Consider the following 132597-nt stretch of genomic DNA (forward strand, 5'->3'; position numbering starts at 1 on the left):
CCTGTTAGTACTGCTAGTCTCCTCATGGTAGTGCTGCTAGTCACCTCCTGTTAGTACTGCTTGTCCCCTCCTGTTAGTACTGCTTGTTCCCTCTTGTTAGTACTGCTAGTCACCTCCTGTTAGTACTGATAGGCCCCTCCTGTTAGTACTGCTTGTCCCCTCCTGTTAGTACTGCTTGTTCCCTCCTGTTAGTACTGCTAGTCACCTCCTGTTAGTACTGCTAGTCCCCTCCTGTTAGTACTGCTAGTCTCCTCCTGTTAGTACTGCTAGTCCCCTCCTGTTAGTACTGCTAGTCCTCTCCTGATAGTACTGCTAGTTCCCTCCTGTTAGTACTGCTAGTCCCCTCCTGTTAGTACTGCTAGTCACCTCCTGTTAATACTGCTAGTTCCCTTCTGTTTGTACTGCAGCTTCCTACTGTTAGTACTGCTAGTCATCTCCTGTTAGTACTGCTAGTCCCCTCATGTTAGTACTGCTAGTTCCCTCTTGTTAGTACTGCTAATCACCTCCTGTCAGTACTGCTAGTCACCTCCTGTTAGTACTGCTAGTTTCCTCTTGTTAGTACTGCTAGTCACCTCCTATTAGTACTGCTAGTCTCCTCCTGTTAGTACTGCTTGTCTCCTCCTGTTAGTACTGCTAGTCACCTCCTATTAGTACTGCTAGTCTCCTCCTGTTAGTACTGCTTGTCTCCTCCTGTTAGTACTGCTAGTCACCTCCTGTTAGTACTGCTAGTCCCCTCATGTTAGTACTGCTAGTCACCTCCTGTCAGTACTAATAGTCACCTCCTGTCAGTACTGGTAGTTCACGCCTGTTAGTACTGCTAGTCACCTCCTGTTAGTACTGCTAGTCCCCTCCTGTTAGCACTGCTAGTTCCCTCCTGTTAGTACTGCTAGTCACCTCCTGTCAGTACTGCTAGTCACCTCCTGTTAGTACTGTTAGTCTCCTTCTGTTAGTACGTCTTGTCCCCTCCTGTTAGTACTGCTAGTCACCTCCTGTTAGTTCTGCTAGTTCCCTCCTGTTAGTACTGCTAGTCACCTCCTGTTAGTACTGCTAGTCTCCTCCTGTTAGTACTTCTAGTCCCCTCCTGTTAGTACTGCTACTTCCCTCCTGTTAGTACTGCTACTTCCCTCCTATTAGTACTTCTAGTTCCCTGCTATTAGTACTGCTAGTTACCTCCTGTTACTACTGCTAGTCACCTCCTGTTAGTACTGCTAGTTCTCTCCTGTTAGTACTGCCTGTTCTCTCCTGTTAGTACTGCTAGTCACCTCCTGTTAGTACTGCTAGTCACCTCCTGTTAGTACTGCTAGTCACCTCCTGTTAGCACTGCTAGTTCCCTCCTGTTAGTACTGCTAGGTCCCTCCTATTAGTACTGCTAGTCACCTCCTGTTAGTTGCCTCCTGTTAGTACTGCTAGTCACCTCCTGTTAGTACTGCTAGTCACCTCCTGTTAGTACTGCTAGTCTCCTCCTGTTAGTACTTCTAGTTCCCTCCTGTTAGTACTGCTAGTCACCTCCTGTTAGTACTGCTAGTCTCCTCCTGTTAGTACTTCTAGTCCCCTCCTGTTAGTACTGCTTCTTCCCTCCTGTTAGTACTGCTAGTTCTCTCCTGTTAGTACTGCTAGTTCTCTCCTGTTAGTACTGCTAGTCACCTCCTGTTAGTACTGTTAGTCGCCTCTTCTCAGTACTGCTAGTCACCTCCTGTTAGTACTACTAGTTCCCTCCTGTTAGTACTGCCAGTCACCTCCTGCTAGCACTGCTAGTCACCTCCTGTTAGTACTGCTAGTCTCCTCCTGTTAGTACTTGTAGTCCCCTCCTGTTAGTACTGCTTCTTCCCTCCTGTTAGTACTGCTAGTTCTCTCCTGTTAGTACTGCTAGTCACCTCCTGTTAGTACTGCTAGTCACCTCCTCTCAGTACTGCTAGTCACTTCCTGTAGTACTGCTAGTTCCCTCCTGTTAGTACTGCTAGTCACCTCCTGTTAGTACTGCTAGTCCCCTCCTGTTAGTACTGCTAGTCACCTCCTGTTAGCACTGCTAGTTCCCTTCTGTTAGTACTGCTAGTTTCCACCTATTAGTACTGCTAGTCACCTCCTGTTAGTACTGCTAGTCACCTCCTATTTGTACTGATAGTCACCTCCTGTTAGTACTGCTAGTCTCCTCCTGTTAGTACTTGTAGTCCCCTCCTGTTAGTACTGCTTCTTCCCTCCTGTTAGTACTGCTAGTTCTCTCCTGTTAGTACTGCTAGTCACCTCCTGTTAGTACTGCTAGTCACCTCCTCTCAGTACTGCTAGTCACTTCCTGTAGTACTGCTAGTTCCCTCCTGTTAGTACTGCTAGTCACCTCCTGTTAGTACTGCTAGTCCCCTCCTGTTAGTACTGCTAGTCACCTCCTGTTAGCACTGCTAGTTCCCTTCTGTTAGTACTGCTAGTTTCCGCCTATTAGTACTGCTAGTCACCTCCTGTTAGTACTGCTAGTCACCTCCTATTTGTACTGATAGTCACCTCCTGTTAGTACTGCTAGTCACCTCCTGTTAGTACTTCTAGTCTCCTCCTGTTAGTACTTCCTGTTAGTTCCTGCCAGCAGTTAGTTCCCTCCTGTTAGTACTGCTACTTCCCTCCTGTTAGTACTGCTAGTTCCCTCCTATTAGTATTGCTAGTCACCTCCTGTTAGTACTGCTAGTCACGTCCTGTTAGTACTGCTAGTCACCTCCTATTAGCACTGCTGGTTCCCTCCTGTTAGGACTGCTAGTTCCCTTCTATTAGTACTGCTAGTCATCTCCTGTTAATACTGCTAGTCACCTCCTATTAGTACTGCTAGTCACCTCCTGTTTGTCACCTCTTGTTAGTGCTGCTAGTCACCTCCTGTTAGTACTTCTAGTCCCCTTCTGTTACTACTGCTAGTTCCCTCCTGTTACTACTGCTAGTCCCCTTCTATTAGTACTGCTAGTCACCTCCTGTTAGTACTGCTAGTTCTCTCCTGTTAGTACTGCTAGTCACCTCCTGTTAGTACTACTAGTTACCTCCTATTAGCACTGCTAGTCACCTCCTGTTAGTACTGCTAGTCACCTCCTGTTAGTACTGCTAGTTCTCTCCTGTTAGTACTGCTAGTTCTCTCCTGTTAGTACTGCAAGTTCTCTCCTGTTAGTACTGCTAGTCACCTCCTGTTAGTACTGCTAGTCACCTCCTGTTAGTACTGCTAGTTCCCTCCTGTTAGTACTGCTAGTTACCTCCTATTAGTACTGCTAGTCACCTCCTGTTAGTACTGCTAGTCACCTCCTGTTAGTACTGCTAGTCACCTCCTGTTAGTACTGCTAGTCACCTCCTGTTAGTACTGCTAGTTACCTCCTATTAGTACTGCTAGTCACCTCCTGTTAGTACTGCTAGTCACCCCCTGTAAGTACTGCTTTTATTCTGACAATTCAACATCTGCTTAATTCTCTTTTATTGTAAAGTGTAACGCATTACATCGCCTGTGAATTGTGCTCAACTCCCTTTCTCCCTCACTGTAGAATGACAATCCACTGTTCCTTTGTTGACCTCTACTAGGCTACAGCTAAAACCTCTGCTTACAATGACAGCATGATAAAATCCAGCAGCAGCAGAAGCGTAATAAGTTACCCAGGAGTTTATATAGAAAATACCCCAAATGCCAACGTATCCATTAAAATAATAAAGGTTAATTTGTAACCATTTAAGAAAGTTCCTATGAATTAAGTGAATTAACATGTACAATGAATACATATATGGAAAATATCTTAACGTAAAGGGTAGCTCCCACCATCCTATATTTTTTTTTCTGTCCCTGCCTACTGCCCATCTATCCCTAACCCCCTCCCTGCTTTACATTTTTTTTTTTTACTATATTAAAAATAACTTTTTGTCTGCCTGGTAGTGTGCTCACTACCAGGCAGACTTCCCCAGCAGGCACCACGTCACTGATGCCTGCTGGGGGGGACTTTCGCCCTTAGTTAATCTACACAGGGTGCCTCCAGCTGTTTCACCACTACAACTCCCAGCTTGCCCTAATATCTATTGGCTGTCAGGGCATGCTGGGAGTTGTAGTAGTGAAACAGCTGGAGGCACCCTGTGTAGATGAACTATAAGTTAGTGCCATGCAGCGCTACCCCGTTCCCTCCGTCACACCGCTAGCCCCCCCCCCGCACCCTGTTCCCTCCATCATACCGCTAATCCCCCACCCTGTTCAGAAACCCGGATCCCCGCTCTCCTTACTGATACTGCAGAGTCCGGCAGCGGGCGTGCAGGGGCAGCGACGACATGTGCGGGAGGAGTGGCCTCCCAGCCAGTGGCCGGGGAGCCAATGCCCTCGCTCCCGCCTGTCTGATTGACAGGCCGGGAGCGAGCGCAGTGTAAATGAATTAGGACCGATGGCCCGGCCGCAACCGGTCCGATTTCAGGCGTGACGTCACGCCGTGCTGCAGCCGGCCACTAGGAGGGAGACCCCTAGTGGCTGGATTTCCAACGTAAAAATCACCCTGATAAAGAAAAAATAAATAATGAAAATATATTACAGATATGTTGCAGTACATAAGTACTACAACATATCAAAAAAATAAAGTTGGTGACAGTGCCCATATAACCAAATATGAAATCCCTATATTTTGGAAATTTGGAGGGCATAGAAACAAAATAAAGTCAGTGTTTGATCAGGGCACCAAAGGCTACAAAATGATTTAGCTCCATCCCCTTTCCCCAAAATACATTTACTATTATTGAGACATTTTGATCTAAATTGTTTCTGGATGTAAAAAATACTCTTATTGCTACTGAAATGCAATAGCTCTTAGAGAACTTGCTATTGAAACGAAATATTCTCTTGGAGCACTAGGAAAACAAAAAAGGATTATGGGCAGAGAACTAATGCCCCCTCAATGCAAGTCTATGGGACGTCACAAGCCTCCAGAGCTGCATCGTTAGTCATCTAGCACGGAGCGAAGTTCGCTCCGTGCACCAGATGACTGGGGTGCTGCAACAGAGATTGCGGGGGTCCTAGCATGGGGACCCCCGTGATCAGACATCTTACCCCTACCCTTTGGATAGGGGATAAGATGTCCAGGGGAGGAGTACCCCTTTAAGGACTGGGGCAAAGTATCAGGTTGAGTCAACATTATTGTTTTCCAATGGTAAGAACGCTTAAATGCTAAGGTCATTATTTTTTTTTTTTTGCTTTGGACTTATGATTCAAAAATCATTTTCCCCATAGCTCTCCATTAAAAATATGCATACTTTTGCTTGTACATGCCTTACGATGTGCTGTATGAGCTTTACTTATTATCTACTTATGAACTCTATATACTTGTACACAGCCTATGATTTTCTCTAACAGAGAATCTTTTATCATCTCTCCCCACTCTTTACAGCTTTTCTCCATGGTTCATTACCTCCTATTTACTATACAAACTGATCTGTAACTCCCCCTGTCCCCATCTTTATGTGATTAACAGCTCAATGGATGTATATTTCTAATGAAAACTACTTTGTTTTATTTTGCATTTAGGAAACAAACAAAAATGCAAAGATGTCCATGGTTTTTAACACTTTTTGTAAGCCTTCTGCAGAAAGTTAAATGGGCGCTCTCATTAAAACTAATTTTTGCTATTGCACTCCTTATGGTAAATAAAAATATTTCTCATTTACTTTGGTTAAAAAAAATTAAGTTTTCTGTTTTATTTGTGCTTAAAAAAGCTCAAGAGCACATTTCCACCCCACCTTATACACAGACTTTGGACCGAAGTCTAAACACAGGAAGTGCAGCTTCATTTTTTTTTAACCAAAGTATATTATAAATATTTTTTATTTACCATAAGGAGTGCAATAGCAATTAGTTTTAATGAGAGTACCCCTTTAAGAGCTGATATTCTGGCCATTCTTGCTGGCTTCTGCACAGAGCTTAGTCTGGTGATCTAGACGTCCCTAAAAAAAACTTATTCTGTTATCTTCATTGAAATGGTGGAGTTGTAAGATATAACTGTGGGACAAATGTTCATTCATTCATCCATCTATTACTTGTGTGGTCAGCTTTAAAAGCCTCTTTAGAAAAACTAGGCAAAGCATTATTTTATCTTCCTCCAGAGCCCTAGAGGCCCTGGAATCTGAGAGTAATGGTGGTGTATTCCTTACATTGCTTGTATTACCATTCTTTTCGGCTGGAGGACATGGCAGGATCAAGGTTATCCCCAGTGATTTTTATTGTCTGGAGAACAAACTTGTAAAAGCCACATTGTTACGGCGAGCACTCCAGCCGGTCACACTGGCGGTGAGTGCTCTCTTCCTCTGTCCTTTGGCGGGTCGCCCGCATGCGAATCTCCGGCCATCACTCACCTCCTCCTTCTTTTGTTTCCTCCGTGTTCTCACACTGCCGGCGTGTGCCTCCCCGCCTCCTAGGGCGCAAGCGCGCCAGAGTTCTGAGATTTAAAGGGCCAGAGCACCCTTAATAAGTTTTCACACCTGTCCTTCTCTACAAGTATGTGCACCTCCCTCTACCTCTTTCTGGATCTTTGTGTGCCCAGTGCCCCAGTGAAAGTGTTAATTGTGTCTTGCCTTACTGTTTTCCTGACCTACCTGCTCCGTGACCTGACCTTGCTCCTGTGCTGCCTGCCTACTAACCTCTTGCTACTTCCCTGTTCTCGCTATCGTGCTTCCAGCCCTGACCTTCTGCTATCCTGACTACTAGTTGCCATATTCCTCCTGTACCACATTTTCTCCTTAGCAGCCTGTGTGGATGAGTCATGTCAGGGGTAGCGACCTGGGTGCCGCCTGCCGCAGCAAGTCCATCCCGCGAGCGGGCTCTGGTGAAAACCAGCGGCACCTTAGACTCCGCTCCCTGACATGGCCCAAGCCATCGTTCACACAGGCTCAGCGGATCTACTATCTCCTTGCCGCTAACACCCATCATGCAGCCAGATTCATTAAGGTACCTATACACTGGCTCTCCCTATGACAAATTAAATGGTTATGTATGATGGTAGTTTAAATAAGAATAGGAGATAAGTGCCCCTCCCCACCTTCCAGAGTGACAGCCAGCTCTGCCAATCAACGTTCGTAGCAATATCCCGCCTCAAATGGTGAATGATGGACTAGGCAATCCCTTCTGAGACCAATTCGTCCTGGAAGATGAGGGCCGGAGTGCTCCAATGTAAGATACAGGCCCGATTCTGGAGATCACAGGGTGGGGGGACTGGGGGGTACCAGCAGCTGGAACCCTCGTGTTCAGACACTTATCCCCTATCCTGTGCCATCAGAGCCCTTCTCGCTATACACATAAAGTATATGGCCACCTTTACTGCCTTGAATCTTCATTAGAATGATAGACATGACGGCTAAAGGTTGTAGTTAAAGGGATTGTTTAGTCACAGACTGCTGCTTTCACCAACAAGAAAAGTAACATTTACTTGGAATACAAATACATATCCATATTATGGAATCATAATTATAATTTTTTTTTATTAGAACCAGTGTATTTGTTGTGGTTCTAGACACAGAGTTTGGTTGAGGTTTAATCTTACTATGTTCCCTGTACAATGTCCATGTGTCTTATTAATTGAGATATTCTCATTTGCATCACATAGAAAAGAGAACAATGTTGTTTATCTGATTTTGCTAAATGATTTACCGGATGATTGATTATATTCCAACTTTCTAATCTTAGGTAATGATGGTGTAATGGATGTGTGTATATTTATATATAATTTATTTATGTATGTGTATACATAAAATTGCCATTTTAGGACGGGGCCTCCATTCTCCTCATGCTTCTCTGCTCCTTGCTCACCCCCTCCCATAGAGTAGAGGTCCTGGACAAAGACTTCACAGCCCGCCAAACACTTCAGGAAAAGCATACCTTATATGGTATGCCACAGCTATACTTATCCCCCTTGTGAGGGTGGGAACTTATGCTAAATACAGAGGTTATATAACCAAGTTGACAGCCTAATAAAGCAATAAGTATTTTACCATTGACCATGTGTGTTTCTGAGTGATTTACTTAAAGGGGTATTCCAGGCAAAACCTTTTTTATATATATATATATCATCTGGCTCCGGAAAGTTAAACAGATTTGTAAATTACTTCTATTAAAAAATCTTAATCCTTCCACTAGTTATTAGCTTCTGAAGTTTTCTGTCTATCTGCTCAATGATGCTGTCACGTCCCGGGAGCTGTGCATGATGGGAGAATATCCCCATAGGAACTGCACAGCTCCCGGGACGTGAGTCATCAGAGAGCAGTTAGACAGAAAACAACAACTCAACTTCAGAAGCTAATAACTATTGGAAGGATTAAGATTTTTTAATAGAAGTAATTTACAAATCTGTTTAACTTTCTGGAGCCAGTTGATATATAAAAAAAAAGTTTTGGCCTGGAATACCCCTTTAAGGTGCATGCACTTGATCTGATCAAAGAACACAAATGGATTCGGATGGGAGCAGGATATTTACTAGGCTATCTGATAAAATCCATATCAGTGGATCATTCAATTTAAATTAGTTTTCAAATTGAAATATTCAAACTTGTTGTCCGATGATCTGTAAATTATAAAAGAGGTATTCTTATTTCCTAATTTAGGTTTCCTGTACCCCTCTGGCCTGTTTGTGGCCACTGGAGGTGGTCAGGAAGCCGAAAGCAGCCAAAAGGTTGAAGTTACAGAATTTATGTGTTTAATGGGAGTTGTGCAAACATGGTAGCTATGCTATTTACTTTAACTCCCGGACCTTTGAACAGGAGTCATTTCATTTTTTGTTTTCAAAACGTTTAAGTGATGAAGTGTGATCCTACTTATAGATATTTAATCCTGCAAATTATTTTAACCATATATTTGACACCACAAAAGCTAAGAATGTTTTATAAATCCATTTACATGTTTCTAGGTTACAGGTATTTTGGAAGGATTTCATATTTGTACTAACTACTTATCAACCTTTAGTAACAACTGCTTACACTATGAAGTTACTTTTGCAATACATTTTAATAAGGTATGCAATTATTTGAATGTTATGTCATGTTTATAGTGTCTTAGGAACTATATTAGGCTGTTCTTTTAGTCTGTGAAAGTCAATTATAGTTCATTTACATGGTTTTCGTGGTTTTACAGTTCCTCCAAATGGCCTTTTGAAATTCTTCCTGCTGAAAGTAAGAAAAGTGCTGTTTAGCTACAGTGACAAGATTCTTTACAGGAAGTAAGGTCTGGAACATAGCGGACAAAAAGGGGGGGGGGGGGATTTACTAAGACTGGCGTTTTGGACACTAGTCTTTGGTAAAATACCAAACTGGTATATGATTCTCCAGATTTAGAGGGGTTATCCAGGAAAAAACTTTTTTTTTATATATATCAACTGGCTCCAGAAAGTTAAACAGATTTGTTAATTACTTCTATTAAAAAATCTTTATCCTCTCAGTACTTATTGTTACGCCGAGCGCTCCGGGTCCCCGCTCCTCCCCGGAGCGCTCGCTTCACTCCCTCCGCTGCAGCGCCCCGGTCACGTCCTCTGACCCGGGGCGCTGCGATCCCGCTGCCAGCCGGGATGCGATTCGCGATGCGGGTAGCGCCCGCTCGCGATGCGCACCCCGGCTCCCCTACCTGACTCGCTCCCCGTCTGTTCTGTCCCGGCGCGCGCGGCCCCGCTCCCTAGGGCGCGCGCGCGCCGGGTCTCTGCGATTTAAAGGGCCACTGCGCCGCTGATTGGCGCAGTGGTTCCAATTAGGGTTTTCACCTGTGCACTTCCCTATATTACCTCACTTCCCTTGCACTCCCTTGCCGGATCTTGTTGCCTTAGTGCCAGTGAAAGCGTTCCTTGTGTGTTCCTTGCCTGTGTTTCCAGACCTTCTGCCGTTGCCCCTGACTACGATCCTTGCTGCCTGCCCCGACCTTCTGCTACGTCCGACCTTGCTTCTGCCTACTCCCTTGTACCGCGCCTATCTTCAGCAGCCAGAGAGGTGAGCCGTTGCTAGTGGATACGACCTGGTCACTACCGCCGCAGCAAGACCATCCCGCTTTGCGGCGGGCTCTGGTGAAAACCAGTAGTGGCTTAGAACCGGTCCACTAGCACGGTCCACGCCAATCCCTCTCTGGCACAGAGGGTCCACTACCTGCCAGCCGGCATCGTGACAGTAGATCCGGCCATGGATCCCGCTGAAGTTCCTCTGCCAGTTGTCGCTGACCTCACCACGGTGGTCGCCCAGCAGTCACAACAGATAGCGCAACAAGGCCAACAGCTGTCTCAACTGACCGTTATGCTACAACAGTTGCTACCACAGCTTCAGCAGTCATCTCCTCCGCCAGCTCCTGCACCTCCTCCGCAGCGAGTGGCCGCTCCTGGGATACGCTTATCCTTGCCGGATAAATTTGATGGGAACTCTAAGTTTTGCCGTGGCTTTCTTTCCCAATGTTCCCTGCATCTGGAGATGATGTCGGACCTGTTTCCCACTGAAAGGTCTAAGGTGGCTTTCGTAGTCAGTCTTCTGTCCGGAAAAGCCCTGTCATGGGCCACACCGCTCTGGGACCGCAATGACCCCGTCACTGCCTCTGTACACTCCTTCTTCTCGGAAATCCGAAGTGTCTTTGAGGAACCTGCCCGAGCCTCTTCTGCTGAGACTGCCCTGTTGAACCTGGTCCAGGGTAATTCTTCCGTTGGCGAGTATGCCGTACAATTCCGTACACTTGCTTCAGAATTGTCCTGGAATAATGAGGCCCTCTGCGCGACCTTCAAAAAAGGCCTATCCAGCAACATTAAAGATGTTCTGGCCGCACGAGAAATTCCTGCTAATCTACATGAACTTATTCACCTAGCCACTCGCATTGACGTGCGTTTTTCTGAAAGGCGTCAGGAACTCCGCCAGGATATGGACTCTGTTCGCACGAGGCGTTTCGTCTCCTCGGCTCCTCTCTCCTCTGGTCCCCTGCAATCTGTTCCTGTGCCTCCCGCCGTGGAGGCTATGCAGGTCGACCGGTCTCGCCTGACACCTCAAGAGAGGACACGACGCCGTATGGAGAACCTCTGCCTGTACTGTGCTAGTACCGAACACTTCCTGAGGGATTGTCCTATCCGTCCTCCCCGCCTGGAAAGACGTACGCTGACTCCGCACAAAGGTGAGACAGTCCTTGATGTCTACTCTGCTTCTCCACGTCTTACTGTGCCTGTGCGGATGTCTGCCTCTGCCTTCTCCTTCTCTACAGTGGCCTTCTTGGACTCTGGATCTGCAGGAAATTTTATTTTGGCCTCTCTCGTCAACAAGTTCAACATCCCGGTGACCAGTCTCGCCAGACCCCTCTACATCAATTGTGTAAATAATGAAAGATTGGACTGTACCATACGTTTCCGCACGGAACCCCTTCTTATGAGCATCGGATCTCATCATGAGAGGATTGAACTTTTGGTCCTCCCTAATTGCACCTCGGAGATTCTCCTTGGACTTCCCTGGCTTCAACTTCATTCCCCAACCCTGGATTGGTCCACTGGGGAGATCAAGAGTTGGGGGTCCTCTTGTTCCAAGAACTGTCTAAAACCGGTTCCCAGTAACCCTTGCCGTAACTCTGTGGTTCCTCCAGTAACCGGTCTCCCTAAGGCCTATATGGACTTCGCGGATGTTTTCTGCAAAAAACAAGCTGAGACTCTACCTCCTCACAGGCCTTATGATTGCCCTATCGACCTCCTCCCGGGTACTACTCCACCCCGGGGCAGAATTTATCCTCTCTCTGCCCCAGAGACTCTTGCCATGTCCGAATACGTCCAGGAGAATCTAAAAAAGGGCTTTATCCGTAAATCCTCCTCTCCTGCCGGAGCCGGATTTTTCTTTGTGTCCAAAAAAGATGGCTCCCTACGTCCTTGCATTGACTACCGCGGTCTTAATAAAATCACGGTTAAGAACCGCTACCCCTTACCCCTCATCTCTGAACTCTTTGATCGCCTCCAAGGTGCCCACATCTTCACTAAATTGGACTTAAGAGGCGCCTATAACCTCATCCGCATCAGAGAGGGGGACGAGTGGAAAACGGCATTTAACACCAGAGATGGACACTTTGAGTATCTGGTCATGCCCTTTGGACTGTGCAATGCCCCTGCCGTCTTCCAAGACTTTGTCAATGAAATTTTTCGTGATCTGTTATACTCCTGTGTTGTTGTATATCTGGACGATATCCTAATTTTTTCTGCCAATCTAGAAGAACACCGCCAGCATGTCCGTATGGTTCTTCAGAGACTTCGTGACAACCAACTCTATGCCAAAATTGAGAAATGTCTGTTTGAATGCCAATCTCTTCCTTTTCTAGGATATTTGGTCTCTGGCCAGGGACTACAGATGGATCCAGACAAACTCTCTGCCGTCTTAGATTGGCCACGCCCCTCCGGACTCCGTGCTATCCAACGCTTTTTGGGGTTCGCCAATTATTACAGGCAATTTATTCCACATTTTTCTACCATTGTGGCTCCTATCGTGGCTTTAACCAAAAAAAATGCTGATCCCAAGTCCTGGCCTCCTCAAGCAGAAGACTCCTTTAAACGACTCAAGTCTGCCTTTTCTTCGGCTCCCGTGCTCTCCAGACCTGACCCTTCCAAACCCTTCCTATTGGAGGTTGATGCCTCCTCAGTGGGAGCTGGAGCTGTTCTTCTACAAAAAAATTCTTCCGGGCATGCTGTCACTTGTGGTTTTTTCTCTAGGACCTTCTCTCCAGCGGAGAGGAACTACTCCATCGGGGATCGAGAGCTTCTAGCCATTAAATTAGCACTTGAGGAATGGAGGCATCTGCTGGAGGGATCAAGATTTCCTGTTATTATCTACACCGACCACAAGAACCTCTCCTACCTCCAGTCTGCCCAACGGCTGAATCCTCGCCAGGCCCGGTGGTCTCTGTTCTTTGCCCGATTTAATTTTGAGATTCACTTTCGTCCTGCCGATAAGAACATTAGGGCCGATGCTCTCTCTCGTTCCTCGGATGCCTCAGAAGTTGATCTGCCTCCGCAACACATCATTCCACCTGACTGCCTGATCTCCACTTCTCCTGCCTCCATCAGGCAGACTCCTCCAGGAAAGACCTTTGTTTCTCCACGCCAACGCCTCGGAATCCTCAAATGGGGTCACTCCTCCCATCTTGCAGGTCATGCGGGCATCAAGAAATCTGTGCAACTCATCTCCCGCTTCTATTGGTGGCCGACTCTGGAGACGGATGTTGGGGACTTTGTGCGAGCCTGCACTATCTGTGCCCGGGATAAGACTCCTCGCCAGAAGCCCGCTGGTTTTCTTCATCCTCTGCCTGTCCCCGAACAGCCTTGGTCTCTGATTGGTATGGATTTTATTACTGATTTACCCCCTTCCCGTGGCAACACCGTTATTTGGGTGGTCGTTGATCGATTCTCCAAAATGGCACATTTCATCCCTCTTCCTGGTCTTCCTTCTGCGCCTCAGTTGGCTAAACAATTTTTTGTACACATTTTTCGTCTTCACGGGTTGCCTACGCAGATTGTCTCGGATAGAGGGGTCCAATTCGTGTCTAAATTCTGGAGGGCTCTCTGTAAACAACTCAAGATTAAATTAAATTTTTCCTCTGCATATCATCCCCAGTCCAATGGACAAGTAGAAAGAATTAACCAGATCCTGGGTGATTATTTGCGACATTTTGTTTCCTCCCGCCAAGATGACTGGGCAGATCTCCTTCCATGGGCCGAATTCTCGTATAACTTCAGGGTCTCTGAATCTTCCTCCAAATCCCCATTTTTTGTGGTGTACGGCCGTCACCCTCTTCCCCCCCTCCCTACCCCCTTGCCCTCTGGTCTGCCCGCTGTGGATGAAATTTCTCGTGACCTTTCCATTATATGGAGAGAGACCCAAAATTCTCTCTTACAGGCTTCTTCACGCATGAAGAGGTTCGCGGATAAGAAAAGAAGAGCTCTCCCCGTTTTTTCCCCTGGAGACAAGGTATGGCTCTCCGCTAAATATGTCCGCTTCCGTGTCCCTAGCTACAAGTTGGGACCACGCTATCTTGGTCCTTTCAAAATTTTGTGTCAAATTAATCCTGTCTCTTATAAACTTCTTCTTCCTCCTTCTCTTCGTATCCCTAATGCCTTTCACGTCTCTCTTCTCAAACCACTCATCCTCAACCGTTTTTCTCCCAAATCTGTTCCTCCCACTCCTGTTTCCGGCTCCTCGGACGTCTTCTCGGTCAAAGAAATTTTGGCTGCCAAAAAGGTCAGAGGGAAAAATTTTTTTTTAGTAGACTGGGAGGGTTGTGGTCCTGAAGAGAGATCCTGGGAACCTGAGGACAACATCCTTGACAAAAGTCTGCTCCTCAGGTTCTCAGGCTCCAAGAAGAGGGGGAGACCCAAGGGGGGGGGTACTGTTACGCCGAGCGCTCCGGGTCCCCGCTCCTCCCCGGAGCGCTCGCTTCACTCCCTCCGCTGCAGCGCCCCGGTCACGTCCTCTGACCCGGGGCGCTGCGATCCCGCTGCCAGCCGGGATGCGATTCGCGATGCGGGTAGCGCCCGCTCGCGATGCGCACCCCGGCTCCCCTACCTGACTCGCTCCCCGTCTGTTCTGTCCCGGCGCGCGCGGCCCCGCTCCCTAGGGCGCGCGCGCGCCGGGTCTCTGCGATTTAAAGGGCCACTGCGCCGCTGATTGGCGCAGTGGTTCCAATTAGGGTTTTCACCTGTGCACTTCCCTATATTACCTCACTTCCCTTGCACTCCCTTGCCGGATCTTGTTGCCTTAGTGCCAGTGAAAGCGTTCCTTGTGTGTTCCTTGCCTGTGTTTCCAGACCTTCTGCCGTTGCCCCTGACTACGATCCTTGCTGCCTGCCCCGACCTTCTGCTACGTCCGACCTTGCTTCTGCCTACTCCCTTGTACCGCGCCTATCTTCAGCAGCCAGAGAGGTGAGCCGTTGCTAGTGGATACGACCTGGTCACTACCGCCGCAGCAAGACCATCCCGCTTTGCGGCGGGCTCTGGTGAAAACCAGTAGTGGCTTAGAACCGGTCCACTAGCACGGTCCACGCCAATCCCTCTCTGGCACAGAGGGTCCACTACCTGCCAGCCGGCATCGTGACACTTATGAGCTTCTGAAGTTGAGTTGTTCTTTTCTAAGTGCTCTCTGATGACACGTGTCTGGGGAACCGCCCAGTCTAGAAGAAAATCCCCATAGCAAACCTCTTCTAAACTGGGCAGTTCCCGAGACACTTGTCATCAGAGAGCACTTAGAAAGAAAAGAACAACTCTACAAGTACTGAAAGGATTAAGATTTTTTAATAGAAGTAATTTACAAATCTGTTTAACCCCTTAAGGACGCAGCGCTTTTTCACCTTAAGGACTGAGCCCTTTTTCGCAATTCTGACCTCCGTCACTTTACGCATTAATAACTCTAAAATGCTTTTACCGAATATTCTGATTCTGAGATTCTTTTTTCGTGACATGTTCTACTTTATTTTTGTGGTAAATTTTCGTCGTTACTTGCATCCTTTTTTGGTGAAAAATCCCAAAATTTCATGAAAATTTTGAAAATGTTGCATTTTTCTAACTTTTAAGCTCTCTGCTTGTAAGGAAAATGGATATTCCAAATAAATTTTATTTTTATTCACAAATACAATATGTCCACTTTATGTTGGCATCATAAAATGCTTAAAATTAGAGGGCTTCAAAGTAGAGCAGCAATTTTCAAAAATTTCATGAAAATTGCAAAATCTGAAGGGACAGATGTTACAGAACTACAACTCCCAGCATGCCTGGGCAGTCTAGGAATGCTGAAAGTTGTAGTTTGACAACATCTGGAGGGCTACCGTTTGGGCACCACTGTAACAGTGGTCTCCAAACTCTGACCCTTTAGATGTTGCAAAACTACAACTCCCAGAATGCCCAGACAGCAGGGAGTTGCAGTTTGGCACCCACTAGGAAGGGCACCAGTAAATATCACTTACTGCCCCCTTCCTTTAACCCCCCCACCGTCGTTTCCCTACCTGCGCCGTGATCTCCGCTGATGTTCCTGATGATCGCCAGGCCCCATCGCATCGCAGGTAAAGGCCTCCATCTTCTCCCCCCGTTCTGCCCAACATCCGGGGGTGGGCAGAATGGGGGGATGCGATGGCAACCCACTTTCCTGCACTGCCATTGGTCAGAATTCAGTTCTGACTAATGGCAGGGGATAGGAGGAGATCGCAGCACTGCAACCTTGCTCCTATCCCTCAAGATGATCGGGGCTGTCACTGACCGCTCCGATCATTCCAATTTTCCGGGTGATCGGGTCACCAGAGACCCGATCAGCCCAGAATAGCAGAAAATAGCATGTCTGAATTGACATGTGATTTTCTCCGATTGCCGACATGGGGGGGGCATCCCGGTCCGATCCCCAACCGGCTAGTGGCGGGGACCGGAATTCCCATGGGCGCATGCTTACACCCTACGTCCTTAAGGACTCGGGATGCAGGGCGTATGCATACACCCCACGTCCTGAAGAGGTTAAATTTCTGGAGCCAGTTGATGTATAAAAAAAAGTTTTTCCCTGGATAACCCCTTTAATGAAATGCGCAGGTCTCTTAATAAATCTGGCATATCAGTGGATTTCCCACTTAAATGAATGCCAGTTCATAAGCTGTAGTAAATCCTGCAAGTGTGGGAGGTGATCCCCCACCCATTTTCACCTCAAGCCCCACTCATTTTGTAAAAGATGGCACAGGAAGCATAAAAAAACACAACATTTGTAACGCCTGAAATCAGGTGTAAATATTTTATAAATTCTGTATTTTACAGTTGGAATAGTTTGTTTTAAAGGGGTATTCCAGGAAAAAATATATTTTCTATATCAACTGGTTCCAGAAAGTTAAACAGATCTGTAAATGACTTCTATTAAAAAATCTTAATCCTTCCAATCATTATCAGCTGCTGAAGTTGGTGTTCTTTTTTGTCTGGCAACAGTGCTCTCTGCTGACATCTCTGCTTGTCTCGGGAACTATGTAAACAGAAAAGACTGGAGTCACTTATAAATTTTATAAGAAAATATACACAATTTTATTGATAATCACATTACATAAAAAAATAGGAAAATATCTACCCAGGAGGGGACAAGAATAAAACAAGGGTGTCACTCAGGTATCCATTAGAAAGTGCCTAGTGCATAATATACTAGAGGACCTCTAGTATGTGATGTGTAGTATGTGATGTGTAATGTGATTATCAATAAAATTGTGTATATTTTCTTATGAAATTTATAAGTGACTCCAGTCTTTTCTGTTTACATATTATATTTGGGAGGTCACTAAGCACTTTACTAATAGGGGTATACTACAATACCTTAAGTATTTTATTTACTTACTAGGCAATCATTTTTTTCATCCTCTGTCTTTCTGAAAATCAAGCATTGTCTCGGGAACTGCACAGAGTAGAAGAGGTTTGCTATGGGGATTTGCTTCTACTCTGGACAGTTCCCGAGACAGGTGTCATCAGAGAGCACTTAGACAGAAAAGAACAACTCAACTTCAGCAGCTCAAAAGTACTAAAAAGATTAAGATTTTTTTTATAGAAGTAATTTACAAATCTGTTTAACTTTCTGGAGCCAGTTGAGATATATATATATATATATATATATATATATATATATATATATAAAAGTTTTTTCCTGGATAACCCCTTTAAGTGTATTTTTACATGTTAACAAGCAGCCACAGAGTATAGGCTAACATACTGGTAGACCGAAGCGCCATTTCACTAGGGTATGGGTGAATGCAGATTTGGCCTCTACCAGTAAAGGAAACCAAGTGAGCCTTCCCAATACAATTTTGTCCCCATAATGACGAAGTCAATTTGGGCTTTGCTCAAACATTTTCTCTAATTTATCATTGTTGTGTTTTAAGAGACATAACTTTTTATTTGTCCATTGATATAGCCAGGGCTCAAGTCCTGCACGAAGGTGTGGGAACTGAGTTCCTGCACTTTTCCCACATCAGGAACACAGTTCCCATTAGCAGGAGGCTGCTTGAGTGGAAATCTTGGGTAAGTTCCTGCACTTTTTTACCAGGACTTGACCCCTGGATATAGCCATATAAGGGGTTTATTTTTACATTTTTACTTCATATTGGCACCGTTAGAGGATTCATATAACTTATTGGTTCATTTTTGGGGAGGGGAAATAAAAAAAATTCAATTTTGTCCATAACCCCTAACCACTCAACTGTTCTCTTGATAGAGTTGTTTGAGGGACTGCTTTTGTCAGGAAAAACTTTGTTTGTATTGCTATCATTTTAGGGGACATATGACTTTTTGGTTGCTTTTTTTTCTTCCATTTTTGGGAGATAGATTATCAGAATAGGGCAATTCTGGCAATTCCTTTTTTTTCTTTTTCTTACAGATTTCACCACTTAGAATAAATAATGATTTCATTTCATAGCCTGGGTTGGTACAGGCGTGGTAATATCAAATAAGTGTATTTTTCTGTTTTATATAAGAATTTATTTTTTATATATTTTTTTATTTTGGGAGGGTGGGATGAGTTTTTTTTTATTTTTTTTATTTTATTCATTACATTTTTTGTATTCTTACTAGTCCCATAAGGGGACTATCACAGACGATCTTGTGATAGCTCATATAATACACTTCACTACAGTAGGTGTTCTTTCTTCATCATACCCAATTCCCCTTAGTGACTCACAAGTTTCATGAGATATATCATGGCTGCAGGGGCGGACACAGACAGCAGAGGGCCCCTGTGCAAAGAATGTGCCTGGGCCACCCCTCATATGTCAATTGTTCATGAACCCCCCTTCATATATCACTTACTCAGGTGTACCCCCATATGTCACTTGTTCAGGAGGGCCCCCATCCATATCAATTGCTCAGGAGGACCCCTTCCCCTTAATATCAGTTGTTAATTATTTATTAAGGCCATATGCTGCAGCTCATTCAGGCCCCCGATATTCATGCTCTGAGACAGTGACAGAGAGTCCCTCAAGACCTCAGATCAGACTAAAAATAAATAAATAAAACTTACCTCTTCTGCTCCGCTGCTCTCCATGTCCGCCGGGGTGTCCCGAAGTGAGTGCCTTCCCTAATGGTCTCCAACAGCCCACGCTGCACAGTCACGTGACCTGACTGCATACAGCATCAGGTCATAGTCCGCGCTGTACACAGTCAGTCTGCAGGAGACCAGAGAGGAGGCGGAGGCCGGAGGGGTAAGTAGCGCTTCTCTCCACCGCCTCTCTTGCATATTAGTGAAGAAAAAAAACCTATGCCATAAAACTGCGTTGCAACTCACATTAATCTGCAGCATTAGGTAGGCAGCAGTTCCCTGACATTAGGTAGCATAGTTTCCCCACATTAGGTATCATAGTTTCCCCACATTATGTAGCATCGTTTCACCACATTAGGTAGCATAGTTTCCCCACATTAGGTAGCATAGATTCCCCACATTAGGTAGCAGTTTCCCCACATTAGGTAGCATAGTTTCCCCACATTAGGTAGCATAGATTCCCCGCATTAGGTAGCATAGATTCCCCACATTAGGTAGCATAGATTCCCCACATTAGGTAGCATAGATTCCCCACATTAGGTAGCATAGTTTCCCCACATTAGGTAGCATAGTTTCCTCACATTAGGTAGAATAGTTTCCCCACATTAGGTAGCACAGATTCTCCACATTAGGTAGCAGTTTCCCCACATCAGGTAGCATAGCCCTCCCCCCATCACACAGACAGACAGACAATGCAGTATATGATCACCAGCTGCACTTATACAAAAAGGCAAAGCACTTTGTAGTCTATTCAGATTGTTTATTGCATCATTTCATGGACCACTTATGTTATTATGCATTTGTGCTGCATATGTGACTATTTGTTTGCATTTGTAATAGTGTCCTTTCCTAGAGTTGCGCTAGTTGCGCTCTCGTTAGGCAATCACAATAGTGTATGGCAGTCAAAAAATAATTGCATTTTTTTTTCTTTTAAAACATGATTCAAAATTCCTCCTTAAAGGGGTTATCCAGGAAAAAAACTTTTTTTTATAGATCAACTGGCTCCAGAAAGTTAAACAGATTTGTAAATTACTTCTATTAAAAAATCTTAATCCTTTCAGCACTTATGAGCTTCTGAAGTTAAGGTTGTTCTTTTCTGTCTAAGTAATCTCTGATGACACCTGTCTCGGGAACCGCCCAGTTTAGAAGCAAATCTAAATAGCAAACCTATTCTAAACTGGGCGGTTCCCGTGACAGGTGTCATCAGAGATCACTTAGACAGAAAAGAACAACCTTAACTTCAGAAGCTCATAAGTACTGAAAGGATTAAGATTTTTTAATTGAAGTAATTTACAAATCTGTTTAATTTTCTAGAGCCAGTTGATCTATAAAAAAAAAAAGTATTTTCCTGGATAACCCCTTTAAGAAATGCATACTTTGGGCCCACAACACTTACAAGGGGAATATCTAAGGCTAGGTTCAGACTACGGAATTTCCGCCTGCAATTCCGCTTTGAAATTGCAGGTGGAAATTCCGCTTGCTAAAATGCATAGTGTAGTGAATGGGTTTCCATTCACAAATTCACACTTCGGAATTTGTGAACGGAAAATCCGCTTGGAAATTTCCGCCTGAAGAATGGGGTTGCTCTTTCTTCAGGCGGAAATACTCGCGGAACACATTGCAATCTATTGGAGACTGAAGTGTCCGCGCGGTCCTAGCGCCGCACTCGGAATCTCCGGGCGGAAATTTTCTGCCCAGAGATTCCGTAGTCTGAACCTAGCCTAAGATTTACCAAGCTTTATTATGTGAAGTTGTGCAGCTGACCTTCTGCCTTAGGTGGGAGGCAGATCTGGGACGCACCTTTTTAAACTCACAGTGGAGCCATGTGTTCTTAGTGAGTTCGAAAGTCTCAAGATGTGCAGCTCACCTTGAAACGGATAGGAAATTACTATATATATATATATATATATATATATATATATATATGTATATATGGCATCTCACCCAATGTAGAATAGCCAGAATGTATCCTGGGAGGTCAGATAGATGCTGGAGCTGTGGTTTGCAAGATGGAACACTGCTGCATATGTGGTGGGAGTGCAGGTATATTCAGGGTTTGTGGACTTTGGTTTTTCATACATTATGTAAAATCATAGGATATACAATCCCTTGGGGCCCAGAAATAGCTTTGCTAAACCTTGGTTTGGAAGATTTAACATCACCAGACGTGACAGTAATGGTTCATTTTTTGAGAGTTACAAGGAATAAAATAGCGACAAACTGGAAAAGTGCAGACATTCCGGCCCTTAAGACTATAATTAGTTCAGTACATGCTAATTGTTATATGGAGCGGTCTATAGCATTCGCAACAGAAAGACTTTAATAGAATATGGTGTAAATTGCTGGAGTTCAGTCCATCAAATAAGCCCTAAAATACGTAGTTTTTTTGTTTTCGAGACATGAAGGGAAACTCAGCTGCTTTTGCATTTTTTATCTGTGCAATTGGATATACCACTGTGTTATAATGTTATGTTACGTATATTGGAAACTATTAATAAAGAATAAAAAAAATTTTTTTTAAACGATATTGAGTCACAGGTATTCATCGTTCGTCGACCGAACCAGGTTGCCCCCTGTTCTCGTTCTGCCAGACTTGCCTGTAACAGCCATGCTCCTGCATCGTGAATAAAGCATATCTCTGGGTGGTGAGTGCCATCTCTCATGTCTTCTCTGTTATTGGACATCCTACAATACTAGTTTGGAGGAATGCAAAAACAGCCTCCTTAGTGGCAAGTAATTGTTCTCTTTTTGGGGGAACCAAATTCCTTTCTAATCCTAATGTCCATCAGAATACATACCTGAATTAATACAGATAGACACACTCAATATGCTGTGACAGAGTGTTCATAGTGTCGGTCTATACCGATTGTTAAACAACATCTAGATGTAATGACTTTTTGTTTAATTAATAGCACAAATACGGTTTAAAATTGTAAAACCCCCTTCCTGGTTCAGTCATTTCCATGTAGGGGATGTATAACAGGGACAGGTCCAGCAGCTCTTTTTAAAGTAGTTATCCAACATAAGGTGATTTTAGTACGTACCTATCAGACAGTAGTAAACATGCTTAGGAAGGATCTGCGCTTGTCCTGGGACTAAATGGCTTTGTTGTGAAACTAACATAATGCTGTGGCTATCTTTTTGTGAACTGGCTATTTCTTGTTGGAGTTCATTCCCTCAAACTACAAATCCCATAGTTCCTTGTTTGTAAGTGTGAGGTCACTTTTCTACCTCTCACACATCAGCCACCCTACCCATTGAATCACATATGTGATCCCGTCAAAGCAATAGACCAGTGTTTTTGACCAGGGTGCCTCCAGCTGTTGCAAAACTACAATTCTTGCAGAATGATCTATCTCCCACCCAACGGTTGCTCCACCCAGTGAAGCAAAGACAGGCATTTGATCACCTGACTAGTGATGTAATGTCTCGTATCGCACTGCAACCTAGGAAACCCTAAGACGACACTCATTATGCGTGCTGTTAAAAATAAACCTTGGGGCAAAAATCACAGAATTGCCAGACTACCATGAAACACAGGAACACAGGTACAGACAATATACCATATTTATCGGCGTATAACACGCACTTTTTAGGCTAAAATTTTTAGCCTAAAGTCTATGTGCGTGTTATACACCGATACACCCCCAGGAAAGGCAGGGGGAGAGAGGCTGTCGCTGCCCGCTTCTCTCCCCCTGCCTTTCCTGGGGTCTAGAGCCCTGCTGCCGCCCCTTCTCTCCCCCTGGCTATCGGCGCCACTGCCCGTTCTGTCCCCCTGACTATCGGTGTCGGCGCCCCATTGCCGGCGCCGATAGCCAGGGGGAGAGAAGCTGCGCCGACAGCCAGGGGGAGAGAAGGGGCAGCGACACCCATTGCCGGCGCCGCTGCCCCGTTGCCTCCCCCCATCCCCGGTGGCATAATTACCTGTTGCCGGGGTCGGGTCCGCGCTGCTGCAGGCTTCCGGCGTGCGTCCCCTGCGTCGTTGCTATGCGCTGCACCCCGATGCCTTTCCTGGGGGTGTATCGGGGTATACACGTGCACACACGCACCCTCATTTTACCATGGATATTTACCCCTGCCCCTTCTCTCCCCCTGGCTCTTGGCGGAGGCAATGGGGCAGCGACACTGATAGACAGGGGGAGAGAAGGAGCAGCGGCGCCGATATCCAGGGGGAGAGAAGGGGCAGCGGCGCCGATAGCCAGGGGGAGAGAAGCGGCGGCAGCAGGGCTCTAGGCCCCAGGAAAGGCAAGGGGAGAGAGGCGGGCAGCGACGGGGCTTCCTAGGGGCTTCTGCAGGGTAAGAAACAGTGTATAGGGGTATACTAAAAACTTTTTTTACCCAAATATCCTTGGTAAAATGAGGGTGCGTGTTATAGGCCGGTGCGTGGTATACCCCGATAAATACGGTATTTGAACTACATTAACTTTACAGCCCCTGTAGCATAGTCAAATAAAATAAAATCCCGGAATACCCCTTTAAGAACATTTACTTATTTTGTATTATTTATGTAGTTATATATTATATTACTCTTTTTATTATTTATTCTATTTATCATTTTTTTACTTTTCATTGTGTTATATATATTTATATTGTGCTGTTATTACTGATTTCCAACGTAACTGGGGCTGACAGTTCCCAAATTAGCCCCAGTTACATGAGAAATACAGCCCCCTGACAACTCTTAAATGAAGAAGCAGAAAATATTTGGCACTCACCGTACTGTTACTTGTTTGTTTTTTATTTCAGATCATATGCGGGTATATAAACAAGTAGGGAAGATGGTGATGGATCCATCTTCTCCCCTGCCTGTTTGTATACCCACATATGATCTGAATTAAAGAAGAAACAAGTACCAGTACGGTGAGTGGCACATATTTTCTGCTTCTTCGTTTAAGAGTTATCAGTATTCTTAGAGCAACGTGGCTGTTTACCTTACATTGGACTAGTGTTGAGCTGAGAGAAGAGAAAAGATAGATTAAAGGGGTACTCCGGTGGAAAACATCAACTGGTGCCAGAAAGTTATTAACAGATTTGTAAATGACTTAATTTACAAATCTGTTTAACTCTCTTGCACCAGTTCATTTGAAAAAAATAAAAATAAATAGTTTTCCAGTGGAGTACACCTTTAAGTGCAGCACTATTCTGTGTGTGATTGATATGCTTGGACAGTCCCTTGATACTCACTTTGGATGGCCTCCTAAGACCAAGCAGCTCCTGTAACAACCCAACAGCCAGTGATCACATGATCACCAGGATAGAAAACAGGAAGCCTTCTGCAAAGCTGGGTATATAGCGTTCATTATTAACCCCTTAAGGACTCATCCCATTTTCACCTCAAAGGGGTACTCCCATGAAAACCTTTTTTTTTTTTTTTTAATCAACGGGTGCCAGAAAGTTAAACAGATTTGTAAATGATTTCTATTAAAAAATCTTAATCTTTCCAGTACTTTTTAGGTCAGTGGTTCTTAACCTTGTTGGAGGTACTGAACCCCACCAGTTTCATATGCGCATTCACCGAACCCTTCTTAATTGGAAAAATAAAATATGATAGGGGTAGCTAGGTAGGGATAGGGTTAAAAAAGATTATAGGCACAGATAAAAAAAATATTGAATACAGGCAGTGGTGATTCAGTGTAAGGATAGGGTTAACTATAAACTAGACACAGTTAGCCAGGCATTAAGTGAAGGCAGTGGTGGTTCAGTGTGTCTACCTGTTCCTGCGGCGTCCGTGCGTCCAGGCTGTCCGCTTGTCGGAGGGACAAGGCTGTCCGCTTGTCTGGCTGAGCCTGTTTAAGACGCTGCGGGACCTGAAGTGCGTCACGGGAGGCCGCACCGGAAGTGGTGCGTGCCAGCGTGGGACGCATGCAGGCGATCGAATAGTAGCGGAGCCACAAAGGATAGGAGGCTTCCTTTACAGCAGGGTAAAACAGTACTCTGAGATCTGTTAGGTGTGACATGATCACCTGCAGCCAATGATGGACAAACGGGGCGTGTCATCGCGAATTATATGAGTCTGGTGTGTGTCTTGACCTCCGCCGAACCGGCGAGACTGACTCTCTGGACAGTTCTTAAAATGCACAGAGATGTCAGCAGAGAGCACTGTGGTCATGATGTTAGCAGAGAGCACTGTGTTCCAAAAAGAAAACCATTTCCTCTGTAGTATTCAGCAGCTAATAAGTACTGGAAAGAAAACATTTTTAATAGAAGTAATTTACAAATCTGTCTAACTTTCTGGCACCAGTTGATTTAAAAAAAAAAAGTTTTCCAAGGGAGTACCCCTTTAAGGACGCAGCAAATTTTAGTTGTTGCATTTTCATTTTTTCCTCCTTCCCTTCTAAAAATTATAACGCTTTCAATTTTGCACCTACAGACCCATATAAGGGCCTGCGTTTTATAGGTTGGGCCTGCATTCAGGGGCCCAGACTAAAACTAAGATTAGAAGAGCTGCAGCATGTCCGGTGGCTGTCCGGACATGCTGGGAGTTGTAGTTTTGCAACATCTGGAGGTCCGTAGGTTGAAGACCACTGCACTAGAGTATTCCTTTAATGCATCCAGGCCCCTTGTTTTTTTTTTTTTGTTGTTTTTTTTGTTTTTCACATTTCAGGATTTTATTTGCCTTTGCAACAGTTGTTTGGCACTGGTTGCTAAAGTTTATTTTGACATTTATCAACTCTCCAGTGTCCCTTTTGGCCAGTGGTAATCATTATCCGCATTATTCCAATATAACCAATGTCTCCTTACATAAAGTAATAGAAGCATTACTTGACCTAATAGAGCAAAGACTATTGAATGTCTTAGAATCTCATAACGCGTGTTTGTGAGCATATTTGTATTATATATATATATATATATATATATATATATTATGTATATATATCCTGTTGTATTATTCAAAGGTTTTAACCTTATAGATCAGTGGTCTCAAACTGTGGTCCTCCAGATGTTGCAAAACTTCAACTCCCAGCATACTCCGACAGCCAAGGCATGCTGGGAGTTGAAGTTTTGCAACATTTGGAGGGTCAGAGTTTGAGACCACTGTTGTAGATGAATCACTACTATTATACTATCATATTCTCTGCTATTATTAGTTATAGTAATTAATCACTATTCATGTAATTTTATTATTTTCTCAAACGTGCACTAAAGGTGAACCTTTCCAATGACAAAAGCAACACAGATAAGATCACATACAGGGGACTGTGTAAATGGTTTGTTATTATAAAAACCTGTTAGCCAGCCTAAACCCGTTGGAGCCCATGGGAAAACCAGCTAAACCTGGTCCTGAAGAGATCTATTGACTACGGTTTGTTTCGGTGAATAAGAAGTTTAGTTTACTGTAAAGGGTAAGAATAACAAAAATATCTATCCTGTTAATCTAGGTAAGAATTCTTCAGGATGTATAGTACAGGCGTAAATGAATAAAGGAAATGTACAGTTCTTTTAATTCATCACTGTTATAAAATAAATATGCAAAACAGAAAAAAAGATTAAAGTGCTTCATGAGTTAACTGTGTTATTTTGGAAAATGTGAGACCCAATGAGGACAGTAAATCATAGTAAAGGCAGTCATACAATATGGCGTTGGAGAAAAGAGGACAGTGGCTTAGCTGTATAGGTTGCAGTAGTTGCAGTGGGCCCCTAATCCAGGGGGCACACAGGGCCCCACTTTGCCAATAAACTGTATGCTGCCTTGTTGCCATATTGCTGGGTCACACTGACCCATCAGTGCAGCACTGGATGTCCGATGTCCTTGCCTTCTAACTGCAGTGCATACACTCCTAGTATATGCTTCCTCGAGACCCGTTGCTGGCCATTACTGATTATACTGCTATAAAATGATGTGAATCAGGGAAATGCTGGCGGGTGACGTGCTGTGGATGAGGTAACATACTGATGAGGGGGGTTCATGATGAGCATATGGGACATGCTGAAGATAGGGGACATGCTAATGAGAGAGCTGCATGGTGTGGATACAGGGCCGGTTCTGCCTATAGGAAAAATAGGCAGCTGCCTAGAGTGCCCTCTTGATGGGGACGCCACTCTGCCAGCTGCACTAAAGTTTGTAGCCAGCCAACAACCAAAGCACCCACTGCTCATCTGAAGCACCGCCCAGCCAGCACCCCCCCCCCCCCCGATAGCATAATAATCTGCATTCATCAGCCTGCTGAAGGTGCGCAGTGCCACCTCCAAGGCAGGTCCGTCCCGCATCCTCACATTATGCGCACCTCCATACATCTGCATCATAAGGAGGAGGTTTGTTACAGTGTGTCAACCCAGTAGTAAGGTGGGAAGTATAAAAGGGCGGAGCCAATGGGTGGCAAAATTAGCTTTTGCCTAGGGTGGCAAAAATTCTTGCACCAGCCCCGTGTGGATAGGAAGACATGCTGAAGGTGAAGACATGGTGTGGATGTGGAACATGGTGTGTTGAGGGTACATGCTGAGGATGGGAGAAATGATTATGGGAGTACAAACTGAGGATGGGATACATGCAGAGGATGGGGAAAAGGCTGATGGGGGTACATAGTGTTAAAGGGGTATATGATGACGAGGGGGTTACATAGTTTTGGTTGGGGGATATGCTAATGAGGGTATATATTGTGGAGGGGAACATGCTGATGGGGATGCACAGTTTGGATGGGGGACATGCTGATAAGGAGGCTACATGGTGTGGATGGGGAAAATGCTTTGGGGGTACATGCTGAGGTTGGGGGACATTCTGACAAAGGGGTACATGTTGTGGATGGGGAACATGCTGATAAATATGTATAATACTTTTTTATTTCCAAAGTGTGACTCCAGAGTTGCTGTCCTGCCCATTCAGTACAGTTCAGTGTAGAAAGATGCTGCACATGCTGGATGGTCAGGTTGCTGAGGCATGCATACGACACCCAGCGAGTTCTGTGCAAGAGTACTATTGATTAGAAAAATGCTAATGTTCAGAACTCGATGAGGGGTTGCTCTGTTGACTTGGCAAGTGTAACGCCCAGGGTGTGCAGTGTCTCTTTATTTCAAACTTTGCAGAATAGATGGGAGAGCAGCACCAGTTAAAACCATATTATTATAATGCTTCAAAAGTATTAAAATGTATACAGGGTGTGATTGTGGTGTCACAAGTGTGTTTCTGTGTTTGTGTCTATGTGTGGGATGGGGAGGTTAAGTTAACCTCTTGCCCAGGTCCCACGAGACCTTAGCTGCAACCCTGAAAGAGGTTAACCTTTCTGAATCCACTTTTGACCGTTGTAAGGACTTTGCTAGAAAATTTTTGTTCTGACAAAGTAGAATTTTGTGGCTCTAAGTCACTTCTTGAACAGTGAGGCTAGGTTTCCACTTGTTTTTTTATTTACACCTGAAAAAACATGAGAAAAATTGCCACAGTTTTTCCTGCATTTTGGCAGTTTTTCTGGCGTTTTTCCTGTTGTGTGGAAACAATTTTGTCCCCTGTGGCAGTTTTCTCACTGCCTTCAGGGTACCTCTCAGTGGGTCAGATGCAGAGCGCCCGGCCCATAAAGTGTAAGGAGATTAGGAGTGATGTATAGCATCACTACTCACCTTCCGTGGCTGTATAGTATACAGGGGTGCATAGTGAACCCGTGTATACTATACATAGTATAGTATAGTAAATAAAATAATTTTTCCAATGTGTCTTTTTTTTTAAATAACATTTTCAGGCTTAGTAGTGGAAGCTGTCTTATAGACGGAATCCATTACCAAGCCAGGGCTTAGTGTTAGCCCCAAAAACCGCTAGCGCTAACCCCCAAATATTTCCCTGGTACCCACCACCACAGAGCCGGTACCAACAGGCCCGGAGCGTAAAAAATGGCAACAGGCTGGCGTTATTTAGGCTAGGGAGGACAGTAGCATCAACTGTACTCCCGGCTCTGTAGTGAGCTATGCATCACTACTTCCCTCCGGGGATGCTGAAACGGTGGCATTTTTGCTTAAAAAAAATGCCATAGTCTCAGAAAGCTGGATGGAGAAAAATGGCACCGGTAATATGGCTAGGGGAATATTTGTGTATGGGACAACAGTCAATAGAATGCCATAATATTGGGCACTACCACTTGCAAGGGAGCATGGAGGGGCAAGAGCGCTTGAAAACATGGAGTTTTCTGGACCATGATAAATAAACCAAAGCATGAAATATTCTGAGCCACAATCAGTATCATAAAGACTTATGGAAGGGTTTGTCTTCATTGCAATGCAAGCCGCACATTGTTGTACTGGCTCTGTCAGATGGTAAAGTATAAACAACCACTGTCCAAGTGGAGCTGTGGTGGGCACTGATGGCACTTTATTCAAGTTATTCAGGCTAATTAGTCATGTGGGTGGTCCTACTCAGAGTACCAGCTAACTGTGAGGGTGCAAGTGTGCATACAGACAGAGCTATTAATCACTGAGTAGGACCAACCACTTGACTACTTTTCTCATTCTAGGCTAAATAGCCAAGTAGGCAGTCAAGCAGATGAATAACAGCTCTATCTATAGCACACTTATATACACAGATAGCTGTCAATCACTGATTATGTAGCCCAGAATGAGCAGAGCTTTACAAGAATAAGTGGCAAGTTATTCTGGAACTTTTCCCACAAAACTAAATATCAATCTTTTCAGCTCCTCCTGCTCTATAACAGGCTGCCCACAGATTGGAATACATTTTCAATTCCCTTTAACCCCTTAAAGACCAAGCCCAATTTTCCCCTTAAGGACCAGAAAATGTTTTGCAAATCTGACCACTGTCACTTTAAACATTAATAACTCTGGGATGCTTTTACTTTTCATTCTGATTCGGAGATAGTTTTTTCGTGACATATTCTACTTTATGTAGTGGTAAATTTTTGGCGAAACTTTCATAATTTCTTGGTTAAAAAATTCAAAAATTTGATGAAAAATTAGAAAATTTTGCATTTTTTTTTACTTTGAAACTCTCTGCTTATAAGGAATATGGACATCCCAAATAAATTATATATTGATTCACATATACAATATGTCTACTTTATATTTGCATCATAAAGTTGACATGTTTTTACTTTTGGAAGACATCAAAGGGCTTCAAAGTTCAGCAGCAATTTTCCAATTTTTCACGATAATTTAAAAATCTTAATTTTTCAGGGACCAGTTCAGTTTGAAGTGGATTTGAGGGACTTTTAGTTTAGAAATACCCCATAAATTACTCCATTATAAAAACTGCACCCCTCAAAGTATTAATTTTTTTACACTCACATGTTCTTGTATACCCATTTTTTTTGCATTTTTACAAGGGGTAAAAGGAGAAAAAGCCCCCCAAAATTTGTAACCCAATTTCTCTTGAATAAGGAAATACCTCATATGTGGATGTAAAGTTCTCTGCTGGTGCACTACAAGGAAAGAGTGACAATGGGATTTTGGAGAGTATGTTTTTCTGAAATGGTTTTTGGGGGGCCGGAAGCCCCTATGGTGCCAGAACAGCAAAAAAAAACTACATGGCATACTATTTTGGAAACTTTACCCCTCAAGGAACGTAACAAGGGGTCCAGTGAGCCTTAATACCCCACAGGTGTTTGACGACTTTTCGTTAAATTCGGATGTGTAAATGAAAAAATTTATTTTTTCACTAAAATGCAGATTTTTCCCCAAATTTTACATTTTTACAAGCGGTAATAGGAGAAAATGCCCAAAATTTGTAACCCCATTTCCTTTCAGTATGGAAATACCCCATATGGAGATGTAAAGTGCTCTGCTGGCGCACTACAATGCTCAGAAGAGAAGGAGCGCCATTGAGCTTTTGGAGAGAGAATTTGTTTGTTCTGGCACCTCAGGTGCCATGTGCGTTTACAAAGCCCCCCGTGGTGCCAGAACAGTGGACTCCCCCACATGTGACCCTTTGGAAACTACACCCCTCACAGAATTTAATACGGGGTTCAGTGAGCATTTACACCCCACACGTGTCTGACAGATCTTTGGAACAGTGGGCTGTGCTAATGAACAATTACATTTTTCCTTTTCACGGATCACTGTTCCAAAAATCAGTCAGACACCTGTGGGATGTAAATTCTCACTGAACCCCTTATTACATTCCCTGAGGGGTGTAGTTTCCAAAATGGGGTCACATGTGGGGGGTGGAGGGGTCCACTGTAATCACACATGGCCTTCAATTCCAGACAAATGCACTCTCCAAAGGCCCAATGGAGCTCCTTCTCTTCTGAGCATTAGGCTAGGTTCAGACTACGGAATCTCCGGGCAGAAAATTTCCGCCCGGAGATTCCGAGTTCCGCCTGCGCCGACTGAATGAGTCGGCGCTAGGACCGCGCGGACACTGCAGTCTCCTATAGACTGCTATGTGTTCCACTAGGATTTCCGCCTGAAGAAAGAGCGGAAATTTTCTAGCGGATTTTTCATCCGGATTTTCCGCTTCACAAATTCCGAAGTGTGAATTTGTGAACGGAAAACCATTCACTACACTATGCATTATGGTAAGCGGAATTTCTGCTGGAAATTTCAAAGCGAAAATTCCGGCGGAAATTCCGTAGTCTGAACCTAGCCTTATAGTTAGCCCGCAGAGCACTTAAAGGTGTAGTCGAGTGGTGACTCAGTGGTGAGCAACTTATCCCCTATCCTAAGGATAGGGGATAAGTTGCAGATCGCGGGGGGGTCCGACCGCTGGGGCCCCCTGCGATCTCCTGTACGGAGCCCCGACAGCCCGTGGGAAGGGGGCGTGTTGACCTCCGCACGAGGAGGCGGCGGCCGACACGCCCCCTCAATACAACTCTATGGCAGAGCTGATGCGCTGCCTTCGGCAATCTCCGGCTCTGCCATCGAGATGTATTGAGGGGGCGTGTCGGCCGCCTCTTCGTGCGGGGGTTGACACCCGCTATCTGGGCCGAGAGACGGGGCCCCGTACAGAGAGATCACTAACAGGCTGGTGTAGACCCCAACTTTTCCTTTTCATATGAGGTAAAGGGAGAAAAAGCTCCCCAAAATTTGTAACACAATTGCTCCCAATTACGGAAATACCCCATATGTGGCACTTAACTGTTTCCTTGAAATATGACAGGGCTCCGAAGTGAGAGAGAGCGTCATGCGCATTTGATAGGGGTGGATTTGGATGTAAGCATTACGATTGCCTCCGCCACCAAAAAAATTCTACGCCAGTGTTTCCCAAACAGGGTGCCTCCAGCTGTTGCTAAATTCCCAGCATGCCTGGACAGTTAGTGGCTGTCCGGGAATGCTGGGAGATGTTGTTTTGCAACAACTGGTGGCTCCGTTTTGGAAATACTGCCGTGCGAGACGTTTTTCATTTTTATTGGGGGGAAGGGGGGGGGGGGGGGTACAGTGTAAGTGTGTGAGTATATGTAGTGTTTTACCCTTTATTTTGTGTTAGTGTAGTGTAGTGTTTTTAGGGTACATTCGTGCTGGCGGTGGTTTACGGTGAGTTTCCTGCTAGGAGTTTGAGTTGCAGGAGGAAATTTGCCGCATCTCAAACTTGAAGCAGGAAATTCACATTGGGGGGGGGGGGGGGAGGCAAACCTCCAGCTGTTGCAAAACTACAACTCCCCACATGCACTGACAGACTGTGCATGCTGGGAGTTGTAGTTTTGCAACAGCTGGAGGCACACTGGTTGGAAAACCTTGAGTTGGGTTCTGTTACCTGCTGGGAGTTGTAGTTTTGCAACATCTGGAGGGCTGACAGTTCAGCCCCGCTCTGCCTGGACTACGGAACTTTACCAACCCTTCCCCCCCCGCCCTCAATCTGCTATTGGTTAGTCGCTTCTGTCTCGGGACCCCCCCCCCCAGACGTTGGCACAAGATGCCTGCTGAACAATTTCAGCATGCATCCTGTTCCGTTCACAGCTCAGTTACCGGCAGTGAACGGAAACAATAAGGGCGTTAAGTCCCAGGATGCAAGGGTGAACCTGTACGTCCTTGGTCCTGGTGGGGTTAAGTTAAAGTGGGACCAATTTTGTGCCAGGTTAAATGTTCTAATGTGTTTATTTAATGTTGGGTAGTGAAGTATAGAGGCATCCATCTTATCTTGAAACAAGCAAAAGGTCACATAATATGATCGTCACAATATCATATTATATATGGCTCTCTATACATTATGACTTGTGCTTTTATACAAATTTGTTAACATAAAGAAGCATATAATCTATATCTGGTGGCCTTTCATGTTGAACAATATAATCCTGGCTTGAACAGCGAGGCTTCTACTAGCGGTGAGCCGACAGGAGAAGGAACCCATTGAACACTGTGCAGTAGATGACAGATGGAAATGTATGAGGCTCTCTCAGAGCTCCTGAGCTGTGGCAGTGTGTGGGTGTTAAACTCTTGTGAATTCTGAAATAGGAATGCAAAAGAATAGCAACAGGGCCGATGAGAACACAAAATTAATAAACCTTTTCAGAAGCCATCATCATGTAAAGGAAAGTTACTCTCAATTTCAGCTGCTGTCCTGTTTTCTATGGGAGTTCCAAGAAATGCTTATAAGGGAAAGTGCTGATATTATCAGGTTTCTGGTTCACTAGTATAGCAGGAGGGATAGACAGATACTATGACAAACTCTGGATGTGCTGTAACCTGAAAATTCTAAATTTGGCTCCTCAAGCTTAAAGTGTACCTGTCGTCAACAAAAACTTTTTATATAATGTAGACAATACTATTATATGTAGATTTGTAATATACATTGATTAAAAATTGTGTATATTTTTTGAGTGAAAAAATGCTGTCCTTCCAAAAACAGGAAGTGAGGGTGGACAAGCAGGTATCTGTGCAGGCTCCTGGCTTGTCAATCATCCTGATGTATGAGCAGAGGGCATGTTATAGAGTCTCAGTGCACACTGTCCTGCTTTTTCTTACTGCACAGATCCCTGCTTGCCCACCATCACTTCCTGTATTTGGACTCCTCATAGAGACACAAGCAATAGCTGCAGCGACAAAAATATACACATTTTTTAACCAATGTATATTACAAATATACATATAATGCTATTATCTACATTATATAAAAAGTTTTTGTTGACGACAGGTACACTTTAACAAATTAATCTACAATGCACAACAGACATAATACATTTCCATGTTTGAGCTACAGCTAGAAATAAAGAAAAAATCTTAATCCTTTCAGTACTTATGAGCTTCTGAAGTTAAGGTTGTTCTTTTCTGTCTAAGTGCTCTCTGATGACACCTGTCTCGGGAAATGCCCAGTTTAGAAGAGATTTGCTATGGGGATTTGCTTCTAAACTGGGCGGTTCCCGAGACACGTGTCATCAGAGAGCACTTAGACAGAAAAGAACAACCTTAACTTCAGAAGCTCATAAGTACTGAAAGGATTACGATTTTTTAATAGAAGTAATTTACAAATCTGTTTAACTTTCTGGAGCCAGTTGATATATGAAAAAAAGTTTTTTCCTGGATAACCCCTTTAAGTCCTGTATAGCCAAGGGTTTAGTTATAACACCAAAATCCTGCTAACAAAACAAAAAGTTGAAATCCAACATGCCAAATCCTTCTCTCTGCTGTTCTATCATCTGTCAGGGGATGCTGCCAAAATCAGTGGGTTCTAACAACTTTTGTCTAATGTGTATGGGCGCCCGTAGAAGCACGGACTGATGCGAAAATTACAATTCATTTCCATGTAAATGTCTCTCTTGGTAGAAAGTCCCCAAGCTTGTCCAAAAAGTGTATTTACAATTTAGATTTGTATTAGTCTCATGTAGTTATTTAAAGATTAATGGTAATAAAAGTAAAAAAAAAAAAACAGATCCGGGAAATGTTGATTAAACCAAATATTGATAGACAGGGAGTTCTGGTGATAAGAAGTCAGGAGAACAATGGAATCAGCAAACACATTGCAGTTGGCGTTCCATAAACGAGGTGGTGCATGTCAACCTGAGCAAACATTCCAAGTTAATATAGAAATAAAGAGATGTTTCCAGAGATGGGGACAAAACAATGGAACCAGTCCCTAGTTACACAGACATTTCATGTAGAGAAAACTTCTTTATAAACAGGTTATTATATATTAACGTGATTAGGCAATGACGTTATCCACTGTAACTGACTCATTGCTTATCAGTATTCTTAAAGGGGTACTCCGGTGAAAACCTTTTTTCTTTTAAATCAACTGGTGGCAGAAAGTTAAACATATTTGTAAATTACTTCTATTAAAAAATCTTAATACTTCCAGTACTTATTAGCTGCTGAATGCTACAGAGGAAATTCCTTTATTTTTGGAACACTGATGACATCACGAGCACAGTGCTCTCTGCTGACATCTCTGTCCATTTTAGCAACCATGCATAGCAGATGTATGCTAAGGGCAGCATGGTGGCTCAGTGGTTAGCACTGCTGCTTTGCAGTGCTGGGGACTTGGGTTCAAATCCCACTAAGGACAACAATAAATAAAGCATTATTATTATTATAATAACGCCAGCAGAGAGAACTGTACTCGTGATGTCATCAGAGAGCATTCCAAAAAGAAAATAATTTCCTCTGTAGTATTCAGCAGCTAATAAGTACAGGAAGGATTAAGATTTTTTAATAGAAGTAATTTTTTTTTGAACATGTGCTGCACTCTTCCCCACCCCCTCAGCCCAAACCTATATAGGTGGTAATTAGCCACACTAGGGCCATTTCACTCCTAGCTGCCTCCCAGTCTGACTGGGAGAGCAAGGTAAGTGAGCCATTACACCTTGTTCACACTGGTGTGGTGTGGTGCGGGGCGGCGTCTGTTGCTGCCGTGGCGCTGTGTCTGCGGGCGGGTGCGGCCTATAGACTGGTTTGAGAGGCATTGGGGCCGTTCTGCCAGTGGGTCGCTCCCCCCCCGTGGGCACCTGTGTCGCGGCGGTGGTGGTCGCCGCCTGGTGCTACGCCATTTTATGCTAGGGACGTTAGGGACCCACTCTGAATAGGTGGCCTTGACGTGGCGAGTGGGCTTGTACTTTTTGATCAAAAATGTATACTAACAACCTGTTAGTTTTTGATATTGTGCTGAGAAGCAATCAGATCATTATACAAGATTGTAGATGTGCGCTATGTCTGTATTCTACTCGAATTCATAATTTACAAATATGTTTAACTTTCTTTCACCAGTTGATTTAAAAGAAAAAAGGTTTTCACCGGAGTACCCCTTTAAAATTACAATTTAACATGAGCTTGGCCATAAAGGCTCCTAAAGCTATTAGAGCAATAGTCATCTGTGGGGATAAAACAGAAATAATTATATACCAGTGGTAAGAAACTGGAGCAGCAGGTATATACATCACTGTCTGTAGGTTATCTTAAAGGGGTACTTCCGTGCCCCAGCCTTCTGAACATCCGGTTCAGAAGGCTCGGAGCAGCGGTCGCGACGTCACGGCCACACCCCCTCCATTGATGTCTATGGGAGGGGGCATCAATGGAGGGGGCATGGCCGTAACGTCGCGACCTCTGCCCCAAGCCTTCTGAACCGGATGTTCAGAAGGCTGGGGCATGGGAGTACCCCTTTAAGCCCCAGAAGTGGGTCCAGAATTTGAGTGGCTGCGGTCAGTGTGTAGGGCCTGGCCGGGCCCCCCTACTGGGGTACTGGTTGTACCCACCTGACAATGGCCCTGATCACAATATTCAGATTATGAAATCTCTGGATGGCAATATTCTGACAGAAGATTCCAGCAATCAGACATCTTAGCCCCTATCCTTTGCAGGTAATGTGTGCATTCACACAATGGAATTTTAGAGAGGAATTCTACTCATAAATTCTGCTGCATGAATTTTTAAATTAGTGTGAATAGGTTTTTCGTTCACCCTGTGGTGGAATTCCGCATGGGCTGCATTGCCTTCAATGAGGACGGTGCAGGTCTGCACTCTCCTAGTGCCAATTGACATCGGTGGCAGCCACTGCTCTCAAAAAACCTGCCTGGAATTTCTCTGGGCACATAATCTGTAGTGTGAATGCACCTTTACAAGGTAGCCATCATGTTGAACTCACTCCCTTTCTTCATATCGGGCGTGGAGCAACACATTTCACACTAGGCTGTTGGGTTGCCAGGGTGTCGACGCCCAGTGAGTGCCATGCACAGGTCCTATTCATTAGAAATGGGCTCATGCATGGAACTCACTAGGCGTAGTACAGGTTCCTTGGCAACTGTACCATCTAGTGTGGAATGTGTCGCTCCATGCCCGATCTGAAGAACGAGAGGGTGTTCATGATTACATTTGCTCTTTAAAGGGGTATTCCAGTGACAAAACTTTTTTTTTTTCCATATCAACTGGCTCCAGAATTGTAAATTACTTCTGAAAAAATATTAATCCTTCCAGTACTTATCAGATGCTAAAGTTGAGTTGTTCTTTTTTTTGTCTGACAACAGTGCTCTCTGCTGTCTCAGGAACTGTCCAGAGTAGGAGCAAATCCTCATAGCAAACCTCTCCTGCTCTGGACAGTTCCTGAGACAGACAGAGGTGTCAGCAGAGAGCACTTTTGTCAGACAGAAAAGAACAACTCAACTTCAGCAGCTGGAAGGATTAAGATTTTTTGGTAGAAGTAATTTATAAATCTGTTTTACTTTCTGGAGACAGTTGATATGATTTTTTTTTTTACTGGAATACCCCTTTAAGCTGGACTGCTGTCTGCTCATAGAACAACTACCGTATTTATCGGCGTATAACACGCTTTTTTTAGGCAAAAATTTTTAGCCTAAAGTCTACCTGCGTGTTATACGCCAATAAGCCGCTGCAGTTCAATGATTTAAAGCGGGCATTTTAAATCAATGAACTGCAGCGGCTTTTGCAGGTGCAGAGACCGCCAGCGCTGCCGGCTTCTCTGCCCCTGCCTGTCCTGGGGTCTAGAGCCCTACTGCCGCCGCTTCTCTCCCCCTGCTATCTGCGCCGCCGCCCCTTCTCTTCCCCTGGCTATCGTTGCCGCTGCCCCATTGCCGGCGCCGATAGCCAGGGGGAGAGAAGAGGCGCCGGCAATGGGGCAGCGGCGCCGATAGACAGGGGGAGAGAAGGGGCAGCGGCACCCATTGACGGCGCCGCTGCCCCGTTGCCTCCCCCAACCCCGGTTGTATAATTACCTGTATAATTACGTCACTCGTCATTGCGTCTCGCAGCGCATAGCAACGACGCAGGGGACGCCACACCGGAGGACAGAAGCAGCGCGGACCCGACCCCGGCAACAGATAATTATACAACCGGGGATGGGGGAGGCAACGGGGCAGCGGCGCCGGCAATGGGTGCCGCTGCCCCTTCTCTCCCCCTGTCTATCGGCACCGCTGCCTCATTGCCGGCGCCGTTTCTCTCCCCCTGGCTATCGGTGCCGGCAATGGGGCACGGCACCGATAGCCAGGGGGAGAGAACGGGCAGCGGCACCGATAGCCAGGGGGAGAGAAACGGGCAGCGGCACCGATAGCCAGGGGGAGAGAACGGGCAGCGGCACCGATAGGCAGGGGGAGAGAAGCGGCGGCAGCAGGGCTCTAGACCCCAGGAAAGGCAGGGGAAGAGAAGCGGGCAGCGACGGCCTCTCTCCCCCTGCCTTTCCTGGGGGCTTCTGCGGGGTCAGAAAAAGTGTATCGGGGTATACACATGCACACACAACTTTTTTTACCCAAATATCCTTGGTAAAATTAGGGTGCGTGTTATAGGCCGGTGCGTGGTATACCCTGAAAAATATGGTATTTATTTGGATAGTGCTATTAAATAAAAAAAAAAAATACTGACAACTTTTTTTTTAATTGTTTTTCATAAGTATTAAGTCTAAAGAATACATATTCCTGAAGTGTCCCTTGAAAGGAAATGTATAGTCAGAAAATTACTACAGAGGTATTGAAAATAAATAAAATTAACCTTTTTAAAGGGGTACTCCGCCTCTAGACAAGTTATCCCCTATCCCCTATTCGGCAGCTGGGGACCCCCACGATCTCCGCCACGGCACCCCAGTCATCTGGTGCACAGAGTGAACTCCGCTCAGTGCTGGATGACTGGCGATCACAGCCGTCACGACCCCTCCCATAGACATGAATGCCCCAGGCTTCTGTGATCGTAACCACGCAGCACAGACAGCGGCCGGGTCCCCCGTAATCAGACATATTATCCCCTATCCTTTGGATAGGGAATAACATGTCTAGGGGCGGAGTACCCCTTTAACCCCTTCACGACGAGTGACGTACATGTACGGCGCCGCGAAGTGTCACTTGGCGCGCGGCGACGTACATGTACGTAGCGGGGTTCCTGGAGCGCCGCGTCACCGGTAGCGGTGATCGTGCCGGGATGACTGCTGTTATCTAACAACAGGCATCCCGGCATATCGCCGAGGGGGGTCCTGAGACCCCCCCATGACCGCGATGCGCGCAAATCGCAGGTCAATTCAGACCTGCGCGATTCCGGGTCATACGGGTCACTGGTGACCCGGAAAATAAGAGGGATCGTAGGTGTTCGAGACACCCTCGATCCCCCTAAAGGGATAGGAGTTTGGTGGCAGGGTTGCCACCCCTCCTATCCCTGCTATTGGTCGGCCGAGCGACCGACCGATAGCAGACCGGGGGAGGGGGGGTTAAAGTTGGGTTCCCCCGCTTTGCCCACCTATCGGTGTCCGGGCAAAATGGGGGAACCGTCCAGGGAGGGTCGGCGCCGAAGGTCCCTACCTGGATCCCGGATCGCGATCCTCCATTCGGGGATCCCCCACGTGCGGCGGCGGCTTCCGGGTTCTGCTAGGTGAGTTGTTGCCTAGCAACATCCGGAGGGCCACAGTTTACAGTGGTCTCTAAACCGTGGCCCTCCAGATGTTGCAAAACTACAACTCCCAGCATGCCCAGACAGCTGTTTGCTGTGTGGGCATGCTGGGACTTGTAGTTTTGCAATATTTAGAGGGGTTCAGGTTGTAGATCACTAAGTGGTCTCAAACTGTAGCCCTCCAGATGTTGCAAAACCACAACTCTCAGCATGCCCAGACAGCAGTTTGCTGTCTGGGCATGCTGAGAGTTGTAGTTTTTCAACATCTGGAGGGCCACAGTTTTGAGACCACTGGACAGTGATTTACAACTTGAACCCCTCTAAATCTTGCAAAACTACAACTCCCAGCATTCAGGAACAGCATAAGGCTGTCTTGGCATGCTGGGAGTTGTACTTGCGTGCCTCCAGCCATTGCATAACTACATCTCCCAGCATGCCCTTCCGCAATCAGTACATGCTGGGAGTTGCAGTTTTGCAACAGCTGGAGGCACACTGGTTGGAAAATACTGAGTTAGGTCATAGAACCTAACTCAAGGTTTTCCAGCCAGTGTGCCTCCAGCTGTTGCAAAACTACAACTCCCAGCATGCATGGTCTGTCAGTGCATGCTGGGAGTTGTAGTTTTGACCCCCCTCCCGTGTGAATGTACAGACTACATTCACACTGGCGGCAGATTACAGTGAGTTCCCCACTGCAAATTTGAGCTTGCGGCAAATTTTCCGCCGCAGCTCAAACTCCTAGCGGGAGACTCAGTGTAATCTGCCGCCAGTGTGAATGTAACCTAAAAACACTACACTACACTAACATAAAATAAAGAGTAAAACACTACATATACACACGTACACTGCCCCCCCTCCACCCCCCTTCCCCAATAAAAATGAAAAACGTATTGTATGGCAGTGTTTCTAAGATGGAGCCTCCAGCTGTTGCAAAACAAAAACTCCCAGCATTTCTGGACAACAATTGACTGTCCAAGCATGCTGGGAGTTTAGCAACAGCTGGAGGCACCCTGTTTGGGAATCACTGGCATAGAATACCCCTATGTCCACCCCTATGCAAGTCCCTAATTCAGGCCTCAAATGCACATGGCGCTCTCACTTTGGAGCCCTGTCGTATTTCAAGGCAACAGAATAGGGTCACATATGGGGTATCGCCGTACTCGGGAGAAATTGCCTAACAAATTTTGGGGGGCTTTTTCTCCTTTTCCCCTTATGAAAAGGAACAGTTGGGGTCTACACCAGCATGTTAGTGTAAAAAAATAAAAAAATTTACACTAACATGCTGGTGTTGCCCTATACTTTTCATTTTCACAAGAGGTAAAAGGGAAAAACGCCCCCCAAAATTTGTAACGCAATTTCTCCCGAGTACGGAGATACCTCATATGTGGGCGCAAAGTGCTCTGGGGGCGCACAACAAGGCCCGGAAGGGAGAGTGCGCCATGTACATTTGAGGTGATTTGCACAGAGGTGGCTGATTGTTACAGCGGTTTTGACAAACGCAAAAAAAAAACCACACCCACATGTGACCCCATTTTGAAAACTACACCCCTCACGGAATGTAATAAGGGGTGCAGTGAGAATTTACACCCCACAGGTGTCTGACGGATCTTTGGAACAGTGGTCCGTGAAAATGAAAAATTTTGCACAGCCCACTGTTCCAAAGATCTGTCAGACACCAGTGGGGGGTAAATGCTCACTGTACCCCTCATTACATTCTGTGAGGGGTCTAGTTTCCAAAATGGTATGCCATGTGGGGGTTATTTTGCTGTTCTGGCACCATAGGGGCTTCCTAAATGCGACATGCCCCCCGAGCAAAATTTGCTCTCAAAAAGCCAAATATGACGCCTTCCCTTCTGAGCATTGTAGTTCGCCCGTAGTGCACTTCAGGTCCACTTATGGGGTACCTCCATACTCAGAAGAGATGGGGTTACAAATTTTGGGGGGTTATTTCTGCTATTAACCCTTGCAAAAATGTGAAATTTGGGGGGAAACCCACATTTTAGTGAAATTTTTTTTTTTTTTACATATGCAAAAGTTGTGAAACATCTGTGGCGTATTAAGGCTCACTTTATCCCTTCTTACGTTCCTCAAGGGGTCTAGTTTCCAAAATGGTATGTCATGTGTTTTTTTTTTTTTTTTTGCTGTTCTGGCACCATAGGGGCTTCCTAAATGCAACATGCCCCCCGAGCAAAATTTGCTCTCAAAAAGCCAAATATGACTCCTTCTCTTCTGAGCATTGTAGTTCGTCCGCAGTGCACTTCAAGTCCACTTATGGGGTACCTCCATACTCAGAAGAGATGGGGTTACAAATTTTGGGGGGTCTTTTCTGCTATTAACCATTAATGGTGACATGCCCCCCAAAATCTATTTCAGAAAATGTACTCTCTAAAATCCCCTTGTCGCTCCTTCGCTTCTGAGCCCTCTACTGCGCCCGCCGAACACTTTACATAGACATATGAGGTATGTGCTTACTCGAGAGAAATTGGGCTACAAATATAAGTATACATTTTCTCCTTTTATCCCTTGTAAAAATTAAAAAATTGGGTCTACAAGAACATGCGAGTGTAAAAAATGAAGATTTTGAATTTTCTCCTTCACTTTGCTGCTTTTCCTGTGAAACACCTAAAGGGTTAAAACATTTTCTGAATGTCATTTTGAATACTTTGGGGGGTGCAGTTTTTATAATGGGGTCATTTATGGGGTATTTCTAATATGAAGACCCTTCAAATCCACTTCAAACCTGAACTGGTCCCTGAAAAATAGCGAATTTGAAAATTTTGTGAAAAATTGGAAAATTGCTGCTGAACTTTGAAGTCCTCTGGTGTCTTCCAAAAGTAAAAATTCGTCAATTTTATGATGCAAGCATAAAGTAGACATATTGTATATGTGAATCCCAAAAAAAATTATTTGGAATATCCATTTTCCTTACAAGCAGAGAGCTTCAAAGTTAGAAAAATGCAATTTTTTTTATTTTTTCATCAAATTTGGGGATTTTTCACCAAGAAAGGATGCAAGTTACCACAAAAATTTACCACTATGTTAAAGTAGAATATGTCGCGAAAAAACAATCTCAGAATCAGAATGATAACTAAAAGCATTCCAGAGTTATTAATGTTTAAAGTGACAGTGGTCAGATTTGCAAAAAAGGGCTTCGTCCTAGAGGTGAAAATGGGCTCCGTCCTTAAGGGGTTAAAGGGGTACTCCGGTGAAAACCTTTTTTCTTTTAAATCAACTGGTGGCAGAAAGTTAAACATATTTGTAAATTGCTTCTATTAAAAAATCTTAATCCTTCCTGTACTTATTAGCTGCTGAATACTACAGAGGAAATTCTTTTCTTTTTGGAATGCTCTCTGATGACATCACGAACACATTGGTCTATATGGTCCTGAATGATGTTATTATAATAATAATAATAACGCTTTATTTATTGTTGTCCTTAGTGGGATTTGAACCCAAGTCCCCAGCACTGCCGCACCTGAATTTCAGAGTATAATTTCTAAGTGGAATTACGTTCAGGAAATTGCGCAGTCTGAACCCAAATTATCTGTCATTCTCCAAATGAATGGCATCCACTTTCCACCACATTTATATCTCGGCATTCCGTTCCTGGCGGGATTCACTAAATGCAGTATGACGCTAGCGTGATTTTGAGGTGAATCCAGCCTTAGCTTTTCTTTCCCCCACAAACAATGTATACTGGCGTACATCAGACCAACCGTAGCCACCTATGGACCCCAGTGGTGGGCAGAGAAAACCTGGTGTGAATAAGGCCCTATTTCTAAGGCTGGGTTCACACCACATTTTTGCAATTCATTTCCCGTATCCTTTTCAATGTGAAAACCGTACGGAACTATATTGAAAACTGTATGCACTGACTCTCCATTGAAAACTGTATGCCAAAAGATGCATCCGGTTGTGTCTGTTTTGCATCCTGTACAGTTTTGTCCGTTTTTTTTCCCGTAGCCAAAACCGTAGCCTACCACGGTTTTTGGTCTGGGTGAAAAACCGTATTGAAACATATCCGTTTTTTTTTTTCACATGGGAGTCAATGGGAACCGTATGTGTGTATGGTTCCATCTGGTTTTCACCACACGGTTTTTGACTTTGCAGTTTTTTTCTTGAAATTTCAATCAAACAAGTGAAACTTTATTCATAATGGAGTGAAAAGCGTATACTTTTTTTTCTTAAAAAACGGATGCAACCGGACATCATTTTTCAAACCGTATACGGATTAAAATTTGTTCACACGTTTTGATACAGTTAGGCCCCTTTCACACTACAGGTATCATCCTGCTTTTGTTACTGCCGTTATTTTACAATAACGGATGAAAAAAAAAAACAGATGCAATAACTGGTAATAATGGATGATAACTGATGATCATCATCCATTATTTTTAATGTTTTTTTTCTTAAAAACCTGATGTTCTTCATCCGTTATCATCCTTTATCATCCGTTATTACCAGTTACATCCGTTTTTTTTTAATCAGGTTTTTAACCCTTTTTTTGTAAAGCTGTACTGAGCATGCTCAGTACAAAAAAACGGATGGTAAAAAACCTGACAATAACGGATATTTTTTTTTAAACATCCGGTTCCCATAGACTTTCAATTTCAATGTCCGGTTTTTCACCATTTTTATTGCCCAACCAAAAATTAGTGCATGCACCGTCTTTTGTGCCGGAAAAAATAACTGACATAAGTAAAAACGGACATGCTTCAGGCAAAAGGATGGTCAAAAAATCCCATTGACATGAAAGGGATTTTTTTTGATGGCCGTTTTCAGGACTTTTTGCTGGGAGTAATAATGGAGGTTTTTTACAGGATGACACCTGTAGTGTGAAAGGGGCCTAAGGCTGCATTCACACCACATTTTTGTAATACAGTTCCCGTATACGTTTTCAATGTGAAAACCGTATGGAACCTTATTGGAGACCGTATGCACTGACTCTCCATTGAAAACCGTATGCCAAAAGATGCATCAGGTTGTGTCTGTTTTTCATCGTGTACGGTTTTGTCAGTTTTTTTTTCCCGTACTCAAAACTGTAACCTACAATGGGTTTTGATCCGGGTGAAAAACCGTATTAAACCATATACGTTTTTTTTTAAACATGAGAGTCAATGGGAACCGTACAGAACCGTATGTGCGTATGGTTCCATCCAGTTTTCACCATACGGTTTTTGACTTTGCAGTGTTTTTTTCTTGGAATTTCAATCAAACAAGTGAAACTTTATTCATATTGGAGTGAAAACTTAAAAACATATACAGTTTTTTCTTAAAAAACGAAAGCAGCCAGACATCATTTTTCAAACCTTATACAGTTTTTAACGGTATACAGGTGGAAATTTGTACACCCGTTTTGATACAGTTTAGTCCGGTTTTGAGGAATCAGCTTTTCATCAAAAACCTGATACAGGAACTGTATTGCAAAAACGTGGTGTGAACCCAGCCTAAGACGCCTGCCCTGCACATGTTGCTCATGATTATCCCTCCTGCTATCAGTTCTCCACACAGTCATCCTGACCTTTGCACTCTGTGTATCAGTAACCCGCTGATAACACTCAGCCATGCCCTCACTGACTCATGAGATCAGGAAACGGAAGGGTTAACCTCCAGGCACACACAGCACTGAGCCCACAGCCGAGATTCGCATGAGGGACACGCCTCCGATGACGTGTCACTGCGGCCACGCCCTCCCACCTCGCCGAGTAAAATCCAGTACTGGCGAACGCGACGTAGGAGCGTCCGTGACGTCAGCAGAGGAGAAGTGGGCGGTTCCGAAGCTGCCAGAAAAGTAACGTGGTGACGCAGGAGGCTAAGAGCCCAGCGGCGGCGCTTGTCGCACCTACAACCGCTGTACCTGAGCCGGCGGCTCGGCATGCTGGATCCGAGCGACATGGAGATCGGCCGGTGAACGTTCATCTCATCCCATCCCCCTGTCTACAGGATGGCCACCCAGCAGCACAGTGTCAGTGAGCCCCTGGCACCGGGCAGCCCGGACCTCCATCATCACGAGCTGCTACGGAAAGACAAGTTACTCAATGGCTGCGTCCCCCTCTCGCATCAGGTGGCAGGACATATGTATGGCAAGGATAAAGTTGGTGTGTACTGTGTGCAGCCTCCTCCCTGTCTTCCCCCCATTCATACTTTGTGTTGCTGTGGGCATAGGGGCAATTTTTCTCGTTGATTTACCTGCAGGTGGCGATAGTGAGCATAGCTAGTAATTGTATTTCTAGTCTGTTTTTCCCATATATATTTTTTGCATAATTGCATTCTGGCCTAGAATCTTTTATGGGTATTTTAATGTGATCACTATTACTATAGCACTGAGATCTGCCTGCGACCACCACGTATGTGTCACCCGGATGGGACTTTATAGACAGTTCATTTGAATTGATCTGTGTTTTCCAACCAGGGTGCCTCCAGCTGTTGCAAAACTACAACTTCCAGCAAGCCCGGACAGCCGTTGGCTGTCCGGGCATGCTGGGAGTTGTAGTTTTGCATCAACTGGAAGCACGTTGGCTGGGAAACACTGAGGAGACCCCTTTTTATTGTGCTGCAACCGAAACAATTTAGGCAGAATTTTCATGATGTCATCAGATAAACTTGGGGGGGCACCAAAGACTGTCCAGGCATGCTGGGAGTTTTAGTTTTGCCACAGCTGGAGGCACCCTGGTTGGGAAACATTGACTTAATTAAAGGGGTACTCCGGTGGAAAACATTATTATTGTTATTATTAATTTTTTTTAAATAGACTTGTAAATTTATTCTATTAAAAAAAAAATCTTAGTCCTTCCAGTACTTATTAGCTGCTGAATACTACAGAGGAAATTCTTTTCTTTTTGGAACACAGAGCTCTCTGCTGACATCATGACCACAGTGCTCTCTGCTGACATCTCTGGCCATATTAAGAACTGTCCAGAGTAGGAGAAAATCATCCCCATAGCAAACATGCTGCTATGGACAGAGATGTCAGCAGAGAGCACTGTGCTCGTGATGTCAGCAGAGAGCACTGTGTTCCAAAAATAAAAGAATTTCCTCAGTTGTATTCAGCAGCTAATAAGTACTGGAAGGATTAAGATTTTTTAATAGAAGTAATTAAAAAATCTGTTTAACTTTCTGGCACCAGTTGATAAAAAAAAAAAAAAAAATAAAAAAAAAAAAAAAAAAAAAAAAAATAATAGTAATAATAATGTTTTCCACAGGAGTACCCCTTTAAGTCAGCGTTTCGCAGAGGTGACACTGTTTATTGCCGTGCATCGGGAACAGTTTAAAGGAGTTCTGTAGTGAAAGAGAACTTATGCCCTGGGGGGGGTTCGGGTCCGACTACATTGATTCGTCATGTCGGCCGTGGCTTCCTGCGGGGTCAGAACAGCTGCTTCTGGTAGACTGCCGGGCTCGTTCAGGAGATGATTTGGGGGGGGGTTTGAACCTCCCCCCTGCGATCGGTAACTTATCCCCTATCATTTGGATAGGGCTGAAGTTGTTTTTCACTGCACTACTCCTTTAAAGGGGAACTCCAGTGGGAAAAAAATATGTGAAAAACAAATGTTTTCAAATCAGCTGGTGGCTGAAAGTTAAACAGATTAGTAAATTGCTTCTATTAAAAAAAAAAAAATCTTAATTCTTCCAGTACTTATTAGCTGCTGTATAAAACAGAGAAATTTTGTGAATTTTTCTTTTTCTGTCTGACAACAGTGCCCTCTGCTGACACCCCTGTCCGTGTCAGGAACTTTCCAGATTAGAATCATATTCCTATAGAAAACCTTTCCTGCTTTGGATAGTTCCTGACACAGACAAAGGTGTCAGCAGAGAGCACTGTGTTCAGACTGGAAAGAACTTCACAAATTTCTTTGTAGTGTCAGCTGCTCTATACTACAGTGACCCCCCGACTTATGATGGCCCCGACATATGATCATTTCAACATATGATGGCCTCTCAGAGCCCTTCGTATGTTGAAGGCAGCCTCGACATATGATGCTGCTGTGTGTCGGGGCCATCGTACAAACATCTGACAGCGCTGACGACTTCAGCAACTGACAGATAGTTGTTTAATGTCCCCGTGTGCCCCGTTCTGCCTCCTGTTACTCACATGCTGTCCTGCTAACTCACGCAGGCTTCCACTGTGAGCTCAGTTTAAGACCCCCCCCCCCCCCAGTGCAGCCATGGCCAATAGCCTGCAGCATCTTGCTGCAGGCATCCAATGAGCTGCTGGCTGCCCTCCCCTTCCTTTCCTATAGAGCTGTAGTCGGCAGGATCGTGATGGAGGACATTCTGTCCCCCCTGAAGGTATTTAAAGAACTGTACAGTACTGTATGCGATGTCGCACATCACATACAATACATATAGACACTATACACCCCATACATCAATGTTTCCCTATCAGTGTTCCTCCAGCTGTTGCAAAACTATAACTCCCAGCATGCCCAGACAGTCAATGGCTGTACATGCATGCTGGGAGTTGTAGTTGTGCAACAGCTGGAGGCACCCTGGTTTGTTAAACACTCCCCATACACTGCACATACAATGGTCATCCCAGAACCAAATTAGCAGTTTCCCATAGAGATATGTATTCAACATACAATGGTTCTGAGGCCCCAGAACCAATTACCATTTTTACATAGCCCTATGTACTCGACATATGATGGTTCTCCTGGAACCAATTAATATCATATGTTGAGGGACCACTGTACAGATATAAGTACTGGAAGGGTAAAGGATTTAATAGAAGTCATTTACAAATCTGTTTAAAGGGATAGGGGATAAGTTTGAGATCGCGGGGGGTTCGACCACTGGGGCCCCCTGCGATCTCTCTGTAGGGGGCCCCGGCTCTCCGCCGAGATAGCGGGTGTCGACCCCCGCACGAGGCGGCGACCGACACGCCCCCTCAATACATCTCTATGGCAGAGCCGGAGATTGCCGAAGGCAGCGCTTCGGCTCTGCCATAGATTTGTATTGAGGGGGCGTGTCGGCCGCCGCCTCGTGCGGAGGTCGACACGCCCCCTTCCCGCGGGCTGTCGGGGCTCCGTACAGGAGATCGCAGGGGGCCCCAGCGGTCGGACCCCCCGCGATCTGCAACTTATCCCCTATCCTTAGGATAGGGGATAAGTTGCTCACCACTGAATCACCACTGGACTACTCCTTTAACTTTCTTGAACCAGTTGATTTGAAAACATTTTTGTTCGCCTTTAAATAGTTGTCAGAATTCTGATGTTGACATTAGATAGGCATGATGACCCTAAAGGCTGTCTGAGCATGCTGGGAGTTGTAGTTTTTCAAGAGCTGGAGGCTTACTGGTTGGTAAACACTGCTCTAAATGATTATCCCAGAGAAGACCCCGTTTATTGCGCAGTTAGAAGAACGATTAAAGGAGTTGTCAGAATTCTGATGATCTAATCAGATAACATGGGGGGCGCTGTGTTTGCATGTGTAACCTAGTGGAGGGGGGTTGTGCAACAAGTTCTGGCAGTGAGTTACAATTGTGCGCTGTTACAATATAAGTTACTGTTAACTGATGGAAACAGCTACATGGCTCTCAGAATATATGGGGAGATTGCTATAGTGTAGAATCAGGAGCTGCCGGGCGGGGGCTTCCTTATTGCTGCTGGTGGGATTGTCTATACAGGGGCTGTGGTTCCTCATCTGCGCATAGCCGACGTGATGTGACATCTCTAATCCTAAATGATTGCAGTGCGGTGATAAGCGCGAAGGATTGATTTACACCTTACACCGGTTTAGCCTAAAGGATAACGCTGTCCATGGTATTGGAGTCATTTGAGGTTCCTTGTGTAATGTATCAAGCCCCGGGCGCCTCTTCTGATCCTTACAACGTTGTCGTGTTGGGCAGAAAGATGACTGACTTATGTCTAAAACTTTTCTGCCACTTCTATTGTGGCGTTTTTCTAGCTGTTCTGTATTCCTCAATTTACATGCGCTGTCATGGGGAACACAGTGTGCGCTACTATGCGGTTACGGATAAATAGGTTAGAGGTATGCTCCTATTATAGTATATGGGCCCAGATACCTGCGGTTTAGGCCATTAATGAGTAATTTACCTGCTGGGACTTCATCCAGGCTGGGTCAGAATCCTGGGTTCCTTAAAAGGAAATCTGTCACCAGTGTCACCTTCACTAACCTGTTGGTACCGACAGGTAGTGCAGGTGACACTGATGACAACAGTACGTACCTTGTCCCGTCCCATTCCGTGCAGTTGTTCTTCGGTAATCTTCTTTGGTATCTCCAGGTCCAGGCTCGGCTTGGAGCACGGGCGGAACTTAGTGACGTCACCACTGCTGTTCTCTAGCAGTGGCACCCAGCAGAGAATAGCAGCAGTGACGTCACTAATATATAGAGATATAGAGAGATATATATATATATATATATATATATATATATATATATATATATATATATATATATTATATATCTCTCATAGATTTCCTTTAATCCTAGTGAGACCCTAAACCTTGTATCAAAGAATGGCACGATCATCAATTCCCTAACATTATTGCTAGGTTGTATTCTTGCATTCTGTGTCGACAGTTAGGCTGGGTGCACGTTGCCATTCGCATTCGACCCGCTTTAGGGTCCGATTGGCTGAAAGGAAAAAAAAAAGTCTGATGTAAATGGCTACTATCGGGTCAGGATGGACCCCATTCACTTGCATTGGGTCTGTTGGTGATCTGGTTATTTTACAGGAATTTAGCAGTTAAAAAAATAGTGCTTGCACTATTTATTTATTTTTTCTCTGCTAAACTCTCGTCCTTCTTGCTCGATTGCCGACAGAACTCCAAATAGCAAAGTTCGATGGCAGTGTGAACGAGGCCGTACTGTATTGCATCTACTATACAAGCCGTGGGACCAAAAATGACATTGTCAAGACTACGGTAATTTCTGCATGCATGGCACTAGTCCAGTGAAGATACCTAGATCACTCTCTTTATGGTTGGAAGCAATTTATGTAATGGTGTGGGAGTTCCTACCTACTTCTGTTTGAAAGGAGAGAAGTGCCTGTTAGGGAGTTGCTGGCCATGCAGTTTTTCTAGTTCTAGGTAAAGCTCCACTTTATATGTGCCTAAAGGCCAAGACTGTCACCTCATGGTTTCCTAAATTATAGAATCCATTAGGTCAGTCCTGGACAACCAAATGGACCATTTAGTAGCCAACAGACCCAATCTACTGGACCCATTCAGTCTCATTGTGGTATCTGTTATTTTAATGAGAATGATGTTGTATGCTATTTTTTTCCATGAAATCTGACCGAACGACCAACAGGACCTTACTCTGTATTGACTGTAGTATTCCAATCTGCAGAAGTTATCCCATATACAAAGGATAGGGTTTTTTTTTTTTTTTAAATAGAGAAATGGATCCAGTGCAGACCTTGTGCAATAGAAAACATCTTTATTCAGGTAACCAGTATGAGTAAGGCTAGTTTATCTGGCTGAAATGCGTCACTTTTATCCTGTTCTTGTTGATACCGCAATAAAGAAGTTTTCTATTGCACGAGGTCTGCGCTGGATCCATTTCTCTACTTTAAGTTTTCCTCGGTGCTGGGTTGCACCTGTCCGGGCCCGGACACCGAGCGCAATCAGGGGTGAGCTGATGAACTCTCTTTCTCTACAAAGGATAGGATGTAACAAACCTCTCGGTGGGGGTCTGACTGCTGGGCCCATCCACAATCCAGAGAACAGAATTTTACCCAGAATAAATGGTTCACAGTGTGCGTACATGATCAGAGCTCCACTAATAGGGCCATGGAACTTTGCTAATTAGCGAATTAGGAAATGTTGGATGGCTCCATAGAAAATGAATTGGGCTTGCTGGGGACCTCCACCAGTCAGCTTGATATACCCTAGCCTGTGGATAGAAGATAACTTGCTTGGATAGGATACCCGTTTGAGGCCAGGTTAACTAGATGTTTTTTGAAGCTGAAAAGCACATTACTTTTAATGGGTATACACTAGGGATCGACTGATTATCGGTATGGCCGATAATCACGATTTTGGGCATTATCGGTATCGGCAATTATCTTGCCGATAATGCCCCGCACCGCCCCCACCGCACCGCGACCACCACCCCCTCGACCCGCCGCACCCCCGACCCACCGCACCGCGTCGCACCCCCCACCGTGATACTAGGCGGTATACCGGTATGGATTTTTTCCCATACCGCTATACCGGTCGGCCCCTCCCCCACCCTCCGAGTCAATAAAAAAATTAAACTTACCCGTAATGGGGGTGGTCCAGGCCATCCTTCCTTCATGTAGTGTCCGGGGGCGTTCCGGGTGGAGGGTGGTCCGGTCCGGGCTGTCCTTCTTCTCCCACGGTCTTCTTCTCCACTCCAGGCAGGCTCCGGCCTAGTACGCTGCAAAGACGCCGCTACGCCGTGACGTCAGGTGCGTCTCTGCGCACGGGCGTCACTGCGCAGCGACGTCTATGCAGCGTACTAGGCCGGAGCCTGCCCGGAGTGGAGAAGATGACCGCCGGAGAAGGACAGCCCGGACCGGACCACCCTCCATCCGGAACACCCCAAGACACTAAATGAACGATGGATGGATGGCCCGGAGCACCCTGGCAGGTAGGGGAGAGAAGCGGGTGGTGGCCCCGCAAAAGCCACTGCAGATCATTGATTTAAAGCGCCCGCTTTAAATCAATGATCTGCAGCGGTGTCGCAGGGGGTTAAATAGCCGATAACTTATACCGGAATATCGGTATAAGTTATCGGCTATCGGCCCTAACCTGCACCGATTATCGGTATCGGCCCTAAAAAAACGATATCGGTCGATCCCTAGTATACACACCACGATTCACACTGCATATTATATCAGCATGTATTTCAGATACACTAGAATGAATAACACGGTATGTCACTTAGTGCTGGGCGGTATACTGGTTCATACCTAATACTGGTGTGTTTTTTTTCTTTACGATATTAATATTTCACATACCGCTATACCGTTTCCATAATGACCAACTCCAACACCTGATGGCATAGAGAAACGTCCGACCGCACAGAGTCTCTGGGAAGTGTAGTCCGAGCCGTACTGAACTGACAGTGAGGAGCATATTTCGGGCATATTTCTTAAAAAAGAAAGAAATGCAGGACGTAGATTAGTCCTATAGAATGGGGAAAATCTGCATTCAAAATTGTCATGAAAAAATCTCTGTTTAAAAGCTACAAATCTAGAACAAATACCCAGCACTCACCAATGATGCTAAATCACATAGATTTATTGATCCATAGCAGAGGTAGTCACATAAAGGACGCATTTCGGCATATTGCCTTCCTCAGCTTGCTGCCTCAGGCAGCAAGCTGAGGAAGCCAATATGCAGAAACACATCCTTTGTGACAACCCCTACTATGGATCAATAAATCTACGTGATCTGGCATTTTTGTTGAGTGCAGGCTATTTGTTCTATAAGCTGGTTTACCCCCACCTTGTGCACCACTACCATACACGGAAGTGCCGACCTCTCAATTACTAAAAGCTACAAATATGTCACTGCAATCCGAGGCTACCTTTGGAATTTCTGTCCCATATTTCAAGTCCTTTTTTATTTTTTTCCACTATTGGGGAAAAATGTGAACATACTCTTTTATGTACCTCTTGGGCGCCGCCGTTCTGGTGGTAGGTGTTTCCATTGTGGGCGGCATGATATCACCCAGTCACTTGCTGCCACACCTTTTTAGTGTAATGTTATATCTCGAGTTAAATTCTACCCTGTGAATCATTACAGGAGTAGCGCTGCTGACAGATCTCGTGCTGAAGCTTTGGTTGGCGTCTTTCTCTAGAACTTCGTCCTAGTTGAGCTTCCTTGTAAAGTAGTTGGGTGATATAGCTAAGAGGTGTGTTTATAAGTTTCGATATGTGTCCTGTTTCGTGTGTGCAAGGCTGAATTGAGAAAGAGCTGACATACTTGATGTTGCATTAACTTCCTTTCAAGTGCACAACAGACCTCTCCCTCGTGATACCAAGTTTGAGATCTGCATGTCAATGGGGCTGGGGGAGGGTTGGGTTGGTTTGTCAATGGGGGGGGGGGAGGGTTGGGTTGGTTTGTCAATGGGGGGGGGGAGGGTTGGGTCGGTTTGTCAATGTGGGGGCGGGGAAAGGTTGGGTTTGTTTGTCAATTGGGGGGGGGGGGGGGTCCCAACTGACCCATTGACATGCAGGTTTCAAACTTGGTATCACGAGGGAGAGGTCTGTTGTCCCACGGTTGACTAGGAGCTATTATCCCGGTGTACAACATATTGAGTACCCACTTGATTTGTAAGTGTGGACGATGAATTAACCTTGTATAGTCCTGTTAATGAAGACCAATAACTAGTTAATCTTGATTGACCAACATGCACATAGGGGGAGATTTATCAAAACCTGTGCAAAGGGAAAAGTTGACCCGTTGCCCATAACAACCAATCAGATCGCTACTTTCATTTTGCAGGTACATAAAAAATGTATGTACCTGTACAATTATTTAGTTTGATTTCAGAGTAAATTCTTCTTTTTCTAGTCAGTATGTATCTACAGATGATTGTCACACTGCAGCAGTTTCTATAATTATATTTGTGCTTCCTCTTCTGTTATCAACGGCGTGCGGATAGCGTTGTTGGTTACTATAGCGATAAGGCACATGACCACTTTTGACCATGTGACTTGTATCACATGACACTGTCTGCTTTAGGAAGTACATCTCACTTAGGCGCAGCAGTTTTATACCACGCCAGCACCGCCATGATACACATACAGAGCCGGTAAGAATCCTCCCTTCTTATACACAAGTTGGTGATATTCAATTATTATACACATTATATATTGATTATCATTTTATAAAGAGTTAAGGTTTCAGGCATTTATTTTAACTGCACTAGTTCATTGTACACATACTGGCCCTGATTTACTAAGAGTGGAGTGTAGGTTTCTTTGTGAGTTTTAGTTCCCTACAAATTTTTTTCCCCCACAGTATTTACTAAGGTTTCCCTACATTTTCCCATTTTCCACTTCCCTTTTCACTTTTGCTTTTTTTAATTTTAAAATGTAAAAAAATTTTTTCCCCTCCTTTACACATGTCCTGATCTGTCGGGTTTTTCTCAGCTGAAAACCTTAGTAAAATATGTTAGGTTTTTGTGAAAATGCTGAACACACCCCTTTTCTGTGACCATGCCCCCTTTTCCCGATGGTCACACCCATTTTTCGGGTTTTCTTAGTAAAATGGAGAGTTAGGCTGGGTTCACACCACGTTTTTCAAATAACGTTACCGTATACGGTTTTCCGTTAAAAAACGTATGGCAAAAACCGTATGCAACCTTATACAACCGTATGACTCCAAATTAAAACGTATACGGTTTTTCCCCGTACGGTTCTATCCGTTTGCATCAGTTTTTGCGCGCGGTTTTGCTATTTTGTTGGAATCAGTTTTCCAGCAATTTAATAAAGTTACTATTGTTCTATTGAAATTCCAATCTGCGCATGTGTCAACTCCAAAAACGGATTAGAAAAACCGTATACAACCGTATTCTGAAATTCTGTGTACGGTTCTCATAGACAGCAATGTTAAAAGAACCGCATACGGTTCGCATACGGTTTTCCAACCGGAGGCAAAAACGTGGTCGACAGCGTTTTTGCCTACGGTTGAAAAATCGGCAAAACCGTATCCGAGGCAAAACGGATGCAACCGTACACAACATTTGGGAAAACGGTTTACAATGCATTCTCTATGCATATGGTTTCGGATACGGTCGGATAGGTTTTTTTGCGGAAAACCGTATACGGTTACCATATTTGAAAAACGTGGTGTGAACCCAGCCTAAGTAAGATTTTTTCAATTTTGGCGCAGAAAGAATCTGAGGCACAATCCGACAAATCATGTCGGGTTTGCATTAGTAAATGAGGGCCATTATGCACCACATATGAATATACATGCATGCAATTTGTAATGTTAAATAGATTGTTTTATACATTTTTTTTTTTCATGTACTTTATTGGATGATATCTTAATTGATGGATTAGCACTGCATTTATTGTTTTATCACATGACTGGGTATATACACCCCTTCCTGCACTGTGTATCACTAGCTTGAAAAAGGCTCCTTGTGAGCTGAAACTTTGCTGTTTTGCCCTGAGTGAATAAACCACCTTTTTGATTTTTGCAACTTTGGAGTGCTGTGCCATCTTTTGGTTTACTATATATATATCACTGGCCACTTCATTTTGTATGCCTTGCTTGTACCAGGTTGGACCCCCCCCCCCCCCCCCCTTTGCCTTCATTCTTAATGTCATACTGTCTACAAGGTGCTGGTAACATTCCTTTAGAGATTTTGGCCCATATGGACATGATGACATCACACAGTTACTGCAGATTTGTCGGCTGCACATTAATGAGGAGAATCTCACATTCCAAACAGGATATCGGTGGTAAGGAATCGGTCTTTTTTCTGATGACACAAAGATATGTAACAGGGTTGATGTTCCTGGTGGGATACGCTAGTGCTGGGTGGTATACCGGTTCATACCGAAATTTTCCCCTTACCGGTTGGGCCCCTCCTCCCCCTCTGGAATTAATGAATTATCAGCCGCAGCGTGCTGTCCCCACATCGGGTAACTAATAATGTGTCACCCATGGGCGCTGTTCTGCTTCTCTCCCCCCAGTTTATCAGCCCAGCACTGCGCTGTCCCCCACATTGGGGGGCTAATCATATGTGGCCCGCGAGCGCTTCTCTCCATCAGCTGAGCGCACTGTCATGTAAGAAGCCGGTCAGCTCCTTACATGACAGTGCGCTCAGCCTATCACTGGCCGAGGGACATGGCTGCGACCGGTCATAGGCTGATGGCTCTGTGACGTTCCCATCCCCAGGAAGCAGCAAAAGCAGCGGAGGGACCGTGAGGCCGGTTACGGAGCAACGGGGAAATGTAGGAAGAAGCTGAGTTAAAGTTTGTTTTTTAATATTTGCAGCCTGGGCACAGAAATACAGAGTACAGTACAGTGCAGCGGCTGATAATTTATTTGACTGGGGGGGTGGAGAAGCAGTGCTCGCGAGTGACAGATTAGTTCCCTTGATGTAGGGGACAGTGCAGCGCCGGGCTGATAAATTTGGGGGGGGGGTTGCAGCGCCCATCACATGATGATGGGGATGGTAAATACCATTAAATACTGTGGAACCGCCATAATTTTCAAAAATACCGTGATACACATTTTTGGTCATACCGCCCAGCTCTAGGATACGCCAAATGGAAAAGGATTTAGGCAAACTAGAAGAATGGTCAGAACTCTGGCAACTGAAATTTAGTGTGGACAAGTGCAAGATAATGCACCTGGGGCGTAAAAACCCTCAGGCAGAATATAGAATATTTGACACAGTCCTGACCTCAGTATCTGAGGAAAGGAATTTAGGAGTAATTATTTCAGAAGACTTAAAGGTAGGAAGACAATGTAATAGAGCAGCAGGAAATGCTAGCAGAATGCTTGGATGTATAGGGAGAGGTATAAGCAGTAGAAAGAGAGAAGTGCTCATGCCGCCGTACAGGTCACTGGTGAGATCTCACTTGGAGTATGGTGTGCAGTACTGGAGGCCGTATCTCCAGAAGGATATAGATACTCTAGAGAGAGTTCAGAGAAGATACTAAACTAGTACATGGATTGCAGGATAAAACTTACCAGGAAAGTTTAAAGGACTTTAACATGTACAGCTTGGAAGAAAGAAAATATGATAGAGACTTTTAAATACATTAAGGGAACCAACACGGTAAAGGAGGAGGAGGAGAGCATATTTAAAAGAAGGAAAAACTACCACAAGAGGACATAGTTTTAAATTAGAGGGGAAAGGTTTCTGCAGTAATATCAGGAAGTATTACTTTACTGAGAGAGTAATGGATGCATGGAATAGCCTTCCTGCAGAAGTGGTCGCTGCAAATACAGTGAAGGAGTTTAAACATGCATGGGATAGATATAAGGCTATCCTTCATATAAGATAGGGCCAGGGACTATTGATAGGATTCAGATTATTGGGCAGACTAGATGGGCCAAATGGTTCTTATCTGCCGACACATTCTATGTTTCTATGCATTATCCTGCTGGAAGTAGCCATCACAAGCCGGGTCCACTGTGTTTATAAAGGGATAGACATGGGCAGCAACAATACAGCCAGGATGTCTAATTTTAACAATGCTCAATCATTACTAGGGTCCAAAAGTGTCCTGCGAAAATGATAGGATAGATCCATGCTTTCAAGTTGTTTATGCCAAATTCTTGCCCTGACATTAAAATGTTGCAGCTGAAATGAAGACTCCGACCAGGCAATGTGCTTCCAGTGTTCCACTGTCCAATTTTGGGGAGACTGTGTGTAGCGTCAGCTTCCTGTTCTTAGGAGTAGGAACCAGTCTGCCCATTCTCCTGACATCAAGGCATTGCCGTCTACAAAACTGCTGCAAAGTAATAATTTTATTTATTTATTTTTGGACAATTCTCTGTAAACTCTAAAGATAATAAATAATATTTGTTAAAATAGTGCCAACAGATTCTGCAGCACTTTACAATTTTGAGGGAACAAATAATGACAAGAATCAGACATTACAATATAACACTCTAGATATTGATAGATTCCCAGTAGATTAGCAGTTTCTAAAATACTCAGACCAGTCTGACACCAATAACCATGCCACGTTCCGAGTCACTTCTCTATAAGCCACTAAGAAGAGTTAGGCTAGGTTCACACTGTGGAATTTTTTCCAGAGATTGAGCCGGCGGCTTTAGGACCGTGCAGACTACATTGCAGTCCCCATAGATGGCAATGCATTTCTGAGCAGACCTCCCAAAAGATCCACCCAGAAATGCATTGCAGTCCATGGGGGCAGCAATGGAGTCTGCTCGGTCCTAGCGCCGCCGGCTCAATCTCCGGCAGAAATTCTGCAGTGTGAACCCAGCCTTAGGGTCGATTCACACGGCAGTACCCCCTTTTTAATTTCGCAAGCGGAAATTCTGACCACTGAAAAGACCCTTATTCCTTAGCAGCCACAGCCTGTAGACACAGCCCCATTAGTTCACAAGCAGTTGTAAGGGACTTCAGTTTGAGGGATCATAGTTATTTTAAATGTTGGCTAAAAAAGCACAAAGAATAGCCTCCCCCCTTTGTTAATGATTTCTTGTTCTCTTCACTATGTTCTCCAGAAGAAGCAGAATAATGAGAGCAACTTGTTCTGTTCCGTCTGTCATGTGAGTGCGGACAATGCATTCCTCGTAGTGGAGAAGAAATAACTATTCGGGCATTTGCTTACACAGCGATCACTGGAAAGTCAATGTCATGTAGGCGGGGGTGTAGAATTGTTTGTACTATATGCTGAAGGGTTACTCTTAGCTAGTACTTTTTCACTAACAGCATCTGTATGTCTTGTCAACACATTCATGCTCTATACGTGGCATAGAAACCTATGTATACAATCACTTTCCAATAGTGTTCCAGGGGAAAACAAATGTTTTCAAATCACCTGGTGCCAGAAAGTTAAACAGATTTGTAAATTACTTCTATTTAAAGATCTTGTGTGCTGTGTGCTCCAGAGGAAGTTGTGTAGTTCTTTCCAGTGCTCTCTGCTGCCACCTCTGTACCTTTTAGGAACTGTCCAGAGCAGTATAGGTTTGCTAATATGGATTTGCTTGTACTCTGAACAGTTCCTGACGTGGACACAGGTAGCAGCAGGGAACACTGTGGTCAGACTGGAAAGAACTACATAACTTCCTTTGTAGTATACCGCAGCTGATAAGTACTGGAAGGATAAATATTAAGAGTAGTCCAGTGGTGAACAACTTATCCCCTATCCTAAGGATAGGGGATAAGTTTGAGATCGCGGGGGGGGGGGGGGGGGGGGGGGTCCGACCGCTGGGGCCCCCTGCGACCTCCTGTACGTAGCCCCAACAGCCCTCGGGAAGGGGGCGTGTCGACCTCCGCACGTATCGGCGGCCGACACGCCCCCTCAATACAACTCTATGGCAGAGCCGAAGCGCTGCCTTCGGCAATCTCCAGCTCTGCCATAGAGATGTATTGAGGGGGCGTGTCGGCCGCCACTTCGTGCGGAGGTAGACACGCTATCTGGCCGGAGAGCCGGGGCCCCCCTACAGAGAGATCGCAAGGGGCCCCAGCGGTCGGACCCCCTGCGATCTCAAACTTATCCCCTATCCTTAGGATAGGGGATAAGTTGTTCACCACTGGACTACCCCTTTAATAGAAGTAATTTATGAACTTTCTGGCAAAAGTTGATATGAAAACATTTGTTTTCCTACAGAGTACTCCTTTAATTGGTTGCCACCGTTGTAGGGCTGCTCGAAACTGCGCATTACTGGCCGACCCCCCCCCCCCCCCCCCCCTCCCCAGCTGATTCCTGTTGCTGGGGGCCGGCTGTTAAGCCTTTAAACCGCCCCTATCAAAGTTGACAGCGGCATATAAAGAGACATTTAAACTATTCCCGGTGGTCCTGTGCTGGCGGCTGCGCTGTGAATGATAAAGCCTGGTAGGGCTTTATCAATCGAGCGCAGAGCACACACATCAATGTGGTTCTATGAAACCACATTGATCTGTATGAGGAATCTAATGATTCCGCCTAAAAGTCAAAAGTAAAAAAAATTAAAACCCATTAACCCCTTCCTAATTAAAAGTTTGAAAGTATATGGAATTTCCCCAAATTCCATATAAAAATATGTAACCATAATAAAAATAAACAAAGATATGTGGTATCGCCGCGTGCGTAAATGTTCGAACTATAAAAATATATAAACAGCTCGGTCAGTGGCGTATGCGCAAAAAAATCCCAAAGTCCAAAATAGCATATTTTTGGTCACTTTTTATAGAATGAAAAAAATGAATAAAAAAAAAAAACTATCAAAGTCCGATGAATACAAAAATGGTACGGCGCAAAAAATGAGCCCCCATACCACCCCGTACGCAGAAAAAGAAAAAGTTATAGGGGTCAGAATATGACAATTTTAAACGTATACATTTTCCTGCATGTAGTGTTTATTTTTTTATTTTTTTAATTTTTTTTCCCCAGAAGTAAAACAAAATCAAACCTATATAAATAGGGTATCATTGAAATCGTTTGGACTTACAAAATAGAGGTCATTTTTACTGGAAAATGTACTACGTAGAAATGGAAGCCATCAAAAGTTACAAAATGGTGTTTTTTATAAAAAAAAAAATATTTCGCACAATGTTTTTTTGGGTTTCGCTGTAGATTTTTGGGTAAAAGGATTGTCATTGCAAAGTAGAATTGGTGGCTAGAGATGAGCGAATTTACAGTAAATTCGATTCGTCACAAACTTCTCGGCTCGGCAGTTGATGACTTTTCCTGCATAAATTAGTTCAGCTTTCAGGTGCTTCGGTGGGCTGGAAAAGGTGGATACAGCAGGGGTGTGGAAATTAAAAAAAAAAACTACTTGTCCAAGGGACTAAAGCAGAACACAATCTACTTGTCCCTCAAGAAAATCCACTTGTCCTGGTAGATAAAATAATTTCCACCAAAATAGTACGATCCCCCCCCCCCTGCCCCCCCCCCACTAGACCACCAGGGATGGATACAAGATCCTTTAGACACTGCTGTCAACTTAGACAGCGGTGATCTAATGGTTTAATAGCGGCCCCGGTGATCGCAGTATGCCAGGCTATTAGCGGAGGGAGAGCTGTAGATCCTTTTATGCCCGAGACAAGCCCAGAAAAGTCTAGATATAACTTTATCACCATAAAAAATTTCTCATATGAAGTGACCAAAAATGAAAAATTCTGGACTATTTTTTACATTTACACCGTTCCCCGTACGGTTTAATGAACATTATATTTTAATAGTCTGGACATTTCCACATGCAGCGATACCACTTATGTTTATTTTTATAAAGAAAATTGGAAACTTTTATTAGAAAAGGGGCTTATTCACATATATACGCACTTTTTAAAATATTTTAATCACAATTTTTCAGTCTTCATAGGGACTTATGTGTTACTGGGGGGGGGGGGGGGGGGGGGTTCTGCTTCTCCAGTTTATGTGCTGCATTTTGTGTCAGAAAATGCTGGAAGTTGCATTTAGTTACTAGATAACTACAACTCCCAGCATGCCCTGATACAGCCTATGGTTGTGTGGGTGTTGCAGCATGTTGTACTGTATAGTAGTACAGTTAAGGTTATTGTAGGACATGATGGGAGTTGTAGTTTTGGTTTGTGTCAGCTGCAGAGCCATTGGATGTGTTGAGGAATACTGGGAATTGCAGTTAGTAACTACAACACCCAGCATGCCCTGATGCAGCCTATGGCTTTGCAGCTGACCCGAACCAAAACTACAACTCCCAGCATGTTACACTTTATAGTTCTACAGTTTAGGTTATGGTGCAACATTCTGGGAGTTGTAGTTCTGGTTCGGGCGTGTTTGCGTGCATCCGTGGGGCTCTTGGTTGGCGGGTGAGTATGAAGGGGCGGGATTCTGGGGGTGCAATTTAGTGCGGGGGGCCAGAAGCCACTAAAAATAAAATTAGATGGCACAACTGACGGCGGCGGCAGTGCCCCCCCCCCCCCCACATCATACATTACATACATACACCCATCACACATACACCCGCCGCTGCCCCCCCCACATCATATACATACACACATCACACTTACAGACATCACACACACATCATACATATGCACACATCATACATACACCCACCGCTGCCCCCCCACATCATACACACAAACTTAGACAGACATCATACACACATTATACATTACATACACATCACACACAGACAGACATCATACACACAGTATACATTACATACACATCACACAGACATCATACACACATTATACATTACACACACATCACACACAGACAGACATCATACACACATTATCCATTACATACACATCACACATAGACATCATACACACATTATACATTACATATACATCACACACAGACATTATACACACATTATACATTACATACACATCACACATAGACATCATACACACATTATACATTACATACACATCACACACAGACATTATACACACATCATACATTACATACACATCACACATAGACATCATACACACATTATACATTACACACACATAGACAGACATTATACACACATTATACACACATTATACATTACACACACATAGACATCATACACACATTATACATTACATACACATCACACATAGACATCATACACACATTATACATTACACACACATAGACAGACATTATACACACATTATACACACATTATACATTACACACACATAGACATCATACACACATTACACATTACATACACATCACACAGACAGACATCATACACACATTATACATTACATACACACATCACACATAGACATCATACACACATTATACATTACACACATCACACATAGACATCATACACACATTATACATTACATACACACATCACACATAGACATCATACACACATTATATATTACACACACATAGACAGACATCATACACACAGTATACATTACATACACATCACACATACACTCACACCATACACACATTATACATTACATTTACATCACACACAGACATTATACACACATACACACATCACACCCTACATATACAACCACCCTTCCTGTCCGCGCCGTCTGCATTCTCTGCCTCCTCACCTGAGCCGCCATGAGTGGACATCAGAGCTGTAGTCCCGAACAGTGTGAGGTTACATGGGTTTGAAAATCTCCCCTCACACCGGACGTCCTCTCCTCTCTCCCCTCCCCCCCCCCGCTCTGTGTTTTCCCCGTGCAAACATGCAACCTCCCCGTGGTGGATTAGGTCCTGTGGAGATGGAGGGGAGGGGGAGGGGGAGAGCTGTGTGCGGGGGAGGGGGTAGCTGTGTACCGAGCTGTCTACATCCTTTCTCTCACCCTGCTGTGTCTTCTTGTGTAGAGCTGCATCCTCCGGGAGGGGAGATAAGGGGGCTCTGCAGTCAGCTGGAGGCCGCCGCCCCCTCCATACACTCTGAGCACCGGTGTGAGGTGTAGACTTCCATCGGCTCCTGCACCTCACACCGGCATTAAAGAAAAATAAGGGGGAAGTCTGTCTGTCCCTGCCCGATACAGGGCTAAATCTATAAACAATTAACCTGCCCGGTGCCCAAAACTACTTGTCCCGGGCGTCGGGCTATAGGATTTCCACATCCCTGTACAGTCCTAGGAGACTCTCTCCTAGGACTATATCCACCTTTTCCAGCCCACCGGAGCACCTGAAGGCTGAACTAATTTACGCAGGATAAGTCATCAACTGCTGAGCCGGGAAGTTCGTGACGAATCGAACTTACTGTAAGTTCGCTCATCTCTATTGGTGGTGCAAAAAATAAGCCATCATATGGATTTTTAGGTGTAAAATTGAAAGTAAAATTATAATTTTTAAAAGGCAAGGAGGAAAAAAACTAAAGTGCAAAAACTAGAGATCGCCCGATATCTGTTTTTTAGGGCCGATACCGATAATTAGTAGAGGTTAGGGCCGATAGCCAATAACTTATACCGATATTGCGGTATAAGTTATCGGCTATTTTTCCCCCGCGACACCGCTGCAGATCATTGATTTAAAGCGAGCCCTTTAAATCAATGCACTGCAGTGGCTTTTGCGGTGCCATAGACCGCCGCCGCCACCCGCTTCTCTCCCCCTGCCTGTCCGGGGGGTCCTGAGACCTATCACGGCCACCGCAACCGCCCCCCCCCCCCCCCCGCCTCACCGCCCCGGCCCCATTGCCTCTCCCCATCCCCGGTTTTATAATTACCTGTTCCCGGGGTCCACTCTACATCTTGCTCCAGTGGCGTCCTCCTGAACTGTCACTGTGCTCACTGACGGTAATGTCACGTCACTGCGCACAGCGTAACGCAGGACGCAGCAGGAGCAAGAAGAAGCGTGGGCCCCGGAAACAGGTAATTATAAAACCGGGGATGGGGGAGGCAATGGGGCCGGGGCGGTGCGGTGGGGGGTGATCGCGGTGGGGGCGGGGCATTATCGGCAAGGTAATTGCCGATACCGATAATGCCCAAAATTGTGATTATCGGCCATACCAATAATCGGTCGATCCCTAGCAAAAACGGAAACACTCGGTCCTTAAGGGGTTAAAGAAATGGGTCCCAATGGTTGGTTTTATTAGTGGGACTCAATAGCATGGTCTGTTGCGCTCTTGATTGCCGCTAAATAAATGTATATGTGTAGAAGATGACCTGAGCATTCAGTCTATAAGCAGTACACTACGGTATGTCTCTATACCTATCTTGACAGGATGCCGATGTAACTTAGACCTACTCAATTTAATGCAGTGTGAACCTAGCCTCGCTGCTGCCCCCTATTTTTGTGCCAGTTGTAATGCCAAGGAGGAGTCCTGCTGTCCTTCTCTGTGTGTTTTTATATCCAAGACTAACCATTTTTAGAAGGCAGAATAAAGGGGTGCAGTACCAACCCAAACAAGGGGAAAAACTTAAACCTTTTCACCCCTACCCCCTTTGCATTATTACCGATATAAACTAGGGGACAGCAGTGAGCAGTGTGCTGACCAAAGTAGAGCATGAAGAAACTGAGATGTCTACCACATCTTAGGACCTGCCTCTAGATGATGATTTATTATAGTAGGCATGTTACCCTTTAGGGCAGTGCTTGCCAACCAGGGTATGTTTACTTGTCAGATTTATATCTATTCTGGTGGTAGAAATGGCATCATAAGGTTACCTAATGTGTTTGCTTGCCCATTTTTAGAAAGGCTACAATATGTGTGCTTTAAAAAAAAAAAAAAAAATTTTTTTTTTATATATAATCTGGTGCGCACCATATGCAAATCAGCACGATGTTGGCATGGGGGTGGGGACCTGCTCACGCCTAGTCATGGCACTTGGCCTGTGTTCAGCTTCTTATGGCCCCTCTGCCTGTTTTCAGCTCTATATGTTCCCTTCACACCCCCAGAGCTTCAATCACTTTATCACTTTATCACTTTATCTATCAACATTGCGAAGTTGAGAAAGACCTGGGAGGGGCAGAAACATCTGTCCTGAACTTGTCAGGATTTACATAAATTAGATTTGCATAATCTTTTTGTTTTGGAATGTGTTGAACACTGATATACTGTACACCTGCACAAGAAGTGCCATAGTACTTTATTAGGAAAATATGGTTACAGCATCAGCCAGAAACAAGGTTTAGATTAGTGTTTCCCAACTAGAATGCCTCCAGCTGTTGCAAAGCTACAACGTTCAGAATGTGCCACACCTGTACAGGGGACATGAGCCATAGTGAAGGGAACCTAAAGAGTCACCTTAATGCTGGATTACATGGATTTTAGTGAGCCCTGAAGAGCAGATCCGGGCAGACTTTCCATGCTATAGTATCCGTTTAGGGATGGGCACAGAGGAGTCACAGGAACAAGTGGAAAAGTGAACGAACTCCGTTACAAAGTTCACAGTAGATTGGATTGGGACCAGCCTGATCATGTGTAGGGAGGAGGGTGGTGCAGAATCCAGGACAGGAATTGATTTAACTGCTTGGTAACTGGCCTGTTTTGAGCTTTTATTAAACAGTTAAAACATATGATTCTGAGGCATTGAAAAAAAATGGGAGAGATTTATGAAAACCTTTCCAGAGGAAAAGTTGCTGAGTTGCCCATAGCAACCAATCTTTTATTTTTGAAAAGGCCTTTGCAAAATGAAAGTGATCTGATTGGTTGCTCTGGGCAACTCGGCAACTTTTCCTCTGGACAGGTTTTGATAAATATCTCCCATAGTGCTTTAGCTTGGACAGTCATGATTTTATAGGCCATGATTTCTATAACAAGAAAATAAAATGAAGTATATTAGAAAGGTTAATGGTTTTGCCAAGATTTACAACATAGTGTGTAACCCAAAATAGTGCCAAAAAAAAAAAAAAATTGTCATGAAAATCCAAAAATAGCCCTCATTGTTTTTCTCAACCGAAATGCTCGAAATGGGCAAGTTCTTGTTTGGTTCCAGGGGTTTCACACAGGACCTTTAGTGTGTCCTAGGACCTTACACATTACCTTTAACACAGGACCATAGGAGACCTAGGACTTTACTGGTGAGAAGAACAGTATTCTAACTGCTCTATGTGATCCTGCATAGAGCAGAAAAACTTTAAAGGAGTAGTCCAGGAGATGGCGGGGGGCTCCAGTGGCCGGACCCCATGCGATCTGAAACCTATCCCCTATCCTTATGATAAGGAATACGTTTTTCAGGATTGGACTACTCCTTTTAAGGGTGTGTTCACACGTGCGTATCATTGCTGCTGCAGATTTTGCTGCCCATTAATGGGTAGTTAAATCTGCTGAAGCAAACCTGCAGCAGAAAATACGCACTTGTGAATGCACCCTAAATCAGACGTGCCTTGACTTGTATCTCAGGCTGTCAATCATCTCTGACTGGCATGAAGAGGTTGCAATAAGTGTATGTGGTATCCTTCATGTCCCCTCCCTCATGATTAGATACCAGTCACAAGAAGCCCCAGTTAAAGTTCTTTTCTGCGAGATTGCATAGAGCCATGAGGATCTGTATCTGAAATTTCTTCTCCATGTTTCAGGTCCTGGGGCCAGTGTAAGGCCCCTGGGACCTATTAGGTTTATAGTGGATCCCACTATTAACATACTGTGCTTATCAGGAGATTGACTATGTAATATACAGTGTTATAGACCCCTGCTACATTCAATGTAATATACAGTGTTATAGACCCCTGCTACATTCAATGTAATATACAGTGTTATAGACCCCTGCTAAATTTAAATGGGGCTGAATATATGCAGAAATTTTTAAAACGAATCCAGTGCAGGCAAAAAGTCTTACCAAACCCTCACTATGAAATGGTCATCTAAGTTTTTAGCATAGCACCACATGTGATTTGTCTGATCTGATCAAAAATAAGCTAAACATTTAAAATGCTTTCTTCTTTTAGGTATACTACAGCATCCTGATGGGACTGTGTTAAAGCAACTACAACCACCACCTCGTGGACCAAGAGAACTGGACTTCTATAACATGGTACGCTAATATTTTTTTTACGATTGGGGAATTAATATATATAGACCCCCTTATCTCTCACTCTGGAAGGCTCTGCAGGTCTGTGGTGTTTTTAGTGATATCCTTTAAAGGGGTATTCCAGGCTTATATATCTTATCCCCTATCCCAAGGATAGGGGATAAGATGTATGCTCGCAGGGGTCCCCCACAATTTCTGTGCAGCCCCCGGCATTCTGTGCTGGGCGCTGCTTCCGAGATGGGAACGTGATGTCGCGATCACGCCCCCTTGTGATGCCACACCCCCTTTATTCATGTCTATGGGAGGGGACGTGACGGCCGTCAGGCCCCCTCCCATAGACATGAATGGAGGGGGCGTGATCGTGACGTCACATTCCCGTCCAGTCATACATCTTATCCCCTATCTTTTCAATAAGGGATAAGATGTATACTAGAGAGGCAATTCGAAAGATGGTGTAGACTTCTGCACCGGTGGTAGTATGGTTGTATGGATGAATGGTAATGTTTGAAGATATGTATGGTTTAGTACTATACTGAATGATATGCTCCTGGTTTGTTTTGTATATAAGTATGAAAATAATAAAAATAAAAAGAAAGATGTATACAGTGGGGATCAAAAGTTTGGACGCCCCAGGTAAAAATTTGTATTAATGTGCATAAAGAAGCCAAGGAATGATGGAAAAATCTCCAAAAGGCATCAAATTACAGATTAGACATTCTTATATGTCAACAAAAGTTTGATTTTATTTCCATCATTTACACTTTCAAAATAACAGAAAGCAAAAAAAATGGCGTCTGCAAAAGTTTGGGCACCCTGCAGAGTTAATATTTTGTACTGCCCCCTTTGGCAAGCATCACAGCTCGTAAAAGCTTTTTGTAGTCAGCCAAGAGTCTTTCAGTTCTTGTTTGAGGTATCTTTGCCCATTCTTCCTTACAAAAGTCTTCCAATTCTTTGAGATTTCTGGGCTGTCTGTCACGCACTGCTCTTTTAAGGTCTATCCATAGATTTTCAATTATGTTGAGGTCAGGATATTGTGAAGGCCATGGCAAAGCCTTCAGTTTACGCCTCTTGATGTAATCCCCCGTGGATTTTGAGGTGTGTTTAGGATCATTATTCATTTGTAGAAGCCATCCTCTCTTTAACTTCAGCTTTTTCACAGATGGCATCAAGTTAGCATCCAAAATTTGCTGAAATTTTATTGAATCCATTTTTCCTTCTACTAGTGAGATGTTCCCTGTGCCACTGGCTGCAATACAACCCCAAAGCATGATTGATCCACCCCCATGCTTAACAGTTGGACAGAGGTTTATTTATTTAAATTCTGTTCCCCTCCTTCTCCAAACGTACCTTTGCTCATTCCGGCCAAAAAGTTCAATTTTAACCTCATCGTCCACAGAACTTGTTTCCAAAATGCATCAGTCTTGTCTATATGTTCATTTGCAAAGTTCAAATGCTGATTTTTGTGGTGAGGACATAGAAGAGGTTTTCTTCTGATGACTCTTCCATGAAGACCATATTTGTACAAGTATCTCTTTATAGTGGAATAGTGTACCACAACTCCAGTGTCTGCCATATCTTTCTGGAGGGACTGTGCAGTCAAACGTGGGTTTTGAATTGTTTTTCTCACAATCCTGCGAGCTGTTCTGTCTGATATTTTTCTTGGTCTTCCAGATCTTGCTTAAACTTCCACTGTTCCTGATGACTGCCATTTCATAATTACATTCCGAACAGAGGATATTGACATCTGAAAACGTTTTGCTATCTTCTTATAGCCTTCTCCAGCTTTGTGAGCGTCAACTATTTTCAATTTGATTTCTAGACAACTGCTTTGAAGAACCCATGGTGCTGATTGTTGGGGCAAGGTCAGATGAGTCTGGGCATTTAAAACCTTTGAGATTGACATGACCTGGTCTTCCCAGATGATGATTGAGAACAATCCATGACACTGGCAGGTCTCAGCTTTGCAAAGGGGGCAGTGCATGCTATAAGTTCTGCACGGTGCCCAAACTTTTGCAGACGCTATTTTTGTTTTATTTTGAAAGTGTAAATGATGGAAATAAAATGTAACTTTTGTTGACATATTATAAGAATGTCTAGTCTGTAATTTGATGCCTTTTTGGAGATTTTTCCATCCTTCCTTGGCTTCTTTATGCACATTAACTTCCTAACGATGCAGGACGTATATTTACTTCCTGCTCCGGCTCCCGCGATATGAAGCGGGGTCACATCGTGTCGGTCCCGGCGCTCATCAACGGCCGGGACCCGCGGCTAATACCACACATCGCCGATCGTGCCAAAGTGCGGTATTAACCCTTTAGAAGCGGCGGTCAAAGCTGACCGCCGCTTCTAAAGTGAAAGTGAAACTATCCCGGCTAGTCAGTCGGGCTGTTCGGGACCGCCGCGGTGAAATTGCGGCGTCCCGAACGGCTTACAGGACACTGGGAGGGCCCTTACCTGCCTCCTCGGTGTCCGATCGAATGACTGCTCCGTGCCTGAGATCCAGGCAGGAGCAGTCAAGCGCCGATAACGCTGATCACAGGCGTGTTAATACATGCCAGTGATCAGCATGAGAGATCAGTGTGTGCAGTGTTATAGGTCCCTATGGGACCTATAACACTGCAAAAAAAAAAGTTAAAAAAAAAGTGTTAATAAAGGTCATTTAACCCCTTCCCTAATAAAAGTTTGAATCACCCCCCTTTTCCCATAGAAAAAAAAAATAAAACCATGTAAATAAAAAAAAAAATAATAAACATGTGGTATTGCCGCTTGCGTAAATGTCCGAACTATAAAAATATATCATTAATTAAACTGCACGATCAATGGCGTACGCGTAAAAAAAATTCCAAAGTCCAAAAAAGCGTATTTTTGGTCACTTTTTATACCATTAAAAAAATGAATAAAAAGTGATTAAAATGTCAGCTAAAAAAAGATTATACCGATAAAAACTTCAGATCACGGCACAAAAAATGAGTCCTCATACCGCCCTGTACGTGGAAAAATAAAAAATTTATAGGGGTCAGAAGATGACATTTTTAAACGTATAAATTTTCCTGCATGTAGTTATGATTTTTTCCAGAAGTACGACAAAATCAAAACTATATAAGTAGGGTATAATTTTAACCGTATGGACCTACAGAATAATAAGGTGTCATTTTTACCGAAATATGCACTGCGTAGAAACGGAAGACCCCAAAAGTTACAAAATGGCGTTTTTTTCGCCGATTTTGTCGCACAATGATTTTTTTTTTTTTTTCGTATAGCAGTGAATTTTTGGATAAAATGACTAATGTCACTGCAAAGTAGAATTGGTGACGCAAATAATAAGCCATAATATGGATTTTTAGGTGGTAAATTGAAAGGGTTATGATTTTTAAAAGGGAAGGAGGAAAAAACAAAAGTGCAACAACTGAAAAACCCTGGGCACATTTTTACCTGGGGTGCTCAAACTTTTGATCCCCACTGTAAACCCGAAATACCCCTTTAAAGATCTGTCATAGGATATGTTTATAGTCTAATATAATTCTGGCTTAAAGCTGGAGATTCACAACAACAGTGTTCATTAACTATATCGTGTATGTAGGCCAACCCTACATATGTAAGAAATAAAAAATGTAAATAAGAGCAAAAGACCAAGGGGGATCATATAAGTATGTTATTCACGGCTGCCAAGTGGCATCTTAAGTTTTTTGAAAATCAGTGAGGTTTCTACTAGAGTTTTCGATTCCTCCAACACGTCTACGGTATTATGGCATTTGATGTGCTTTTTTCCGTCCATTTTGAAAGGTTAGCTCCCGCAATTGAATAGAGCAAGTGATAGATACAGATCCAGAAGTGTCGCACATGGGGACAGTCCTACCATATGTGAAGTTTGGTACTTCAATTCTGGCATCTACGAAAGCATGAGGGAAAGGCCAAGAGAAACATCTTAGCCAATCTGGTTGGGCTAGATACCACCTACGACCTTGAGAAAGGGGGGGTGATTTAAATTTTTAATAAGGAAGGGTTATTTATTTATTTTTTTTCTTCAGCTTTTTCCCCCCCACACTTTTAGTACGCTTAATCAATGTTTCATAGAACCACATTGATCTGTGTGGTCTGCGCTCAATTAATAAAGCCTGCTCCTGCCAGGCTTTATCATTCACAGCGCAGCAGCCCGCATAGGACGTAAGGTAAGTCCTCCGGCTACCTCAGCAGTGGATCGCGGTGATCTAAAGGGTTAATAGCTGCCTGCGGCAATCGCCACATGTCGGCTATTACTTTCAATAGGTTTTTATTGGAGAATTTTTCATAAAAGCATAATAGAATACAAACAATGCACCAAACTAGTCCATAGTCAATAACAAAAGAACAATGGGGTAGATTCATAAAAAAACTGTCCAGAGCAAAAGTTGCTGAGTTGCCCATAGCAACCAATCAGATCGCTTCTTTCATGTTTCAGAGGCCTTTTCAAAAATGAAAGAAGCGATCTGATTGGTTGCTATGGGCAAATCAGCAACTTTCCCCTGGACAGGTTTTGATAAATCTCCCCCAATGTCCTGAGGACAACAGATAATACTTAGACAGAGTCCATCCTATCAATGTAGAAACATATCACGAATAGTAGTGCGAGGTATATTTTATCGTCTAACCCTATTAGTTAATGAGATGTTCAAAAAGCTGCATTAAAGGGGTACTACCGTGCTGACAACTTATCCCCTATCTAAAGGATAGGGGATAAGTTGCCTGATCGCGCGGGGTCCCGCCACTGGGGACCCCCGCGATCTCGCACGCAGCACCCCGCTCTCATCAGGTCCTGGAGTGAACATTCGCTCCGGGTCTGATGACTGACGATCACTGGGCCGGAGTATAGTGATGTCACGGCTCCGCCCTGTGTGACGACACCCTCCGCCCTCTCAATGTATGTCTATGGCAGGGGGCAAGACAGCTATCTCTCCCCTTCCATAGACTTGCATTGAGGGGGCGGAGCGTGACGTCACAAGGGGCGGAGCTGTGACGTCACGATCACCGGCCCAGTCACCAGACCCGGAGCGGATGTTGGGGTGCTGCGTGCGAGATCGCGGGGGTCCCCAGTGGCAGGACCCTGCGGGATCAGGCAACTTGTCCCCTATCCTTTTAGATAGGGGATAAGTTGTCAGCACGGTAGTGCCCCTTTAAGAAAGCAAACCTAAGTGTACGGTCTCTTGTTTATAAAACATTAGAGAAGTGGAGCACTTTAAATAGTCATGCAGTGTGAAGAGTCAATCCAACACTGCCACTTCCTAAGAAAGGAAGAATAGGTGCCTGCATTTTTTCATATGCAAAGGTGTTGTTGGTCTTTTGTGTACCATACGAGATATGAGGGATATTTGCGGTTTTCCAGTGGCTCATCAATAGTTTTTTGGCAATAATGCATATTATGCAAAATATAGTACGCATGGATTGAGGTATTAAGTGGATTTCCAGAAATAGCAAGGCAGGCTGTGGGGACCACACTAGGTTAATGTGAAGGACGATATATAAGTAGATGGTGTGGTATCTACGGACCAGTGTAATTAATCAGCTCCCAAAAATTAAATTGGAAAAAATGGGGGGAGTGTGCATAAAATATAACTTTTAATAACCACCTCTAAAATATTATATCATAAGTGATGAATAATAATCAGCCATTTGACCCGGATAGGGGCCTCTTAGCAATAGTACGCCAAAGCTCTGCTGCTAAAATATAGACCAGGGGACAAATTCCCAAGTATATATAACAAGATATCACATCCAGGATACAATCTGCCCAGAGGGACTAGATGTATCCCATGACACAACAGCCCTACGCGTTTCGGCACAAAGTAGCATGTGTCCTCCTCAGGGGCTCAACAAATGGATGCCATATAACAAAACAAAAAAATAAATAAATCATTTATCCACAGTGATTTATTGGATAATGGTCTATAGCCAAGATGTGGCTCGAAGTATCGGAAACGCTTCCTTCACCCTTCCCAGATTCAACCTGTAAGAAAGATGCAGACAACAGGAAACCATATTTAGTACACCATGTCGTAGCTGGGAAGGGGAGATGCTAGCCACAGTACAAAAACAATACACTCACGGTCCTGTCGGGACTCGACGTGAAACCTGTAATAAAGCATAGAGGAATATATTGTTCTCCACCTATCCCTTATGGTAGTTATGATCAATACCTGCAAGGGAAGAATTTTACTCACGGTTCTGGCGTAAGAGGTAAGTATGAAGCGCTCCGGACAATGTGTGTAAACCCGCAGTGGCGGGGAGCCGAGCTGTATGCCGGCTTCTCACACACATGTCCGGAGCTAACGGCGTCTGACGTCTTATCCGCTTCCGGAGCCATGGGAGGAGTCTCCGCCCTTCTGCCGTCTCCATGCGAACGCCTGACGCTGGAGGGCGTAACCTACACACCGCTCGTATCGCGGGGTAGCGGGCAAAGAACAGTTAACCCTTTGAGCTCCGTAGGATAAGTACGGTTCATGGGTCAGAGGTAAACTGGCCCATGAACAGAAAAGGGCTTTATTTGGATAAATCCAGATAACACCAAAGAAAAAAAAAAAAAAAACCCGGATTAGTAATGATAAGGAAAGTGTTACCAAGTGATGTAAATGATACTGAACAAACATATCCAATCAGAAAAATAGTGGACCTCCTACTAAACAAAGAATCTATTTAAGGAGGAACGATGCAGGCAGAGGGACCCCAGAGGAGAGGCACAGGGAAGCCCATATCTTAATGAGAAATTGCGCATAGATTATAACAAATAAGTAAGATAAAACCAGCTGTAATTGAGGCGCGATTGGCCGCTGGGGAGAGGGGAACCCCTAGTATGAAAAGGGGGGGGGGGAGAATATGCGGGGGCCTAGTGAACCTAGATACACGCTATTAGACCCTAAAACTAGTCCCTAAACCTAGGCGGGGTGGCCGCCCTAAAAAGGGCGGTCCCGCACAGGAACCTAGTCTAGGATACCCTACACATCCCTAGTTAAGGGGTGAGTCCTAGCTCAAAGGCTGACTACAGCCTCCACTAACTACCTATAGTCACCCCTAGAAATATCCCCAGCGGTCAAGGCCACAACTAAAGGAAACTAGTATAGCACAATTGCTCATTAAGTCCCTTGGGGGTTACTGAATCTAAAGTATAAATCCAACGTGTCTCATGTTGAAGCAGCATCTGGTCCAGATTACCTCCTCTCGGTGAGGGTCGCATCTTTTCTATGCCAAAAAATTCTAAATGTTGAGGATCACCCCCATGAGATTCATTAATATGCCTCGCCACTGCTGTGTCCCTTTTATTGCGGATGTCACCTATATGCTCAAGCACTCTACGGCGCAGTTCTCTAATAGTTTTGCCTACATATAGTAGGTTGCAGGAGCATATGGCGACATAGATAACTGCTTTTGTACTACAGTTAATCATACCTTTGATTTTAAACATTTTATCAAGTGATCGCACCGTGATACTTTCCGTTTTCCTCATAAAGGGGCAGGCCTTACAGTGGCCGCATTTGTAAGATCCATTCGTCGTACCACTGCCCAGCCATGTCTTAGAAGGTGAGGGGGGTGCTAGATGACTTTGAGTGATGCTGTCCCCTACACTTCTCCCTTTTCTGTACGTAATTAGTGGGTAATTGCCCACTAAAGGTGCTATGTCTTTGTCCATCATTAAGATACTCCAATGCCTTTGTAAAATTTCTCGGACTTGTGTAGATTTGTTATCAAAGGTACCTATGACTCTACAAGTGTGTGATTTTTCAAGTTGGATTTTAGGGACTAGCAATTCCTGCCTAGGAGTTGTTGCCGCATGTTGAAAGGCTGGGGTAAGCACCTGATCAGGGTAGCCACGTTCCCTGAACCTCTCCCTCAGATCCCTCGCCTGCACAAAAAAATCTCTATCCTGTGAACAGTTCCTCCTGAGGCGGAGGTATTGCCCTTTGGGGATCCCCTTTTTAAGGGGCCCCGGATGGCAACTCTCCCACCTCAGGAGGCTGTTCGTTGCAGTAGCCTTGCGAAAAACATTAGTGACCAGACCACCGTGATCATCCTTCTTGATGGTCACATCCAAAAAGTCCAGATGTGAGAGGCTGAGTGTATATGTAAACTTCAACCCTATATCATTAACATTAATTGAGTCCATAAACTGTTTAAAGTCACTCTCAGTGCCCGTCCATAGAATGAAGACATCATCAATATAGCGTGTCCACAAGGGGACATATTCCAGAAATCTTTCCTTCTCTTCGACGAACGCCACCGTAGCCTCCCACCAACCCAAAAAGATGTTAGCATAGGTTGGCGCACAGGGACTGCCCATGGCAGTCCCTCTGAGTTGGTGATAGTAGCGTCCGTCGAAGAGAAAGTAATTGTGGACCAAGATAAACTCCATGAGTTTAATGACAAGGGCATTATGACTCTGCATATAGGTTCCCCTCGTGGAGAGATAATAGGTCACTGCCTCAATACCCTTGTCATGTGGGATTGAGGAATAGAGTGATTCAACATCAATACCTCCCAGTATGGTGTTGCTCTCCACCTCAATCCCATCTAGTTTAGACAAAAGGTCCATGGTGTCCCTTGTAAAAGATGGCAATGATGTAACAAAATACCTAAGGACTCTATCTATATATACCCCCACGTTCTGTGAAATACTGCCTATTCCTGAAACAATTGGGCGTCCTTTCAGTGGAGATGTACCTTTATGGACTTTAGGCAGCGCATAGAACGTGGGGGTAATGGGAGCCACTGGTGTTAAGAACTCAAATTCCTTGTCGCTAATTAGGCCTGATTCTCTTGCCTCTTCCAAAATAACCATCAGCTCCTGTTTGTATCTCAATGTAGGGTCAGAGGGTAGAATCTCGTATGATTCTCTATCCCTAAGGATCTTGTAACACATTTCTTTATATTGGTTCCTACCCATAATGACTATGTTCCCCCCCTTATCGGAGGGTTTAATCACTATCATCTCATTAGTCATGAGATCCCTCATGGCCCTTTTTTCATTATTTGAGAGATTATTTCTGACACCACTTTTCTGGGCGGCAAGGAGTTTGAGGTCGCGTGTAACCAGTTCTTTAAAAATTTCAATACAAGAAGTCTCTCCTACCGGTGGTTGTGCTTTGCTTTTTAGTTGTAAATCAGTAAATGGTCCTAAACCACGATCCCTTTCACCAGAGTCTAGAAGGTCTGTTAGTTCCCTTACCGTGGCCATGTCCTCTACCGAGATCCCCAATTCACTACTCTTTTTACGTTCTATATCTTTATGAAATTTATGCCAACCCAATTTACGTATGAAAAGGCTAATGTCCTTTGTCCATGTGAACGCATCAAATTCAACTGTAGGTACAAAGGACAAGCCCTTATTGAGTACGGCTATCTGGGACTCAGTAAGGACATGGTCAGATAGGTTCATTATTTGGGGAGCTTTGGTGCTGCTGGTTACATTTGGGGTCTGCCCCGTCCTGTGGTTGGACGTAACATATAGGGATTTTCCCCCTCTAAAAAAGGAGGATAGGCAGAGGAAGAAGAGGGAGCAGAGGAGGAGCCTGTATTTCCACATGTTTGATTATACTGTTGATTTCTGACTGTGGCTCTATGTCGATTCCTACCTCTATTATATGGTCTTCCTCTCCCTTTCCCCCTTCCTTTGTCACTTTTACCCTTTTCCCTATCTGACGTGTCAGTTTCAGAGGAAGAAGGCTCCGTCTCTGTTTCCCTTTGTGGATATGATTTTTCCAGTACTGTATATGCTCTATTATCCCTAAAGTCCTGGAGATCTCTGACAAATTGTGAATGTTTTCGTTCCTTAAGGTGATAACAAAACCTTTCTATTGTGTTTTGAAGTTGTGTCTCTTTTGAGACAAATTCTGATTCACCCCTAAATTTCGCAGCAATATCTTGCTGTTCTTTAAGTTTTTTGCCAGAGATCTCCAGAAGTCTTTTCTCTTCTTCAAGTAAAATTTGTAAAAATTTCACTGAACAGGATGTTGCTTCTTCCTCCCACTTCTTCAGTACCTCTGGTGTACGAAGTCTAATAGACGGTAAAATAGGTACACGTAAACCGCGAGGTACTATCTTATTCTGAATATATGATTCAAAGCTCTGGACCTCCCAGAAACTGGTTATATAGGACTTATGACACTGTGTTAGTTCACGGAAAGCCGCTTTAAGAGAGGGTGTATATTTAGACTGGACAAGAGTTTTATCAGAAAAAACATCACGAGCCTCACTAATCCAGTCCTCTAGGTTAGGTGTTCCTGTTACTAGACTAGCCATAGCCAATAATCAAAAAATGATATATAAGTAGATGGTGTGGTATCTACGGACCAGTGTAATTAATCAGCTCCCAAAAATTAAATTGGAAAAAATGGGGGGAGTGTGCATAAAATATAACTTTTAATAACCACCTCTAAAATATTATATCATAAGTGATGAATAATAATCAGCCATTTGACCCGGATAGGGGCCTCTTAGCAATAGTACGCCAAAGCTCTGCTGCTAAAATATAGACCAGGGGACAAATTCCCAAGTATATATAACAAGATATCACATCCAGGATACAATCTGCCCAGAGGGACTAGATGTATCCCATGACACAACAGCCCTACGCGTTTCGGCACAAAGTAGCATGTGTCCTCCTCAGGGGCTCAACAAATGGATGCCATATAACAAAACAAAAAAATAAATAAATCATTGTTTAGTAGGAGGTCCACTATTTTTCTGATTGGATATGTTTGTTCAGTATCATTTACATCACTTGGTAACACTTTCCTTATCATTACTAATCCGGGTTTTTTTTTTTTTTTTTCTTTGGTGTTATCTGGATTTATCCAAATAAAGCCCTTTTCTGTTCATGGGCCAGTTTACCTCTGACCCATGAACCGTACTTATCCTACGGAGCTCAAAGGGTTAACTGTTCTTTGCCCGCTACCCCGCGATACGAGCGGTGTGTAGGTTACGCCCTCCAGCGTCAGGCGTTCGCATGGAGACGGCAGAAGGGCGGAGACTCCTCCCATGGCTCCGGAAGCGGATAAGACGTCAGACGCCGTTAGCTCCGGACATGTGTGTGAGAAGCCGGCATACAGCTCGGCTCCCCGCCACTGCGGGTTTACACACATTGTCCGGAGCGCTTCATACTTACCTCTTACGCCAGAACCGTGAGTAAAATTCTTCCCTTGCAGGTATTGATCATAACTACCATAAGGGATAGGTGGAGAACAATATATTCCTCTATGCTTTATTACAGGTTTCACGTCGAGTCCCGACAGGACCGTGAGTGTATTGTTTTTGTACTGTGGCTAGCATCTCCCCTTCCCAGCTACGACATGGTGTACTAAATATGGTTTCCTGTTGTCTGCATCTTTCTTACAGGTTGAATCTGGGAAGGGTGAAGGAAGCGTTTCCGATACTTCGAGCCACATCTTGGCTATAGACCATTATCCAATAAATCACTGTGGATAAATGATTTATTTATTTTTTTGTTTTGTTATATGGCATCCATTTGTTGAGCCCCTGAGGAGGACACATGCTACTTTGTGCCGAAACGCGTAGGGCTGTTGTGTCATGGGATACATCTAGTCCCTCTGGGCAGATTGTATCCTGGATGTGATATCTTGTTATATATACTTGGGAATTTGTCCCCTGGTCTATATTTTAGCAGCAGAGCTTTGGCGTACTATTGCTAAGAGGCCCCTATCCGGGTCAAATGGCTGATTATTATTCATCACTTATGATATAATATTTTAGAGGTGGTTATTAAAAGTTAATGTGAAGGACCTCAGTTAACAGAGCCAGACATCCTTTCCAAAAATGTGGTATCAATGGGCAGGTCCATAGGATATGAAGCAGAGTACCTCTAGAGCCACAACGTCGCCAGCATTCATCTGAGAAGCCCATGTAAGCCCTGGCTATTTTATCAGGGGTAAAATACCATCTGAGAATGGTTTTGTAGGCCAACTCAACATGGGCAGCGCAGAGGAAGGATTTAGCAATGGTACAAAAGGCCTTACGCCATTCCGGAAGGTCATGTCCCATATTGAGAAGTTGTAAGGGATTTTAAGGCCAGGGGTGTTATTTGCGAGGTATCCGAAGGTGGAGGGATCAGAGCGTATGTGTGAGGGTTTGAGAAATGTTGTATTTAGAGATATTTGTAGTCTTCACTGGAGACGTGGAATGTGGAGTGTAAATGTTGGAATGTAACGAAAGTCTGATTCACAAACAAATGTTGGGTTTCTGTAATCCCTGCCTGCATCCATGGGAATAGATTGACGTTGGGGATGGAAGCTTGGATGAAGGATAGGGGGAGGTTTTCTACCCGTGCCTTGGTATTATCCATTTTGGCAAGATACGATTTCCAAATACGGGTTGCATGGTGAAGGATCGGGTTATCTATTTTAGGGGTAGGGAGGTTCCATAATGGGAGGGATAATAATAGATCTTTGGTAGAATAAGGGGAAGATAAGTGGTTTTCTATCACTGCCCAGGGGATGTCCGAGGTACTATGCCACCAATGTCTAAGGGAGGAGACTAACATATCCACATAGTAGGCCTTAATATTGGGGTAGCCTAGTCCTCCGGCGTTCCTAGATTTAGAAAGAATAGTGGGGGAGAGTCTAGACTTTTTGCCCGACCATATTAAGTGTGTGAGGATGTTTTGGGCTTTAAAGAAAAAGGAATCTGGGAGGGAGATAGGGAGTTTGCGAAAGTAATACAAGAGTTTAGGGAGTAGGGACATTTTGAATGCTGCTACTCTGCCAACCCAAGAGGTTTCTTATTTAAGATGGGTATCTGCTTCCGAGGACAGTTATTGTAGAAGGGGTATGAAGTTAGTAGGGTACAGAGAGTTATGTGGGAATAACTGTATGCCTAGGTAGTATATTGAGGTTTTCCAGTCGAATGAGTAGGTGGACTTAAGGGACAAAATAAAGTGGTGTGGGAGATTGAGGGGAATGGCTTGTGTTTTGGTTTTGTTAAGGGAGCAGAAGGATAGTTGGACAAAGACATCTATGTTATCCATCACTGCTGGTAATGACTGAGCGGGGTTAGATAACGTTAAAATGACATCATCCGCATACAATGAAATTATGTGAGTTGGCACCGATTTGAATTCCTGATGCTCGGGTGTCTTGGCGTATTGATTGCTCCAGGGGTTCAATTGATAGGATGTAGATTAACGGTGAGAGGAGGCACCTGTGACGCGAGCCATTCGGGACACTAAAGGGGTCGGACAAGCTTCCATTAGCGAACACTCACGCCGAAGGGCAGGAGTACAAGGCCAAAATGGCTGAGAGGATATTTCCTGAAAATCCCATTTTCCGCAGGACCAAGAAGGCATAGGATCAGCGTAGCCAGTCGAACGCCTTCTCAGCGTCCAACTCCATGATCAAAGCAAGAGTGGAATGTGTCTCCACCTGGTGTTGTCTGAGGTCTGCTTACCTGGGATAAAACCTGCTTGGTTGGGGTTGATAAAGGAGGGGAGAAGGGGAGCTAGTCTATTAGCAAGGACTTTTAAGGAGTGATATGGGACGAAAGTTTCGGGGCATGTCCATTGATTTTCCAGGCTTGGTGAGAGTAGTGACTAAGGCCTCGAGATTTTCCTTCGGGCAGAGTAGCTGAGTTTTCCAATTTGGATAGCTGAGTTACAAAATGCTTGTAGGTGTGGCGACAGGATAGGAGGGTATGTTTTGAAGTATGATGAGAGAAAGCCGTTTGGCCCAGGGGCTTTGTTTCTAGGGAAGGACTGGATAACTTTTTGAACTTCTGATGTGTGATCTCCCCATTTAGGGCTTCTAGTTGAGAAGGGGACAGATTAGGGAGACTGAGGGAAGAGAGATATTCTTGTATCTTAGTAAGGTGGTTAGAAGAGGGAGGGAATGGATTTCTCCAGAGTTATAGAGTTGAGTAGAAAGTTTGGAAACCATTGGCAATGTCTGCCGGGGTATACAGTTTTATCACAGGTGACTGGGTGAATTAGGAAGGGGATACGGGATTGTTGTTGCCTAGATTTTAGCCTATGTGCAAGCAGCTTTCCAGACTTGTTGTCTTCAGAGTAATATGTTGCTCCAAGCCTCCTATGTGACTTTTCATAAGCATTCAGTAAGAGACATTGAAGGTCATTACGTAAAGAGGCCACAGTTTGCTCTGAATTCGGGGTGGGGGCCTGCTTATTCTTGTTTTCCGCCATGCGTAAGAGGGAAAGAACATCTTTAATACGTTTGTCCCTGCACTTTTTAAGGGTAGAACAGTACTTAATATATAATCCCTGTATCACCGCTTTGTGGCAGTTCCACAGCATTATTGGATCAGCTACATAAGGGGTGTTTAATAAAAAATACTCTTGTATAAAAGTAGGTAGGGGATAAAAGTATGGTCGACCATGTGTGCCTCCCAGCCAGCACACACAGTCCGATGGGTGAGAGGCGAGGGTAGGATGAAGCAAAAAGAGTGGTGATAATACAGTAGAAAAACGAAAAGAACAAAAGTAAAGGCATTAAAACATAGAAACAAAAAACACAATGGACTCAGTGAAGCGGAGAGGGGGATAGTAGTCCATCCTGATGCCGAGGGGCAGACTCCACCGCCGCAGCCCAAAACCTTAAAATGATGATCATGATAAAGACAGCAGTCAGTTGACTCATGCCGTGGTCCAGTCTCTGCGAAGATGCTGTGGGGGCACAGTGTGCCTGAAGGAACCAGGGGGAGCGATGGGGATGTTCCAGGATGCCAGTAGAGATTGTCCTTCTGTCAAGGAATGGACGACATGTATCTTCTCTCCTTTTCTGATGAGCAGGCATGTTGGGAATCTCCAGCGGGAGTCACAGGCTGGAGGGCTTTCCTAGCTTGTATAGTGGCTGCAGACAGGTCTGCATAGACTGATATCCCATGAAAGGGAGCTGGAAGTCCGTTATTCTTATGGGCATATTCCATATTCGGTCCGGTCGGCTCATTTTTGCCCCGTATGCGCTTTTCCCCCAGACCTAAAACTGTGGCCAACCACTGTTTTAGGTCCGGTTTTAAAAGCGCATACAGCGCAAAAATGAGCCGACCGAACATTTCACTGCGGCCGGCTCATTGAAATGAATTGCATACAAGAGCGCATACGAAAGCATACGGGAGCGCAAGGTTTTAGCTCCCCCCCCGCCGTATGCGCTCCCGTATGGGAGAAAAACATGATGTGAACCAGCCCTCACAGTGATTTAAGCTATTGAAGATGCTCATAAGGTGTTTAACAATGTTAAGAAAGATTGACCAAAGCCCCATTGCTCCAAACAGTGCACAATTACAGCGGGAGAAATAAGCATTTACCACGTCCCCATTTTTTTTTCAATAAATTGCACAAAGGTGCTATTGATATTACATTTTCACTTTAATGTTGGCAGTAACCCAAGTAATTCATACATACAACGAAACCAAAACAAATAGACTCAGATGTGGTGTTGACTTATCCTCCAAATTCTCCAGTTCTGATCGATCTTCTGTGGGACCTGCTGGAACAAGTCCAGTCAATGGAGACCCCCACCTCACTACTGACAGAGCTTGTCAGTAGTGTACCCGTCAGGTATCACTCAGTACCTAATCCTGACCATGTACATCTAATTTGTATAGCACCTTTATTTATTACTTTTTTAATTTAGCTCACTAGTCTGAATTCCTCTCAAAGGGAGGGGGCTTGGCCTCACTGTGCAGGTCTCCACCCCCTCCCTCAGTATGCTGTGTGCTCACATCTCCCCTAGCATTAGCAAAACTACAACTCCCAGCTTGTCCTCACGGACAGTTGTGGGACACAAGCTGATAGTGGGAGGATTTTTCCTCCAACCGTAAGCCCTGCGTTCACAGCTGTCAATCAAGGATGTATGTCCATGAAGCATGGACACAGCAGGACTAGTATGTGTCCAAGCAGGTAGGGGGGGGGGGGGGGGTGGGGTCAGTTTTACTGACTGGCTTTTTCAGTATGAAATGCTGAAAATGTTCTAATGAAAGCAATTGCAAAACCTATTGGTTATACATGCTTTGCAACATATCAAAAGTTTTTGTATCGGACAGTGCCCATTTAAAAGATGTGCTGCCAATGTCATGGTACCATTTACTACAGGATACCTTCAGAGGTCTTATGGAGTCCGAGTCTATTCAGTTGGTGCAAGGGGGACCTACACGATATTGGGCAGGGGTTTTTCATGTTATGGGTGATCGATGTAAATTGGCCAGGCTTTAGGATTAGTAGTTTTCTTTGATATTAGGAAGCTTCAGAAGCTTTGCTCCCTTTCTTTGATCTTTCATTTTTGTTCTAGTGGCTGCATAGTCTTCTATGTAAAGCGGCGAACTACGCGTTTTCTCTATTACACAGTCATTAGGAAGAAAGTCGACTTCACAGCTACTGTACGCTGTAAGTTCTCTATTCCCCGGAGGGGGGAAAGATGATCAGTAACTTTTCACAGATGATTCTTTTGTAGGGATTGTCGCCAGAAGTTATGTTTGGTGAAACAGCCAAATATCACTTTCTGTCTGTGTTTCTATTCAATTTTATTTTTTATTTTTTTTAATGCAGGTTTTCTCAAGTGACTGCACTGACCCTAAGCTGCATGACCTACAGATGTTTCTACCAAAATACTTTGGCACATGGTCACCCCCAGGATCTACAAATGGTATAGTTAAACTTGTACTATATATATTTTTGGTACTATAAATGTTTTTTTTTTCTTCCTCTTTTGAACAGTTTTTGTCAGTGATACACGAGGAATATTCTCGATGACTTTCATGGTTTGTTTCAGTTGCTTTGGGTATTTTGCTGTGTATTTGCTGGTGTGTATTTTTCTACCTATTGGGTGGCAAAATCAGCTGCGTATTTTGCAACAAATTGACTTCAATGGGTAGGAAATTACACAGCAGAAAATACACAGCAAAATACGGCTTGTGTGACCTACCCTAAAATGTACCTCTACAGTTTTTAGGCATTTTTTTTTTTTTAAGTAAAAAAAATTGCATTAATGCACCTTGTGCCCGATTAGAAATTTTTCTAAACTACTTTATTTTTGAATTTGGTGCTGGAAATTCCTTTTGGGTGTCCGTTTTCTCCACTGCCAATAACTGTGGAGCTTCCCACAGCACCTATCTCCAGCGTAAAAGACCCAGTGTGTGCTATGGAGACACAGCATTTTTGATAAAAGTGCCTAAAACTGTATAGGTACTCCTTTTTAAATGGTTGGTCTGGTTTAGTAAGCCAATTTTTATACAGCCTGTTAGGGAATTCGCAGTAGTAGATGGGATCCTCTTCAGGGTCTTTTAGCCGGTCTTAGAGCAGTTTCAAAGAATGTAATTTGCTCTAGTGGATCATTAATTTTAAAAGTACAAGTGTGTATACAGTCCTGAGTGTCTCACTCATTCAAAAGGATGAGCATGTGATGGATAGCTGGTTCAAATAAAACTGTATAATGGAGCCAGCTTAATATAAAAGTAAAAAAAATAAAAAATAAAAAAAATTGGAAATAGTGGTAATTCAGATGACACTATATTAAAATGTGTAGTATGTGTGTGTCCGCATATACTATTTTTATATACATATATTATATATACTATCATCTGAATTACCACTATTTCCAATTTTTATTGTATTTTTATTTTCAAACTCTTTGTGTTTTTATATAACATTTTTAACTTTTATATTAAGCTGGCTCTATAATACGGTTTTATTTGAACCAGCTCTCCATCACATGCTCATCCTTTTAAGTGCATGACACTGAGGACTGTATACACACTTGTACTTTTTGCATAATTTTCTTTTTCTCTTGAAGTGAGAGAATTATCAGTAAACCTTGTGTGTTTCTACTGTGCGCTCTACAATATTTAATTATTTTACAGATCTATTATTCTGTCTTCTGTTATACAGACAAAACTTTGATTTGAAAAACAATTTTAAATTTCCCCTGTGGTGTCGCTGCAGGGAAATGAAACCCTTCCTGACCCACAACATATATGTCCGTCATGGGCCGGGTGAGCGGACATGATGCAGGTCGGGTCCACATCATAACCGGGAGACGCTCGCTGCTTTCAGCAGCTGATATTTGCAGGCAATAATGGACATTGGAGATCGCTACGATGTCCGTCATTTACTTGGTTAAATATCGTGATCTATACAGATTATGGCATTAAAAGTTGCTATTCCTTGGGTGTCTAGAGGTGGGTCCCTTTTAACAATTAGGCATTTTTAATGGTGGAGATACCTTCTTATAAAGTGCTGCTATTAGAAAAATAATGTAGAGGCGCTTGTATATGCTTTGTGCTCACCTGTTTCAGCACTGTAATGTTTCCAAAGTGTACTTTCACACTGGCATATTTCTTTTCAAACTCACAGCGTATTTCCCTCTGCAAATTTGAAAAGGGGTGGGGGATCCGCTGGCTATCCGTGGCAGATTTTCTGCAGAGGAATCTCCGCTGTTAAAAATCCGCTGCAGATCCTATTGACTTCAATGGGTGTGCGGTTGATTTTCCGCAGAAGAGATTCTGCTGCTGAAAATTTGTTGGCGAAACCAAAAGTAAATTTGTGGGGCAAAATAGAAATAAGTCATTTAGTAAATTTTGGGGGCTTCGGCTTCTACACAGTGCACTTTACTGTAAAAATAACACATTATTCTGTAGGTCCATATGGGTACAATGACTGCGTACACTGATCAATGCTGCTCTATAGAACAACATTGATCAGTGTTATTAGCGCTCCATTGCTCCAGCCTGCCATGGCTTATAACAACGCCCATCAGATGACGTCCTCTCAGCTGATTTGGAAGCCAGGAATCATTTTTTTTGTCCTTCAACCTTTTGTAGATGCTGCAATCAACTTTGATCGTGGCATCTAAAGAGTTAATGCTAGGCATCACTCAGGAGCTGCCCTTGCATCATAGCTAGGTGGTTCCGGCGGCTGTCAGCTGCCAGGACCCATGTCAAATGTTGGACATTGCCGATTTCAGTGATGCCCGGTATTAACCCCTTAGACGCTTCATCTATTGGCCATAATAGAGGCCTTAGACTCTCATTGGCAGACCTAGTTTGTCCATCTGTTAGGGGTATTTTACATGGGTAGATTATTGGCCAAACGGGTTGATCATTGCCCCATATAAAAGACAGTCATCAGCTGACTAAGGAGCTAAAAGATCGTTGGTTGCACATATGATATGATACACAAGTTTCAGTGAGCTGAGGTTTATAGATTTTATTGCAGTTATTACCTATCGCCAGACTATGAGGGAACGAATGTCTTTTTTTCTATTGAACTGCTGAACATTTGGGTGTTGCATTTGTAATATAAGTGCAAAAAGCACCCATACTATGCCTGCCTGACATGACCTTACATTTGTATTAAAAATGTGTGTGTATTGGAACTAAACCAAAAAAGGAGAAAAAAAAGGAAAATTGGAAATAATGTCGCACCAAACTCCAAAAATGGGCTGGACAAAATTATTGGCACCCTTAACTTAAAGGGGTACTCCCGTAGAAATTTTTTTTTTTTTTTTTTTTTTTTTAAATCAACTGGTGCCAGAAAGTTAAACAGATTTGTAAATCAAAAAACAAAGAGGTTGTGCAGCTCACAATTAACTAGCCGAGGTAAGGAGGTTGTGCACCTACACCAGGTGCTGGAAATTTAAAACGATATTTTCAAACAATAACCAACCCCTCAAGACTAGTACCAGTTACCTGATACATGGATGAGAAATAGTATAAATAAATAGCTGGATCGTGCTTCAAATATAGGATACAATTTTATTAAAATATATAAAATGTCAATTAATGTAACTTAGCCTCATTGCACAGGGCCCTTGTGCCGAGGAAAATAAATAGATTTACTTAGACATACACTTGCAATAAGAAATAAACACCAATATTTAATATTTCTACAAAAATATAAAAATATAGTAAAATATGTCGCTTTCAATAGTCCGGCAACTGATAATCCAGAGATGTGTTAAAGTCCCGTAACTGATCTAGAATCCTGATATAGTGAAAGGAATGGGTGGGTTAATAGTTACCAGCTTGAATAGAGTCCCACTGTAACGTCACCTGAGGACAACTGAAGAGGTCCGCAAATCTCGGGTGGTGTGAAGATGCTGGCATGCGTCACCGCGGCCGTCTGCCTGCCACAGACCAGTGTGAATAACAGCCGCTCCCGCAATCTTTCGCTGTAGTTGGATTCTTAGCAGTGCAGACCTCGTGGTATCCTGATGGCGTGTGACGTCTCAGGCGCTTGGCAACGCCGCCTGGATGTTTAGACTTAGATGGTATTGCTGGTTTAACCCACAGTCGGTCCTTCAGAAGTGAATATAATATTGGTGATAAAATCATACACCTAGACGCGTTTCAGGACTCTTACAAGCAGAACACGGCCCTTTCCTCAGTAGGTATGTAACATACCTACTGAGGTATTGTTTGAAGATTTGTAAATCACTTCTATTAATAAAAATCCAAAAAAGAAATGCATTACCTCTGATGTCATGACCACAGTGCTCTCTGCTGACCTCTGCTGTCCATTTTAGGAACTGTCCAGAGTAGGACAAAAGCCCCATAGCAAACATATGCTGCTATGGACAGCAGAGAGCACTGTGGTCATGACATCATAGGAAATGCATTTCTTTTTTGGATTTCTCTTTAGTATACAGCCCCTAAAATGTACTGGAAGGATTAAGATTTTTAATAGAAGTGATTCACAAATCTGTTTAACTTTCTGGCACCAGTTGATTTAAAAAAAAAAAATCCCACTGGAGTACCCCTTTAATATTTGGTTGCACACCCTTTGGAAAAAATAACTGAAATCAGTCGCTTCCTATAACCATCAATAAGCTTCTTACACCTCTCAGCCGGAATGTTGGACCACTCTTCCTTTGCAAACTGCTCCAGGTCTCTCTTATTGGAAGGGTGCCTTTTCCCAATAGCAATTTTTAGATCTCTCCACAGGTGTTCAATGGGATTTAGATCTGGACTCATTGATGGCCACTTCAGAAGTCTCCAGTGCTTTGTTGCCATCCATTTCTGGGTGCTGTTTGGGGTCATTGTCCTGCTGGAAGACCTAAGATACTTGGATGCAAACCCATCTTTCTGACACTGGGCTGTACAGTTTGACCCAAAATCTTTTGGTAATCCTTAGATTTCATGATGTCTTGCACACATTGAAGGCACCCAGTACCAGAGGCAGCAAAACAACCCCAAATCATTGAACCTCAACCATATTTCACTGTAGGTACTGTGTTCTTTTCTTTGTAGGCCTCATTCCGTTTTCGGTAAACAGTAGAATGATGTGCTTAACCAAAAAGCTCTATCTTTGTCTCATTTGTCCAACAGTTGTTTTCCCAGAAGTATTTTGGCTTACTAAAGTTCATTCTGGCAAAATGTAGTCTTTCTTTTTTATGTCTGTGTCAGCAGTGGGGTCCTCCTTGGTCTCCTGCCATAGCGTTTCATTTAGTTTAAATGTAGATGGATAGTTTGCGCTAACACTGATGCTCCCTCAGCCTGCAGGACAGCTTGAATATCTTTGGAACTTGTTTGGGGCTGCTTATCCACCATCCGGACTATCCTGCGTTGACACCTTTCATCAATTTTTCTCTTCCGTCCACACCCAGGGAGATTAGCTACAGTGCCATGGGTTGCAAACTTCTTGATAATGTTGCACACTGTGGACAAAGACAAATCTAGATCTCTGGAGATGGACTTGTAACCTTGAGATTTGTTGATATTTTTCCACAATTTTGGTTCTCAAGTCCTCAGACAGTTCTCTTCTCCTCTTTCTGTTGTCCATGCTTGATGTGGCACACACAGACACACAATGCAAAGACTAAGTGAACCTCTCTCCTTTTTATCTGCTTTAAGGCATGATTTTTATGTTGCCCACACCTGTTACTTGCCCCAGGTGAGTTTAAAGAAGCATCACATGCTTGAAACAATCTTATTGATCCTCAATTTTAAAAGGGTGCCAATAATTTTGTCCAGTCCATTTTTGGAGTTAGGTGTGACATTATGTCCAATTTGCTTTCTTTCCTCCCTTTTTTTTTTTTTTTTTTGTTTAGATCCAATACACACAAAGGGAATAAACATGTGTATAGCAAAACATGTGTTACTGCAATCCTTTTGTGAGAAATACTTCATTTTCTAGAAAAATTTTAGGGGTGCCAACATTTACAGCCATGACTGTATGTGCTTGTATTACTAACTGTATGTGCTTATATTGTTTTTTTCCCCCTCTTATTTCTAGATCTCTATTTAAAACTGGAAGATGTAACCCGAAAGTTTAACAAACCGTGTATCATGGACGTAAAGATAGGCCAAAAGAGTTATGATCCACATGCATCAGCTGAGAAGATCCAGCAGCAGATCAGCAAGTACCCTTTGATGGAAGAGATTGGCTTCTTGGTTTTAGGCATGAGGGTAAGGATTGTTCCTCTAGTGTGATATTCCTGGTTTATTTCTGCAGTCTCCCACTTTGGCACGTTCATGTATACATCACAATTTACGCTCTAGTTGTGAAAGAGTTAAATGGCTGTTAAAATTCTATCACTCAAATACATTGGCTCCTGTGCTATTTCCCGTTGCCGCGGCCTCTCTTTCCGTTCATATAGAGTTCAGCTGTATTCACTGCAGTTCATTGAACTCTCTGGAGAACACTCGGGCACTGAACATATCATTTTGTAGTGTATTGCAGATCATGGACGCTGCATGTCCTGTTGTGCTCTGCATAAGTGTTTTGCTGGTCTAAAATGCTTATTGTTCCACTATTGTAATGTCCACATTCTTCATTTGTTGATCACATGCAATACATGACATGTATTATCTGTTATTCAGCTGCTTGGTTTTCCTGATTAGACCCCCTACTCCACTTTTTTGTTGTTGATGTGTCAGATTTCTGGGTGCTTAAAGGAGAAGTCCCTTGTAGGAAAATGTAACCTCTATCTGTAGAGGATAAGTGTCTGATCGCAGGGGCTCTGACTGCTCGGACGATATAACACCCCCCCCCCCCCCCCCCCCCCAAATCTCCTGTACGGCACTTAGTTTTTCCTCGCATGCACGGACAGGGGTTGGCATGCACCCTCTATTCATCACTATGGGAGAGCCAGAAATAAACGAGTACAGCGCTCTAGTATCTCTGGCTCTCCCATAGAGCTGAATGGAGGGTGCATGCAGACCCGTACGATCAGAAACTCCTAGTTAGGAAAATGGATAAAAAAGGTTTTACCTGGGACTTAGAAACCTAGAATGTGTTGGCAGATAAGAACCATTTGGCCCATCTAGTCTGCCCAATAATCTGAATCCTATCAATTGTCCCTGGCCCTATCTTATATGAAGGATAGCCTTATGCTTATCCCATGCATGTTTAAACTCCTTTACTGTATTTGCAGCGACCACTTCTGCAGGAAGGCTATTCCATGCCTCCACTACTCTCTCAGTAAAGTAATACTTCCTGATATTACTGCAAAAACCTTTGCCCTTCTAATTTAAAACGATGTCCTCTTGCAGTATTTTTTATTCTTTTAAATATGCTCTCCTCCTTTACCTTGTTGATTCCCTTTATGTATTTAAAGGTCTCTATCATATCCCCTCTGTCTCTTCTTTCTTCCAAGCTATACATGTTAAGGTCCTTTTAATCTTTCCTGGTAAGTTTTATCCTGCAATCCATGTACTAGGTTAGTGGCTCTTCTCTGAACTCTCTCTAGGGTATATATATCCTTCTGAAGATACCGTCTCAAGTACTGTGCACAATACTCCAAGTGAGGTCTCACCAGTGTTCTGTACAGCGGCATGAGCACTTCTCTTTCTACTGCTTATACCTCTCCCTATACATCCAAGCATTCTGCTAGCATTTCCTGCTGCTCTGTTACCTTGTCTAACTACCTTTTTAAGTGTTCTGAAATAATTACTCCTAAATCCCTTTCCTCAGATACTGAGGTCAGGACTGTGTCAAATATTTTATATTCTGCCCGAGGATTTTTACGCCCCAGGTGCATTATCTTGCACTTATCCACATCAAATTTCAGTTGCCAGAGTTCTGACCATTCTTCTAGTTTACCTAAATCCTTTTCCATTTGGTGTATCCCTCCAGGAACATCAAGCCTGTTACATATCTTTGTGTCATCAGCGACAAGACCAATACCTTACCATCGAGACCTTTTTGCAATGTCACTAATGAAGATCTTAATCAAAATTGGTCCCAGTACAGATCCCTGAGGTACCCCACTGGTAGCAAGACCTTGCTCTGAATATACTCCATTGACTACAACCCTTTGTTGTCTATTGCTCAGCCACTGCCTAATCCACTCAACAATATGGGAGTCCAAGCTCAATGACTGTAGTTTATTGATAAGTCTTCTATGTGGGACAGTGCCAAAAGTCTTACTAAAATCTAGATATGTGATGTCTACTGCCTCTCCACCATCTATTATTTTAATCACCCCAGTCAAAAAAAAATCAATAAGATTTGTTTGACATGATCTCCCTGAAGTAAACTCATGTCTTTCATCTTGCAATTCCTGGGATTTTAGATGTTCCACAATCCTATCTTTTAGTAGGGTTTCCATTAATTTCCCCACCATTGATGTCAGACTTACTGGCCTATAGTTGCTTGATTCCTCCCTACTACCTTTCTTGTGAATGGGCACGACATTCGCTAATTTTCAGTCTTCCGGGACGACTCCTGTTACCAGTGATTGGTTAATTAAATCTGTTAACGGTTTTGCTAGCTCACTTCTAAGCTCTTTTAATAATTTTGGGTGTATCCCATCAGGCCCCTTATTTGTCTTCACTTTAGACAGCAAACGCTGAACCTCTTCCTCTGTAAAGACAGGTGCATCAAATGATTCATTAGTCTTCCTCCTTTATGGAGGTCCTTTTTCCTTATTTTTCATCTATAAAAACTGAACACAAGGATTCATTAAGGCAGTCGGCTAGCCCTTTATTTTCTTCTACATACTTTCCTTCCTGTGTTTCTAATTTAGTTATTCCTTGTTTTAATTTCCTTTTTTCATTTATATATCTGAAGAATATCTTATCCCCTTTTTTCACAGACTGAGCTAGCTTTTCTTCTTTTAAAAGAGTTGTTTAGTTTAGAACACCTTGTCATACGCTCTACAAGAGAATTCTTTGTTGGTGGGACTAGGAGGCAACCTATTGATATAAATGAGTACTGTGTAATGCTTAACACCTTAAGGACTCTGTTTTTGCACTTTAGTTTTTTCCTCCTTTCCTTTTAAAAATCATAACCCTTTCAATTTTGAACCTAAAATTCCATATTATGGCTTCTGTTTTGCACCACCAATTCTAATTTGCAGTGACATTAGTAATTTTACCCCAAAATCCACAGCAAAACAAACTTCAATGTCTGACAATACTGAAGAAAAAATGCAATTTTGCCACTTTTCAGGGCTTCCGTTTTTGGTAAAAATTACACCTTTTCTTCTGTAGGTCCATACGATTAAAATGATACCCTACTTATATAGGCTTGATTTTGTCTTCTAGAAAAAATCATAACTACATGCACTAAAATGAATACGTTTAAAAATGTTCATCTTTTGACCCCTACAACTTTATTTTTCCACGGACGGGATGGTATGAGGGCTAATTTTTTGCACCGTTTTTAATCAGACTGATCGTTTTTTGTTTTTTTCATAATCTAAAAAGTGACCAAAAATACGCTATTTTGGACTTTGAAATCTTTTTGTGCGTACGCCATTGACTGTGCGGTTTAGTTAACAATATATTTGTATAGTTCGGACATTTCCGCACACGGCGATACCACATATGTTTTTATTTACACAGTTTTTTTGTTTGTTTTTTTGAGAAAAGGGGGTTATTCTTACTTTCATTTTCTTTAACTTTTTTTCTTCGCATTGCTTTTTTATTTATTTAATTTTTTTGCAATGTTATAGCCCCTTCTAGGAGCTATAACACTACAAACACTGATTTTCTACACAGATCACTGCCATGCCATTAACACCCCTACCCCTTAATTACCTGGTTGAACTTGATGGACATATGTCTTTTTTTGACCGTACTAACTATATGCATTAACATAGCAATGATCAGTGTTATCGGCGGTCGATTGCTCAAGCTTGGATCTCAGGCTTGGAGCAATTAATTTCCGATTGGACGTGCCGGAGGCAGGTAACGGACCCTCCGCTCGAGTTCTAGCTGATCGGTACATCGCGATTTCACCGCGATGGTCCCGATCAATCCGACTGAGCTGCCAGGAGTGTACTTTTGTTGTTTTAGACACAGCGATCAACTTTAAACACTGCGTCTAAAGGGTTAATAGCGGCACGGCACAACGATTGGTGCCATACGCTATTAATCCAGGGTCCCGGCTTTCATTAGCCGCTGGGACCGACCCGCTATGCGTGACCCCGCATTATAGACAGAGCGCAGGGCGTACAGGTACCCCTACGTCCTTAAGAGGTTAAAGTGTACCTGTCATCAACAAAAACTTTTTATATAATGTAGATAATACCATTATATGTATATTTGTAATTGGTTAAAAAATGTGTATATTTTTGTCCCTACAGCTATTGTGTGTCTCTATGAGAAGTCCAAATACAGGAAGTGGGTGGACAAGCAGGGCTCTGTGCACTGAAGACAAGCAGGGCTCTGTGCACTGAAGACAAGCAGGGCTCTGTGCACTGAGGACAAGCAGGGCTCTGTGCACTGAGGCTCTATGACACGCCCCAGCTCACACAGCCAGATGATTGATAAGCCAGGATCCTGCACAGAGCCCTGCTTCTCCTGCCCTCACTTCCTGTATTTGGACTCCTCATAGACACATACGGGCAATAGCTGCAGGGACAGCATCCCCCCCCCCCCCCCCCAATAATATACACATTTTTTAATCAATGTATACTACAAATCTAAATATAATGGTATCTACATCATTATATCAAAAGTTTTTGTTGGCGACAGGGACACTTTAACTGCCCATATGATGGTGCTGCAGAGAAAACTGTCAGGTTTCCCTGTAGATCAAGCTGGTCGCTGAATTACATACTGGTATTGTCCAAAGCTGGCTAACCTTTCAAAATGGTGACCTACATAAGGTAAATGTTGGTCAATCTGGCTTCATGCTAAAAAATAAAAAAAAATGTTGGGAAAATACTATGCCTACAGTGTTTGGGCCTATAGTACTTTTATTTTTTATTTTTGGGTAAATCGCACTCACTTTGATTTTATTTTTAAATGCATGTTTAAAAGTATTGCGTTTGTCTGTGGCATTTTGTAACATTCTTAAAAGAAATCCTTGGAACAAATGAGCAAAGAATCACGTAACTTGGTAACTTGTTTTAACAAAAACTGCCACTGCAAAAAAAAATAAAAAAAAGCACACTATTTGGGCAAAAAAGTGCACAATTGAAAGCCAATAAAATTTCTGTATTTATAAAAAAAATAAAAGTGAAGGAAACCTCAAAGTGTTAGGCACAGATTTCCTCACAGATTTTTTTTGTCATCTTTTGGAATATTGCAAATGCAGTTTTTTAAGCCAAAGCCAGAAGTGTATTCGAAAGGAATTGGAAATATAAAGGAAGGACTTCTCCTACCTACTGGATCCACTTCTGACTTTGCAGCGGCAGTTTTCGAAAGAAAAAAAAAAATGTGTAGAAACCAAGCCTTACGGTCATTAAAAACACTTAGTTATAGCGACTGGACACATGTAAAGTTGTTGTTCGCACCGGGTCTCACTGCTGAGACCCGCTGTGGTCGTGAGTTATTTGCTGGGGAAGCAGGTGACAGCGCTTTGCTTCCCGGCTGACTAAGAGATCCGTCCATGTCTCTCTTTTTGGCTGGCCGGTAACCAGGAAGCAGAAAGCATTGCAGCCAGCATCCACGGCTAATAACTCACAGGAGTAAGACCCTGTGCGATCAAAAACTTTGGACATACTGTATCAGTGTATAACACGCACTTTTAAAACTTAAATTTAAGGCAAAAACCCCACCTGCGTGTTATACACCAATAAAATTAAAAGTGGCAGCAGAGTCGGCTGCTTGTTAAAGATCAGCAGCCCGGACGCAGCCACTTTAGAACACTGGTCAGCGGACACAACACCTTAACTTCTCCCCTGCACCGCTTTTATTTATTTATTTTTAACCTGAGCCTTCAAAGCGTGGGGAGAGAAGGTAGAATAAAAAAGGAGAAATAAGGCAGGGGGAATGATGAGGCACGGAAATGAGGCACGGAAATGAGGCACAAAGGGGAAATAATGAGACACAGGTGATCACAGGGGGAAATGGTGAGGCCCAGGGTGGATGGGGGGGGGGGGGGTGTTCTGGAATGTGGCACAGGGGCTGATAAAGGGGGAAAGGAATGATGTAGCACAGGAGGGGACCAGACAGAGGAACAGGGGGAATGACATGTCGACCGGACGTTTTTTAATGACAGTACCACTTTAGATTGATCATTTAAAAAAAAAAAAATTCTTTTATTTTTATTTTAAAGTGTTAGAGCCAGAATGGAAAGTCGAAAAATCCCTCCCTCCCTGGCTAATCACCAGTCACCAGTTTTTGGGGTTAAAGGTAGTTTAAAGTGTATCTGTCACCTCAGGTGACCCTTTTTTTATTATTATTACGGTACTTTTTCATCACAAAGTTACTGTGACCACTGGGCAGCATTTACTTCACCCTTGTTGATTATACCTGGTATCGGACCGGTGTTAAGACCTAATTTTACGACCACACTTCCCTACTCCTTCTATTAGAACTATATTTTCGCTATCCGCATCTCATGCTAGTGACGCTTTACGTTTTCCTTAGGTAATAAAGACCATAAAATAAATAACACATGTCACATTTCTGGCTTGTCTGGCAGTGAGTTGGGTTAAACGCCTCTAATGGAGCTTATCGTCCATTATCCCTCACACAAAGCTTTTACACCTACTGTTCTAAATCCCGATTTGCGCATTGGAACACAGTCAAACATAATAAGCCTGCGGGGAACTAATTTTCCTTGGAGAAAATTTCACAAGATCCGTTGGATGAGTCACATGTAGTCTGGGCAGTGTTTATCTATTGGAGTTTACTTTAATTCTATGATGTGCAAAATGAAGTCTGTCAGCAAAGTGGGAATTTGCCTTGGTGCACGTTAAGCTTAATGATTTGGCAGGAGGTTGTAAGAATACCATCTAAAATGGTGAGTGCAGCTTGTATCTATCTGGCTTGTGTAATGTACAAGCCCTTCCAAAAATTACCGTATATACTCGAGTATAAGCTGAGTTTTTCAGCACGATTTTTCGTGCTGAAAATGCCCCCCTCGGCTTATACTCGAGTGAACTCTCCGCCTGTCAATCCCTTTCAGTGGTCTTCAACCTGCGGAGCTCCATATGTTTCAAAACTACAACTCCCAGCATGCCTGGACAGCCATCGGCTGTCCGGGCATGCTGGGAGTTGTAGTTTTGAAACATCTGAAGGTCCGCAGGTTGAAGACCACTGCCGGGCCGTCGTCATCATCATCCAGACCCCCCCCCCCCTTAGTTTTCTACTCGCCTCCCCTCGGTGGTAAGGAAGGGTGAGCTGGTCCGGGCCATCTATGCTGCAAAGACCATCCGGTGGGGAGGTTAGTCGTCTCGGGCTGTCCATCTTCACCGGGAGGCCCTCTTCTCCACTCCGGGCCCGGCCCCGGACTAGTGACGTTGCCTTGACGACGACGCACAGGGACGTTCATGTGCAGGGACGTGCCTCGGCTTATATTCGGGTCGGCGTATATATACGGTATGGAATGGTCACCCAGCTTTTTTAAACACATGTTTATGCAATGTAAGATTGTAAATGTAGAGACCTGGTTTAAGATGCTTGTTCAATGGGCCCTGGTGGGTGATACTGGCATACTGTCCCCAATATGCAGCCATTGGTCAGCCCAGAGTGTACTTCTGTTATAGAGGAGCCCCTGATAGACTATGCTAATCTCCCTGGATATCAATGTGGGGCATGTGTAAAGTCTGCATGTAAGGGAGTGCTTTGTGCTTTAAAGTGTACCTGTCGTTAACAAAAACTTTTTATATAATGTAGATAAAACTATTATATGTATACTTGCAATATACATTGGTTAACAAATGTGTATATTTTTGTCCCTACAGCTATTGCTTGTCTGTCTCTGTGAGGAGTCCAAATACAGGAAGTCTGGTTGGACAGATCGGTCTCTGTGCAGTGAGGCTCTGTTACACACCACCGGCTCACGCAGCAGGCTGACAAGCCAGGATCCTGCACAGAGCCCTGCTTGTCCCACCCTCACTTCCTGTATTTGGTCTCCTCATAGGGACACACAGGCAATAGCTGCAGGGACAGCATTTTTTTCACCAAAAAATATATACAATTTTTTAATTAACGTATATTACAAGTATACATATCATAGTGTTATCCACATTATATTTAAAAAGGTTTTTGTTAACGACAGGTACAGTTTAAGAATAAACTCAGAATGTAACCGTTGAAAAGATGTCTTTATATTTCTTCACAGCGGTGCCACAAATGCTTGATTGTTAAAGCTCGAACTGGGTAGCACAATACATTGGTGCTTACAGGTTACTTTAAAAAGAGAAAAATACTTTTTTCATTTCCAGTTTTGAACAATACAGTGATCGCTCAATATACGATGGTAATTTGTTCCAAATGAACCATCGTTACTTGAATCCATGGTATGTTAAGAGATCTGTGCAATAGTAATATAAAAAGTTATACTCGCATGTCCCTGCCGCTCCGGACCATCACCACTGCCCTGGATCGTTGCTCTCCATCTCCGTCATCACGTCGCTGCGTACGCCGCTCCTATTGAATGACTGGACGGTGTGCGCGGCGACGTGATGACAACTGAGAGCGACGGCCATGCAGCGGAGCCTGAAGAGGACTGTCTGGAGTGGCGGGGACAGGTGAGTGACTCTCATCAGAGCACACAGGGCACATTAAACGGCTATCCGGTAGCAGCTGAAGCAGTCTGCGCTGACGGATAGCCGTTTATGCGATGGCCCAGACATATGAAAGAATCGTATGTTGATGCTGCCTTCAACATGCGATGGCCTCATATGTCAGGGGATCACTGTACACTACAGTGACCCCCCCCCCCCCCGACTTACGATGGCCCCGACATATGATCATTTCAACATACGATGGCCTCTCAGAGCCCATCGTATGTTGAAGGCAGCATCGACATATGATGCTGCTGTGTGTCGGGACCATCGTATAAACGGCTATCTGACAGCGCTGACAACTTCAGCAACTCACAGATAGTTGTTTAATGTGCCCCGTGTGCCCCGTTCTGCCTCCTGTTACTCACATGCTGTCCTGCTAACTCACGCAGGCTTCCACTGTGAGCTCCGTGAAAGCCCCCCCCCCCCCAGTGCAACTATAGCCAATAGCCTGCAGCATCTTGCTGCAGGCATCCAATGAGCTGCTGGCTGCCCTCCCCTTCCTTTCCTATAGAGCTGTAGTCGGCAGGATCGTAATGGAGGACATTCTGTCCCCCCTGAAGGTATTTAAAGAACTGTAGAGTACTGTATGCGATGTCACACATCACATACAATACATATACACACTATACACCCCATACATCAATGTTTCCCAATCAGTGTGCCTCCAGCTGTTGCAAAACTATAACTCCCAGCATGCCCAGACAGTCAATGGCTGTACATGCATGCTGGGAGTTGTAGTTGTGCAACAGCTGGAGGCACCCTGGTTTGTTAAACACTCCCCATACACTCCACATACAATAGTCATCCCAAAACCAATTAGCAGTTTCCCATAGAGATATGTATTCAACATACAATGGTTCCGAGGCCCCAGAACCAATTACCATTTTTACATAGACATATGTACTCGACATATGATGGTTCTCCTGGAACCAATTAATATCATATGTTGAGGGACCACTGTACTTGGACTGCTGAACCATACTATGTTCCAAAGGTCTGCAGAAAGTTAGGTTGTGCCCAAAGTGCCTTTCGCCTGTCCTATTGTGCCATTGCTGGCCTTTAATCTTGTATAGATGTTATCTTACAGCGTTGCATGAGCCACTTCATGTAGCCCAGCACCTGCTTGTATCCCCTAGGGCAGGGTTTCCCAACCAGGGTGCCTCCAGCTGTTGCAAAACTACAACTCCCATCATGCCCGGACAGCCTTTGGCTGTCCGGGCATGCTGGGAGTTGTAGTTTTGCATCAGCTGGAGGCACCCTGGTTGGGAAACACTGCCCTAGGCCACTATCCATAGCTGTGAGCATACAAACATGCATGTCAACTAACACACAGTGCTATAAAGTCAGCAGATTTTCTGCATGCAAATCCTCTGATGAAAATCTAAAGCGTATCGGCCCTAGGTGAAAGATTGCCCTTGGCTACCCCCTTTTTTTTCTCTCCTGGGGTAACTATGAATAATTGAAGTTGTTTTGTGAAGTTGCCTGTAACATTTAGTTTCTCTTTAACCCATATGTTTCTGGACCACCAAGGAATAGAAAACTAGCAATTGACTGTCCAATCATGCTGGCAGTTGTAGTTTTGCAACAGCTGGAGGTCCACAGTTTGAAGACCACTGGTACAATCTGAGTGTCTGTCATCCAACAGCTGCTCCATGCTCTTTCTCTGTCATCTTAGGAATACTACAAATAGCCAAATGCCTCCTTTCTATCTATGCCTTTATTCCTTTTAATACACTCTAAGGGTTTTTGAGAATTGTAAGACCTCGGTTGTGTGCCTAGATGTGTCAGTGTTTCTATCAGGGGAAAGGGCTACATAATCTGTACACAAACATTTGGAATAAGAAGATTAATAAGAGGCCGCAGCGCCCTTCTCCCATAATTTACGTGATTCCCACGGCTAGTGCGCACATTGCAGCTGTAGCCTTTTGGCTTCTTATTGGAGTGGAGGCTTTACATGGAGGACTAGGCCGTGCTTAACACTAAACAGATTATATCTAAATCTCAAGTGTTTAATGATCAGGAGGGAAGGCGTGAGACTCTGTGATAGCAGGGAACGCATAAGCTTATATAAACATGATGGCATTAAGAGCTATCACAGCCTTTTAATAAAACATGCGCTTTATGAATCCTATTAAAAGCTTGGACGGGAGGAGACGCTCGGGTATTTGAAAGAACATGAAAAATGTTTCGTGATTCAACTGGAATAAAAAATAATAATTGACAAGCTCTGGAGGGATAAGGATCAGATTTCTGCTACAGTAGCTTCACAGTAGTAAACTTTACAATCCGTTGAGTAAAAGGTCTGATTAGAGAGCATTATCGTTTCTCACCCAGCTTTACCTGGCACAGATACAACAGGCTCTATGACTTGGTTAATTAAGAAGATAGATATAGATAGACAGATTATAGATGTGGTTGGGTTTTGGGTGGGTAACCGTTAACACAAGGGGAATTCATGAATACTGCCAAATTCTTAGATAGTACAGACTTAGGCTGGGTTCACACCACGTTTTGTTAACTACGGTTCCCGTATAGGGTTCGGACGAGGCGAGGCGGGGCGGGGCTTAATCGCGGCGCCCGCACTCAGCCGTATTCGGGAACCGTATTTAATGCATGTCTATGAGCCGACCGGAGTGAACCGCAGCCTCCGGTCGGCTTCGTTTTCGGCCGTATGTGGTTTCCCGACCGCGTTTTGGTTTTTGGCGCTGGTTGGTTGATACATTTGGAGCATTTGTAGACTAATTCAAGAGGTGCAGAAGATCGGCTCACCTGGGCTAACACGGTGTAACACGGTGCACAGCCTTCTTGAAGCAATTTGAAATGCACAGTACCTGATGGCCAGCACTCGCACTTAAAGGGGTACTCCCGTGGAAAACTTTTTTTTTTTTTTTTTTAAATCAACTGGTGCCAGAAAGTTAAACAGATTTTGTAAATTACTTCTGAGAAGACATCAGAGAAATCTAAAAAGATAAGCATTTCCTCTGTAGTATACAGCTCCTAAAAAGTATTGGAAGGATTAAGATTTTTTTTATAGAAGTAATTTACAAATCTGTTTAACTTTTTGGCACCAGTTCATTTAACCCCTTCCCGACCTATGACATACCTGTACGTCATGGGTGGCAAGGTGTTCCCGACCCATGACATACAGGTACGTCATGGACATTACTGCCGCTACTCGCGGCATCCCGCAGCGCCCGGAAAGATGGTGGCTATCACTGATAGCCAGCCATCTTACTGTGCGACCACGGGGGGTTTCGTCCCCCACCCCCCCCAGCGATCGCTGCTATCAGCTGGTCAAATCTGACTAGCTGATAGCAGCGTTTCGCTATCAGAATACTTAGCAGCGCGGTGTGTGAGTTCCGATCACGGGGATCGGGACACACACCGCTCTGCTAAGTGTACCTGACCCGTCCCCCGGCGTCACTTACCCGTCGGAGCGGTGTCCCGAGCGGTCCCGGCGTCCTCCGTGCGGTCCTGGCTGCGCTGCGTCCCGGAGGTGAGTTTCCGGCAGCAGTGCGGCATCTTCATTGGCAGCAGTGAGATCGCCGTAAAGCGATCTCACTGCTGCCTCTGAGAGTTTCAAAACTGCAACTCCCAGCATGCCCAGACAGCCTTTGTCTTTCTGGGCATGCTGGGAGTTGTAGTTTTGCAACATCTGGAGGTCCACAGTTTGGAGACCACTGTATAATGGTCTCCAATCTGTGCTCTTCCAGATGTTGCAAAACTACAAATCTCAGCATGCTCAGTCTGTCCAGGCATGCTGGGAGTTGTAGTTCTCTAACATCTGGAAGAGCACAGATTGGAGACCATTATACAGTGGTCTCCAAACTGTGGACCTCCAGATGTTGCAAAACTACAACTCCCAGCATGCCCAGACTGCCCAAGCATGCTGGAAGTTGTAGTTCGGCAACATCTGATCCTTCAGATATTGCCGAACTACAACTTCCAGCATGCCTTGGCAGTCTGGGCATGCTGGGAGTTGTAGTTTTGCAACAACTGGAGGCACACTAGTTGGGAAACATTGTCCGTTTCCTACCTCAGTGCCTCCAGCTGTTGCAATTGTTGCAAAACTATAACTCCCAGCATGCACTGACAGACCATGCATGCTGGGAGTTGTAGTTTTGCAACAGCTGGAGGCACACTGGTTTGGAAACACTAAGTTTGGTTGCAAAACACTTGAAAGTTTATTACTTAACTTAGTGTTTCCAAACCAGTGTTCCTCCAGCTGTTGCAAAACTACAACTCCCAGCATGCACGGACAGCCAAAGGGCATGCTCGGAGTTTGCAACAGCTGGATGTTTGCCCCCTCCCCCCAATGTGAATGTACAGGGTACACTCACATGGGCGGAGGTTTACAGTGAGTGCTGCAAGTTTGAGATGGCGCAAATTTTGCGCTGCAGCTCAAACTTCCAGCGGCAAACTTGCTGTGAACCTCTGCCCATGTGACTGTACCCTAAAAACACTACACTACACTAACACTAACCTAAAATAAAAAGTAAAAAACACTACATATACACATACCCCTACACAGCCCCCCTCCCCCCAAAAAATGAAAAACGTCTGGTATGCTACCGTTTCCAAAACGGAGCCTCCAGCTGTTGCAAAATAACTCCCAGTATTGCCGGACAGCCATTGACTGTCCAGGCATGCTGGGAGTTTTGCAACAGCTGGAGGCACCCTGTTTGGGAATCACTGGCGTAGAATACCCCTATGTCCACCCCTATGCAAATCCCTAATTCAGGCCTCAAATGCGCATGGCGCTCTCTCACTTTGGAGCCCTGTCGTATTTCAGGGCAACAGTTTTGGGACACATATGGGGTATCGCCGTACTCGGGAGAAATTGCCTTACACATTTTGGGGGGCTTTTTCTTCTTTAACCCCTTATGAAAAGGTGAAGTTGGGGTCTACACCAGCATGTTAGTGTAAAAAAATAAATTTTTTACACTGACATGCTGGTGTTGCCCTATACTTTTCATTTTCACAAGAGGTAAAAGGGAAAAAAGACCCTCTAAATTTGTAACGCAATTTCTCGTGAGTACGGAGATACCCCATATGTGGGCGCAAAGTGCTCTGGGGGCGCACAACAAGGCCCAGAAGGGAGAGTGCACCATGTACATTTGAGGCGATTTGCACAGGGGTGGCTGATTGTTACAGCAGTTCTGACAAACGCAAAACAATAAATATCCACATGTGACCCCATTTTGGAAACTACACCCCTCACGGAATGTAATAAGGGGTGCAGTGAGCATTTACACCCCACTGGTGTATGACAGATTTTTGGAACAGTGGTCTGTGAAAATGAAAAATAAAATTTTTGATTTGCACAGTCCACTGTTTCAAATATCGCCAGTGGGGTGTAAATGCTCACTGCACCCCTTATTAAATTCCATGAGGGGTATAGTTTCCAAAATGGGGTCACATGTGGGGGGGGGTCCTGTTCTGGCACCATAGGGGCTTCCTAAATGGGACATGCCCCCCAAAAACCCTTTCAGAAAAACTCACTCTCCAAAATCCCATTGTCGCTCCTTCCCTTCTGAGCCCTCTACTGCGCCCGCCGAACACTTTACATACGCATATGAGGTATTTCCTTACTCAAGAGAAATTGGGTTACCAATTTTAGGGTGATTTCTCTCCTTTTACCCCTTGTAAAAATTAAAAAATTGGGTCTACAAGAAAATGCGAGTGTAAAAAATGAAGATTTAGAATTTTCTCCTTCACTTTGCTGCTATTCCTGTGAAACACCTAAAGGGTTAAAACACTTACTGAATGTCATTTTGAATACTTTGGGGGGTGCAGTTTTTATAATGGGGTCATTTATGGGGTATTTCTAATATGAAGATCCTTAAAATCCACTTCCAACCTGAACTGGGCCCTGAAAAATTACGATTTTGAAAATCTTGAGAAAAATTGGAAAATTGCTGCGGAACTTTGAAGCCCTCTGGTGCCCTCCAAAAGTAAAAACTTGTCAATTTTTAATGCAAACACAAAGTAGACATATTGTATATGTGAATCAATATGTAATTTATTTGGAATATCCATTTTCCTTTCAAGCAGAGACTTTCAAAGTTAGAAAAATGCTAAATTTTCAAAATTTTCATGAAATTTTTAGATTTTTTACCAAGAAAGGATACAAATATCAGTGAAATTTTACCAATAACATAAAGTAGAATATGTCACGAAAAAACAATCTCGGAATCAGAATGATAAGTAAAAGCATTCCAAAGTTATTAATGTTTAAAGTGACAGTGGTCAGATTTTAAAAAAATGCCCAGGTCATGAAGGTGAAAATGGGCTGGGTCATGAAGGGGTTAAAAAAATAATAATAAAAAAAAAGTTTTCCACGGGAGTACACCTTTAAGTCAAAATGTATTTCCAAACTTTAAGGCCGGGTTCACACTACAGAATTTCCGAGCAGAATTCAGTTTTGAAATTACGCTCAGAAATCCCGATGCAACAGAGTCTCATTGCTGGCAATGGTAATTCCCTGCAAAGCGCCCACAGGCAGAATTTCCGCTGGTGGAATTCCACCTGAAATGAAAGCCTAATATACTTCTATGAGATTCCGCGCTCCCGTTGACACTTTGGAAATCCCGCTATTCCGCAGGCGGGATTTCCAAAGTGTCAACGGTAGTGCGGCAATTCTGCTTTGTAAATAGACCCTAAGGAATTTTAGCGGGTGAATTTCTGCCACCAGAAGAATGAACTTTAGGCAGGATCCACTTAGCAGACATTGGCATCTATGGGGACGGCAATATCTGTGTAGTCCTAGCAGCCGCACTCAGAAGCTTTTCCCTCCGGAGCTTCTTAAGTGTAAACTCGGCCTAAAAGCCACTCAATGGAACCATGACTGGCTCTTATAGTTTATAAATAAAGTTGAACTTTGTATTATACGAATGCTCCCTGAAGAAGCGACTTGATAGCAAAACATACGTCAGGGTACATATGCAGTGGTCCGTATAATACAAGCAGGTGAGCCAGCTCCACTTATCCAATATTCCTGTGCTCGGACTCGCACAGACCAAAGTGAGTGAGCGGGACTGAAGAAATGGAGGAAGTCCAGCATATGGAAACTCAGCTTTATTGCAAATAAAAGCAGGTAATACAAACCAGGGAAAACATCATATGGACATCTGGACGTGTTTCGGGTGGGTAAACCACCCTTTATCACAGTGTCTGTGGGGGTGGTTTACCTACCTGAAACGCGTCCAGATGTCCATATGATGTTTTCCCTGGTGCGTATTACCTGCTTTTATTTGCAATAAAGCGGAGTTTCTGTATGCTGGACTTCCTTCATTTCTTCAGTACATATGCTGTGGTTCTGTGGTACTATGCATTGCTGGCTGGCCTGCTTAGGCTATGTTTACACTAAGGAAATAACTAGGAATTATTTCGATCAGGAAATTCAGAAAATATGCCATCAGAATTGGTGCGGAAATAGTGTAGAATTTGACAAGAAAATCGGGTTATACTGTGGAGAGGGTTTTTAGTGATTTCGGGGTTAGATAAAAATTATATTATTATTATATTATTATATATATATCTCAACACCAGAAAGTTAATCAGATTTTTAAATTACTGCTATAAAAAAATCTTAATCCTTCCAGTAGTTATCATTTGCTGAAGTTTATCTGTTGTTTTTTTTCCGACAACAGTGCTCTCTGCTGACACTTCTGCTTGTCTCAGGAACTGTCTGAAGCATTAGAGGTTTGCTATGGGGATTTTCTCCTACTCTGGACAGTTCCTGAGACAAGCAGAGGTGTCAGCAGAGAGCACTGTTGTCAGAAAGAAAACAGCTCAGTAGTTAAAAATCTTAATCCTTCCAGTAGTTATCATTGGAAGGATTAAGATTTTTAAATAGAAGTCATTTACTAATCTTTTTAACTTTCTGGAGCTAGTTGATATAAAAATAAAAAATAAATATTTTCCTGAAATACCCCTTTAACCTCTTAAGGACCCAGGACGTACGGGGACGTCCCCGCACCCTGGGCCTTAAGGACCCAGGACGTCCCCGTACGTCCTGGCGTTTTCCGGTCTCTGCCGCTCGCCGGGCAGAGATCGGAACTGGATGCCTGCTGAAATCCTTCAGCAGGCATCCAGGGCAAACGCCGAGGGGGGCCATGTAGGCCCCCCATGTCGGCGATCGCCGCAAATCGCAAGGGAAATCGCCCTTGCGATCTGCGGCGATACCGGGCTGATCGGGTCTCTGGGACCCGACCGCCCGGTAATTTCGCATGATCCCGGCTGTCACAGACAGCCAGGACCATGCTGAAGTATCGGAGCGAGGTGGCAAGCCGGCCACCTCCTCCGATCCCCTGCGATCTGTCGGTTAGTGAACCGACCAATCGCAGGAGGGGGGGCGGTTACTTCCTCCCGTCCTGCCCGGCCCCTGAAAGTCGGGACAGGACGGGAGGAAGACCGGAGGACGCGGCGGGGGACGGGGGAGTGCTGGGGACCGGCCCCGGTACTTACCTCGTCCCTGAAGACCCGGATCCCGGCGAGGAAGATGGCGGCGGCGACAGGTGAGTTGATCTTCAGCCGCGGTCGGGCCCTTTACAGCAATGCACGTCGCTGTAAAGCGACATGCATTGCTGTAATAGGACCCTGTAAACTACAACTCCCAGCATGCCCAGACAGCCCTTGGCGTCTGGGCATGCTGGGAGTTGCAGTTTTGCAACATCTGGAGGTCCACAGTTTTTGGACCACTGTGCCCTTCCAGATGTTGCAAAACTACACATCCTCAGCATGCCCTTACTGTCCAGGCATGCTGGGAGTTGTAGTTCTGTAACATCTGGCCCTTCAGATGTTGCAGAACTACAACTCCCAGCATGCCTGGACAGTTTTGGCATACTGGGAGTTGTAGTTTTGCAACATCTGGAAGGGCACAGATTGGGAACCACTGTATTAGTGGTCTGCAAACTAGTCCTCCAGATGTTGCAAAACTACAACTCCAAGCATGCTGGGAGTTGTAGTTCGGCAACATCTGGCTCTAAAGATGTTGCCGAACTACTACTCCCAGCATGCCTGAGAATGTTTGGGAGTTGTGGTTTTGCAACAGCTGGAGGCACACTGGTTGGGAAACATTGTTTCCTAACTCAGTGTTTCCCAACCCGTGTGCCTCCAGCTATTGCAAAACCACAACTCCCAAACATTCTCAGGCATGCTGGGAGTAGTAGTTTTGCAACAGCTGGAGGTCCCCCCCCTGTGAATGTACAGGGTACATTCACATGGGCAGGGGGCTTACAGTGAGTATCGGGCTGCAAGTTTGCAATGCAGCAAATTTTGCGCGGCAGCTCAAACTCGCTGTAACCCCCCCGCCCGTGCGACTGTACCCTAAAAACACTACACTACACTAACACAAAATAAAAAGTAAAAAACACTACATATACACATACCCCTACACAGCCCCCCTCCCTCCCCAATAAAAATGAAAAACGTCTGGTACGCCACTCTTTCCAAAATGGAGCCTCCAGCTGTTGCAAAACAACAACTCCCAGTATTGCCGGACAGCCGTTGACTGTCCAGGCATGCTGGGAGTTTTGCAACAGCTGGAGGCACCCTGTTTGGGAATCACTGGCGTAGAATACCCCTATGTCCACCCCTATGCAAATCCCTAATTCAGGCCTCAAATGCGCATGGCGCTCTCACTTTGGAGCCCTGTCGTATTTCAAGGCAACAGTTTAGGGCCACATATGGGGTATCGCCGTACTCGGGAGAAATTGACTAACAAATCTTGGGGGGCTTTTTCTCCTTTCACCCCTTATGAAAAGGTGAAGTTGGGGTCTACACCAGCATGTTAGTGTAAAAAAAATAAACTTTTTACACTAACATGCTGGTGTTGCCCTATACTTTTAATTTTGACAAGAGGTAAAGGGGAAAAAAGCCCCCCAAAATTTGTAACGCAATTTCTCCCGAGTACGGAGATACCCCATATGTGGGCACAAACTGCTCTGGGGGCGCACAACAAGGCCCAGAAGGGAGAGTGCGCCATGTACATTTGAGGTGATTTGCACAGGGGTGGCTGATTGTTACAGCGGTTTTGACAAATGCAAAAAAAAAAAAACCCACATGTGACCCCATTTCGGAAACTACACCCCTCACGGAATGTAATAAGGGGTGCAGTGCGAATTTACCCCCCACAGGTGTCTGACGGATCTTTGGAACAGTGGGCTGTGCAAATAAAAAATGTTGTACAGCCCACTGTTCCAAAGATATGACAGACACCAGTGGGGGGTAAATGCTCACTTTACGCCTTCTTACGTTCCTCAAGGGGTTTAGTTTCCAAAATGGTATGCCATGTGGGGGTTATTTTGCTGTCCTGGCACCATAGGGGCTTCCTAAATGCGACATGCCCCCCGAGCAAAATTTGCTCTCAAAAAGCCAAATATGACTCCTTCTCTTCTGAGCATTGTAGTTCGCCCGTAGTGCACTTCAGGTCAACTTTTGGGGTACCTCCATACTCAGAAGAGATGTGGTTACAAATTTTGGGGGGTATTTTCTGCTATTAACCCTTGCAAAAATGTGAAATTTGGGGGGGAAACACACCTTTTAGTGATTTTTTTTAATTTTTTTTTTACGTATGCAAAAGTCGTGAAACCCCTGTGGGGTATTAAGGCTCACTTGATTTCTTGTTACGTTCCCCGAGGGGTCTAGTTTCCAAAATGGTATGCCATGTGTTTTTTTTTTGCTGTCCTGGCACCATAGGGGCTTCCTAAATGCGACATGCCCCCGAGCAAAATTTGCTCTCAAAAAGCCAAATATGACTCCTTCTCTTCTGAGCATTGTAGTTCACCCATAGTACACCTCAGGTCAACTTATGGGGTACCTTCATACTGAGAAGAGATGGGGTTACAATGTTTGGGGGGTATTTTCTGCTATTAACCCTTGCAAAAATGTGAAATTTGGGGGGAAACACACATTTTAGTGAAATTTTTTATTTATTTTTTTACATATGCAAAAGTCGTGAAACACCTGTGGGGTATTAAGGCTCACTTTATTCCTTGTTACGTACCTCAAGGGGTCTAGTTTCCAAAATGGTATGCCATGTGGGGGATTTTTGCTGTTCTGGCACCATAGGGGCTTCCTAAATGCAACATGCCCCCCAAAAACCATTTAAAAAAAACGTACTCTCCAAAATCCCCTTGTCGCTCCTTCGCTTCTGAGCCCTCTACTGCGCCCGCCGAACACTTTACATAGACATATGAGGTATGTGCTTACTCGAGAGAAATTGGGCTACAAATATAAGTATACATTTTCTCCTTTTTCCCCTTGTAAAAATTCAAAAATTGGGTCTACAAGAACATGCAAGCGTAAAAAATGGAGATTGTGAATTTTCTCCTTCACTTTGCTGTTATTCCTGTGAAACACCTAAAGGGTTAAAACGCGGACTGAATGTCATTTTGAATACTTTGGGGGGTGCAGTTTTTATAATGGGGTCATTTGTGGGGTATTTCTAAAATGAAGACCCTTCAAATCCACTTCAAACCTGAACTGGTCCATGAAAAATTGTGAGTTTGGAAATTTTGTGAAAAATTGGAAAATTGCTGCTGAACTTTGAAGCCCTCTGGTGTCTTCCAAAAGTAAAAACACGTCAATTTTATGATGCAAATATAAAGTAGACATATTGTATATGTGAATAAAAAAAAAAATTATTCGGAATATCCATTTTCCTTACAAGCAGAGAGCTTCAAAGTTAGAAAAATGCTAAATTTTCAAATTTTTCATAAAATTTGGGGATTTTTCACCAAGAAAGGATGCAAGTTACCACAAAATTTTACCACTATGTTAAAGTAGAATATGTCACGAAAAAACAATCTTGGAATCAGAATGATAACTAAAAGCATCCCAGAGTTATTAATGTTTAAAGTGACAGTGGTCAGATGTGCAAAAAAAGGCCGGGTCCTGAGGTGTAAAATGGCTGGGTCCTTAAGGGGTTAAGTCCATTTTGGCTTCAATGGGCTTTTACCAAAGAATTCCAGTTAAAGAATAACAATGTTTCAATTTTCCTACGTTATACATTTCAGCCTCAGAAATTTCTGAGTGTGAACAGAGCAGTGGAAAGACCATCAAAGTGAATAAAACTTTTGTTCAAGGTGAAATTAGACCTGAATACCGGCACAGAATTACGCAAGTAAATTTCCCGTCAATTCCTTACTGTGATCATACCCTAAAATGGCCAGTTATTGCATCTTATGTGCAGCCGGTTACTCGCTGCACATCAACTTGTCTAAACAGGAGATGTGTGTCTGACTATAATGAATGTTTAGGTCCCAATAATTGAACAAGTCTTTTTAAGTAGAATTGCAGCATTGGCCCTTGTAAAAGGTTCTCCCAGCACTGGTTCTTTTGTGACCCTTTTAGGGCATATAAATGTTGTATTTGTGGGGGATATTTTAAGTTAATTGCATTAAAAGTTATGTTATAAAAAGGCGTGCACCCGCTCTTCTTTCACATGTGGGTGTACCCCTAAATGTGATACAGCAGGGGGATGGGACATTTCTGTCACTGGCACCACACAGCGTCCATGGTAAACGCTGAGGGAAATATTTCCAGCATGGTAAGGGTGGTTTTTGTTTTGCAACAGCTGGAGTCACACTGATTGGGAAACAGTCTTAGCATGTTATGAAGACCTCTAAAAGTATAGTTATTTAATCATCCTACATGTCCTGCATCAGTGTTTTCCAAACAGTGTGTCTCCAGCTGTTGCAAAACTACAACTCTCATCATGTACGGCCATACTGGGAGTTTTGCAAAAGCTGGAGACTTACTGAGGGAGATTTATCAAAACCTGTCCAGAGGAAAAGTTGCTAAGTTGCCCATAGCGACCAATCAGATGGCTTCTTTAATTTTTCAGAGGCCTTTTCAAAAATGAAAGAAGCGATCTGATTGGTTGCTATGGGCAACTGGGCAACTTTTCCTCTGAACAGGTTTTGATAAATCTCCCCCACTGTTTGGAAAATGCTGTTCTACTTGATGGATGGAGAATCAAACAATTAGACTGTTTACATTAGGGATCGACCGATTATCGGACGACATTCACGATTTTGGACGTTATCGGCAATTACCTTGCCAATAATGCCCCACCGCAACGCCCCCACCCCACCGCAGCACCTCCCCCCCACCACACCGCAGCACCCCCCCAACGTACCACACCGCACCCCCCCACGCACTGCCCCGGCCAGAGACCGCCGCCACTTTGCCTCCCCCATCCCCTGTTTTATAATTACCTGTTCCCGGGGTCCGCGCTACTTCTGGCTCCTGCGGCGTCCAGCTCAAGACGCCACCGGAGCCAGAAGTAGCGCGGACCCCGGGAACAGGTAATTACAAAACCGGGATGGAGGAGGCAATGGGGCAGCGGCGGTGGTTGGACTAAGGACCGGCAGGGGGAGAGGTGGGGGGGGGGGGGGGTGCAGCGGCGGTGATAGGACTTAGGACCCCAGGACAGGCAGGGGGAGAGAAGCGTGTGGCGGTCTCTGGCATTGCAAAAGCCGCTGCAGTTCATTGATTTAAAGGAGTACTCCGGTGAAAACCTTTTTTTCTTTTAAATCAACTGGTGGCAGAAAGTTAAACATATTTGTAAATTACTTCTATTAAAAAATCTTAATCCTTCCTGTACTTATTAGCTGCTGAATACTACAGAGAAAATTCTTTGCTTTTTGGAATGCTCTCTGATGATATCATGAGCACAGTTCTTTCTGCTGACGTTATTATAATAACGCTTTATTTATTGTTGTCCTTAGTGGGATTTGAACCCAAGTCCCCAGCACTGCAAGGCAGCAGCCCTTAGCATACATCTGCTATGCATGGTTGCTAAAATGGACAGAGATGTCAGCAGACAGCACTGTGTTCGTGATGTCATCAGTGTTCCAAAAAGAAAGGAATTTCCTCTGTAGCATTCAGCAGCTAATAAGTACTGGAAGGATTAAGATTTTTTAATAGAAGTAATATACAAATATGTTTAACTTTCTGCCACCAGTTTATTTAAAAGAAAAAAGGTTTTCACCGGAATACCCCTTTAATGCGCCCGCTTTAAATCAATGATCTGCAGCTGCGTCGTTGGGGGGGGGGGGGGGGGGGGGGGGAGGGCATAGGTATGAGGAGAAATAGCCGATAACTTATACCAGAATATCAGTATAAGTTATCGGCTATCGGCCTTAACCTCCACAGATTATCGGTATCGGCCCTAAAAAAATCGATATCGGTCGATCCCTAGTTTACATGGCTGTTTTCAATTAAACTTAAGTGCACCATGCGTGCACTACGTAGTTTCTGCGGCAGAAACTTCTGCCACAGAAATCCCGATTCTGGTCTCTGCTGAATTGGCATGTCAATTCTTTCTGTGAAATCTGTTAAGAAATGACTTCCTGTCTATGGAGACAGCGTATTTTTTGAGTGGTTCTACAGCCATCATTTTCTGCCAGTGCCCTCTTTTTGCAGAATGTCCGCCGGAAATTTCCTCGGACATTCCACAATTTCGCCATGTGAACATGGTCTTAGTGTTTCAAAGATTTCCTCCTGCAGTATGCTTTGGGCCCTGGTACCTGCTTAGCCTGGCCCACTGGGACTTCTTTTTTATTTTTACAGTACTGTATTTATCTACAGCAGTTGTCTCCAAACTGTGGCCCTAACTGCTGTCTGGGCATGCTGGGAGTTGTAGTTTTGTAACCTCTGGAGGATAGTGATTGAGTGCTGATGTCCTAACCTGTATTTCTTTTTTTTTTTTCTCTTAACCTCTTGTGGCGTAATCTTTATAATAGGTTTATCACATGGATTCTAACAGCTTTGAGGTTCAAAACCAGCACTATGGAAGGAGCCTGACAAAAGATACAATAAAACACGGTGAGTAACTTGTATATTGCACGTTTAGAGTGGAAGGCATTGGAAATGATTGCTGCATTGAATGTACTTGGAAGCTGAACATTGTGCAGGCTCTTTATTTCCATCCATTAGCAGCCCGCGAGAGGCGCCTGGCTATTTATTGTTACATTTTGTATTGCGCCCTTTTATAAGCTTAAGGAACCATTCAGTATTGGTTGCCGTGGCAGAATGTTCTGCAGCACTTGACCAACTTAATGCTGCTTCATTCAGAATGTTTAGCTACAATTGTCTGCATCTAAATGTCTGTATCCTTAAGAAGGACCTTTATTACAGTACATGGGGTTTGAAATGTCTTTTTCCCATCACTTTCATGTTGCCCAATCTGCGGGTAGCAAGAAATACATGCCCCTTATTACAATGGTGTACAATTCCCTCTGAGACACTGTGGGGTTTCTGGGAAATCCTAGTCATAAAACCTGCCATGAAACAGGGATTTTAATAATTGGGTGGTCTCTTGCAGCATCTCCCCCGCTCCACCGGACTTGACTCATAGCGTTTTCCTAGCATGGGTATAGGAAGATATCTATCAGCCAGGTCTGATGGAGCAGGCAGAAGACACCACCAGAGACTGCCCTGATAAATCTGAGCCCTATTCTTGATTTTTCTGAAGCACTGTAGGATTACAGAGTGACTCAACTACCATTGTAACAAGGAAGCCTGTCCCTGTTTAATGCCGTCTGTGGTTCAGGTAGCACGAAAGTGATGACCAGTTCACTGACTGGTACCTCCAATGTTGCTGGCACTCTATTCTTCCAGATTAAATCGGTTGGCAGGAAATGCTAATTTTTCGTCAATTTTTATGTATTATATGACGTCATTGGGGAGGTGGATGTGTCTGAAGAAGTACTTCCGTTCGAGCCTAATTATGCCTTATAAATACTCCCCAGGTAACTCTTATAATAGGTGCTTAAAATGTATGCCCCACCCCTAGAAAACCTACCAATCAGCATAATGTAGGGTCTAGGATAATGTAGGGCTCTATACAGTACAAGGCATCTCTTTGGCCACATGTTTTTGGCTTTTCCTGGTTTTGCAGCCAGTTGTATATAAGCGTCTATGGTCTGGGTACTGCTGAGAAGTCGCCATAGTGCTCGCAAGTATAGGGCATCATTACAAAACTAAGATCACAATTCCATAAGGTGTGCCTAAAGAAAGGCACTGACAATAATTTATTTATCAATATGAACAGTTAACTACAATGGAATGCTTTGTTACTTTTTTTTTTTTTATTCTTCTTTGTAGGCCTCTCAACATTTTTTAACAATGGGTATTATCTGAGAAAGGATGCGGTGTCCGCTTGCCTCCAGAAAGTTCAGAACATCCTGCAGTGGTTTGAGAACCAGGACACCCTTCACTTTTATGCAAGCTCCTTGCTCTTTGTTTATGATGGTTCCTGTCCACAATCGGTCCTAACAGTTGACGGAAAAGCCCATGCAAAGAAAGTTGCTACCACAGAGCCCCTTAGGGAAGAGGAGGTGACTGAGTGTAATAATAATATCAGCATGTTGAACCCAATGGAGAATGGCAAAAACGAGGAACAGGTTGAGAAGAAGTGGTCTAGAATTCATATGGCAAACAAAAAGATTTGTCCTAAAAGACTACACAGTGAAGCCTTTCTGGAAAGAGAAATCTTAACTGAAGACAAAAGCCGGAAAAATAATGGTTCACAGGAGCATCTGAATGGAAACCTTCTAACTAAACTGGAAAACGTACTTTGCCAGGTGTCCACAGACCTGAGGGACGGCACACAGGTTGATGTGAGAATGATTGATTTTGCTCATGTCTTTCCAAGTGAAGGAAAAGACTTGGGCTATATCTACGGATTAAAGAACTTAATAGCGGTCTTGCAGAGTATTTTAGACGAATAACTTGTCTTTATGATTGGTGGTCAAAGACCAGATAATTGAGTACACACCTTCAAGAATATTTGCACTTGTAATTGTGGTAACCTTTACCCTTTTTATTGTGATTCTTCATTCTAAGTTTTTTCATCTTGGTGGATGGGGGTTTACCTTTTTTATAATATTACTCAGGAAAATTGAAGTGACGTAGAAATAGATTAGGGAACTTTTTGGAGGGCAAGTAAACTGGATAATGTTCTTTGGATGGCTAGTAGATCATGAATGGAAGGGGAGGTTATGGTGCTATGGCAAGACAGCTGCTTTTTTGACAGATTCTGGTCAATATTAAAGGAGATATCCAGTGGTGGTGGCCCCCCGCGATCTCCTGTACGGGGCCCCAACAGCCCGTCGGCAATCTCCGGCTCTGCCATAGAGTTGTATTGAGGGGGCGTGTCGGCCGCCGCTTCGTGCGGTAGTCAACACGCGCTATCTGGCCAGCGAGCCGGGGCCCTGTACAGGAGATCGCGGGGGCCCCAGCAGTCGGACCCCACCGCGATCTGAAACCTATCCCCTATCCTTAGGATAGGAGTTTTTCACTACTGGAATACCCCTTTAAATTTGGGACCGTTCTTCCTAGACCATGTATCTTATATAGGCAATCTCCATGTGAAATAAGCCGTACCTTCATACAAAGGTCACTAGGATGTTTCTTCTTGTTTTGGAAAGAAATATTTTACATAGCTTGAAGAACACGATGTTTTACACTAAAATGCATCTGTTTTGATACTGAGCCATTGAACCACACAATGTAAACCCCTTATTTGTTTACATAGATTAAAACTGGAAATCCCTATGGTAGAGAAATATGTAACATTATTAATGTTTCAGGAAGTAACCACCATTAGACAAGTTGGGACAAAGAAGGATATTGGGGGAATTTATCATTGCTTTAACCCTGTTTTTGTGGTGTTGATTTGTCACAGTTAGAGGCTTTTTCTAAAATTGTGTAGCTATGCCATAGTCAGGTTAGCTTTTTGCAGTGGTCATGAATTTATCATGTGCGACTTATTGCACGATTTGTTGCAAATCTACACCAGCAAAGTCCTGGCTTACATAACTGGCTATGGACGGCATTTGTAATGCTAAATAAATTTGCACATTATGTGACACAGGGTTAAAAAGTTGCAGAGGGTGAACCAAGCAAAGTGGTGTAATTAAAAAGTGTACTAGCACCATACTTATCACATGCCATGTAACCATGTAATAAATTTGGCGCATTACCACCACACAGAGTAAAGGTGAACAAAAAATCCTTTTACCTATACCCCTCTTGATAAATTCCCCCCCCCCCCCCCCCCCCATTGACTGTTTAGGGTTGGAACATTCAACTTATGGTTGACGATGAGGCAGCTTTCTGTGTTGGTGATGACATTTCTACTTGGATTAACTTTTGAGTACCGATTCACCTTTGCAGTGGCATCCATTGTGCCTCTATGTGTGTGTTGGTGAGTGACTGTAGGAAGGATAATTAGAGGGGTAGCAGTATTTGGAGAAAGATGAAAGGGTTACATAGAACATTAGAAATTGGAGGCCATGGTGAAGCAGCTTGGCAGCAGACCTGGCGTATAAAAGTAGAAATTGATCTTTCAGATGAATGCATGGCTGTGGAGTTCATGCAGTGTAACCTACTATTAATTGGCCTTTTCCACCAATTAGTTCCTTTTTCCATCCAAAACGGTCGGGGACCACAGAAGCGGGACACGTAGCTTCTTAACCTTTATCAGCATGAGGTCCGGGAAGCTTTTATGCTGTGCTGCTCCATATTCCAATTTAAACTATTCTGAATGTGTAATGAAGATAAAAAATGTGTCCATAGAATTATTCAGTCAGAACCTTAATTTAACAGTGTGAACAATGCCGCTCCTATTAAGAGACGGATTATATGCTGCTTGGTTAAAGAAGAAGATTTCTACCTCTCGGAGAAAATAAACGCTAAAGTTGTATTGCTGCACCAAGAAACTCCACTTAAACGTTTTGCCAGGTGTTTGTCCTTCCATTCATAGATCTTTGCATGCTAAATTTCTTTTCTTTTGTTCATTTAAATTTGCACTTAACAGCAACATACTTATTGGAAGGCAAATGTACGACTTCCAAATGTATCATTCTTAATGATGTGGATTTAACTGCAGTGTCTTAATTTAAAGCTTTCTGAATCATGCCATTTTTTTTATTTTTTTATTTAATATCCCTTTGTACGTTATATTGCTCAACCCTTATTTGTGAATAGTTGGTTCTTTTGAAATCCCAGAAAATGTTCATATATGCCTATTGTGTGGCCAGGAAACTAGTGGCTTGAAGCAGGATGCACAGTTAGTATTTATATATAATATGTATATAGATATATACATACATATGATGTTGTTACCCTTATGATCTCTTCAGGCCTTCTAAATGGATTGTAAATACTCTAAACGAATAATTGGGAAAGTTTATTCAACATTTTAATGGAGTCCTTTTAAATAGTTTCTTTTAGCCCGTAAAGGTTTACATGGAAAAGAGGCCCAGGGAAAAGTTTAAAGTGTTACTGTCATTTAAAGGGGTACTCCGGCGCTAAGACAACTTATCCCCTATCCAAAGGATAGGGGATAAGATGCCTGATTGCGGGGGTCCCGCCTCGGGGGATCCCCGTGATCTTGCATACAGCACCCCGTTATAATCAGCCCCCGAAGCATGTTCTCTCCGGGTCTGATTACTGGCGATCATGGGGGCCGGTGCATTGTGCAATGCAAGCCTATGGGATGGGGCGTGGCAGCTGTCACACCCCCTCCCATAGGCTTGCATTGAGGGGGCAGAGCGTGAGGTCACACGGGGCCGTGACGTCACAATGCTCTGGCCCCCGTGATCGCCAGTAATCAGACCCGGAGAGAACATGCTTCGGGGGCTGATTATAATGGGGTGCTGCGTGCATAAGGGATAAGATGTCTTAGCGCCGGAGTACCCCTTTAAAGCATTTCTTTCAGTAGTTTTGTTTGTGGAAGTGTGTGTCTGAGCTTCTCTCCCAGTTTTCCGCTTAGCCAAACATAATGCAGGAGACTGGCTCCATGGACTTATAATGGAGCCCATTAATGAGCCTAGGAGAGAAGTGCACAGCAAAGTTCGTCTTCTGGCTATATTTAGTGATTATTCCAAAGACCCCAAACAACTAAAACTTTTGACATGTTTGTATGACCTGTCCTGTTTTCTTTACATCAACTCCACTAAAGCCTTGATTGCCTGGGGACTGGAGGATTTGATGTTTGTCCATGTGACTTGTCTCGTCTCCATGATCTTTAGGCAGATTTCAGCATCTTTGTTGGTCACTGCTGTGTGGCCTGTGGAGACAGGGTCCATGCACTCATTAAAATAAGGGATAAAGCAACTTGAGCCGGGCCTCTCCCTCTTGGAGCCACATAGAAGATGCTGCATCCTGCATCACGTGTTTATTTATTTTTATTTTATTTTATTTTTTTTTTTATTTTTTATTTTTGCCCTTTTGACCATAAAAAAAGTTTCTGATCCCTGATTGAGAATGCAGGGGATTTATTTTGCTTTCCTGTATATCAGTGCTGTCATCTCATTACTTATTTTTGGCTTCTGACTTTTGCTGCCATTTTGTCAAGTTTTATCAGGATTTCAAGTGTCACCAAGCTTTCCTACCACTGCTGCTGTTACACCCCCTACTCATGTGCAGCAATGTGTTTGGGATGGGCATGTGCGCTGGCCCGCTCAGTCAACATGCGGCTGCAGTGGCATTCTTCCACGACCATTGGTTGGCTGAGCAGGCAAGTGCACGTGCCGATTGTGAACACAGGAACCAGGATATCATGGTACTCAGTTCCCTGAAATAATAATCTATACTTTGCCCCCAGAAATGGATAATATACATGTGCCCCCCTGAAATCAAATATTTTAAAACTGTGGCCCCCCTGAATGTAATATAATGCACAGTTTCAACTTGACATAAAATGTTACATACACCATACCCCCTGAATTTATTATAATACACCAATATATTACTTAATAAAGTGCATTGATATATTACACATTACAGGGTAAGTGAGAAGTGGCATGGGCAGAGATTTACTAACAGACGATGATATAGGTGCTCCTCTGCCATCTGTTCTTAGCAAGATACTGCACAGTTTATTATTAGTTTATTATTAGTTACAGGCATGTACAGCAGAGGAAGCGCTATTGGGCATGCCCACCCGGAAGCTGTTTTCTATGCATGCGCATCCAGCTGAAGATTAATTACAGCAGGATGTAGCCAGTGGCAAACGGACAACCGGAAAGGTAGAACTTTGGGTACTTGAGACAATAATTTTAGCTGAACAATACTATTTTAGTAAATAGTAATTGCTAATGTGGTTTTTATGAATGTGTTTCTTATGAATAAAATCTTTAAATATAGACACCTTTATATAACAATACTGTTTCATCCTAATAGAATGCTTGGGGTACAATCTGTATACTTTGCTATGCCTAGTGCAGCACCTGAGGGAGTGTGCAATGCAGCGATTCTCCCTTTGGTATTCTTTGAATCTCTGTGCCATGTATCCCCCCTCAGGCCTTATAATAGCCATACGTTTTCTGCCCTGAGTGCTTTTTTGAATGCTAGTCAGTACTGTACTTTTGGACATACTGGATGGTTAAAATCCAAGAAAAGGGAACAATTCATCTCATTTAGTCTATAAATGCCTAAACAGTTTAACACAGTTTGTTCAGCTGGGTCTCATTTTAGCATGCCTATTACAAGTGCAACACCTGCACCTATGGTTCAAGTAAAACGAATGTGGATCATCATAGGACGTGTTATATGATGTTCCTTGACTCATTGACATCATTTTGGCTGACTCTTCATATTGATGTGTGTGTTTTATCAGCAGTTTTCTATTGTGCAGGTTCAGTTTTTCTTTGCTCGCGAGTAGTTGACTAGCTAATGTCACCCATACTCTGCTCTCCTATGTCTCTATAGCACACCCTCTGAAGCAGCAGCATGGAGGATATTATACAGCAGTACTAAGCTGGTAGTCAATCTTTGACATTCTTTCTGAAATGAGAGCGAGTGATCATTGCAGGGAGAGGAACGGAAAGGTCTGATTAGTGAAGAGGGGCAATTTTTCTGTCGTAACTTGTATTAGAAAATTTATCATCAATAATAGCACTATTGCACTATGGGAGATATTTATAATTACTAATCCTCTGTGTCTTTTTTTTGTATTGCCCTGTTGCCCTTGGTTATGAGAGTTTTAGGGTATCTACAGTGTATGCAAACAAGGGGGGCTGTGGGGTTAAAGTTCAGAGAAAACCAGGAAGTGATCAGATCCATAGGGGAGAAGAACAGTACAAAGTTGTAGATCATTACCTAAACAATGGCACATTTCAGCTCCTTTTATGTGGTACGCATCTTATGTGATAACTTTGCTTTGTGGAAGACCCCTTTTACATAACTTCACAAAAACATATCTACTGTAAAGGGGTCAGCTGCAGTGATAGTTCCCTTTGTAAGATGCTGACCTGAGATATGTGCAAAATGTAGATTGATATATCTATCTAAAATGTTCAATGAATCCATAAAAGCAAAGGACTGAGTATCTTATTTTAGTGTTTTCTTCCAACTTCATTTAGCGCCTCATAAATGGTCTTGGTTGGAGATGTCCTTTAGTGCAGGCTGCATATAAAATATCCATATTTATAGTGCGTGTCTTATTACCATACCACGTCCTGCATTTCAACTCATTGTAATACTACATGTGAATGGGTTACCACTATGTAGTATGGCTTTTATAGATTTGTGACTTTCTTATAGTATAATCTTGGACATAAAACACAAGGCTTTTTCATGTTACGTTAAAACGGTTCACATTACATACAAATGCTGCTTTTTAAATTTTTTTTATTCCTCCCAGCAAGGCTGTATTGCAGCGTATCCTACTATGGTGAATAGGATGAGCTGCAGTTCCAGGTACAGCCCCTACTGAATGTACACAGCTGTGCCACGATCGGCTGAACACCGGGCGGGGTGGCTTGTTTCTGCTATCTTTTAAAATATGGTCTTCCAATTTGGAGTCAAAATCCTGTTTAATATTTAGTTAGGAATTAAAAATAATGGACCTAATCCATGCCTTACTAGTAAAAGATTGAATAATTTCTAGGTGAATTTGTAATTAAATGCAAAACAATATTAAAGGTTAATTTTTTTTAATTTTTTTTTAATGAATCTGTGGATTAGATTTTAAACGTTAGATTTTATACATAAATTTACCATACATATACTGTTGAGTAGCTTGGGAAATTATTCTTTTGAGTATATCTTATATGACAACTGCCAACCTACGCTGGTAGTCTGTTTTTGTATAGCAGAATCTGCTACGGTACTCTTATGGATATATTGGGGAGAGTAAATAAAGTCTGTGCAGCAGAATTTGGGTGCAAAATTTGACAGATTTTGCAAAACAAGTAGACAAAAAAGTGAGCATGTTTTTGCATAAGGTTGTCTGTGTGTGTGTGTGTGTTTTATTTATTTCTTTTTTTTATTCCCACCATAGGTGTACACTGGCAATGTGTTCAGTAGCTTGATATACAGAGGAGCGATATCTCTTGCAATAAATAAAAAAACAAAAACTAAAAAATAACCAACTAAAAAAGACCAACATCCACCAATCATTGTTGTAACTCAAGCCTTCACTCTTTTCCCCTAAAATAGACATGTAATAGATCAGTTAATGGTAGACATAACCACAAATTCTATCTAGAGTATTATCGTCTAACACTATTGGATTATCCGAGAATCTAACTAAAATCTCCCTCAGGGATCCACTTTTAGATTTTAAAACATAAATGTTATGCATATATATAGAAGATTGCAGAAAGGAGCAGCACACCTCAAGATGTGGGTGCTATAGGTGCAAATCCCCGGTCACGGGATATAAGTTAAGTAGATATTCAAGAAGACCGCAGCACTCCAAGTAATGGTGAAGAAGCATTTATTCCATCTAGTTAAAAAAAAAGGGCAACGTTTCAGCTGCGCACATGCAGCCTTTATCAAGCCACCAGGCTTGATAAAGGCTGCATGTGCGCAGCTGAAACGTTCCCCTTTTTGAACTACAGGCTTTATGCCTACAGGCTTTATGCACCGCACCATGGGTAATGGGCCCTTAATAGTTAAGTATGATACGGTTGGTTTCAGTGGACAGCTTCTTGGTTTTGTCTGTTTTAGTTTTAATCCGTAAGGCATATGTCTTTGCTTCGCATTTCTAGTGCCTTCGAATTTTACCAAATAACCCAACTTCACCTGATATGTGGTGTTTCCATTATCCATGTTTTGATATATTTACAGAAAGGCCAGTAAGAGGCTCTTAAACTTGTTCCAAAGGGGTAATAATAACTTCTAAACTCACTTTTTTTTTCCCTTTTAAATCAAAGGCACTCTTATTGCTAGGAGATATTCCTGTGTAGTAGTAGTATGCTCCTTTTTAATTAATTTTTTACACATTTTTGCAACTGTGTTGCGCTGTTCTTTTTGTTGAAGGCAATGCAGTCTAGTTGTGAACAAGTTAACTAACTGTATTGGAAAACAGTGATTACACAGGATTACAACTTTTCTTGTATTGAATTTTTTCATCTTCATTCTTTTGAGCATGTCATCAGTTTATTCTGGATGAATACATAGAATTGTGTAACCAAACTTGTTTTGGGGCATTTAATTGGAATCCTTTTGAATCTAATGCAAAAGAAATGTAGATCGGCCTATAGCCACTAGATAGATTTCTGCTTTCATTCCCCCCCCCCCCCCCTTATATATAGAGTATGAAAAAAGTCTAAATTTGATTGGGTTCTGGGGATAACCCATTAATAATGACACTGTTAATGCTTCTTTCTTGCTAATTCTGGATTATTGTATATTTTGAAACACTCGTAAATAATGGTTACATTTTGTCTTTTCAAAGGGTTGTCCTGAGCACATCCACAGTAAATATAACAATTCTGTATGTAAAGCACAGCAGCCACTGAGCCAAAAATCTCCAGGACCACTAATAGAGGACTATACAGTATATTGATTCATATGTCAAAAAATGGCCTCCTTCAAAAACTTCATAGATGTGTCCAGTAAGCAAAGCTTTGAAATGTGTGGTTCCTAGGACCCTGTTATCTGGCAATACTGTTGACTAATAATGGTAGTGCCTACACTTTACTAATAAACATGGACTCTTTGTAGGCCACGCTGGCAAGATGATAAACCTGTGTTTACAGTTCACAGTTAATGAAGTTAAGGTATAGTGAGTCTTTTCTGGGTTATGACCATCTGGTATGTAGCAGAGTTTACCATTGTTGCTTGCCCATGGAAATTTTTTGTCATAAGGATGACATATGTCATTGTACTTACCAGTATTCTCTTAAATGCTTGCGTCATTTAAAATGCCTTACCTCCTTGTAATATACTATGTGATTCCTAACATAATTGTAAATAGTTTCATGTACCAAACATTTCCCCTTAACGAAGAAAAACTGCTCTAAAGTCTTGGCCACTAGGTATCTAACTTCTCTGCAATCTGCTGTCCACTGCTTATCAGGGGAAATATTCCTTGAGTAACAGCTAGATCAGGACACAGGAAGTGAGGGTGGAGCTTAGCATGTGCTATGTGCAGGTGAATGTATAGGATGTAAACCTGAGCCAGTCTGTTCTTTAAAGGAAGATCAAGGCTTTTCTCTCATCACCTATAACGCTCACGGCAGATGCCCCTTGTTTAAACACCAGTGTACCTACTGCTATATGTCCACAGTGCTGCCATGTTACTTTCTTCCCTTCTTTAGCTTCTCAGCAGCTCAATGCTTGGTGTAACCATTTCCTTGCTGTAATCCAGTGAAGCAAATTTTGGAATACCATATGGTAGTGTTTGTCAACAAGGGTGTCTTCGGCTTTTGCAAAAGCTGGAAGTTGTAGTTTTGCAACTATGGCATATGGCACTCTGATTGGAAAACACTGCCATATGGCACAAGGCCACATCCGGACAGCTGTGATCTACATTTGTACAGTATGTGGTTTCACGTAAAGGATTTGAACCAAGCCCAACAGTGGAATCCTGGGAAACATTTCCCGAAGATCTTGCTTGGAAAATGTATCCCAGACTCTGCCTGTAGGGATCTTATCCGGCTTTTAGCACTACATATATATAGCTTCCTTGCCTAGCCATACTATACCTGCCTGGTTAAAGCCTAATGCTGCAGTATGACTAGAAGTTTGAAACTTTTGAGCTTGTTCTGTTCCAGGTAAAATCCTAATAAAACTGACCATCCATATAGCTGCATTGTGGAAAAGCTTTGTACGTTTGCATTGGAATAATGACATATGCACGCCGACACTTTAAATCTCTGGGATATGTATTGCAAGTTGTATGAAAGATCCGGGAACTGGATAGAAATTTTTTTTTGTCTTAAACTCTTCCTAAAACTCCAGTACTAATATCTATTGTACTTGATAAATGAATGTATGTTAAGCAGTAGAAGCGTTTATTTTGATGTAATAATAATAAGGCTGGGTTCACACCATGTTTTTGCAATACAGGTCCCGTATTAGGTTTTTGCTTAAAAAAAAAAAAAAAAAACTGATTCCTCAAAGCATGACTAAACTGTATCAAACCATGTGCACAAATTTTAATCCGTATACAGTTAAAAACCGTGTACGGTTTGAAAAATGTCAGTCTGCATCCGTTAAGAAAAAAAGTATACGTTTTTAACTTTTCATTCCATTATGAATAAAGTTTCACTTGTTTTGGTTGAAATTCTAAGAAAAAAAATTTGCAAAGTCAAAAACTGTATGGTGAAAACCAGATGGAATCGAACGCACATACGGTTCTGTACAGTTCCCATTCACTACCATGTATAAAAAAAAAAAAAAAAGTATACGTTTCAATGCGGTTTTTCACCTGGACCAAAAACCGTGGTAGGCTACGGTTTTAGGTACGGGGAAAAAAAAACTGATAAAACCCTATAGGTTGCAAAACTGACACAACCTGATGCATCTTTTGGCATACGGTTTTCAAAACAGTTCCGTACAGTTTTCAAATTGAAAACGTATATGGGAACTGTATTGCAAAAACATGGGGTTAACCCAGCCTAACTTTGATGTTTTTGACTTTTTGGTAATCTCAGTCACTACATGTAGATATCCAATTTTCGTGTGATCTTGGTGGAACTTTATTTTTCAAAAGTAGTCGAATACACTTTTTGTAATGTAAGTGATATTTAGCTAAATATATATAAAATATGATAGCTGTATATTTGACATACCTGAATTATTATTAAAATCTGTTCTCCAATAGTTTGCTTGTGGTTTTTATTTACATTTTTTTTATTTTTGTTTAGTTTGTCCAGCAAGACAATTAAATGACTCTACAGGGTTGACAATTCATAAAAAAATTTTTTGCATGTGTCAGGCTGCGGTCAGTTAAAAAAGACAAACCAAAGGTTGGAAAGCAATTTTAACTGAAGAATGCAATTAGTAAACGTCAAAGTCTTATGGGACTTGCAGGCTCAGCAGTGAACGGAGCGATCTGATGCGGACTTTGGTGCAGTCTACTTTCCCATCACTGACTGCTGTGATTACTGACTTTCACGGTTGCTTGGCTGCACATCCCACTGGAGTTGATATCATTGAACCAATTTATTGGTAGGCAAAGTGAATAGGCAGGAAACTGATTTCTAGTTTTTACCATGATACAACTTATTATTGTGGTTAGGGTTTGTTTAAAGGGAACCTGTCATCAGATTTGACGGTATGTAACTCGTGGAAGTGTATTATATATATGGTTGAATCTTCTTGCTCGCCATGCCCGGGAGATGTATAGATGTATAGATTTAAGTGTTCCCCACCAGCCCAATAAGTAGTCCCCCTGGTGGGATACTACACTCGCTTAGTCCCGCTGCTTCTGCTGTAATCATGCCCCCTCAGTATGGTGTACAGCGTGCATCCTCCCTCTGCTCTGTCTGCTTAGGGGGCAGAGTGGTAAGGAGGGCTGTCAATCACGCTGAGGGGGTGTGGTTACAGCTGGAGCCTACGGGACTAGTTGAGTAAAGCTCCTTGCCCCAGGGTACTACTTACTGGGACACTCTTAAACTATATGTCCTCACTGTCCCTGCTGGCAGAAACATCTCCCAGGAATAATGAGGAAGAAGAGAACTTGTTGCCAGGGGTTATTTGTAGTTGGGTTACATGTAACGTCAGTAGAGTGTACCACTTGCTTGAATAACTAGGCCTGGGGTGTGCCTGGCCGGCCATGAAAGGTATCCAAAAGAAAGGGGGATACCCTGAGAGTGACTGTAGGAAAAAATAAGGAAAGAGCGCTCCATAGGGTAATACCGCAAGGTAGGGGATCCACAGGTAAAATAGGAAATGCCCTTACAAAGAGGGTTGTGTAAGCTCACACACAACAGTGGTCAGAGTGAGTGAGAGACAAGTCCAGTCTGCAGCCTTCCCATCCAAGCGAGACAATGGCAGGATAAAACTTTAAGGTGTGATGGGATTCAATGGCTCTGAGCAGGAGCTGACACGTCAGGTAATGTGGAGGATGGCTTTATTAAAACAATGCTACGCGTTTCACCGCAGGTGCGGCTTCATCAGGCATGGTTAACACTTGACGTGTCTGCTCCTGCTCAGCGCCATTGAATCCCATCACACCTTGAAGTCTTATCCTGCCATTGTAGGAAAAAAGGGAAGGGAGGGTGAGGACGTCTTGCATGCTGCTGACAACACCTGGGGGGATCAGGTGGGTAAATAAAGACCAGACTCCTCCCACAAATCAGGTTAACTTAATTAAGTTAACCTATACTTGTGGTCTGGTTACATGTACCGTGAGTAGAGTGTACAACTTGCATGAATAATTAGGCCTGGGGTGTGCCTGGCCTGCCATGAAGGGTATCCTAAAGAAAGTGGGCAGTTAGGTTATGCTTAACCATTAATTCATGTATTACCTATGTCATATGAACCCAAGAAAACAGACAAAATGCTCCAGTTAACAGCCGGAGGTTGGAACGTGTCAATGGAACAGAGTGATAACGGTGCTCTAACTTAACACATAAGTGATAACTGACAAAGAGAAGCCCCTACCCAGAAGCTGGCTCAACTGTTAGGGAGACTAAACAGATGGAATTCTGGATGTACCACTTGGCACGACTGAACCAATAGCGCCTACCAGAATGCGCATGGATAAAGGTGGCCCAACTGACAGAGATAGGAAATGTTGGAGAAGTGCTAGATAGACAGAAGGTACGAGTCAGATTGAGAAGTGGCCAAAACACAGATGTCAGTAGGTATTTAGATAGGTAGTGCCAGAAGAGGGAAATAGATGATGAAAAATTTGCAAAGTGTCCTGTGCTACACAAGTAATCCTATTGAACCATGCCATACATAACGTGACAACAATGGACAGACCTGCATAGACAAACATAAAAGGATATAACATACTTAACCTGAGGTTTCGTTTACCAGTAAGGCACTTTCCTCATACTTGCAGACATAAAGAAGATTACTGCTGCGCCCTGAGGCTCATTGCAAAAGAAAATATACATGACCAGCAGGCTACAAAGACCAATAAGGGCAAATTTCCCGACAGGTACACGTGTGACAAGGCATGAACATACAACAAGAGGCCCAGAAGCTGTACCCACACCAAAGAACTTAACACTAAGACATGTACAACTAAGACCACAATCAGATGCATAGTAACAAACGTAAGAGGAAGATAGAGATGACAACAACATGAGGCTCGTGGACTGACAGTGCAATCTGCCTCTGACAGAATCATATGTAACACAGAATGGAAACATGAGGCTCGTGGATTGTCAAGCAATCTGCCTCTAACAGGGGCATATGTAACATACAAAAACAAATGACGATGAGGCTTGTAAATTGATGATACAATCTGCCCCAAATGAGAAAATTTTTAATGTACAAAGGAATAACAACAATATGAAGGCTCGAGGACTGTCAGGCAGCCTATCTCTCACGGGAGTGTGTGATGTACGACTTAAAGCTTACCTGGAATGGCAAGGTCAATCTGGCTGTAATGAGGCGTGTGTAACGACCAGAAAGGAAACTATAAAGATGAGGCTTTACGGATTGACGACAGCAATCAGCCTACGACCACACTGAACATATAGAGCTAAGAGGTAAAACAACCTGGTCATACAATAATACCTACTTGGGTATCCTAGGAGTGTTGCCAACTATAATGACGTTTACCATACCTGACCTGCCTACAAGAACAATGTGACGCTGTAACAGCCTAATATACCCGACCTAAGCACATGAAAACTTGAGTGTAATACTGTGACCGTAGCTTAAAATACTTGACTAATGTACATAACGTAGGCATAACGTTACAGCTGAGAACAAAAGAACGGGACAATAAACTATGAAACTTACAGTGTAAGGAACTTTATGCGTTTTACCCTGTATGGAAAGTATGTATGTCACACTGTCGGTAATCGTATGTATGTCACACTGTAAGTAACCGTATGATATGTATGACACACTGTATGTCACACTGTAGGGAACTGTTAAAGTTGAAGCATGGTATATCACTTGAAGTAATGTAAGTACTGTATAACCTCTCCCGTAACATCAAGGCACAGTACATGACCTTATAGTAAGGTAAGCCCTGAATAACATTAGCATAACAGCTAAATTAACAACTCATACACAGTATGTATAAGCAACAGTAACAAACACAAATTACCAGCAATAGTAACATAGGTCCATATATCAGCTAAAATAACATTGAATGCCCAGTATATCCTCTACAATAACATAAGCCCCAAATAGCATTAATGTACTGTAAATCAGTTAATTAACACTAACGCATATCATATAGTTACTAGTTACATAACGCAAATTACCAGCTATAGTAACGTAAGCACCCTATGACCACTATAGGAACAAGGAACAATGGAAACGTAAACACGGTATCGGCTATATTAACACAAGTACCAGTATATCAACTATATCAAAACAAGCATAGTACATCAGCTATGGTATCAACGTCTGGTACTGTATAACGGATATAATAATGTCAAGCACAGTATCGGCTCAGGTAATGCATGTCATCGGAACTAATGTTGCATAAATGTTATAGTCACGTATCCGCAATGTGACAGCTCCAGAAAGGTATATGTAATTTTATGCGTAATGTGTCTGCTATAGGAACATTTGCTTAGAGTGAATGTTGTGGGGTAAAATGACTCATGTTCAATGAGAAACATAAGAGTAACATGACAGCGCTGAACATGAAAAACATGACCATAAGCCATGAAGACAATACTGTAAGAAACATATGTGGGTCACATTGATGGAAGATGTACATGTTACACCGCTAAGGAGGCATATGCACGTACACTGAGTAGGAACCCGAGTAATACACTGTGTTGAACACAAGCTTGGTATACTGTGTGGGACATAAACATGGTACACTATGTGAAAGATAAGCGTGGAATACTGTGTCAGGCATAAGCATTGAACACTGTGGAAGGTAAGCATGGTATACTGTGTGGAACATAAGCATGGAAAACTATGTGGAAGGTAAGCATTGTATACTGTATGGGAACGTATGCCTGTACACTGTTTTGCTCATTATCTGCTATTGCAACTGAGTGGAAGCGCAATCATGGGGCAGTTGGGTAGAATGTAGCCGTGACACAGGAAGCTAAGTGATGTCAGTACCCTGGATGAAATTAATACGTGTTATGAACCGTATGCGTGATAAATGCAGGAAAACATAGGCATGTATGATAACGTAACACAGAACGCTGTAAGGAAATATAAGTGTGGCATATTGTGAAACAAAAATTTTGAATACCATGTGGTAATGTCAGCAAGGACATCCTATTACACTTGACCTCCAACATGAACAAATGTAAAAGCAATGCCATGATGACAGCCTAACATACTCGACCTGAGAACCATGAGAGTAATGCTGTGACAGCTTGAAATACCTGACCTGCATACATTAATGAAAGCCTAACGTGACACAGCTAAAAACAAGACAAATGTGACAATAAAGCTATGAAACATCCACTGACGTAGCAGGTGGGCGCACTGTATATTCTATGGTGACATAACCTGTATGTGACTAAGTGTATGTAATAATAGAGTATACAATTTATATGAATGGTGTATGGACATATGGTGTATCTATGATTAGTGACATAACCACGGTGACGTATAACAGTATACTGACAAACTTATATGGTATGTATACGTGGTGTACATATAACAGTGACAAACACAGTAAATACATGCACTGGTGATGTATAACAATACAATGTATAATGACAACTTTTACATGGCCCATAAATGGATGACATGCTGTCTGAGAAAGAGCTCTGTCCTGGGCTGCAGCATGAAAGAGCGAACAGATGCGGGGACACAGAAGAAGAGTCTCCAGCGAGGGGACAGTATGGAGAGCGGTTGTGAGCATAAAACTGGATTATACCATGTCACATATATAGGAAAAGGTAATCTTGTAAATGTAAGAACACAGTCAAAACAAATAACACTTAGCAGGAATATGGAGCCCAATGCTGAGAGGGTTAAACCTGGAGATTCAGCAGCCTGTGCTGCTCTGTCAGCCAAACACATCCTCTTGCTGCAGTCAATTCTATGTGTAAGCCACAGCTGTGACCTGACTTTACAGCGACCAGCTACGAGTGATCTCTGCAGACTAAGAGATTGAGGCAGGAAAGAGTTAACCTCAGGCTGAAATATGCAAGTTACCTCACGGCCTGCGGGCCAGGGCTGGAGCCCTGGAGACTTCACAGCTACATGTCTTTAATGAACGAGGGTTCATATTGACCAGACAGCATATTGTAGGAGCGAGATGTAGCTGCTTCCCAGCCTGCAGCATGAAAGGTACCGTGACACATTACCGTACTCCCTGCAGCATAGTTAGGCTAGCGAACAGTGCCTCTCTGCGACGTATGCAATCAAACCTCCCGCCAAGACCACATCATCTTGTGACGTCTTGCATGCTGCCGACAGTACATGTGTGAATCAGGTGGGTATATAAAGACCAGACTCCTCCCACAAATCAGGTTAACTTAACCTCTTAAGGACCAGGGACATATGAGTACGTCCCTGCACCCTGGGTCTTAAGGACCAGGCACGTACTCATACGTCCGTGGGAATTTCGGTCCCCGCCGCGCGCCGGGCGGGGACCGGACCGGGGTGACTGCTGATATCTATCAGCAGGCACCCCGCGCAAATGCCCAGGGGGGTCATCAGACCCCCCCCCATGTCGGCGATCGCCGCAAATCGCAAGCGAATTCACACTTGCGATTACGGGTCATTACGGGTCTATGGTGACCCGGAATATAAGGGGGATCGCGGGTGTCTAAGACACCCACGATCCCCCTGAAGAGATAGGAGTGAGGTGGCAGGGGTGCCACCCCTCCTATCCCTGCTATTGGTGGTCTAGACGCGACCACCAATAGCAGATTGGGGACGGGGGGTTAACTTTCATTTTCCCCGTCCTGCCCACCCACAATAGGCGGGGCATAACGGGGAAACCGAAGAGGACCGGCACCGGAGTCCACTTACCGATCTGCTGAGGCTGCGGGCGACGATTGGCGTCAGAGATTGTCGGGCGGCGATGTCGTGCAGCAGGCTCCCTGGATCCGACGGAAGCTGGTAAGTTGCCTAGCAACATCTGGAGGGCTGCAGTCCGAGACCACTATATAGTGGTCTCTATACTGTAGCACTCCAGATGTATTGGTCTCTATACTGTAGCACTCCAGATGTTGCAAAACTACAACTCCCAGCATGCCCAGACAGCTGTTTTGCAACAGCTGGAGGGCTACAGTTTGAGACCACTATATGGTGGTCTCTGAACTATAGCCCTCCAGAGCTTGCAAAACTACAACTCCTAGCATGCCCACACAACTGTTTGCTGTCTGGGCATGCTGGGATTTGAAGTTTTGCAGCATCTGGAGGGCCACAGTTTGCAGTGGTCTCTATACTGTAGCTCTCCAGATGTTGCAAAACTGCAAATCCCAGCATGCTGGGAGTTGTAGTTGCGATCCCTCCAGCTGTTGCATAACTACATCTCCCAGCATGCCCTTCGGTGATCAGTAAATGCTGGGAGTTGTAGTTTTGCAACAGCTGGAGGCACACTGGTTGTAAAATATTGAGTTAGATAACAGAACCTAACTGAAGGTTTTCCAACCAGTGTGCCTCCAGCTGTTGCAGAAGTACAACTCCCAGCCTGCACGGTCTGTCA

At 43.6% G+C, this 132597-nt stretch overlaps 1 protein-coding gene and 1 long non-coding RNA gene across 3 annotated transcripts; one reads left to right on the forward strand and one right to left on the reverse strand.

Moving 5' to 3' along the window:
- Positions 1 to 21123: 21123 nt before the first annotated feature.
- Positions 21124 to 54250, reverse strand: LOC130282083 (uncharacterized). The gene is made up of 3 exons (XR_008846238.1): positions 54117 to 54250; positions 52604 to 52736; positions 21124 to 21779 (listed from the first exon to the last, which is right to left on the reverse strand). It is a non-coding gene; the product is annotated as an uncharacterized LOC130282083 (long non-coding RNA).
- Positions 45299 to 116609, forward strand: IPMK (inositol polyphosphate multikinase). Of its 2 annotated transcripts, none has more exons than XM_056529959.1 (6): positions 45299 to 45755; positions 67601 to 67686; positions 84215 to 84311; positions 89897 to 90069; positions 113327 to 113408; positions 114690 to 116609. In XM_056529959.1, the coding sequence occupies exons 1-6, from the start codon at positions 45602 to 45604 to the stop codon at positions 115313 to 115315; spliced, it is 1218 nt and encodes a 405-aa protein (XP_056385934.1). In that variant the 5' UTR covers positions 45299 to 45601; the 3' UTR covers positions 115316 to 116609. The 2 variants fall into 2 exon arrangements, with proteins under 2 accessions (XP_056385934.1, XP_056385935.1); XM_056529960.1 differs by lacking the exon at positions 45299 to 45755 and adding an exon at positions 54350 to 54405.
- The last annotated feature ends 15988 nt before the right edge of the window (positions 116610 to 132597 follow it).

Source organism: Hyla sarda, chromosome 7 (assembly GCF_029499605.1).
Source record: "Hyla sarda isolate aHylSar1 chromosome 7, aHylSar1.hap1, whole genome shotgun sequence".
Classification (NCBI taxonomy): Eukaryota; Metazoa; Chordata; class Amphibia; order Anura; family Hylidae; genus Hyla; species Hyla sarda.

Excerpts from the sequence above, each read along its gene's own strand:
- IPMK (XM_056529959.1), top strand. The coding sequence starts at position 45,602 with ATGGCCACCCAGCAGCACAGTGTCAGTGAGCCCCTGGCACCGGGCAGC. Across the intron at positions 67,687-84,214 it reads AACTGGACTTCTATAACATG|GTTTTCTCAAGTGACTGCAC; the intron begins GTACGCTAATAT and ends TTTTTAATGCAG. Across the intron at positions 90,070-113,326 it reads TCTTGGTTTTAGGCATGAGG|GTTTATCACATGGATTCTAA; the intron begins GTAAGGATTGTT and ends TCTTTATAATAG.